Raw genomic sequence first — 137,280 nt, forward strand, 5'->3', positions numbered from 1 at the left:
GGGGCACTCTCTGGCGATACATCGAACTGCTTGGGATCTCTGTGATATGGGGCGCTCTCTGGCGAGACGCCAAAATCCTTGGCACCTGCCCGATACGGGGCACTCTCTGGCAATACACTGAAATCCTTGGCACTTGCTCGAGACGGGGCACTCTCTGGCGAGACACTGAAATGCTTGGCACCTCCCTGAGACGGGGCACTCCGAGGCGAGACGTCAAAATGTTTTGGATCTATTTGATACGGGGCACTCTCTGGCAATACACTGGTGAGACGCCGAAATGCTTGGCACCTCCCCTAGATGGGGCACTCTCTGCCGAGACGCCGAAATCCTCTGGCGATACATCGAACTGCTTGGGATCTCTGTGATATGGGGCGCTCTCTGGCGAGATGCTGAAATGCTTGGCATCTCCCAGATATGGAGCACTTTTTGGTGAGATGCTGAAATGCATGCCATCTCCCCGAGACAGGGCACTTTTTGGCGAGATGTCGAAATGCATGGCACCTCCCCGAGACGGGGCACTCCATGGCGAGACTTCGAAATGTTTGGGAGCTATTCGATGCGGGGCACTCTCTGGTGAGACGTGGAACTGCTTGGGATCTCCCTAAAATGGGGCACTCTCTCCCGAGACGCCGAAATGCTTGGCACCTCCCTGAGACGGGGCCCTCTCTGGCGAGACGCCAAAATCCTTGACACCTTCACGAAACGGGACACTCTCTGGTGAGACGCCGAAATGCTTGGCACCTCCCCTAGATGGGGCACTCTCTGCCGAGACGCCGAAATCCTTGGCCCCTCCCCGAGAAGGGACACTCTCTGGCGAGACGCCGAAATCCTTGGGATCTCCATGAGATGAGTCACTCTCTGGCGAGGTGCTGAAATGCATGGCAACTACCTGAGACGGGACACTCTCTGGTGAGACGCCGAAATGCTTGGCACCTTCACGAAATGGGACACTCTCTGGTGAGACGCCGAAATGCTTGGCACCTCCCCTAGATGGGGCACTCTCTGGCGAGACGTTGAACTGCTTGGGATCTCTATAAGATGAGTCACTCTCTGGCGAGATGCTGAAATGCATGGCACGTCTCCAAGATGAGGCTCCCTCTGGCGAGCTGCTGAAAAGCATGGCACCTCCCTGAGATGGGGCACTCTGTGGCGAGACGTCAAAATGTTTTGGATCTATTCGATACGGGACACTCTCTGGCGAGACGCCGAAATGCATGACACATCCCCTAGACGGGGCACTCTCTGGTAAGATGCCAAAATCCTTGGCACCTGCCCGAGACGGGGCACTCTCTGGCGAGACACTGAAATGCTTGGCACCTCCCTGAGACGGGGCACTCCGTGGCGAGACTTCGAAGTGTTTGGGATCTATTCGATACGGGGCACTCTCTGGCTAGATACCCAAATGCTTGACACATACCCTAGATGGGGCACTCTCTGGCGAGACGCCAAAATCCTTGGCACCTGCCCGATACGGGGCACTCTCTGGCAATACACTGAAATCCTTGGCACTTGCTCGAGACGGGGCACTCTCTGGCGAGACACTGAAATGCTTGGCACCTCCCTGAGACGGGGCACTCCGAGGCGAGACGTCAAAATGTTTTGGATCTATTTGATACGGGGCACTCTCTGGCAATACACTGAAATCCTTGGCACTTGCTCGAGACGGGGCACTTTCTGGCAAGACGCCAAAATCCTTGGCACCTGCCCGAGACGGGGCACTCTCTGGCGAGACACTGAAATGCTTGGCATCTCCCAGATATGGGGCACTTTTTGGTGAGCTGCTGAAATGCATGCCATCTCCCCGAGACGGGGCACTTTTTGGAGAGATGCTGAAATGCATGGCACGTCCCCAAGACGGGGCTCCCTCTGGCGAGATGCAGAAAAGGCATGGCACCTCCCCAAAACGGGTCACTCCGTGGCGAGACTTCGAAGTGTTTGGGATCTATTCGATACGGGGCACTCTCTGGCGAGACAGCGAACTGCTTGGGATCTCCCCGAAAAGGGGCGCTCTCTCCGGAGACACCGAAATGCTTGGCACCTCCCTGAGACGGGGCACTCCGTGGCGAGACGTCAAAATGTTTTGGATCTATTCGATACGGGGCATTCTCTGGCTAGATACCCAAATGCTTGACACATACCCTAGATGGGGCACTCTCTGGCGAGACGCCAAAATCCTTGGCACCTGCCCGAGACGGGGCACTCTCTGGCAATACACTGAAATCCTTGGCACTTGCTCGAGACGGGGCACTTCCTGGCAAGACGTCGAAATCCTTGGCACCTCCCCGAGACGGGGCACTCTCTGGCGAGATGCTGAAATGCTTGGCACCTCCCTGAGACAGGGCACTCTCTAGCGATATGTGGAACTGCTTGGGATCTCTCCGAAATGGGGCACTCTCTGGCGAGACGTCAAACTGCTTGGGATCTCTCCGAAATGGGGTACTGTCTCCCGAGACGCCGAAATGCTTGGCACCTCCCTGATGGGGCACTCTCTGGTGAGACGCCGAAATCCTTGACACCTTCACGAAATGGGACACTCTCTGGTGAGACGCCGAAATGCTTGGCACCTCCCCTATACGGGGCACTCTCTGGCGATACATCGAACTACTTGGGATCTCTCTGATATGGGGCACTCTCTGGCGAGATGCTGAAATGCTTGGCATCTCCCAGATATGGAGCACTTCTTGGTGAGATGCTGAAATGCATGCCATCTCCCCGAGACGGGGCACTTTTTGGCGAGATGCTGAAATGCATGGCATGTCCCCGAGACGGGGCACTCTCTGGCGAGACATCGAACTGCTTGGCACCTCCGCTAGACGGGGCACTCTCTGGCGAGACACCAAAATCCTTGGGATCTCCATGAGATGAGTCACTCTCTGGCGAGGTGCTGAAATGCATGGCACCTACCTGAGACGGGGCACTCTCTGGCGAGACGCCGAAATCCTTGACACCTTCACGAAACAGGACACTCTCTGGTGAGATGCCAAAATGCTTGGCACCTCCCCTAGGTGAGTCACTCTCTGGCGAGATGCTGAAATGCTTGGCACGTCCCCGAGACGGGGCTCCCTCTGGCGAGATGCTGAAAAGCATGGAACCTCCCCGAGACGGGGCACTCCGTGGTGAGACGTCGAAATGTTTGGGACCTATTCGATACGGGGCACTCTCTGGCAAGACCTCGAACTGCTTGGGATCTCCCTGAAATGGGGCACTCTCTCCCAAGACTCCGAAATGCTTGGCACCTCCCCTAGACGGGTGCACTCTCTGGCGAGACGCTGAAATCCTTGGGATCTCGATGAGATGAGTCACTCTCTGGCGAGGTGCTGAAATGCATGGCAACTACCTGAGACGGGGCACTCTCTGACGAGACGCCAAAATCCTTGACACCTTCACGAAACGGGACACTCTCTGGTGAGACGCCGAAATGCTTTGCACCTCCCCTAGATGGGGCACTCTCTGCCGAGACGCCGAAATCCTTGGCACCTCCCCGAGACGGGGCACTCCGTGGTGAGACGTCGAAATGTTTGGGATCTATTCGATACGGGGCACTCTCTGGCAAGACCTCGAACTGCTTGGGATCTCCCTGAAATGGGGCACTCTCTCCCAAGACTCCGAAATGTTTGGCACCTCCCTGAGACGGGGCCCTCTCTGGCGAGACGCCGAAATCCTTGGCATCTTCCCGAGACGAGACACTCTCTGGCGAGATGGGACATCCTGCTCCCATTGACAAAAGCATCCAAATACCAAGAAAAACAATAGTAATAAATTAAAGAGATACATACAAAATAATGGTAATCATAATCATTATTAAACCCTTGCTCTCTTGAAGCACCTTGTTTTGTCTCTTCAGAGAAATGATTGATGTATCCAACCTCCTTCAGTTTCTATCTTTATTATATTTAATACCTTGAATGTGTTGATACCATCCCTTAGGGACAGATTTGTTTCTGAGACTCCTGAATTATTTTAATCTGGCTGAGAGGATATCCTTGGGGCTCTTTTCCTATCACCTTCAAGCAGACATCTTCAATCTCCTTTTGTCTGGTAATACAAATTCAGAGGATGGGTCATTTCTTAAGCCAAAGCTCTAATCCAAGATCTGTGTGAAGAGATGTTCTGGGGCAATATTAAGAGCGCTGCAGGTGTCAGGCACATGTTGCCTGTTATTTACCATTTTTTTACCCTCCTTTGGGAAGTTGTCGGTTCTCCCATTAAAGTACTAGCCTGCATTATTCTCAGGTTGATCCGACGCAAACGGCACACGCGTCGACAACCATTTGTTCATTGTCAAAATGAATTTAAGCCAAGCAATTAATCATCTACAGACATGCACATACCTATATATAAATAGTTCAGAATGTGTTAATTACAATTAATAAATGATCATATGTTTTATTTCTATATGTTAGCTACTTATAAGAACTTGAGACTCCCATATGTGATTATGCTCAATTGACCGAGGCACAGAAGAAACATTGTATATAATTGTAACATTTTTATTCAGAGGCCACAGTCTTTGCATATTACAACTGTAGGCATTCGTAAGGCATAAGCATGGTTACTCCACCTGCGGGTACTTTACACATAACAAAAGCTTTGGAATACAGTGGGGCGCGTGGGGGTCAGTCAGCTACTGGAAGGTTCAGTGAATGTACAGTGTGATATGTACAGGCAGGCTGCAGGCCTGAAACAGCTGCTTCACATTTTGTGCCAGAAATAATGGTAATAATAAGAAGAGGTTCTCTCTCACCTGCAGGAAAAAGCTAAAAGTGTTTCTTATTTGCCTGATTAAAAAAAAACATTAATGTCCAACATGACAATGGTTTTATGTGGATATTGCATTTCTAAAATACCAACTCATTTAAATTAAAACAATATTTTCTGTGTGCAGGGGAATATCACTGGATGCAGAATCGATTGAAGAAAAAAGAGACAGTTTAATAACAATAACAGGATACAAACTATGAAAACAGCACACAAGTCTTTCATGGTGAAACTTGAAAACAGTGGTAAATTTTAAGCAGTCCGCATCCATTTCATAACAAACAAAATCAATAAATAATAGGTCTATACACTTTTTGTCACAACAATATACCATCAAAGTATATACACAACGTTGAAGAAGCATATAGGTTTGCAGTGAAGAGGGACACATCTAACAGTATTCCTAATTACCTTACTTAACATCGTCAAGCAAATGATACTCTATATTGCTTAGGAACATACAGATATCAATTTCGATACCAAATGCACGAAGTTGGTGCTACCTGTATTATGCCACACTTAAAATATCAATTTTGAATATATTTTCCCATTCCTATTATTTTTTAATACCGTTGTTTTTCTTTCATGGGCATTTAGACCGGACAGAAATAAATGATCAGAGTGCTGAGCCGAATAGCTGAGCTGGTACATGCACTGATTACCAGGCTAAAGTATTCCCCCCCCCACCCCCCCCCCCCCCAGTGGTCTAGTCGTCATCTTCTTCCTCATCACTATCCCTCATGGAAATTCCCTGCATGCCGCCTTCTCGGACTGACGCCGTGGTCTCTTCCAGCGTCAGCCGATTCCGCACAGTTTCATACATCTTGCTGTTCAGGGTGGAGTCCAACACTCCTTGTAGCCGGAAGTCACGGTACTTTTTCTACAAACAGGAAATGGGACAAAGGGAATCTCTGGCACTTTCTTTAAGGACTCTTCTGAGAGCTGGAAACGAGTGGCATTTACCACACCTGTTCCCACATTAAGGACGACACTGTCCTGATACCGTCTGTTCCACAGCTGTCGAGTGGGCAACACAAAATCAAGATGCACCTCCTCCATGGATCGAATGAAAATAAAACACATTTTGCAGTGCTTCCAGGCTCTCGCTCCGAAACGGGGTTGCAGGGAAATTTTTATGATGTGAAAGGAGCATGGAAAAATTTACTCTGAGTGCGTGTTCTCTCACACAGTCTCCTCTCCACTCACATACACCCTGGCACCTCCATCGTACGCAGTGCCGAACTGAATCTGGACGACGACAGCAAGCCGAGGTTGTGCATAACTGAAATGGCTGTGATATTCCAATTCAGTTTGTAAATTTGAATTGAATTTGAATTGTGGTGGATGACAGGATGCAGAATTGCAATGCAAATTTGCATTTAAGGAAGCAGAATTGGGACTGCATGTGTCTGTCTCAGGCTAGCAGACGGGGCCCGTTAGCTCACAGTGCATATCTTTCATCCACAAGAACTGCGTGTGTCTGTCTCAGGCTAGCCAACGGGGCCCGTTAGCTCACAGTGCATATCTTTCATCCACAAGGACTGCGAGTGTCTGTCTCAGGCTAGCCGACGGGGCCCGTTAGCTCACAGTGCATACCTTTCATCCACAAGGACTGTGTGTGTCTGTCCCAGGCTAGTCGACAGGGTCCGTTAGCTCACAATGCATACCCTTCACACAGAAGGACTGCGCGTGTCTGTCCCAGGCTAGCCAACTGGGCCCGTTAGCTCACAGTCCATATCTTTCATCCACAAGGACTGCGTGTGTCTGTCTCAGGCTAGCTGTCGGGGTCTGTTAGCTCACAGTGCATATCTTTCATCCACAAGGACTGCATGTGTCTGTTTCAGGCTAGCCGACGGGGCCCGTTAGCTCACAGTGCATATCTTTCATCCACAAAGACTGCGCGTGTCTGGCCCAGGCTAGCCGGCGGAGTCCGTTAGCTCACAGTGCATACCTTTCATACAGAAGAACTGCGCGTGTCTGTCCCAGGCTAGCCGACTGGGCCCGTTAGCTCACAGTCCATATCTTTCATCCACAAGGACTGCGTGTGTCTGTCTCAGGCTAGCTGTCGGGGTCTGTTAGCTCACAGTGCATATCTTTCATCCACAAGGACTGTGTGTGTCTGTCCCAGGCTAGCCGACAGGGTCCGTTAGCTCACAGTGCATACCTTTCATCCACAAGGACTGCATGTGTCTGTCTCAGGCTAGCCGGCGGAGTCCGTTAGCTCACAGTGCATACCTTTCACACAGAAGGACTGCGCGTGTCTGTCCCAGGCTAGCCAACTGGGCCCGTTAGCTCACAGTCCATATCTTTCATCCACAAGGACTGCGTGCGTCTGTCTCAGGCTAGCTGTCGGGGTCTGTTAGCTCACAGTGCATATCTTTCATCCACAAGGACTGCATGTGTCTGTTTCAGGCTAGCCGACGGGGCCCGTTAGCTCACAGTGCATATCTTTCATCCACAAAGACTGCGCGTGTCTGTCCCAGGCTAGCCGACTGGGGGCGTTAGCTCACAATGCATACCTTTCATACAGAAGGACTGCGCGTGTCTGTCTCAGGCTAGTCGACGGGGCCCGTTAGCTCACAGTGCATACCTTTCATCCAAATGGACTGTGCGTGTCTGTCTCAGGCTAGTCGACGGGGCCCGTTAGCTCACAGTGCATACCTTTCATCCAAATGGACTGTGCGTGTCTGTCTCAGGCTAGCCGGCAGGGTCTGTTAGCTCACAGTACATACCTTTCATACAGAAGGACTGCACGTGTCTGTCTCAGGCTAGTCGACGGGGCCCGTTAGCTCACAGTGCATACCTTTCATCCAAATGGACTGCGCGTGTCTGTCTCAGGCTAGCCGGCGGGGTCCGTTAGCTCACAGTGCATACCTTTCATCCACAAGGACTGCATGTGTCTGTCTCAGGCTAGCCGGCGGGGTCCGTTAGCTCACAGTGTATACCTTTCATCCAAATGGACAGTGCATGTCTGTCTCAGGCTAGCCGACGGGGCCCATTAGCCCACAGTGCATACCTTTCATCCACAAAGACTGCGTGTGTCTGTCTCAGGCTAGCCGGCAGGGTCTGTTAGCTCACAGTACATACCTTTCATACAGAAGGACTGCGCGTGTCTGTCTCAGGCTAGTCGACGGGGCCCGTTAGCTCACAGTGCATACCTTTCATCCACACGGACTGCGTGTGTCTGTCCTAGGCTAGCCAACATGGTCTGTTAGCTCACAGTGCATACCTTTCATCCACACGGACTGCGTGTGTCTGTCCTAGGCTAGCCAACATGGTCTGTTAGCTCACAGTGCATACCTTTCATTGATAGGCTTTGTGTTCATATTTAAATATTTAAAACATAACGTGGTAAGTCATATAGAGATATGAGCTATGTAATAAACTGACATATTCTACATAAATATTAATTTCCCTCCTCAAAATGCAGACGTAGACATCCATAAAACCTCAAAAGTGAGCCTGGTGAAGTGAGCCCAGTTTCGGTCAGCAGTTACCTTCACGATCCTGATGAGGATTTTCAATTGGTAGACGTGAAGCTGGAGGTCCATGCGGTCGGTCAGCCAGGTCCCCAGGAGATTCATAGTGCTGGTGTACCATTGCTGAAACAGAGACAGACAGTGTTCTCCAGCAAAACAAGCAGACAGACAGCACCAGCGGACACAGACAGCACTAGTGGAGATGATCAGCACCAGCAGAGACCAACAGAACTTCTGCAGAAAGTCAGATAAGCCCACGGTGATACATATTTGCATTTATTCCTCATACATCATGATGACAATGCAGGACTGATACAGTGAAGGGAAGGCAGGGCACTTGTCCCTTCGGAGGGGAAAACTGCCCCCAAAAAATATCATTCAAATTTATACGAACTTTTTAAAAAGTCTGCAGAAAGTGTCTTGGGTACCATTGTTCAGTAGGCAGTACAGCGCCTGTGATCATCCATGGATTTACGTTCTGGTTTCACTTAATTAGAGAGTTGTGTGAAAAGGCAATCCGTGGTTTGTGAGAAGAGGGGAAGGTTACCTTTGAAAACATTTGTGCCTCACCGTGGGCTGGTATTCATACTGCACTATTGATAAAATAAGTGCTATATATGCAACCGAAATCAGAATTCACTTTAATGGCCACGGAGTGTGTCTTGGCAGTATTGGTGCATGCAGTAATAGACAAGACAGAACATAATAACAAAATAATGGAAGTACAGTTAAAATAAAATGGATTTGAGTATGGAAACGTTTAATGCACTGACTAGAAACAGGTCCCCAAATATATAAAAATAAATAGAATTGATGTGTAGACATAATGCAGCAGCAAATTTCCATTACGGGGCATGGAAAGAAAATGTGATCTGATGAGTTTTCGTCAATCCGCTTATGGCCTAATAAATCTGGTTCATTTCCAAGTTTGAAGCACCTGTATCACAAGTAAGGCTGATAGAAACCCCTTATTTAACATTTAGCCTGTTGGAAGTGGCTCCTTTGATTTAGGCTAATTGGGTAAACAGGCTTGATTTCAACTGATCACTGTCAGTTATGACATTTTGGCGACGATTTGCCTTACTCAATTGGATAATGTATATCAGTCCTTTATTGCCAATTATATAACCTCTCGTTTCATAATTGAGACACATACTGAGGAGGACTATAGGCTGCTGGAGCATAAGAGTGTAGACCTTCTGGTTTGTCCAGTGTTAGAAATGGAGAGCATGTTTCTGCCTGTACAGTAAACTCGTTTTTAAATATCTGTACCTTATTTTTTTCTGTACATTTTTGGAAAACTCTTACTGAGTCATATATTTTAATAGCTAAAGTCAACTTGAGTTGTGCCCTTGAGAGGTAAAGTGGGCTATCCCACAAAAACAAAGTGTTGAGAAAATGAGCTCCAAATTAGATTTTTTTTTTTTTTTCAAAAAATCAGTGTGCCTATACCCGACAATTGATATATATCATAGGCAGCACAGATCTGGGTATATTTAAAAGATAGATAGACCCTCAATAATTAATATTGGACACTAAGCTCATTTTTGACTGACATGTGGGATAGACCACTTTACCTCTCAAGGGCACAATTATGAAGATTTTAAAGGCATTTAATAACATTACTGAAACCACAGGCATTTATTAAAGAAGTCCCAGCCCCCCCCCCCCCCCCCAGCCTGACCTGCATAATGCCTGAGAAGGTGGATGAATGAATGGAAATCAGACTAAGGCATTCTGGCCTCTCTCTTACGTTTCTCCATATTTCTCCAGAATGCTGAACAGTGGCAGGTTTCAAATTCTCCCCACTTACACTGGTATGACAGTCTGGCACAGGAGTACCAGGCAGGTTTTTGTTCCCTTATCTGGGCGCCCTGCTCCATGTTCCTCTGAGCGAAGAGTCTGACACACCAATGATGATCAGCTCTACCGTGCTCCACAGCCCAGATAATAGTCAGGACTTGATCCAGTAGAACACTCTCGGCTCTTCGGTAATTTGACCTGGGGAGATGTCTGCAAAGCCCTGGAGGTCTGTCATGCCTGAGCAGTGTCCCGGCGAACTTTAGTTGTATCACGGAAACACGGACCATCTGATCAGTCAACAGACATGCTGCCTCTTCCACAGCCAGCATACGCTTGCAAATGTGACAGGTCCTTTTGGTCTGTTTACCACATGGCGTTTCTCTGTCGGAACAGAGTACTCAAGACTGCAACAGAGTACTCTGCTGTACCAAAGTACTCAAATCTCCTCTTAAAAATCAGAGCAGCATGGACATTCCTGGTTAGCTTCAGCTTTTAGCTATATCTTACTATCATATATCGCTACTGGGTCCATTTTTTGGAAGCTGGTTAGACAATTCTGGCGACATTTTTCCCGCAAGAACTCTTAAGCCACAGGAGCTTATAATTGATGGGATTTAAATTATTCAATAAAATGAAAAACCAGTGCAAAGACACCTTAGGTCAGCGCCTAGATCGTTATCACGTGTATACCGACCAAGTTTCCCCAGCTAATTCCCATCATGCACTAGGCTTTGCTCTACCTAATCAGTTGTGACCTTCATGATCTCATTTGCACTCATTCGTGTCAAACAGGCTGCCGTGGCATGGTGTAGCTGGAAGAGTTGCCGGCGGCATAGAGTCTCCACAGCCCAGTACGGGACGAGCATGGGGGCGAAGCATGGTGGGGGGGGGACCAAGAGAGAGCAGGCGAGCGAGCAGCCCGGGGCCTAGGCATCCTGTGCCTGTGAAAGTGCCCGCAGTCACACTGAGGTTGCGCCAGGACGCTGCCGCGTGGACCCCCCTCCGAGCGGCCAGGCCTTCGAGCGCCTGTGCTACCTCACACTTCCTCCAGGCCCTCGGGAGTTAACCTTTGATGTGGGGGCCCCCGGGGTCAGCACGATCCATCACACAAACCTACTGCCTGCTCCTGAAGCCAGCAACACCTGCATTTAGTCAGAAATACATAAATGCCAACAAACCTCAAGAATAAGTATAAAAATGTAATTTAATTTAAGAAGTAACACTAACTCCCTCTACTACCTTTACCTAAATATTTAAGGGCTGAGGCCCCAGATGCAGGAGTTTTATGTTGTCATTTGATATTTATCAAGGGTCCACGTGCAAAAAAAAAGAAAACTAAATAAATCCATACATTCAGTTCTGATGGACGTCCGTTACCTTTCTGACTGGCATAATAATCCCAGTGTCCCCTGAGATGAGTGTTACATCCTAATTAAAAATTAAAAAGGATAAGTCCTGTTTCCGCACGTCTGCAGAAACACAGCCTGCGGGAAGCAGGATCGATTTGCTCCTGGGGACCGATTACGGTGCCGCTGACAGCCGAGAGGCGAGGGCGCGCACAGTCTGCGATACGCTAACTTCACGCTCATGCCACGTGCGCCGTCTCTGTTCTCCGTGTTTTTTCTGAACAGTACTTTGGCTGAGGGCTGAGCGACCACACAGCCGTCGCTGTCTGCCAAACGGCTGCAGCATTACTCTGAATATATAATGCAATACAGAGGCGTGAATAATTCTGCGATAGCATAACGAGGCCTGATATTAGCGGGGTCGTGGCGGAGGGGGTCTGCGGTGTTGTTACACGCACACACATGAACATCTGCAGGCCCACCCCCCCCCCATGTTGCAGGGGCTGGGGGGCTGTGTGACCTATTGCCCCCGCCCCCAAACAGACACACGCGCGCGCACGCATCACCTCGAACCCGGCATTCGCACTCATATCCGACATGTTACAAGAAGCCATAGCGCCTGGTAGGGGGGCAACAAACAGAATTCAGTGCAACTCCATCCCCCCCAGGCCGGCACATGCCCCACCCCCTCCCACCGGCTTATACACCTGAAGGGCTGTCGCTGCCCTCTGCCCTCTGAGAGCCCGGGGATGGCGGTGCAGGTTCAGCACGGCCTTTGTTCCTGTCAGAGACCAAACTGGGAATGTCCCGAGAAAGGGGGTGGGAATCCTCAGCGGGGGGGGCAGGGGGATTACAAGCAACCTGTGACTCTGCCTCTTTCTGCCCTTGCTGGTGGTTTTCAGTGTGTATGTGTGTGTGCGTGTCTTGCCTGCGCGCAAGCTACACAACAGATTGAGGCTGGCTACTCGGGCCCGGGACTGTGTGAGGGCGTCCTGCTGGGCCCCAGCTGTGTCTGCAATTAGCAGGAGGCATGCGATGGTGATTGTGGTCCAGGCTGATGGAGATGCAAAGTGGCAGGCTCTGTAGGGCAGGCCGACGTGGCAGGCTTCCAGGGATGCAATACCTTTATTTTCTCTTCCTCTGTGTCTCTCTCTCGCTCTCCCTCCAATCCTCCAAATCCATTAACAGAGTTGGGCCCATTTGGGGCTCGGGATCGAAGGCACTTTAGTACCTTTCTCTACAACTCTCGGGGTGTCTATGTGTTTTCCTCCCTGCCCTTTGAAGGGGCTTTCCTTCGCTCCACTCTGCTCCGTGAGCTCTGAGTGCTCGCCGCAATGCTTAGTTGCCAAATTGGCCCCCGCTCCTCACGGCGGGGCCAGACCAGGCCCCCGTGGGCGTCCTCAGGGAGGACCTGAGGGTTGAGAAGTCTTTAAATCTGAGTACAAGACATTATACACTGGGGACAAAGGGAGGCAGTAATCCTACCTGTTTGCTTTTCACTGGTGCTGTTTGCCTGTTATTATACGCTTTATTGCCCATGAGGGGAACCCTATTGATGATGCAACTCAATTACCATAGTAACTCACACCGGTGCCCCGAGTCCTCGGGTTTTCTGCGTCCCTCGGAGGAGCAGCCTGACAGGGAATGTTTTTACAGGGAATCAGTCTCCCTCGCTGCCCCTCTCATGCTACGCGTTGCTGGTTTGTCCCCCCACAACCCCCAATTTTTTTTTTTCAAATAACAAGGGGTTTCTGAAGTCTTGAAGTAAAGTTTTGAAGCCATCCAACCCTGAGGCCACAAGCCACTCTGACCGCAGAGTCTCCAAAAGTAGAATTCTGGGACAGATCAGCTGTCAATTAGCAAAAAATGCTCCCTATCAGCAGAGCCAGGACTGTCACCTAAGCAGTTTTCTAATTTGAGGTAATTCTTTTTTCATTTTCTGGCATCAAACACAAATTCACATAAAAATAAGAAACACGGGAATTAATCCACCAATTTCCCTTATGTCGTGGGCGCCCTAGAGCCACCCAGCCCTGCCCATTCTCGGATACGTCTGTCGCACTGTCCAAATAAAGACGACTTTATAAAAACACCCCCCCCACCCTGGCCCAAAAAAAGAAAAAAACTTGTAGTAAGAAACTCAATGACAGGAATTATGTCCTGAACCATGTCATTGAATAAACACACAATGAGGGGAAAAGCGTAGAGAAAGCGGGTCGACCGCTGGGCAAAGTGAGCTATTCTGCGCACAATGAGACGCTTACAGGCAGCCTCAGGCGCGGCGAATAAGACATAAAACACTTGTGGGCTGAGGCTATAGAGCGAGCAAAATGAAATAAGCCAGCAAGCACTTGAGAATCACACTGTGCGCGTGAATGAGGGGGGGCTCACCGGGTGAATGGGGGGGCTCGCGAGGTGAATGGCATGCCTTTTGGGACCAATTTGTTTCCTTTCACCCTTTCTTCCTGCGCCCCCTGACAGATGTACAAAGGCGGAGCTGCACTGAGCCGCCCCTTCCACATGCCCCCGCGACAGCTGCCACTTTTGTGAGACAAGTTAATCAAACAAATGCCACCATGCCTCGCCCGCCAGTGAGGGAGGGGGCACCTCACCAGCTCCCCCCGACGCGACGCTGCGGTCACGATTCTCCCGACTGCATTAACAGCCAGACACATTCCCCAAATCTACTCATCTCGATCTGTGGTTTTATTGCATTTTTTTCCCTCAGTTTCTGCCGTTTGCATTAGCCCTGGCCTGGGGGGGGGCGCTAGTGAAGCCAAGGTGAGATGAGAATGTCTCTTTCTCTGTAATTATACCATGTAATATTTAAGTGGCTTAAACGTCCAGTGGTTTTCATTGGGGGGGGGGGGGGGGGGGGTTAAAAGAACAGAGCAAATGTTTTTCACTCTTATGCCTTTTTAAACTGAACAGCTAGACTCCAGGTAGGACAGACAAAGCTTTTTTTGTAGTAGTGCATTATTTCCACCTAGAGATTAACTGAAACGACGGAAAGTAACTGGATATCAGCGCACTGTACAGCAATACTGTATTCTATTTTTTAAAGAAAAAATCTCTTTCTATGCATTATGCTTTATATTTTTGAAAAATTCCTGGATACGCCTGGGATTTTTGCACTTATATAACAGGAACTAAACATAGCTTTAACATTCAATGTAACCTGCAGTATTCTAAACTATTCTATGTGTATATATATATATATATATATATATATATATCCATTAATGAGTCAAACAAAAAATTGTATTCTCTTAATACTCTTAATTTAATTTTCCACACCTGTATGTGTATGTGTGTGTGTATATATACATACATACATACATATATATATATATATATATATATATATATATATATATACACAATACACACACACACACACTACCAGTCAAATGTTTTGCACATCACAGGTTTTTATCACTTTTACATTAATTATCATGAACTGCAGATTTTTCCTCTTTAAGTTGAGTAAACTACTATAAATGAAAATATAAAGTCAAATAAAACAATTTTCCATTATAACATGGAAAGAGTATGTAAGAGTGCGTGTCTGACATCCTATTAGCTGGTTGTGTGGTGATGGCGTAGTCACATTCTAGGATGTCCTTTAACTTTAAATGCACTAGTTAATTGTTTCATCCCATGAAACAGAGCAGTATGTAATGTCCCTTGTAGAAAGAGTGCCTCAAACTGCTAGAGGAGTTTACTTTGATGAATCAAAGATATGACATTTTCTTGCTAATAAAGGTACTGAAATGGTGAACATATTGTAAATGCATTTGTTAGCATAGAATATTGAATGTATTTTTAGTAAATGTTAAGTGAATAACATGCAAATGTAGAAAATCTCAGTGTATACAAAAACTGGTGATGTACATTCTGACGTGCTGTGATTTAAAGAGGCTTGCACGAACATGCCAATTTTTCGGGATTCAAAAAAGGGCACTTCTAAAGCCAGCGGCTCACATCAGGCTTGTGGCCTAAAGTCGATTAACCTGCTCACTTCGGCCCAGCCATGTATCACGGAGCCTGGGAAGGGGTAACGCGCTCCAGACAGTGCTGGGGTAACGCATGTCCATGGGACGGCCGACTGCGTGACCCCATTTACCGGGCGCCCCCGTCCCGCGCCCGGATCCAGCGGTGGCTGTCTTCATCGCACCCGTGACTTTTGGAACCTGATAACTGCCAAGGTCAATGGAAATGCTTCAAACCAATCAATGAGCGTTTAATCCTCCAAAGGCAGATTATGGGTATAATTGACGTGTGTAATCCACAGAGCCCCATTTACATGGGTATGGCGCCCCCCCGGAAGCCGCCTAGAGACAGGCTGCCTTTCCGCCGGCTGATCTGTGGCCCCCACACTAAGCAGATGAGCTGCCTTAAGCACAGCTGCTTTAATCCTAACCCCCCCGGACAGCACTTTACAGAGCGACAAAGGGGAGGATAAATTAATTTTTTTAAACCCGCCCACCCACCCCCTCCTCTTTCCTGCTCTGAACCAAGTAAACACGGCCGTCTGATCAAGTGGCTCACGGCCCCCCTACAGAACAAAATTTGCAGGCTGGTGAAACCGGTTTCCTAAGAAGCCCTCGTGACAAAAGCCATGTGTGGTCAGAGGTCAGTCCTGTGATGTTAGCCATTAGCCGATAGCTGGCATCAGTGCCCAAGACAGACGTAGTGAATGCGGGTTCCCTGCAGTAAGGGATCTGGAAGTCACTCACCTTACACCGGCTTTCTAGTTATGCATATCAGCTTATGAGTGTAGGGTCATTGACACACTACTGAAGCACAAGATCTTTAAATCAGTGCACTTTTTGACACAATCTTTCAGTCTACAATATGGAACAATAATTATTACATGATTATTAGTTTTAAATATGTCTCATTAACATTAATTGACTCGTCTGCTAGCGAGGCTTTGGCATCAACGGAGGCTGGTAATTTCGTTCCCAGCAGAGGAGACATATTTAAATGTGCAGAATGTAAATGTAATCTTCTTATATTCACCACATCATCCGGAGATGTGATCGGACTGACCTCCACGAAACACAGACCACTTCTGTTTCCTGTTTTCCACTGACCTCTACCGGAAAAATCCACACACGGCTACATGCAGCCTTACGGGGCACCGTAAAGTGATAAGCATTGGGCCCCATTTCCAAGTTTCACTGGGCAGGATTAAAAGGCACCGATTAAAACGACAGTGAATTACAAATGCATCTTGTAATCTTCAAAGAGGCCAGCGCACGTAATGAATGCGGAGGGAGAATGGCGGGGGGGGGGGGGGGGGGGTGTCGCGGGACTTTTGCCGGATTGTTCGTCATTCCTTCACAGATTCTCAGGCCAAGTTAGTTGCCTTTCAGAAGCACTCGGAGGGCAGCATTCAGCCCCTGGTGAATTTCCCAAAAGCACCTGTTAAACAGAAAAACATTTCATCCATACATTTTACAGTAGTAGATTTTTCTAAACCTGGAACTTTTTAAGAAATCAATGAATGAATTTGAAAACAAGGTGGTGAATAAAGGGATTTAGCAGGAGGGAAAAGTGCAGTTTTTTATGCTTTTTTGGGAAACATTTTCATGGTATATGATTGTGTGTAAATGACCTAAAGGTCTGACTCATCTGGTGTCTGTTCTTAATATGTACAAAATCCGGTCTGAAGAGAAACAGCATCTGGAGTGATTACCGGGAACATTACAATAATCCCCAAATAAAATAAAAATAAGAATGGGATTGTGTATGTCAGTCTGGTTATATGGAGTGACTGGCCGGGACTGGGGGCACCACCTCGCACTGGGGAGAAGGCCACACCCCCACTCCCCAGGTGAAGCAGCCTGAGCTGGGCGGCCGGCCAGCCAGCTTTGGCTGTCAGGCTGAAATGCCACGGCACTCGTTGCCGCCGTGCATGCAGAGGCGGGTGGGGGGTGTCTCTGAGTAGGCGGGCCATGCTAGGTGATGTACACAGCAAGATTATCTGAGCCTAAACCATGCCACCTGAAATAATGTGACAAAACAACGTAACATGAGAGATAAGTTCCATTTTCAGCTTTTGGTGGGGGGGGGGGGAATAGATGAGCGGGGGGAAGGAAGTGGGACAGAGACAACAGGGAAGGGCGAGCTGGACATGCAGAGTTTTCGCGTCATGTATGGAAGCGGAGAAAACAGGAGTCGGCAGCGAGGAAGCAGACCTCCGTCACAATGACCAGGCAAGGGGACAAGCGGGGTGGACCCCAGTCTGTGGGAGGAGGTGGAGCACGTGCACACTCGCACCCCAACCCCCCCCCTGGGGTGGGGAATGGACAGGAACTCGCTCTGGGGCTGCTCGTAGGGAAAAGGGGGCCAAATTGGGCCCCAAAATGCAGCAAACAGACACTGGTGTACCCAGCAGAACGGCCAAATAATTAGTGGACATGCATCACAAAAGATTATAAATGAGCCGATGATGGCCGTTACTTAAGACAGTCCACTCTCTCTCTTGCTCTACTTATCTGCCTTAAAGCCTCATCAGAATAAGCTCTGGGCAGATGAGGTTCCTTGGTATTTACATTTCCTTAGCAGGAGATTTGCTTTAAGAAACCCCCCCCCCCCCCCTCCTCCCCTCTCTACTCAAACATTTTCCCACTAACGGGAGCAGAGGAAATTAAGATAAACAATCCATTTGCCACCAAATATGAAAGGGGGGTTTCTATAACGTACATACATCGTTGTAAAATTAGCTAATAGCTTCACTGATGGAGTTCCTCTTTGGCTTTAATGGTAAGCCGAGGAAGCAGTAGTAAGCTTATGACGGTGAAGGAAGCCTTAGTGATGTATAAGAACAGAGCTACAGCAAATTTTATGTTCTTTTTTCCTAGCGGAGTGAATTTCTTTGAAGTTATATGGTAGCTCTAGATTGTGTGCTGCTGCATCTGACCCAGGAGAAAACACTCTCTCAGACAATCCTCCCTCATACTTTTGCTGAGTTGGTTGTCTCTTGAATGTTTCCATCTTTACGATCGCTCTGACATTCCCCATCGCCATGTTACCATGGCCACGGACATCCTGTCACCCTAGACGTGCCCTTGGTGTACAGCAGCCACACAGAGAGTGCAGTACAGTGTTTCTCAGCAGTACAGCTTCCGATAAGACAGGGAAAGTCAGGTGGGGAGAAAGGCGTTCATATTAAAGGAGGCAGATCAGCAAGCATCAAAATGTGACTTATCCCTCTGTTCTGTCGTTCGGTCACATTTTGAAGGACCTCCTCCATGGCAGGAGGACGAGGCATCTTACTTACGTCAAATAACCTTTCTATGTACATCTCCTCATTGACCTTATCTCGCAGAATGTCCTGAGAGTGGCGCACAAATGTCACGTAGCTGTCTGCCACGTCCATCCCAGGTTTCTATATGGGTGGGGGGGGGGGGGGGGGCAAGGGTGAGGGAGGGAAGAAGGGGGGAGGGGTGGAGAAACATAAGACCGATCATTAACATGAGCCCAGATGCAGTGAAATTAGGCTTCTAACAAGCACATGTAACAGGTTGGGAACTGGACAGGAAACAAGACTAAATGGCTGTTAGAGAGCTGCTCACTTCTGCTGGTGGATCTCTGTGATCTCTTTCTAAAATATCACTACTGGAGGTGGATTTCTGTGATCTCTTTCTAAAATATCACTTCTGGGGTGGATCTCTGTGATCTCTTTCTAAAATATCACTTCTGACGTGGATCTCTGTGATCTCTTTCTAAAATATCACTTCTGGGGTGGATTTCTGTGATCTCTTTTTGAAAAATCACTTCTGGTGGTGGATCTCCATGTTAACTCTTTATGAAATATCACTTCTGAAGGTAGATCTCTGTGATCTCTTTCTGAAATATCACTTCTGAAGGTGGATCTCCGTGACCTTGTTCCCTAATTTCTCTTACTGTATGAAAGTGAATTTCTCTGATCTGTTTTCCTCAGTTTGTTTGTCTTTTTGGGTCAGTGGGTGGGCAAGAGCTTTGAACAAATATGTTTATTCAAAAAAATCCCACATGACACCTTTACTATCTATGATATTAATTTAAAAATACCACTTTGAGTGTTAAATTAAAAAAAATCTATAGCAATGTATTTTGGGCAATTTTAGATCAATGAAATTTAAATGATGTTGGTGTAAAAGTATGTCTGTCAAAGTGTGTCAGCTTAGTCATTTCAAAAGTCATCCAAGAATTTGCAGTAGCCGTCCAATACTGTACACACATGCATGTTAACCATATATTGACTAAAGCATACCACGTTTGGCTAATAAATACCTCACTGAGATATTTAACTAACTAAATTAATTAAATGTGAGCTGGTGGTGAAATGACACAAATACACGGAATGGCTGAGGTGGCCCTGAGGACATGGTTTGTGAACTGAAGCGCTGTTCATCTAGCCATCCAAGATATCAGTAACTGTTTGGAAAACAGACAAAATCCTTGTTAGTTTTATTGCGCTGCTGTTGATTTGCATATGTTATGCTCAGTTGTGTTTTTTTCTGAGTAAATATACACATATTATCCAGATAAATAGCAGTCTGTCTAAGACTTTTTCACAGTATACTGTATACACATACACACACACACAAACACACACACAGTCTTGCATATTGACATATAGTCAATTTTAACGCATTTCAATAGTTGTACAGAAGAGGCAAAACATTAAGTAAAGTACTGTAATATAAATGCAATACAGCACATGACAACATAAATATACAATCACAACACTTCAGAATAAGTGATAAGCCTGCTAACGTCTAACTGCTAGAGCTGCCGTCAGGAGTCAGTGTGTATTATATACACTGGTACCTTGGTTATGCGAGCAGAATTCGTTCCGGAAACGTGCTTGTAATCCAAAGCACTCGTATATCAAAGCGAATTTTCCCATTAGAAATAATGGAAAATCAGATGATTCATTCCACAACCCAGAAATACTCATATAACTGATACCCCCTTATTTGGGTGGTGCTTGTCTACTAAATTTTGACTATATGAGTGAGGCACACCGACTGTGACCGAGCATGGGAGACGATTACCCAGCGAAAGTGAGAGAAGAACCATCGGCTCAATTGTGATTACATGATGATAGGCAGACGATGCGTACATGTAATTCTCGTATTGCAAGACCTCGCTCGTTTATCAAGTTAAAATTTATTTAAAAATTTTGCTCATCTTGCAAAACACTCGCAGACCAAGTTACTCGCAATCCAAGGTTTTAGTGTACTATGGACCTCAGACTTAAATGCTTTCAGACGTGACTCTATAAGGCATAAGTCGGAGTAAGCATTACGCCTACTATAAATATATGAACTCACTGTGTTCTTCCATCAGCTCTGATCTGCAAGTAATGTCGGTTTTGACAATTTCAATATGCGGCACTCCGCAACACTCTATAACTCAAACAGCATTGTTGGGAAACTCATTAACGAGCCGTAGAGTGCTTTCGTAAATGTGTTGCTTTTGAAAGGCTTAAAGTATTCGTGGAGACAATGCATTTGCGAGAAACCCTTTTTTAAAATTTCTATCGGTGAATTAAACACACCTCTAACCAACAGATGAGGTCAATACTCAGTTGTCAGTCACTGCAAATTGAACTTAGTTAACACTTCAAAGGCGTTCTGAGGGGTGCAAATGCAAGACTCCATCTGTAATTTTATTGTGTGCTTTAAGCAGACAGTTACTGCGGGAAAAGCCAGGTTCCCTGGCCTTCAGAATCCGGGAAATACGCACAAGTGTCACTGACGAGGCTTTAATTTAAAACTGTTGTGCTTGCCGAAGACGTGTTGGCAGCTAAATGATACCCTCTGAGGCAGTTTCAAGGCCAAAAGGAAGAAGTCGGCCTTGTAACAGGCTAAAAATGTGTTCAGTGACACAACAGAGAGCGTCCCTGTGTTAGCGGGGGAGAGCCACGCGTCGGTCATGCTGGAGCAAGCCGCACCATAGGACGTTTGTGGAGAGAGGACCATCTGTGAGCCTTCTTGGGCGTCCAGCTCTCGAGTAAACTTGGACCAATTATTCGCAGAGAGATGAAAACAAATAGCTGAACGCCACCTGTTATTCAGAAATCGCTCATCTCCGGAAGGCTCCACAGAGATTTCTGCATGTCTGTTATGAGCAATGCTGACAATTTCAAAGAGGGCATAAAGGGCTGTTTTTTAAGGAAGGCTGCCCTTAACCTACCTACCTACCTATCTTCCTACCTACCTATCTACCTTTCAACCATTACAGGTAGAAATCACAATACAAGCACAGGGAACACACAAGCACAAGCACTGACATCAATGGCATTCTGACTTACAGGGACATCCACATACTTTGAGGCTGCTTTCACCTTAGACAGAAGAAATTAGGGAAAAGAGTAAGTTTTGCAACTCTTTGGACTGTCACCAAACCTAACATGTCCAGCAGTATGGAGCTGGGCCATTTCAGCAATGCTGCAATTAAAAAATAACTGCACTGTTCATGCAAAGTCAGTCATGCTAGGCGCTGACGGCACCCCAGCGTCGCATTCTAAGCATCGCATTCTAAATGCTCGAAAATGTTTGCCACATTAAGTTTTTTGGCACCACGTCCGAGGAAAAACTACGTACCATCAAATAAGGGCAGACAAGCGTGTTAATTCAAGCCTTAACGATGTGGCAAACAATAGCGGTTACTTTGGAGCTGGCGTCTATTATTCGGGGGGGGGGGGGGGGGCAGGGACAGAGTGCGGCTCCGTGCAGAAGGACGTGGACTTACTGTAAAAGAGAGGAATGAAGAGAAGAGCGTTCCTTCGTCGTACCGGGACAACTTAGCCAGGACGCTTTCCAGAATGACCACAAACTGCAGGACAGAAGAGACACATATATTCAGGAGACACCTGTTCCAGCGTCAAATGCCTCATACATATTCAGATATACGGTGGATTGATCAGGCCTGCTTTGAGAATGAGAGAAGTACCTTCGCTACCAGAAGAGTGGTCATCTCCTTAACCGTCTCTTCGATGAGATGGTCGATCTGGGAGTGGTACTGTCTCTGAAATTTACAAAAAGCGAACTTTCTTTAGAGCACCACCCAGCCCCATTCCACATCGAAAGAGAGAACGCACAGATTCATAAATGTCTGTCCATCTGATTTCGTCGCAAACAAGCCTGTCTGACAAAAGTTGCTCATCTCCATCCGCTGCGGATATGACAGCCATCACGTAAAGCCCATGTATATCCAGTGCCATCTACTGCATATGGTAATGGAGTCAAAACAATTTAATGGAGGGGGGAATTGGCGAAGCCGCGACAGCTGCTAATTATGCATTTGGGAAGCAAGGGTGAGACGTCAATTGAATTCTTCACCACACTTATCCGTTTTTTTAACAAACTTTCACAGTATTGAGGAAAGAAAAGAAGAAAATGAAGGAACTACTCTAATGGAAATGTGAATGTTTCAAAACAATGTGGAAAAAATGTAAAGAATATAGGGACAAAAAATCAAAGCATTTCTAAATTTAATTATACCCAAGTTATGAACCATCTTAATTAAATTACTACAAGTGATGATACAGGAAAAACAGTAAAAGCACGGGATTGTGAATTCCTAAATAATGAACGCTCCTACTGTTGGAAACAAAGAGTACTTGCAAATGAAACTTAGTGCGCTTTGCACACTCCCAGATGCTGACTGCTACTTTGCAGAATGGAGAGCGGCTTTCTGCTGCTTCCTGGGGCCACAGGGAGACGCCGTGCCGAGTAGCATGACCGCCGGGGGCTGGGAAAAGGCAGCGGACCGCACTACCTCCTGGCCCTGTTCCATGGCGCACAGCTTGGCTGACTGGGCCTTGGCGTCCACCATCACGTTGAACATGGTGCATATTGACTGCGGCACGCGGAAGTCTGTCGTCCGGCTGCTTTTCTGGAGCTTCGACTCGAACGCCGCCCTCGTCCTGCAAGATGAGAGTGGGCCGCGAGGCCGCATTGACACTCACTCTGATCTGCGAGCAGCCTCTGCAGTCTCAGCCTCCATTTCTTTAGTTTAATTTGTTGGTTGCCAGATTTTCCTAAGATCACAGCTCTGGTTTCACACACCCAGCCGCCTGCGAATTCCAGTAAAGCTGCTCTTGAATCCTATATTACTTTGACTCAACCCTTTACTTTGACCCACTTGTGATGTGGGCTGTAAATAATTATATATTTTTGCTATCCCATGAAAACTGCATACGTCCCCTTTCTGAAGTTTGTGACTTTTCACTGTAGATGGAATATGTCCATTATCCTCTATCTCTTGATAGAATTTGACATCTATTTCACCAATGAAAAGATATTTCATGAAGTCGTTTATTGAACTAGTATTTAGATTTGTGCTAGTTAACATTTGTACTCACCATGGTCATTTGTATGGATTACTTCACATCAACAATTTAATTTGCATTTATCATAAAGTTTAACTCGAATTAATTGTAATTATGCTGGGTGCAGCATGTGAGGTGGCAGTGCACAGAGCTGCAGGTCCTAGGGTGCTAAGGGTGTCTCATTACATTGTTTTAGGTTTATTTTGAAGTAAGTTGTTTCTGAGAAAGTGCATTTTTTCCTCACTTCTGAAATAACAGAATTTCTCGTTTTCATTGAACAGCACATGAGCTTTCTATGACGGCGAAGAGATGCAGCACCAGCTCTGAGTACGGTCCGCTGCTGGCACAGAGACCGGCACAGAGACCAGCACAGAGACCGGCACAGAGCCCGGCACAGAGACCGGCACAGAGACTGGCATAGAGACCAGCACAGAGACTGGCATAGAGACCAGCGGAGCAAGGCTCACCGTCGTACGCAGGACTCAATCATGTCGCTGGACATGAGCTTCAGCCGTGTCTCTAGGTGCTTGCCGAACTCCTCCTCGGGCCAGTGCAGGTCGCGGATGAAGGACTGCAGTGCGTCCAGCTTCCAGAAGAGGTCCTCAGAGGTGCCCGAGCCATTGCTGGCAGAAAGGTGAGAAATTCAAAACTGAGAGCCAAGCATTGGTCTCCATGGGAACCATAGCACGGGACAGAAGAGGAGGTCGCTGCAGTGGGGATACTCTGATCCCTGTCACCTCCCCAATTTGGGGAGGGGGGCTTTCCTTATTTTTACCATTGACTGATAGCTACAGTTTTGCGTGAAACAGGCTTTGATAATCAAATAATAGGTTTCATTACTATTAACATTTCTTTTAACTCACACACCTGTCAATGGCAAAAATAATAGGACACCAGGTGTCCCTCACACAATGGGTTGTGTGACCAGATCACTCATGCATAATGGCGTGAGCTGAGCTCGCTGGGGGCTTCACTATGAAGTGCTGAGCGCACCCGCCTGTGATCGCTGCCCATTCCTCCATATTTTGGGCTAACGTCCGTTCCATTGCCAGAGGACTGTTTTGGGTCATGATGATTACTGACTGGCTCACTTTCTGTACCATTAAAAACAAGCACTGGGCTCTTTGTGAACGAGTCGCTCTCATCTGCCACCTTATTGGCCAGATGTGCGTGTCATGTTGCTCCAATGAGAAGACCAAACAGCAAGACTCTCTCACGCCCCTCAGTCAAGCCCCAGCTGTTTAGCATGTTTCACGCTCCATGCATGTTCAAAGGTTATTTCCATCCTCAGTAGAAATGTGTGTGTGTTTGAGGGACATTTCTACTATTCAGGATGGGGTTGGACTCAACAGGGCACCGTCTGATACATAAAGACGACCAAGTGGTGCCATGGAGGACCACAGACATGCCAAAGCACTGACCCCCCCGCCCAGCAACAGCCCTCGTGAGGCAGTGCCCTCTCGTACGACTATCCTACACCCAACGCGGCCTTTGACAGCAGCTTCGGTGACAAGTGGGAGGAGACCAGGAGATGCTGGAAAGATACAAAATCACATTTGCAGTTTAATTTCTCCAATCGCAATCCTTCGGTTCTCCTTCGAGCCTTACGTCCCCATCTCACAGTGGTAGAGCATAAAGGTGGGAGGCCTTGGAGGGCTTGCGGCGCATTGTGAGGACAAACGCAAGAATGATGGTACTGGCTACGAAAGGCGCAAATGCCGCCTGGAGGAGCAGAGACCAATCGCATGGTTTAGCCGCATTACAGCTGCATTTGTATCTTTCCACCTGACAGTTAGGCATCATGCAAGGAGAAAAAAAAATCAGCCGTCACCTTCTCCACTGTAAATTGCCACTGAACCCAGCTAGTCCTCTGGTTGTGCTGGTTTGGCAAGAAAATGACTTTGGAGTAGAGGGGCTAATTTGTAAGGCCAGGCTCATAATGCTTGGTATCACCTGCAGATTCCCAGCCCTCATCTGGATCTATATTTAGTTATTCCAGGCAAAACAGAATTGTGTATGTATATAAATGCATTTGCATGTTCATGTAAAACAGTGCATTCTGTGCGGGGGGGGGGGGGGGGGGGGGCTCAGCCAGGGGCTGTTAAGTGTGAAATTCTTACTGCCGACCGGATTTAGAAAATATGAACCTGAAATCATAAAGCGACGGGATCTTAGCCAGCATGAGGGCGTGTTTTTATTAATTTTTTTGATCTAATATGTGTGTCTCTTTCTGACTGAAGTGTAAGGAAAGTTCCACTTCCATTTAGAAAAGGAGGTAATGAGATTAAAAATAGTAACTAACATGTGCAAGGAAAGACAGAAATAAAGATAAAATAACAGTGAACTGCAGTAACGCTGAATTAATTTAGCAATTAGCTTTACACTCTAATATCAGTCTTTGATTTGGGTACATGCATGTTACTCATGCAGAGTGTACTAGCCCAAGAAGGGCGGTGTGTCAAGCAGCCAGGCTAAGCAGTGTTTCAGTAAGTAACATTAGGATTCCTGCTGGCAGTTATTATCAAGCCCCCGGGGGATACATAGGAAATGGAGCTTGGACTTTCCAGTGAAATAAACCGATTATTGTGCTGATGAGTAATCAGAAAGGGGGAAACCATCTTCAAGCCAACATCAGCCGCAAAACCAGATCTATACGTGAACTCAATACACACTGGAAGTCATACAAGGGTCCCATCCATGACGGTGTGGAAATGCTAGGCATTTGTGGGAGGTTAACCGCTACGGGTAGGTTTGGTACTTTGGGCATGTGAAGGTTCACGTTTGGCAGATTACTGGTTAAATTCCTGTAGGAAAGAGACAGACAAAAAGAAAGAGAAAAAAATGTAGCTAAGGCGAGCATCACGCCTTCGGGACGACGCACTATGACAGAACACTGAGAGCTATTAGAGCAAGGATTTTTGCAGCGGTCAGACTAAAGCAGAGTTAAAGCATCTGGGGTGTTTGGCGGTTTGGTGGCCAGGGAAGACTTACAAGCCCTCGTGGCAAAAGAGGGAGAGAGAAATGAGCAGGCAAGGTAAGGTGGCAGTGTGTGGTGCATGGAGAACGGGGAAGGCATTGTGCTCAGGAGAAAACCGGCACACTGGAAAGCGTGAAAACATCTGAGCACACATGTGAACTGCGGGGCAAAGAGAGGTCTTCTTATACCGTGATAGCGCATTGTCCATGTGTATAGGGATAGTATAGCAACACTAACTGACAAGAGACTGAGTATTTAGAATTTGATATTTCTGTTCCTTACTTGCATCTGGAAAGTAAAAGTAAAGGGTACAAATAATAATTAATGACTGATTCTTAATGTTGGTTAATGAAATCATTGTAACAGGGTTTCGAAAGACTTCAGCAGATATTCATATCTAATAAACGAACAGCACACATTCAAGTTCAAGACGCTGGCTACATATAACCAGCTACACAGAACTAGTTTGTGGCCTGTTTATTATGGCCTGCTGAGGTTAGCACTGCTGGACTGAGGAATCTGCTTCTCAAGACAGGCTTTCCATCAGATCCTCATGTTTCCATCCTCATCTTACCATGGTTTCTGTAGCAATTGCAGCAACTTCAGGAAAATACCGAGTGAATCAACTGATGCTAATCAGTTTTAAAAGTTTTACAAAAAAATCATACTAAAATTTTCAGTTCAAGTCTTCAGTAACTTATAGTGGGTATTTCTGGGTACCTGTGCTAGTTTGCATTAGCATCAAATCATGCGGGACAGTCATTAGTAAAATATGGCAGATATATTGGTATATATCAAAAACTGACAGATAAAAAAATGGGCAGATAAAAATGCTTGTGCAATTTTTATATTAACCGTGTAAGTAATCCTGCAGTGCTGTGGCCCACTGATCTATTCTGTTCCACAACTGATTTGTCGAACATAAAATGTGTACATTCATTAACATAGAATTTATAAAGATGGATGGTTTAAAGCAAAAACACACAAAATACCCATTCATCTACGGGCACGGGGCTGGGGTACACCCTGGATGGGATGCCAGTCCATCATAGGGCACAGGACTGGGGTACACCCTGGATGGGATGCCAGTCCATCATAGGGCACTGGGCTGGGGTACACCCTGGATGGGATGCCAGTCAATTACAGGGCACGAGGCTGGGGTACACCCTGGATGGGATGCCAGTCCATCATAGGGCACTGGGCTGGGGTACACCCTGGATGGGATGCCAGTCAATTACAGGGCACGAGGCTGGGGTACACCCTGGATGGGATGCCAGTCCATCATAGGGCACTGGGCTGGGGTACACCCTGGACGGGATGCCAGTAAATTACAGGGCACAGGACTGGGGTACACCCTGGATGGGATGCCAGTCCATCATAGGGCACAGGGCTGGGGTACACCCTGGATGGGATGCCAGTCCATGAAGGGGCACAGGGCTGGGGTACACCCTGGATGGGATGCCAGTCCATCATAGGACACGGGGCTGGGGTACACCCTGGATGGGATGCCAGTCCATGAAGGGGCACAGGGCTGGGGTACACCCTGGATGGGATGCCAGTCCATCAAGGGGCACAGGGCTGGGGTACACCCTGGATGGGATGCCAGTCCATCAGAGGACACGGGGATGGGGTACACCCTGGATGGTATGCCAGTCCATCAAGGGGCACAGGGCTGGGGTACACCCTGGATGGGATGCCAGTCCATCACAGGACACGGGGCTGGGGTACACCCTGGACGGGATTCTGTGCTTATATCTATTTACCAGAATACACATAAGACTGAGAGGTAAATCTTATCAACGTCTGCATCTATTATGAAGGCAAATGACTAACTGTTATAGCATCACCTCAGGAACTACAGCAGGGTGCAGTTATACTGCAGGGGCTCCTTACTTCACTGGCTCCCAGGACTCGCGCTCGAAGCCCCTGTGTATTGACTGAGCGATGGATGACTCCATCAGGTCCACATATCTAACCACCAGGGGGGCAAACAGATCCTGCAGGTGTTTGTGGAACTTTCCGTTGCACAGGTGATCTGTGGGGGATTGGGGGAGGGGTGGGGTGCAAAATGCAAATATCAGTCAGTGAGAATCAACAGAATAGCACCATGAGACATGTTTGCTATCCGTAACAGACAAAACCAGATGCCACTCAGAGCTGACAGATAAAGGCAACGCGGGGGGTCAGATGATGAGCTCCGGTTGCCTAAAATATCTGCCTTTCGTCAGTGTGCCCATGTCTGCCTGTCGCTCAAGGTTGTCAAAACGCAGTAGGTGCAGTGCTTGCTTTCTGCTGTGATCGCCCTGTACCAGTTAGCCACTTCAGCGGCTGCTGTACATTTTGATTTATTTATCCAGGAGGGTGAATAACTGTCTAGTTCCTCTGGAGGCTTTGCAGCTTTGGAGCTCACTAATGGCTTCTCTGGCTGCTGAGCTCAGCGCCTGGCCACCGCTAAGGCTATTTCCTGCCACATAAGCTAACTGCCAGTGAGGAAGCGCCGGATGCCCTTCCGTGCCGGATGCCCTAAGTCGGCATGTCTCTGGGTGCAGTCCTGTGCATGCAGATGGCACGGGGGCTGCCGGCGAGGAAGGCAAAGTGGCACTGCCCTTGCCCATAGGAGCTGCTAAGGTCGCTCAATCCCCGGAGCCCACATAGGCTTTGATGGCCTCTAGGTTACACCATCAAGAAGGGCTCAGCAATTAAGTGGGTTAAGAAGACCTGGCACATCACTTGTCACATCAGAGCTGCAGAGTAGGTGCACGGGTGGTGGGTTTAAACATGGAAATGCATCAAAGCTCTACTGCAGCTAAAAATATCACTCCATAGCCTTAACAGTCCGGGTCAGTCTGAGACATCGTGCTGGATTACCGTCAATGCAGGACTAGGGCTAAGGTGCGGACTGATGGGTCTCACCACCAGACGGTATTTTGCCACAACATGACTTCTCAGGTCCAATCAGAACCACAGGGTGGTTGTGGGGGGGGGGGGGGGAATTTCACAACACATTAATAAAATTATAATAATCCAAAAAATTTTAAGTATTCCATTTTAATAATAATCGCTACTGGTTGATTGCGATAAATCTACTGATGGGAAACCCAACTCCCATTTGGTGACATGGGAGAATCCCATAGACCGTGGTCCCAACCCTAAGCCATGATGCCCAATGGCTTGACCAGCACTGCTTCTATAGGCCGGTGGGGGGGGTGACAGACCCTAGGGGGCACTGGTGCTTGTTGCATACTCACAGTCAGTCCGAAGGAAATCATTGAGCAGCTGGAAGAGCGGAAAGCTGTCCCAGCTATCCGGGGGCTGGACCTCCAGGGCAGCATCCATGTCCACGGCATAGAGGGACAGGAAGGTCTCGGCATGCTCCACCATCAGGTCTGACCACCAGGCGAAGGCCTTTGTGATGGGGGAGGAGGGCGGCAGCAAGAATAGGTCAAGCAGCAGTGCTGGAGCTGTGACTGAGCTACGACCTTCATTACCATAGTCACAACCCCTAAGGGGAGATGGCCTTACTGTGATCTACTCTAACCACCATCTCCTCACAAGCTTTCTCTGAGGAAACGAACCATTTCCCTGTTGTTTTGTTATGATGCAGCAGAGTGTACCACTCTATACTTTCGTAAATAGGCATTTCTTTTGAACAAGGTCATACTTTTCTGCTTTTCTCATAATTCATAGATCACTTCTGCAAATATCAAGCTATTTTCAAATGCAGATTGTACATTATTCCTTCAGAAAGAGATACAGATCTACCAACTGCTGATTCTGATTTTGCAAGCAACCTACATGTCTGTAGGGTTGCTGGTGAATGGCGACGGAGCAGGATATTCTGGGAAGGTTAGGGGGGTTACAGGGGTGTCGGGGCAGCCTTCTCATGCAAGAGGGAGAGCCTCCATGCTATCGTCCCTCTCAGGTCGGGCGCCCCGGCCTGGCATTCACATCACAGCTCGGCCTTGATGCGAATGTCTTGTGTGGTGTTCATGCACTCCAAGCACCTTTCTGCTCTCCCCCCATTTTGAAAATGTCAACATGCAGTGAAGCACGTCACCAGCAACAGGGTATCCTGAGCCAAAAGCCCTCGGTCTTTCACCCAAACCTGGGGAACCTTTTTGGGCAAAAAAACCGAACAAATTAAAAAGCCCCACCTTCTGTTTTGGTTTTCATATTTTAGCCAATGGGATGGCAGGGGAGAGAAAGACAGAGAATTCTCAAATAAATATGTTGCTAGCGAGTTTTCATACTATTCCATCCACTGATCGTTCTAATGAGGAGAGAGTTTGGTTTTCTTAATGAGACACACGCTTTTTCTGTCAAGACACCAATTATCTGGATGAACATCTGCCTGAGACAGGTATGGCCCGTAGTGTTCCCCACAGGGTCTTACCTCCATTCACTTACCTCAGTTAGAAGACAGAATGCTACAAATTAGTGAGTTTTACAAGACGCGAATGACACACAGTAGGCCTGGCCCCAATGTTAGCTGGCAGATGCTAACAAACAAAAAATGACCCACATAGGTTGTTTTTTGGGAGGGCAAAGAAAAAGGTACTGATTGTGGGAGGCAGGTACAAGAAAGGGTCTGAAGCATTACAAGCCGAATTGCTTGTGGAGGTGGCTTCGTCCCTCATTGTTAACAGGGTCAAAGGTTACGGAAGCACATGTACGACTAAGTGACAACAGAGACACACGAAGGAAGTGTGACCCTGGGAGAGAAAATCCCCAGTGAGTAGGAAGGGCGTCGGGCGGACATGCTCACACCATAATGCTCTGAGACGTACCTCTTTAGCCTGCCCGGATCATCCCATATGTAATGAACAGTGGGAGAACAGCAATGGAGAACGTCAAGCAGTATATTGGGAGCTACAGCTAGGGAAGGCTTTAGAGGCCATATAGACCCGCAGAGAGATGGCCATTATTCAGCGGGAAATACACACAGCAGCTAACAAACAGATGGCTATAACCTGAACCAGGTATGTAACATTTTTTTGTGTTTAATAATGCTGCTGTAAAAGGATCTCTGTTCGACAGAGAGGACCGCTGAATTCTGAGACAGTATGAAGTGTTCTTCTCAAACTAAGCCAAGCACATCTATGTCTTGCAGAGATATAGTGATGCATAGTCATGTCATAGCAGATCCACCCTCAGAACCCTTAATTAGATATTATAGATTCTCATTTGGTCCCGTTTGATGCCGAGAGATACATCTCACAAACACCTTGACCACCTGGAGATGAATCGCCCATCGTAGGATGGTTCCCCCCCCCACCACCTTTTGCCATATTTCTGACTTCCTGTAGATCCCATTAACTAATCTGGAGTCGGGACGTTCTCAGAAGTTGCTGATGCTGATGCTGCCTGTCCTCGTTGCCGTGCTTCAGTGGAATGGAGCCACACCCATGCAATGGCTGAGCGAGGAATGGCTGCCCCCCCCCCTGCCCCCCACCTTCTACTACCACAGAAAGGAGACCGTGAGATAACCTCCAGTCTTTAAAACTCATCAATAACATGCGTCATAAATGTTTGCGGTGACTTAAGCAAGAGGAACAGAAACATATATACTATACCGACTGATCCCCCGTGCACGTGACAGCAGCCTGTTGGGGATATTCAGAGAGACACCAGAAATCCGAATGACTGTGAAAGCAGTAGATGGACCATCTCAAATTACGTTTATATAATTACTTAAGGCTTTATCAGTAACAATGTATCGTTCTTGGCACAAGATCCCCATTCCAAAACTATAAGTGCAGCTACTGGTCCTCCGTTTTTCAGACCAACTGCAGCAAGGGTAACATCGGAACACAGGCAACGTTGGCTAGAAACACCTGACTATTTTTTGTTAAGTCACATGTATTGTTGGGTACTGTGGGTAAGAAGCAGATAATAAGATAGCAATATGGGGGCAATCCGGGCCAGGAAATGATGCAGAGGCGAGGATTGGGACCTCACTCACCTCGGCGTGATGCTCCTCATTCTGCTGAAGGACCTCGATGACCAATTCGGCCAGACGAATGGTGTCTTCCAGCTTTTTGGCGGGAGTGACTAAGCGACCTACGTTCTCTGAAGTGAAAGGGAGTGGTCAGAATAGCCGATGGGAGTCCTGACAGCTTCTTTAAAGTCAGATGAGTCAACACACAGCAAAGCGATCTTATGGGGTGCCGGTCTACATGCAGGAATTGCGAGTGTCACTGCTATCAATCTTTATCGAATATAGCAGAGGTCCAGGAGTAGACCCAAGATTTAACATGGATTTACGTATAGCATTGCACAACATGGGGATGCAATGGCTGCAGAAAGCTTCTACATTTAATATGATGACAAATTATAACCAAATTAAGTTTATAACTGTTCAATGCAGGACTATGCAAGACCAGCAGCCATCAGAGGTATTAATAACAGACCTGCCAGTTATGTGACACAGCAGCACATGCACATGCAATAGTTAGTTTGCCTGACAACCGGAGCATTCAGTGGGTCTGTTATTTCCCAATTTAAGCTGTCAGCAGCACAGCGGTGAGTTAATCAGTATAGGTAAGGAATGAATAAAATGAAAATAAGAAAACAGTTATCATGCAAAATGTACAGGAGGTACAGCATGTTCATTCGTGTCGACATAAAGACTTAAATGTTGCATATGAGACAGATACTACTAAACAGAAGTATGGGAGAGACTCTGGAATCTAATGCCCGTTTTTGCTAAGTCCAGCGCTTCTTATATCTAAGACAAATGAATTTGCAAGGACAAATTACAGAGCTTCATAAATACCTAAAATATGCTTGACCATTAAAAAGAATTTACACATTGAAGTCAAAAAGAAAATATGCAATAAATGCACAACTGTGTGTTTACGGCATCTGAAAATGCCTCCGATGTCTATCTACAATTAAACAAGTGGAGCTTCCATGCAACTGGACAAGAGACAGAGAAGGGAAACAATCGTGTGATCATGTGACCGATGACGTGGCAATGAGCGCAAAGGAAAAACACCAATGGTGCTGGAGGAAATAAGGGGGACATGTTATCTTCTCAATCCCAGTACTGACGGAGAAACGTCTTTGGATCAACAAATTAGAGATATCGACACACATACCACCGATTTACTATTTTCTGTTTCTCCTCAGGAAACTTACACGCATGTGAATAGCCCAGGTACCTTCTGTAGTTTATCCTTTTGAGTTTGATTCGCAGAGAATTGCAAAGAGCTGTCGAGTGTGTCGAGTGTCTAGTTGCAAACTGTTTGAGTCCTTCCTGTGCTACACTGACCCATGAGTGTGGAGACATTCAATGGACTGAGCTCCACATGTGCTGTCTATGGGGGGGGAGGTCATGTGACTTACACTCCAAGTGTTGGAAAACAGATTGTTCACCTAATGGGGGTAAGAGCTAGTCTACCTCACATGGTCACATGGGGTCAGTATGGCTTCTCAACCAATAATGTGGTGTCACAAGCACCCCCAACACACTCCCTTTCAGAACCAGGTGTCTTCTGCTATCTGTTAACGTCATGCACCATGTAGAGTGATTTTAAATATGTCACGGAAACCCTTAAGAAACAATAACGGGGTAAAGTGATTTTTATTTCCTTCAAAAAGTCAAAGGCTTGAAGACCCTGATCGCAACCTGAGATATCTGCATTACAACCAGAGAACAGAGCAGCTTCTTCATAAGCCAGGTATTCAAGTTCAAAGGTGTCTTCCAAACCAGTAATGGAGAAGACTTAATAAACAAGCTGCCTTGTGCTACCGTTTTCAAGGTACGCTGACCATTAATAATTTAACGTATGTTTTCTACAGGTCCAGTAGCAAACTGTCAGCATAAACAAGTGTCTGCCATTCATTCCATCATATTCATGTCTGACTGAGTAGCACTGAGTAGCACTTTATTTATGATAAGCTGCTTCTATTTGTTCCATGAATACATTTAAAAACTAAGGAGGATCGGGCCTTTCCCAAACTTTGGGGCAGTCTTCCCGTCGGTTAGCTCTGCTTCCTCTAAAGATAATTTAAAATCTAAGCTTAAAACGCATCTTCATGCATTATCATTGCCTGGGTCATAGTCAGTCTTATCAATTCTTTTACTTTTGGACTAGTTCTATTTGTGTATTTACTTTTTATATTTGTATCTTTTATTTGAATCCATTTCTGTATTTGAACGGCTTTACTTTATGTTTCCATTTTTTGTTGTTTTTTTTTTGCGTATGTAAAATTGTAATGCAATTTGGTCAGTTGAGGCAGTTTTTAAATGTGCTATATAAATACATACTAACTTGACTTGACTACCGGGGTGTCACAGGTTGACCGTGCCTAGATAATCAGGCATTTTATTGCTTATCACCTGTAGGTATTACCTGTATGTATGAGGATTACCTGTACGTATTGCCTGTATGTATTACCTGCAGGTATTACCTGTATGTATCACCTCTAAGTTTCACCTGTATGTATTGCCTGTATGTATCACCTCTACGTTTAACCTGTATGTATTACCTGTATGTACGAGGATTACCTGTACGTATTGCCTGTATGTATTACCTGCAGGTATTACCTGTATGTATCACCTCTACGTTTCACCTGTATGTATTACCTGCAGATATTACGTGTATGTATCACCTCTACGTTTCACCTGTATGTATTACCTGTACATATGCAGCCATTCTTTCCTACCCATGGAGACCAAAACCTGTTTTTCTGAGGGATAACGTTTGCTTCTGAACAAATATCCATTAAGTACGTGGAACAGTAACAGTGATGATAATAATTGACTATTATCATCAGAGAAGGCGTAACACTTCACTCATTTCCAATGTGGTAAATGAAACCATTGATATTAATGTGAAAATTAGTATTAATGTTACTAAAACCATATCTGAACGGTGAGATATTTAGGGGAATCATCCAAAGGTATCAGGCTTTTGTTGTACTCTGATAGGCAGCTTCATTTAAGCACATTGGAGATGCCGAGGTTTGTTTGCTTTTTAAGACAGTATTGTTTTATTAGCAAACTTGAATCATTTAAAAAAATGTATTTCATTGTATGAACAAAAACCTCACAGTCAACAAGGTTGCAAGAAAGCAATACTGCTTAAAACCCGTGATGCGATGGCTGTCACACGGGGTCTCTCTGCAGCTGGGCTGCCTGACACCATGCATGCAGGGGCACCGGCACAAATTATGGGGGGACATCTCCACTTCGGGGGGAAGCTGGAGGTGGAGAGGGCCGTAACGCTGTCGCAATGCTTCTGCGCCATGGCAACGCCCCGGCCACCAGTGGCATAAGAGCAGCAACATTGCGAGACCGTTAGGATACCAGCTAGGTGGGAGTATCTAACCAGCAGAACAGGACTATGCTCTAATGATCTCGGCAACGAGGAGGACAGAGAGGTTCACCTGGATCCTGTTGATCCTTCTGATCTTTCTCTACTTCAGAGAGAGAAAAAAGAGGAGAGAAAGAGAGGAGGAGAAAACAGAGAGAGGAAGAGGGAGAAAGGCAGCATTAGTGAGAAAGTTAGGAAGGTGTACGATCCTGAGGCCGGTCACCGGCCATCGGCCTCCGATACTCGGCCCTCATCGGCATGAAGGAGTCGCTGCCAGGCTCTCGGGTAAGTCAGCTGTCTCTACATACGTTTGCTTTTGTCCACAGCGGGATGGATGTTGAGGCAGTAGTTGAGTTGGGAAAACAAAACCAAAAAACCAACGAAACAGTGAAACGAAACGAAGGGCGGACGCTCAAAATGCAACCAGTAAGACATAAAAAAGCTGTTGTAGTAACAGACAGGACAGACAAGTCCATGATTTGAATTGAAACGTGTACGGCGCTTGACATTGACAGACAATGGCTTGACTTTCTTGTCGTACTTTACAGCTCCTGTTCTATAAAGCCCTGACTCACCGCGAAATCAGCCTGTCATATCTGACACGTGCAATGTAACCAGTGACACGTCCAGACAACTGAGGAACTACACAGAAGCAAAGTAAAAATGCATTCAAGTCACAGACATAAACGATCACGCAAAAAAGCTAGCAGATATCCCATGTTCGTCACGGAAAACAAATGGACCACTTGTAATTTCTGATTGGTGTTGACAAGACCTGGTTGGATTTCTCACACTTGGTTTCACAGACAGAAGCAAACAGAGAAAAGGCACAGAAGACTTCAAGCGAGAAAGAGCTAACAGTTAGGGACTGTTTGAAGCGTGCTGTCTGAAGGTGAACAACAGAGAACGTGAGGGATGGGTGACATTATGACGCAGGTACTCACGAATGGTTAAATCCATCACTTGAGACGCCAAGCAGAAGACAGGATGCTCATACATTTCTCTCTTTTTCCCTATAAAAGAGGATTTGGGCATGCAAGAGGCTTCGGTCAGAGGTGAAGAGGTCAGAGGTGAAGAGGTCAGAGGATTACTGCTCCTCAGGTCTGGAGGCGAGAGCAGCAGTGGGCTTAGTGGCTTCAGGTGGTCAAACGAGAAGAACCTCCAGTATGGACAAACTTGTGGGGGGTGGGGGGGGTGGGAGACTGCTGTGGTGCTTTCGTAGAAGGTAATTTTGAATTGTTTAACCATTCGACATGTTCAAGGCCGTGACATGAGAATGTCTAATAATTCTCTCTCAAATTAAATTATCTTTAATCAAGGTAAAGAAATAATGAAGAAGGCAAACAGTTCTACAAGGCTCGAGATACAACAAGGGGAAGCCTTCAGTATCTTCAGCGTCCCAGGATTTTCTTTGTAGACATTGACTGCCGCAGGGGAATCGGAAGATAGCTCTGACGGCTATTCCGATGCATGTATATAGATGTATATAGCCATATGCTATATACTAGTACACTTTATAAACACTTATAAAACAGTAACAGAGACTGCGAATACTCCACATCTGCCAAGCATGTCACATAGTTTGAAATACATTTTGACAGGGTGATGGGCATCCAGCTAAGTCTATGTCTATCAAAGAAAACCCTGTGCATGCAGCTGACAGATGCTGGGCTGCTTGACCAGGCAATCCCAGGGTGCTTTGTGTATTGGCTGTCTATTGTCTGTCTACTGACTGTCTATTGTCTGTCTACTGGCTGTCTATTATCTGTCTACTGGCTTTCCAACAAGCTATAAATAAACAACAAAGACAATAAACAAGGGAGGGGATAAGAGAGGAGCAGCATCAGAGTAAGTATGGAGCAGGAGTTTGGAAGGTGGGGAAATGGGGGTGGGAGGAAGAAATATGTGCTTCTTCAGAGTTTTCCCAGACCTAGAAGTCGCCATGTGAGTGACCAGGCAAAGTTTAAAAGAAACAGCAGCAAGTGAGACATGGAGGGAACCAAGGTAAAGTGTGAGATCTGCAGGTTTTTCGATTTGAATGCATTTTTACTTAAACATCGCTATCACAGCATCATTGACCTACAACGACTGCACCTGCAACAAGATTCATGAGTGACAAGCAGACCTGAAACAAAGGTCCCACCCGGAACTGTATTCCAAGACAGTCTCCGGTTTGCTGCATGCGATCCTTCCCCGTTGCATGGTGGACACCTCAAACAGCCAACTGCACACCACAGCCATCATCCGGCAGGTGCTTATCTTCCACACACCCTCAGGTATGACCTGTGTTTGGAGCTCTCTCATCCGCCATCATTCTGCATCAGCCCTGGATGTTCATACTTTTTCACTTTTCACAGATTCTTTAAATTTTCCTGCAAAACTACCCAAAGAAAGTGCATATCTCCTAGTTAGGTAGATTAGTTTTGTACAAATAAAATTAATTTCTTTAAGATAAATAATCCAATATCAATGTAAGTCCTCAGACTCAGCCTTAGACCATCAGCTTGTGGTTTACCTGTGTATTTATGCAACAACAAAGCAGTTCTACTTTTGTGTGATAGTACAACGATAGTATGATGGCATTAACACCATTAACACCATTCTGTTTGTAACATAATGTGTGCGTGTGTGTGATGGTGTCACCACTGCATTATGGGAGGCTACAGATAAATACATTGAATTGAATTCCAGGATTGAATCTATTTGTTCTTTTGCATATGGTTCCTGTCATGGGTGAATGTCTCAATAGGCGGTGCTGTAGTGAAGTGTTTTCGGCACATAATTGTTCAGACGTTGCTTCTGGTATGTTCCCTAAAACCACCGCAAAACATCAGATCGAACAAACAAGAGGAAAAACACTAAACGACTGGAGTATGAAGTCTGCCTGTAAAATAGTATTATAACCTGCAACATATTAAAACATTTAAGCAAAACAATAAAAAAAAAACAATAGACAAGTACTGTATTCTCAATAAAACGTATTCATATAGAAGTGTATAAAGGCATTTTCCAGAAGAGTAAAGGCATTTTTACAGGAAGCAGCACAAATTACAGGTCATCCACACACCACATATTCCTTCACCAGAAATAATGGATGAAGAATTCAATGTATCTTATTATCATTCTATCTTATCTATCTGTTTTCATTACTCTATCCAAGTGAGTGCACTTATTGGCCACTGTTCACACTGCTGACTATGCAGCTCGCCACCACGCTTGTGTTCCCAGATCAGTGTGGTATTATAATGTACTGTACAGGATCTTTGCAGATGAAGGTATGCCTATGTGTTCCTTACAAAAATGTACCGCAGATCCAAGATTTTTTCAAATGCAGGTCCTTAAGGTCTCCGTTCCCAGCTCAGTTCCTGACTATAATAATCTAAACAGCCTGTGTCTCTGTGGTGGACATAGCTCTTCCCAGACCACATCCTTATTATAACGGAGGGGGTGCCCTGTGTTTCCTGTGGGAAATCACTTCCATTTCCATAATGTCCAATACAGCCTGTGTTTCTGAACTGGAAGTATCTGTTCCCAGATCAGTTCTTTCCTACAACATACTATATACCCTAATTTTGCACGTTAAGGATTCTGTTTCCAGATCAGTTCCTTACTATAATGAATCTTAGATCCTGCAGTACTACCTTGTGGTCTCTGTTCCTAGATTCTTAACTATAATGAAACATACACCCTATATTTGTGGGTAAATCCAGATCAGTTCTATCCTACACAATATATGTTTGCATTTCTGATCCTAGATCAGTCTCTGACAATTATGTCACAATTTACCCTCTGATAACTAGATGTCACTGGTCCCTATTCAGTTCCTTCCAATAAATGACCACAGATTGTGCCCTTATAGGATGAAGGTGTCTGTTCCCAGATCGGTTCCTGGCTGCAATGTCCTATACACCCTGGCTTGCGGGGTGGCCAAGCCTTTTCTCTCATCAATTGCTTACCATCATGTACCATGTAAAAACTGGAGGTGGTTCTCTCTAGTCTGAGGTTAGTTTCTTAGTATAGCATAATAAGCAGTCCTCAGTATAGTCTAGCATAGCGTGGTTACATCAATCAGGCCAGGTTAGGGAGCATGAGCTGGTGTAGCATGCTGCCGCACCCACCACAAACTCCTCGGGATCCCAGCCGGCGATCAATCAGAGGAAATTAAATGCTGAGCAACAAATCCATTAGATGCCTCTTTTCACAGATGACTTCCTTCCTATAACGTACCATACACCCTGTTGTAGCAGGTGAAGCATTTTGTTCCCAGATCAATTATTTCCTATAACATACCATACACCCTAATTTTGCAGGTGAAGCATTCTGTTCCCAGATCAGTTCTTTCCTATAAGGTACCATACACCCTAATTTTGCAGGTGAAGCATTGTGTTCCCAGATTATCAGGGTCAGCACCTATTTTGTCCCAGTCAAGCTGAGCATGTGACTACCTGTTAACACCTCTGATGTATGTTTGAATCCCATCTCCTCTGTTTTTGTATTTTGTTCCCTAGTCATTGGTATCAGTTTTTCTGGTTTCTGGGATTTTCTGTTTTGGTTTTCTTGCTTAGTGCCTTGGTTGTGTTTTAAATGTCATTCTTATTTCACCAGTGTTAGATTCTGTTTTCCTTGTTTCTTTGTCAGTTCCTAGTTTCCCTATTTAGCTTTTGAGTTAATTAGTAGTTTCACCTGTTCCCCGTTCTTGTGCCTGTCCTTGTGCGTTTGCCTGATTGCTCGTTGTCCTGCACCCTCCCCGATTGGTTAATTGTCTGTCTCACTCCTGCTTGTCGTTACCCGGTTCAGCTTTTGTATTTAAGTTCCTGCCTGAGTTCAGTTCTCTAGTGGGTCATTGCAAAAGGAAAAGAAAGAGGAAAGAGAAAAGGGGAAAGGGGAAAGGGGAAGAGGAAATAGGAAAGGGGAAAGAGGAAAGGGGAAAGGGGAAGAGGAAAGAGGAAAGGGGAAGGGGAAAGAGGAAAGGGGAAAGGGAAAGAGGAAAGGGGAAAGAGGAAAGGGGAAGAAGAAAGGGGAAAGGGGAAGAGGAAAGGGGAAAGAGGAAAGGGAAAGAGGAAAGGGGAAAGAGGAAAGGGGAAAGGGGAAAGAGGAAAGAGGAAAGGGGAAAGAGGAAAGGTGAAAGAGGAAAGGGAAAGAGGAAAGGGGAAAGAGGAAAGGGGAAAGGGGAAAGAGGAAAGAGGAAAGGGGAAAGAGGAAAGAGAAAGGGGAAAAAGGAAAGAGGAAAGGGAAAGGGGAAAGAGGAAAGGGGAAAGGAACTTTATTTATCCCAAGGGAAATGATTTTATCGTGAACATGCTCAGTGCAACAAGAGGGATAAAGATAAGACAGGAAAGATCTTAAAAAGAACAGGAGTAATAGTGTGATGGATGTTGAATGTTGTGTGATTTGTAACCTGCCCGCCTGCCTGCCCGCCCCTTGTTTTCCCTGCCCCATTTATAGTTAGTCTTCGTTTTTCCCCTTTTACTTTTCACCCCTCCTGGTCCATTTGTTTTGTTGTGTTCCCCATGTTTTCTGTTCAGTTAATAAAGCCCCGTGTTCCCTGAGCCGCCAGTGGGTCGTGCACATTCTGTCCCCGCCTGCACAGTGCCTCGCCCTTGCTCCAAATCGGTCCGGGTCCTTGACACAGATCAGTTGCTGACTGTAACGTCCCCTATACCCCCTGTTTCCCAGATCAGCTCCTGATTATGTTTGCTATGGATGTGTTTCAGGTTCCAGAGCATTTCCTTACAGTAGTACACCATTGATCATGTTAGTGTACTAGCACAGTGAGGTTTACCATGATTAATCATACAGCACCCTGTGTGAGAAGGTCTGTTCCTGGATTAGTTCTTTATTATAATGTATCAATTTGTAAATGGAGGTCTGTGTTATTCAAACAGATTCTTACTATAATGGAGGATAGAGACTATTCTATATTCTGTTCCCAGATCAACTACTGCCTATAATGTTCAATACACCCTGTTTGTGGTAGACGTTGATGTTCCCAGATCTTACATATACATACTTTACATTCTGGATTTACCTGGGGAGGTGAATCACTTGGAGAATCTGTCCCTTACTATAATGTACCACACACCCTGTATTAGCACATTTCTGTTTCCAGTTCAGTCCTTTACCATACTGTACAAAAAACCCTGTCTTTGCAGTGGAAGGTTGCCATTTCCGGATCAGTTCCTTACTATAATGTATTCTAAACTCCGTGGTGCCATGACACAGCACAGGGCCCCATTTGTGGACGTGTACCAGCATTTACCTTCCACTTTAGCGTACTCAGAAAGCCGCTGGTAGTTGACCAGAGCTGCCTGCTCCAAACAGCTGCGGATGACGGCCTTCACCTCCTCCTGTAGGACGGGGGTTACTATGTCTTTCATGAGGACCTGAGGAAATGACAGGCAAACAGTGCTTACTCAGTCCGTCAGGCTCAGCAGAATAACTCCTACACTACAGGCTGATCTGTGTGTGTTAAACTGGATCTATATCCATAATTATTATGTTTTTTTAACATAGGAGAATTAGTATAGGAAAAAAAATCTAAACAATAAAATCTCATTAAAAAAAATTAAAAAAATTGTTTAAATATGTCAAAATGTGATTCACCAAATACACGACATCACACAGCCCGCTCTCCGAGACATCCTCTGCAGATGGTTCAGTAAAGTTAAAATGAAAACAAAATGTTCCATCTTTGTGGCTTTAGGCACTAAAATCATCTTAGTATGAGTTCATCATTTATAAAGTTACTGGAAGTCAAAGGCATGAATCGTTCCACATGGCTGCATTAACTAAGATCTGCTTTTAAAAATGACCAAATGCATTGTGGCCAGTTCACATCAGCTTGTTTTAGTCAAAAATGCTGAACCTGGTAAGAAATAGAGCAGAAACAAACACATGTTTGGTTAAAAATCACAAGATAGAAAGGTCCGGCCATCTACTAAGTAAGCAAATAAGTAAATCAAGAATAAAAGAGCAAGAGAAACTATTTCAGGGGAAAAAAGAAACTTTCTCTTAAAGAAGCTACTTTTTGTAGAGACCTCTCACATAACCAGTGATCATGGCCACAGTATAGAGGAAAAAAATGGATGGAATCCTTTGCATCATACTTTGTATTAAAGAGGCTATTTCATGAAATATTCTGCATACCCTTTCTAGTAAAGACAGCGTGGCTTTTAAAGCTCCCTCAGGCCGGCCAAACGGGAAGCAATACCTGGTGAGAGAAATTACAGTGTGTGGGCAATTTGCATCTCAAACCAGGGGCTCCACATACTATCCCCCCAGCTATACCCACACAATCCCCCATCTATCCCCATGCTATCCCCTCACTATCCCCATGTTATCCCCACACTATCCCCATGCTATCCCCAGCTATCCACAAAATGTCCTCCCGCTATCCCTCCCCATTATATTCTCATGCTATCCCCCCAGCTATCCCCATGCTATCCCCACCTATCCACAAACTGTTTTCCTGCTATCCCTCCCCATTATATTCTCATGCTATCCCCCCAGGTATCCCCATGCTATCCCCAGCTATCCACAAACTGTCCTCCCGCTATCCCTCCCCATTATATTCTCATGCTATCCCCCCAGCTATCCCCATGCTATCCCCACCTATCCACAAACTGTCTTCCTGCTATCCTTCCCCATTATATTCTCATATCCCCCAGCTATCCCCATGCTATCCCCAGCTATCCACAAACTGTCCTCCCGCTATCCCTCCCCATTATATTCTCATGCTATCCCCCCAGCTATCCCCATGCTATCCCCAGCTATCCACAAACTGTCTTCCTGCTATCCCTCCCCATTATATTCTCATGCTATCCCCCAGCTATCTCCAAGCTATCCCCGGCTATCCACAAACTGTCCTCCCGCTATCCCTCCCCATTATATTCTCATGCTATCCCCCCAGCTATCCCCATGCTATCCCCAGCTATCCACAAACTGTCTTCCTGCTATCCCTCCCCATTATATTCTCATGCTATCCCCCAGCTATCTCCAAGCTATCCCCAGCTATCCACAAACTGTCTTCCTGCTATCCCTCCCCATTATATTCTCATGCTATCCCCCAGCTATCTCCAAGCTATCCCCGGCTATCCACAAACTGACTTCCCACTATCCCTCCCCAATATTTCCCCATTATATCCCCACACTATCTTCCCAGCTATCCCCACCAAAATATCTCCCCAGCTATCCTCATGTTATCCCCGGCTATCCACAAACTGTCCTATCGCTATTCCCCCTATTATATCCCTATGTTATACCCCCAGCTATCCACACACTGTCCTCCTGCTATCCCTCCAGTTATCGCCCCATGCTATCCTCATGTTATCCCCATGGTATCCCCTAGGAATCCCCACACTATCTCTGGCAGAACACAATACAGTAAGTGCTTTCATTAACTTTAATGTGCCAGTGTTCTAAAGGTATTTTTCTTGTGCTGAACAATTCACCATAGCTCTTGAGTCAACAGGGATGAAAAGAGAATATAAAGCTGTTATCCACTGTTTAAATTTGCCAGTGAAGAGCAGCTGGGCCCAGCAGCACCTGAAATGTGTGATTTGGTTCTCCAGAAGAACCCGTAGACGTTCCTTGATCTCCTCAAAACGCTCTTTCTCCTCCACCGTCACTGTCCCAATCCCGTCTGGCCTGGAATCACACACATATGCATTGTGTCGGCGCATACAGCAACAAAGAATCCGAATGAAAATGCATGTGTACTCTGTGCTTGTGTGGACGTGTTGAGTGGGACTGGTAGCCTTTATTTACCTTCTGGTTAACATGTACATCTTAGGAACCTATCTAATGCCCACCTCAAGTTGCTGAATCAACTACCCATACTCACTATACCACAGATAGTATTTTATGTTTTAAATTTGTATATTTGAAGGAATACTATTTTCTGTAAGTGTTCATCAGTCACCCTCCTTTGAAGGAGGATCACTAAAGATTTTTTTCATAGAATTTGTAATGATTTTTGAGTCCCACTGAAGTTACTTGTGGCAATTAGAGTATAAAAAATTGTTTAAAATGGAAATAAAAATTGAATCTCACTGAAGTTAAATCCTCAATCCCCAGAATCCTCAGTGACAAGACACCTGTCCATGGCCTAATCCTCTGAGGTCCTGGGGAGCTCGGGGGGTGGGCGGGCTGCCGCTGAAAGGCCCGGGGGAGGGATTTACACCTGTGCAGCACCCTCATCTGTGGTGTCCGTTTCTGTGCGGTGAGACCTTTCAGCTGAATAAACCAAGTCCCTCCTTTAGGTCTGGGGCCTGAGCTGGGCTAACCCCCACTCTGCCATCCCCCCCCCCCATAGAGTTGTGTACCACAAAAGGCCAGGCCAGGAGCTCACAAAGGCCCCAATAAACCAGCAGTCAGGGGTTAATGGGCTGTCTTTATCCCTCGTAAGTCTCTGCAGGTCATTCACTACCTGAGGCCAGACAGAGCAGGAAAATAACCCCAAATTAACACTGTCATGTTCCCCTGACCTTTGAGTAGGAAGACATGTATTAAAACGTCAATTTCCCCGTCCACAAAGGGAAAACGCATCTTTTACACACGATGACTAAAGCGCTCCCCTCGTTTAACAATGGGGCACCTCCGAACACACCAGCATGACGCCCCCCCAGCAGTAAAGAGCGCCAGTCTCCGGTCAGGTCCGCACGCGCCAGACCTGGAAGTCTAACTGGTGAAAAAATGGTCTAAACTGAACTTTTGAACGAGATTAATAGTACTGATTGAAAAACAGTCTTCAATTTTTATCATGCAATAAAAATTGTTAGGGTATCTTTTCAATGTAAAATCCTGAATTGTGTATGTGGCCATAATGAAGGGGGGGGGGGTTATTTCAGCCTCCCCAAACATCCTCACCACACTCATGATATGACCTCACTCAGCCCTCAAAGCCCTACCAGTCAGGAAGAAAGGGACTGTAGGTTAAGCTCTGTATGCCTGTCTGCCTGTGGTTCAGGTTGGGGGTGGGGCTGTGAATCTGTATCGTATCCATGAAGGCCTGGAAGCTTGAATCACTCCTTGGACCATCTAGAAACTGCAGCCACATCTGAGGCAACGCATTCAGCCCCTGCGTACCTTGCATATCCTCACCCCTCTGCTCTCATGCCATATCCCATGGAGATGACATCTCCTGTGGCGCGACGAAGGACATGTCAGCCCACCTGCCTGCTAGCCTCACATGACCCTCCTCAGCCATGTCACAAACAGTGATGCCCCTCAATGTCCCCCGTCCCACTCTACACGCATGTTATGGCAGACTGTCCCGCGCCTGCGTACATCACAGGGTGTCACAGGGAAAATCCAGAAAATAAATCTAACTATTGATAACAAAGGCCGTTATAATCTCGTCCCTCCTCCAACACATTCTCTCCATACTTACGTAAAATTACTCTTGCACATGTAGCGATAAGCTGAGCAGTATTAGAACTTCGGCTAATGCTACATGTCGCTGTTTGACTAGCAATGTATGTTTCTCTAGACCACATTGCGTTGGAGTCAGCGGCGAAGTGATGGCTGTCCAGCTGGTTCCGGAAGGACCTCGGACAATGGCAGGACAGCTGCTCCACATGATGGGCTGTCATCCTGTCATCCTGGACCTCCAGGCTGACCCGCACACCCCCGTCCCCATCGTCCATCCTCCCTGACTCCCAGCATCTCCCTGTCCGACCTGATCATCGCACGGTGGGAACAGACAGCCCACCTCTATGCCATCAGGATCTGTCACCCAACTGGCGGATTGACACGCACGGCCTGTGACCTTCTCTCAAGATGATGTGGGCGGCTGGTTTGTATGCTAAGCGAAAGCAAGTAGCGGCCATATTTGGCTGGCCGCTCGAGTCGGTACTGACGTTGGGTTGTGCAGGACTGTCTCCGATTAGTCACGCCCAGTTGAGCGTGTACCTTTGTCACGTTTTAGTGATACCCAATTCTCAAGTAAAACAACTCTTTAATAAACCACTTTTCGCTATCCATCTAAGCAAATCACCTTTTAATACCGGTTTCCTTTGATTGGGATAAAACATGGAATTTGTGTGACAGTCTGTCCCAAACTTATCCAGTTGAATATCGTGACCCCTCTTTCAAAAGGTCAGATAATTACAAGGGGCCGTGTGAATAGCCACAATGGAGAGGACAAAAACTCAGGCTTACCTTTTAGGTTCAGTGGCCGGCTGCAATTTGTAATCCCTTTTTTTTTAACTCCTTTTTTGGGAGTGTCTGAGGCTCAGTGACTGAGGGTTGGGCCCTGCCCCCCTCAGTCCCTGGCCACACCGCGCCCCCTAATTCGGGCCAGTTGGGACTTTGGGTGTTTGGCGTGGGGTGATTGGTGTTTGGAATTATGAGATTAAGAAAAAAAGAAAACATAAAGAAAAGTAAGATAAAAACTAATCACAATGACAAACATGGGATTTTTCAATGAAGACAACAAGGAAAAAAAAATCACTGAAATGGAGCATAATGTACATAAAGGGTTAAAGTGGAACATTTGACCATGGGGATGATCAATCAGCAAAAGGGAGCTGAAGATGAATTGGTCCATAAGGAGCAGGTTCTTCCCGGTCAGCTTTGTTCTAGCTGTCCAGCAGCGTATAAGGGTGTGTGTGTTTGGGGGGGCAATCTGCCTAACTGTTCATTGGGAATGTGGGGGGGGTGGGCTGTCTGCCTACCTATTCCCATGGGGAAGCTGATTGCTTACCTATTGCTGTCGGGGACACGGTCTGCCTATCTGTTCCTGTGTTGGGGGCAGGGGGGGGGGGGCTGAGTGCTTACCTGTCCCTGTGTGGGGGGGGGGGCTGCTGGCTACCTACCTGTCCCTGTGTGGGGGGGGGGCTGCTGGCTACCTACCTGTCCCTGTGTGGGGGGGGGGCTGCTGGCTACCTACCTGTCCCTGTGTGTGGGGGGGGGGGGGGGCTGCTGGCTGCCTACCTGTCCCTGTGTGTGGGGGGGGGGGGGGGATGCTGACTACCTACCTGTCCCTGTGTGGGGGGGGGGGGCTGCTGGCTGCCTACCTGTCCCTGTATGGGGGGGGGCTACCTACCTGTTCCTGTGTATGTGTGTGAGTGTGTGTGTGTGTGGGGGGGTATCTACCTGTTCCCATGGACGTGTGAGGCACAGAAGGCGAAGCTGTAGTGCAGCAGGGTGGGGTCGATCATGGCGCCATTCTCGGCCCGCTCCAGCAGGTCGTTCAGGTAGCACAGGTGTCTGTGACAGCCCCGTACACCGTTCCGGGCGCAATACTCGTCCAGGACGAACACCTGACCCGGACTGAACCAGCCCTGCACACGGAGACACTGACAGCGTCAGGGAGCTGGCTAACCCCAGAGGGTCATTAACCGGCACGATACCTATCAGTGTAAACTGCATCCAGGGTCACAGGTCCTAAAGTGTTTATGTTTTTTTTTAATTCCTAATACAGTATTACATCAATCTGCTTGAGGAAACATGCCAGCATAGCATGACAGTGTGGGAAGTGCAGGGCGAGGTCTGCATGTCCTCACCAGGCAGGAGTACGAGTCGCTCAGCCTGTGGTCCAGGGTGAGTCGCTGTAGCGTCTCAAACAGCGAGGCGTGATCGAAGCTGCACGGATTGGTGGAGATAAATTCGTCCATCCCATGTTTCTGGGCTCTGTCCGCATCTAATCCAGGCAGGCCAGAAGCGGGAAAGGGGTGGGATTCACAAAAGGCACCATGTCAGCAGGGGCAACGCTGCCTGTTCCAGGGCATGTCATTCAACACTGCCCCCTACCTGTGAGAGGCCACACTACTCTACAGCAAAAAGCCACACAGCTAATCAGCTTCATTGTCAACTTGCATCTCGGTAAAAAACAAGGCACTGAACTCAACCGAAGGAAATTTGCCAAATTTCTAGTGCAGCACTAGCAATACGGACACACTCAATCCCAATTAACGTTAAAGTAATACCTGCAGTTTCATAATCATTTAGAAATTTTGACTTGTAAGTGTATTCCGTGAACTCAGTGACAGATATAAGCTTCAGTTTAAATAAAAAAAAATACAAACTGCCGTAACTGCCGTCAACACCACGACGAATCCCAATGGTCATTTTGACCGAAATGCAATTTCTACCACAGATATTTTAAAATGTAACCTACATGAGGACATCTTGCCACCGACATGCATGAGTCTTGACGTGGACAAGTTTGCCCGTGTGCGAACAGGCTGACGATCGCTGGCTAGCAGCCACACTGCAGCGATTGCTTGTTAATCATTTCAAATAAAATAAAAAACGACGGGGGGGGGGGGGCACCAGAAGCGCACAGCGAGGGCTACATCCTGGCGTTTGCGATGAATTAATAGCCTGAGTGTGCTCACACTCGGCCATTCAGCCAAGCCCTGCAGGCAGTGCTCCTGGGGCAGGGCTAATTAATCCCACCCCATGCCACTAAAACACGGCCCACAAACACTCAGTGCAATGGGGGAATGGCCTACTGAAGCCCCCCACCCCAACACCTTTGTTCATTAAAGGATAAATAAATGAGACAACATATTTTCACTTTTCATTACTGTTAGTGGCTTTGCCATTAGCTATAGATGAAGCCCTCAGTAAACAGACGGACTTTAATCCCAGGCCTGACCACTGCAATCTATTTCTGCTTTAATACCCCTTTTACCCAGGATTTAACGTCTGTACTAGAGCCTGGCGCTCATTAGCTGGAACTAGTTTGAGCAAAGACTAAGTAAACAAACTTTCTTTACATTTTGTTTAGTAATCTTAAAGGTCAACAAAGGATCAGAATTAATTTACAAAATATCGCTTCATCTGTTTATTTAAGCCTCCACAATTCCCTGAAAGATTCTGTTGCTTAAATGAATATATACAGAGACATTTAAATAAGAAAATAATACAAAAAAAAAAGTTTCAATTAAAAATTCAAATGAACAAACAATAAGATCAATCATTTAATTTGATTAAATATAACATTAATTGTTCCAATCTCTAACTGACCAGCTGTTTAGAGGTAAAAAACGTTTGTTCTTTTTTTTCCACAATGATATCATGGACGCAAAACCCTGGACAAAAAGGTGCCTTGGTGTCTTTCTGACGTGACTCAATGTGATCTTGTCATGTCTGACATTACAGGAGCACAGATGAGCGTCTAGACAGTAACAGGCAGCGACACCATTCAGCCCTGTTTAGATAAACGGAAAACAAATGACAATGATTGACGGCTGCTATTCATTTATAGACTCTAACTCGAAGAGTCATAACTAGGAGGTTCCGGCTATTTGGCCAGGGTCATTGCGATAGCCGGGGTCCTTCGGCCTTCATCTTGGGTGCCCTGTGCTGTCAGGGGAGACCTGGTATGACAAGTCCTATTTCCCAGAAGCAGCTAAATTAATAAGCTTCTCCATGTCCAGTAGCTGCTCCCTGGATTTCTTGCTCTCTAAAGGAAATGAGAAGTCACGCCTGTCAGGATTGGCTACTCATTCACCATCAGGACAATGAGGTCCGTGTTGGGCTGTCTACAGCATTTCCATCACCTTCACTGCTCAGGACAAATACACAGAGGTATGCAAGCACCATCACGCCGTTAAACCAGAGACACCGGATCACTGACTCCGGCCACCACTGAATGATGACACAATGTCCGCAGGAACCACGCACAACACAAGAGCCCCTCCCAACGTGGATCCTGTCGATCATGAGACTCACGGCATACAGTTTGGCCAATATGCTTTTCTAGGTCACATTCATTGCTTGACATGAAATTCCCATAATTCTTTGCAAGTTGACAATACTTAAGTGCAACTGATCAATGGCATATACGTATATATATATATATATATACATATATATGCACATATACTTATAGACATACTACTGTAACATTTTAACATTAGCAAAGCATCTAGGTGTAAATACATGGACTTGGCATGAAGTTGAGAGATTCTTTGATTTTTTTGTGAAAGATGGATTTTTTTTTTTCCAGCATCAAATGTAAAACATCACACTAGTGTGTCCTGGTCAGGCATCAAAGAGCAAAAAAAAAAACAGCAAACAAAAAAATTTGGATTGTTCCTCCTGAAGGTGGCGCCAGTGGCTCTAATGTCTATTCGAGTCCATCTCAAGGAGCAAGAGTGGAGCATCGCAATGTAAGGAGGACGGGAAGCTCCTGCTCATCAGCATTCAGGATACTCCGGCTACATATTTGCCAACTCTCATAAATAAATACAAAATAAAAAGAAGGGCAGCACATTTGGTAAAGCTGAGCCCCCTTAACGTGACGCGCAGGACTAAACATACAACCGGACACAGATTTATGAAAGCAGACACAGTGGAACTTAGCAAACATAGACATATTTTCCTAATATGACATAGACATTTTAGAGTCATAACCTTTTTAGTTCACATCACAATTTGAATATGTGAAATGCATTTTTAGGTGATTAAAACACCGTAACTAATAGACACAGAATAGCCTAAACGTTTCTGTTTATGTCACAGTTCTGTAATTGTAGTGTGGTCATTGCTAGCTGTTGTGTCCAATACTTATTTGGTGATTTGATGAAAATGCTGCACCTAAGAAACATTTAATACAAAATGTTCAAATTTAACACACCAATAATTTCTTTGCACTTTAATTTGCTGTCCCTTTGCTGTTATATACATTATGTACATCTTTTTGTACAGAACAGCATTACCAATAGGAAGTGAGTTGTGTTGAGCCTCTGGTTCATTCACAGGCACTGCAGTGACCAATAGAGTCACAGAGTCAGAGAGAGGGCAATTATGCAGAATGCAATAATCATACAAAACCATAATGAGACAAAAGTAATGGAGTGAAAGAATCACATGCATCCCAAACTGGCTAAAATGGGGGAGTTATTTCAAGCCTAAAAACCCAAGAAATTCCAATAAACAGAGAAAGACATGAAGACAGAGATCTGAGAGGGAAAAGCAGAGTGCAGTAGTCAGATAATCTCGGGAAGATTATCTGGGTTGTGCGGCCACAGGGAAGCACTTACCCTTAAGTCCAGCTAGAAGATAGCAGAGGGTAGGAAGGAACAAACCAGAATGACACAGAGACCAGCAACAGGGCTGAGGAGGGCAGCCAGGGGACCTACCCTAGTGGCTGCAGTTGTACAGGAACAAGCAAAGCATGGCGGGTAAGAACTCACGGACACGCAGGACGTTAATGTCAGACAGACAGAGGCACCGCAAGAGACAAGCACCGCTGCTGTTGGGCAACTTTCATTGGCAGCGCAAGAACTAAACAGGAAGTGCGAGAACATGCAATTTCTATTATGGGCTCATCTTGGTGGCCTGTTACACCACCCAGCCCTCGGCAGCCTGCTACATCACCTGGCCCTCGGCGGTCTGCTACAGCTCCTGGCCCTCGGTGGTCTGCTACATCACCTGGCCCTCGGTGGCCTGCTACATCACTCGGCCCTCGGTGGCCTGCTACATCACCCGGCCCTCGATGGTCTGCTACATCACCCAGCCCTCGATGGCCTGCTACATCACCCGGCCCTCGGCGGCCTGCTACATCACCTGGCCCTCGGCGGCCTGCTACATCACTCAACCCTCGGTGGTCTGCTATATCACCTGGCCCTCGGCAGCCTGCTACATCACCCGGCCCTCGGTGGTCTGCTACATCACCTGGCCCTCGATGGCCTGTTACGTCACCTGGCCCTCGGTGGCCTGCTACATCACCCGGCACTCGATGGTCTGCTACATCACCCAGCCCTCGGCGGCCTGCTACATCACCTGGCCCTCGGCGGCCTGCTACATCACCTGGCCTTCGGTGGCCTGCTACATCACTCGGCCCTCAGTAGTCTGCTACATCACCTGGCCCTCGATGGCCTGTTACACCACCCAGCCCTCGGCGGCCTGCTACATCACCCAGCCCTGAGACTCCATGCACTAAAGCAGCCTCAGAATGCACCCCTGGTTTTAGGCCACATCCCTGAAGCCTCGGTTTCAGGTACAAAATGCATGGCATTCAGCTGCTTACAGATTCAACTGAATTAACCAGAGAGCCTGTCCAAATTGCTCTTTCTAAGGCCAGCAAGGCTTCCCCCGGAATGTGGGTAAGACCTTTCTCAAGGTAGTAGGGTATTGCTAACCCCATGCCAAAACAATCTACCAGTGCACCCAGGATAAAGAGCCTGGCTGGATGTACATCCAAAGTGCAGTGACTATGCAAGGATCTTAACGGACAACCACAAGGTTCCTTATATAAATACACGTCCATTACTCTCACTCTCAGCTAATAGCTAGTGTAACTTTTAATTGCATAAAAGTATTTAAAATCATATTTTATAAAAATACCATACTACTCATTTATTACAAAAAGAGACTGTAAAAGAAAAAATATTCAGTGCAATAAACCCGCAAATGTAAAAATCTAGATTCACAGACATAATGAATTATATTGTAACATGGTTTGGGTCACTGTTGGGTGAAGGGATGGTGACAATATGAATCTTTTAGAAGGATCCATTTTAAGTGTGTGTGGGGGGTGTTGTGGCAGAGTCCACTTTAATTAGGGGGTGTTGTGGGAAAGTCCACTTTAATTGGCGGGTGTTGTGGGAGAGTCCACTTTAATTAGGGGGTGATGTGGGACAGTCCACTTTAATTGGTGGGTATGGGGAAGTCCACTTTAATTAGTGGGAGTTGTGGGAGAGCCCATTTTAATTGGGGATTGTCCACTTTAAGTGCAGGGTGTGTGAGAGAGTTTGCGTTGCTTCCAAGCTACTTACAAAACTGGGAGATGGGTGCGTCCAGCTGGGGCGCTGTGCCCCCCTTGGCGTTGAGCTTCTGGACTTGGGTGGGGGGAACAGGCTTGTGGGACTGCCCCGTGGCCCGGTACATGGCCTGCACCCACAGGATGCGATCCTGCTCATCGTCACTGGCGAAGATCACGGTGTCACCCTCCCTCACGGCGTTAAAGAATGCCCTACCACCATCCAGACCTGTCAGTAGGGGGCGCCGGGTGGCGGGGAGGGTTGTCAGAGGGAAACACGCTTTAAAATCCTGGATCACGCTCACGACCTCCCAGTCCCACGGCCAGCAACTGCAACAAATTCTCCCATTGCTCTCGCCGATTATTTTATCACTCAAGCTGCTTAAATTCTCTACAAGAAGGGCCTCAGACTGATCGTCGTGCATTGATTGCGGGATGCGATTATCCTGCTCGCTGTCGTCACGCAGAATCTGCCTTATGACCTCAGTCACTTAGCTGCAGGCAAGACAAACAGTGAAGCCAAGAACCACACCGCTAGGACCAAGGCGCTAGGGAAACCCCTCCCCCCAATATTTCATTTGGCTTCATTCGTCCCCCTAATAAACAGTTTTACTAAAGTAAGTAAACTTTAGTATTTAAATTATTATGCCCTCCCAAAATTTAAATCCCTCTCATGCCGCTGGGTACCACCCCTGCAAAATCAGAGTTTGTCAATTCATATCATTTGCATGCGCTGGTAACAATCTATGCTGTGCCGCTATCTGAAGAGATCGTCATTATTCCTAACAAGACTGGGATTGTTCTGAGAGCAAACACCACCTAGTGGCCAAAAGACTGCTTTGCAGATCAGTACTGAAGCTGCCTGGCATGCATTTGTAAAGTTAATAGTGTTATATAAAAAAGAAATGAAACAGTAATAAATATGATTTTTAGTCACATTTACAACTGGCTGAATATTCCATCCATCGTATCCCACAGAGGGTCAATGTGGATATTTAAAGAACCTTCATTACAGAGAATAAAACATAAAGACAGGCGCTGTACTGAAAGGGCAGCAGGGCTACCTGGCTGGGGATCGGTGTAATCCACCGTGTACCCGTCCAGCTGAAGCAGCTCCTGCGGTTCAGACTTCTTCTCCCGGTAGCTGCACATGGCGAATGTATACTGGCTGACCTACAGGTGGCAGCAGAGAGTCAAGAGGTTAGGGTCATGGTGAGGGGGTCACAAGAACTGCCCACCAGCACCAACCAGCTTGTCTGCCTGTATGTTCTGGCAAGCAGGTTAAGAACAGGGAGGAATTATGGTGGCGGAGCAGGGCAGAGAGTGACAGACGGCACGGCTTTCATAAACTGCGTGAGCAGGGCTTGTGCACATTGTGCACTATACCAATCTGCGTGTGTGTGCCTAATCAAGGCTGTATAATGAATAAATAAGTGGAGGAGATGTGGGGGCTCTCAGGATGCGATAGGAGAAGCCAGGAGCATGGGGCAGGCCCCAGCGAGGCTGGCACGTGGTGGAGATGGGGCAGGATGCAAGAGAGACGGGGTAGGATGTGGCAGCAACTGGGCAGTACATGGCGGTGACGGGATAGGGCATGGCGGTGACAAGATAGGGCATGGCGGCAACAGGGCAGGACGCGGCAGAGACAGGGCAGAATGTGGCAGCAACTGGATAGTACATGACAGTGACGGGATAAGGGCAGGGCACAGCAGTGATGGAGCAGGATGCAGTAGAGATGGAGCAGGGTATGACAATGGGACAGGATACAGCAACAATGGAGCAGGATGTGGTGATGGAGCAGGATGCAGCAGCAGCAGGGCAGGACATGGCGGAGACAGGGCAGGACGCAGCAATGGGGCAGGACGCAGAGACAATAGGGCAGGACGCAGCAATGGGGCAGGACGCAGAGACAATAGGGCAGGACGCAGCGATGGGGCAGCAAGAGGCGACGATGGGGCAAGACATGGTGGCAACGGAGCAGGATGCAACATTGACGGGGCAGGATGAGTCGACGACGGAACAGGATGTGGTGCTGCAGCTGTCACTCAGCCCAGACGAGTTGCAGGATGACACTCTGTGACAAACAATGTGAGCCGCATCATGAGGTGCAAGTCGTATCGGAGTCGGATTGTCACCTTCCCTGCAAGTGGCAGCTCTAGCTCGCCTTGCCGCCGCGTAACACTACGAATTCACCGTCACACCGGTGATGCAGGCCAGGTATGCGCTGATATTTGTGCCGCTAGAAACTGAATATGCATTTTGTATATTTGAATCTGCAGTTGTCCCCATTACAAAACTGAATCTGAATTCATTAGTTTGAATCTGAATTCCAATAACTTGAAACTGCATTTATCCAACCTGGAAAATTTTCAGTTCATAAATTCAATTTCAACTTATTGAGACACACATCTGGGTCCTTGAGGAAAAGTAATCAAGTTCACAACGCAACTCATTTCCACGTTTACGACAGTTCTGCAGGTCGGGGTAAAGCGGAGCTGTGTACCGGGGTCTCGCAAGCCGCGTCATATATATATTATATATATATGATATATATGAGAATAAGCTTTATATACACAAGCGATAGCATAAACATGAACCATACGTCTGGTTAGTATGGTAGTATATGTAGTTAAATGAACGATTTCTGGCACTGCTAGTTTATGTTAATATGGTAGACTAACGCAAAACTAGCTAGAGATATAAATTTTACTTCTACTTTAGTTTAAGTTATGGCTTGCCTGTTCATCTCATGTGGTTTTCTAGCAGTGTTTATGCTTAATATCTTTCAAAATATTCATCTCGCCGATATGAGGTGGAAATCAGTATTAATTTTATGTGAGTATGGAATATTATTTAGCACTTCGTAATGCATATAGAATGTAATCATTAGTACTCTATAAGAAGCTGATGTCAATTATGCAGAAACTAACTTTGTAACCTTCAGAGAATGCAGACCAATTACTGCTGTGCAGAATGTGACGAGAAACAAGTATGAATTAGCTTAGCACCTTGTGTTGGCTTAGACGTTTCTGCATCTGTTACCTATTTTGTTAGCCTTTGGTGTATGAATATGTACTTTATTAGTGCTGTATACAACTCAAGAGCGAGCATTTGCGTGTGGCATTATTTTTGGTAAGATGGGACACTCGTCCGTGTGAAAGGCTGTCATACTAAATCACATGGTAGAAATGGCATAAAGGTGGACCACAACATTTTTTCGGTTTCCCACTTGGAAATGAGGATATGGACAGCAGGTAGAGGAGGTATCGAAGAGGCGTTGGGTGGCCTGGGTCGACGAAAGGAGATCACTTTCAACACGATATCTCCCTTAATGCGTGTTTGCTCTCGGCATTTTCATAAATGCGAGTAAGATGTTTTAAGTAGTATTACTGAATATGCATTCTAAAGTTCTACAGTCTTTTAAGTTGGTGTTTTCACATTGGTTAACCTACGTTAGCAAGCTAGCTTCACTACAGAGGGTAGCAGAAATGGGTTAATCTATTCGTGTTAAACTTTGTGGAGAAAAAAATACTGAATATGAAATATTACGTTTGTTTAACCAAATGTGTTTACATCTGCGATACACTCAAATTGGCGAATGGGGGCGTGTCAGACAGTGCAGACACGTGACTGACAAAGACTGACGCAAGGTTTGCTACAGAAGGAAGGGATTCGCAAAAGTTCACGGCTGGGTATTTTAAAAACACAACTGGAGATGGTCACGCCACCATTATGTTCAGCCGTGGGACCAAACAGTAAAGGAGATGATTGACAAACTTATCACCTAGGGGTGTGGGGATCAATGGAGAAAACAACGATGGTGAATGGTTGAAGAAATGATGATGCTTAAGTGACGAGATATTGTTACACGATAAGAAAATGTATAAAAATTTGTGTAAAACAGTATTGGACACACTCCTGCAGGGTGTCCAGCCTTGGCTGTAAGCTCACTGTGGCAATAAAGGCTGAATCTGAAGATCTACACAAGCGGCTCTTGACTCCTGATTGGCGGGGAAGAAGGGGCCTAGCTGCGGGGCAAGAGGGGGGCCACGCCGGGTCCCCAGCACCTGGGAGAACGATGCTGGAAGGCCTGGGCCCTACGCTGAAGTTTGGGCCTGTTAAGAGCCGTCGGCACGGAAGTGCGGGATTCTGTATCCCACGGGCCGGTGACCTGCTGTCAAACTGGCGCTTAAAGGATTTTAAATGACTTTGCTCCTGATTACCCTACATGCTTTGCTCTTTTAAATAACCTTGTTATTGTTGGCAGTCTATAAATTGTGCTGTGAAGCGGGCGGCCTCAATCGATGCAGCACTCGGCAGCTTTCCTCTGTGTGTAGTCAGAGACTCCCCCTCCCCCCCCCCTCAACCAGCCCCCCTAGTCAAATGGAATATTAGCATATTCAACTGCTTAAGAACTTTTGTTCAAAACCAGCAAATTAACGCAGGGGGAGTGGGGGGGTGAATTGTGTTCAAGGGCTGTTTTTAAGGGTATCCCCCTGACTTTGGAATAAATAGCTTCACTTTGTGTCATAAATATTGGGCTCACAGCTCTGATTTGTTTGGGTCGACGGTGACATGTAGTGGTATTCAGCTAGAACTACATGCAGGATACGCCGTGTGTGGGGCGAGGGGGGGCTGAAAGCGATTCATCAACACCCTCTTCAGTTGAAACAGTTTCACAGTTTATTTCCAAGTCGACATCGCAACTTCGAGCAATCCTATATGCCGCTGTTTTAACTCACCAGTTTTTTTCCCACTTCCATTTGCTATGAAACAAAGGGGACCGCAGCACAGAGAGATTGCGGGGGGTGTATATACAGCACAGCTGTCCCTGTACGGCCCCCCCTGGCGGCCACAGCTTTTCGCTGGGCCTCGCTGGCAGCTCCTGAAAGCTCCTATAATACATTTACAGTCCTGCAGGCTCCAATTTAAGCCATTAACTTCACAGTGAGAGATCCGTAAAACTCGGGTGGCAGTGACGTTCCTATTAAAATTAATAACTGCTTCTACAATTAGCTTTTGGTTTGCATCCAATAAGTCCATGGGTTAAAAAACGGAAAATCCGACCTATGGGATTATGATCACAGGGGACACCAGGATATAAAGCATAATAATAATAATGGTTAATATTCTGTAAAGAGTTATAGTCTAAATTCACCATCATTTGTAAAATATAAAAAAAAAATAACAGTGATCCAATAGTTTATGGCCCTAAATGTTGTTTTCGTTCCTAAAAAATTAGCGTCGACATAGTGAAAAACGCCTTTTTCATTCCGCTATTCAGAGCCTGTGCCCGGTGGGGAGCCGTGCGCATGCGCTTCAGCCGGGCCGTGGTGCGGGGACCCGAGCATCACCTCTCCCGCAACCTCATCAAAAGGGGGAAAGCAGGAGGGAAGGGGCCCAGACACCCAGGCTGCGTGGCCGGGCGACCAGCGTTTGTCACTTGCTGTATGTGTAACTGGGAGGGCGTTCAGGTTTGTCATCTCATAGCTCTCAGACACATCTACCCACTGCAGAGGAGACGCGGATGCCGCCCCAATAAATCTGCCCGTATAACAAAAACGTGTCATTTAATGTCACGCCTTTTCATGTCTCTCGGTGCTACAAATAAGGGTGTAGACCTACCTATGATCAGTATGTCTCGGTGTGACATTATGGAGCAGTCTGTAACTGGTGTGACTCTGACGGCTGCGTGGAAACTTAAATATAAATGGGATCTGATTGAAGGCACCTCTCTTACTTACCTGCACCAGAACAAAGAACCTTTTCTTCCATCTCTTCCATACATTCTTCCCAATTGCCCAAAGATACCTATGAAACACAGAGCTCAGTAAACACCCTGAGTGGAAAAAAATCACTGAATGGTTGCCGTGAACAAAGAATGATTGTAATTCATTTAGAAACCCAGGGGTAATTCAGAGACTGCTTTGCACGTCAAAGTTGCACGTTAAACAGAGATTACATAAACAACACTTTATCAGCATCTTTATCTTTTTTTTATGCATCTTTATTTTTACTAATGCCTGATTTGTTTGTACTGTGTACATATTTTTAGAAACTGCAACACAAAAGAAAATTGGCAATAAGTGACACAAGTGACACAAGGTGAAAAAAATGTCTTTGCTGCCCTCTAGTGGTGAATGCATAATTGACGTTGTCATGAGCAATTATTAGGGTGATGCGGTAATTCCTTTTTTCAGGTATTATAAAAGAAGGATATTAGCATTGTAGAAGGACATGCTGATTTGTCTAATTCAATGGGAATACCGGCAATTTCTTTGCCTAACAAGGTGTTAGGCAAAATCCCACTAGTTAAAGTGATTAACAAGGTTCAGAAGATGTCTAAACCATAGCAACAGCATTTACAGAGTTCATTGGGAGAAAGGTTTTGTATTCTCATTGAAACAATGCTTTTTGTTGTCCTAAACACGTACAGAGAACTCCCACGACCAATGACCATCTTGAAAAACCAACACAGAATGGCAATGTGGCTTAACAGCCGGTATCTGAGGGCACGACTGGCTCCCTTTCCTGCCAATGCTGCTGCCTGACGACCGGGCTGGTGGCAGCAGGCATGTCATCTTGAATTAACCAGGAAGCCGGCGGCTCGGGCGCATGGGAGATGCTGCGGGTGAGAGTGTAGCTTCTCTCACTGCTCCTCACAGCAGCAGAATGCAGAGCACAGGACTGCAGTGTGTGAGAACGAGAGCAGGGGGACAGGCACACCTCCCAGAGATAGACTCAGCACCGTCTCACCACCACAATACTCATAAAGATTCCAATAGTGCTCTACCTATCCAATGTGTGCTCCATCTACCCAATGTGTGCTTCACCCACACAATGTGTGCTCCATATACCCAATGTGTGCTCCATCTATCTCATATGTGTTCCACCTGCCCATTGTGTGCCCCACCTATTCAACGTGTGCTCCACCTGCCCAATGTATGCTCCACCTGTTCAATGTGTGCTCTACCTACCCAATGTGTGCTTCACCTACCCAATGTGTGCTCCACCTGCCCAATGTATGCTCCATCTATCTCATATGTGTTCCACCTGCCCAGTGTGTGCTCCACCTTTTCAATGTGTTATTAAATCGAATTTTATAATTGTCAGAGCAGTAGGGTGCTTATGTATATAAACTTCAGTGCAATCTGGTGCACACTTGTCCTAACACGCTTTTGATAAATATGCTTGCTGTGTAAATTGAAGGAAAATGTAATGTTTTAAACTTTTAAAAAACTTTTTATCATTATCATATTAAACTTTTAAAATCAAAACAGCTTTATTGTCACATCAATAGAATAAGTGAAAGTTTTGGGTCACGGGTTCCTATCAGTGGTGCAGTACATTAAATAAAGCAAACTGTGCATAAAACAACTGCACAAGAACATACATGGGTTGCGAGCAGATATTGGAGAACTGGCAATAGCATTGTAGATTTTACTTTTCACTTCATTTTTAATTTGTATTTGTTAGGAAATAAAAAATGCGGAGATATTTCAGGCAACAAACTCATGCTTAAATACACAGTGTAAAATGTTACGGGACCTATGCTGGTGCATGTGGGCAGCTACAATCGGTTAGCACCCACTCAACAGATTAGATGTTGATATTCATATATATGCTTTAATGTTGTTTCCATAATTGAACCGTGTTTTTAAACATATTTAAATACACTGGAGGGCCAGTCTGAAACACCATTTGCAGATTCCCCTGCTTAAACACGCCTACTAAATCTGGCAATTAGCTGGTGATTTTAATAAAGTGTGTTTGAGCAGGGGCATGATTTTGCAGACGGACCTTCCAGGACCGCAACTGGGGATCCCGAGTAAAAATAATGGAAAGCACAAGCAACCACCAGATGGCGCTAAGAACTCAGTCTCACAGACCAGATATCAGAGAAAAGCCCAACTTACCCACAATGCTTCATGTTTTGCGGCTTGTCCATGCGAATGGCTAGCTTTATCTTCAGGTCGTGATCGGGGCATGCCTTTGATACGACCATTTTGTGCAGCTCGGATTGTTTTGGACTGTTCGGAGTGGGGTGCAGGACGACCTGAGGGGGGTAAAGGAGAAAGTGAGCAAAATGAAATGATGCATGATAAACACAAACACATGATACACATCACATAGACCGTGGCTGTGAAACCAAGGTGATGCACTTATGCAATTAAAATCGCACCTTCAGTCCCATCAAGCCAGCATACACCAGAGCGGACGCTGGGCGACGTGTCAGAATGGCTAACCAGTGTTAATTTCATTGACGAAAACTACAAAAAAAAATATTCGTCAATGGCTATTTATACTCAGAAGTACTATTATTGTATGTTGTAGCTGCGTCTGACTGGATAATGCTGCTCTAACATGCTTCACCATGCATTCACCATGCATCCATCTGACCAGCGGCAGCCGGTCAGTAGAGGGTGCTATGGGGCTGACAGTCCGTACACTGCTCTGCTCAGTAAGTGCTGCCCTTAGCCTTAGGCATGGGAAACGGTACCCAGTGATATGAACAGAAACTGATAATGAAATCTTTCTTTTAATGTATTTGAAAACCTGATCGTCATGGACTGAATGAGGTAAGAGGTACAACATAGATGGTTTTCACTAGTCTGATTCTAGTTTATGTTCCTGAGAGAGGACACTGATATTTATTTATTCAAGTTCTATGCATTAGTGTTTTTTATGTGAATGAAGAAGCTTTATATGCAAGTATTTTGAGGCAAAATTTTGGTTTTATCTATATTTTATTAAATGATAAATAAAGATTATATAAAGCCATTCTAGAAATAGTGCAATGCTTCATATTCACACTGAGGGTGTGGCAGAAGAAGGCCAGTATCTCCTGCATTGGAGGATGGATCATGTTCATGGCCATGAGGGCCTGTTAAGTACGTGAGTCTAGATCATCACTGACTACCTTCAAACCCTGCGAGTGCCACTGTGCACCATCAGCAAAAAATGTTCCCTTACATTTTTTTCAGTAAATCTGACATTTACAAACATAAGTTCGCAACAGCCTCGTGCCCATTGTTTCCGGGATAGGCTCCGGACCCCTCGCGACCCAGTAGGATAAGCGGTTTGGAAAATGGATGGATGGATGGAAGTTCTCAACATGACAGATTCATGTCTTAAGAGTCTTTAAGTGCATTAAAGTCTAATTTCTGAAAGGGACAAAGATTGCCCTGAATATTTGTCAGATCGAACCTGAACTTTGAACCTGAAGCTTGTTTGTGCTGCGAGAGCTAAAGTCCGTTAAGTCAACCCAGTAGTGTGACGTGTTAAGGTTCTATCATGTGAACATGTACAGTGAGTAAGGCAGGCCAGTAATAAACCTCTCTGCAATGGTGTTAAGGTTCTATCACGTGAACAAGTACAGTGAGTAAGGCAGGCTAGTAATACACCTCTCTGTAATGGTGTTAAGGTTCTATCACGTAAACATGTACAGCTTTACTAGGGTTTGGCTGATGGTGGCAGAATAAACCAGTGTGAGGCCTGTGTCCGAGCTGGATCCGTCCCAGCAGGCCGTGGCGGGGGGGTGAGGTCCTACCCGTCCCAGCTCCTTATCTTCCAGAGCCAACACACCCGTGCTCTCGGTGAACAGCTTCACTTTTACAGCCGGCAGGGGGTGTGTGGTGGTGAAGTCACCCTGAGTTCCCCAGCTGAAAGCAGAGAGGGACAGGCCACACGTCAGCGTTTCACGTCGCGCCGTCTGTAAACCCAGGCGCACGGCCCGCAGATGAAATGGAGCAAAATTAATCCTGGTCCTCGCTTGCCAAATGGCCGGCGCTGATCGCTCGGCCGTGAAAGCGGTCCCGTTCCTGCCAAGCTCCTGGCCACCGTGCCATCTTACGTCAGGTGCAGCAATGTCTGTTCAGCATCACAGACCCATGCCAGTGACACAGTGAACCAACCAACAATCACTGCCTTCAGCTGAATGTGTTTTACGCCATTTTCCTAACTACATAAGATCAATGTCATGACTTGGCCATTAATGACTCAGGGGAGATGAACAGTCAGTTTATAGAGGTATTGTGCGTTTGTACCAATGGTACGTGTTTTGTAAATGATATCATATTCATAGTCAATTATCATAACTAAATGACATACTTCAGCATTGTGCTTAGCTTGGTTTTAACTTCAGCATTATTAAGACCTTTCCATTATTATTCTTAACTGATAGAAATTATAAAAAATCTCTTCAGGTTTTCAATTTTCAACGTGAATTTTAGTTTTAGTATAACTCTATTTCCATATCTGTGTATATAATAAAATGGTGGGAGGCAGCATTGTTTTTACTTTCTTTATGTGCATTTCTGTGAGATTACTGTATTTCTGTGACATTATTGCATTTTTGTGAGACCACTCTCTGTGAAACTTGGGCCGCAATGACTGGATTGGGCAGCTGCAGCCAGGCATGGGATGTGAACCAATCAGATGGAGAAAGTGAGAAGGGGGCAGGCAGATAAGAGCATCCCTGGGATGTTAAGGAGCTTTAGTCTACATGTGAGGTGTCAGGCAACCTGAAAGCTGATAAGTGAGAGGAGAACGAGTGGAAGGCCATGGCTTGTGTGACTGCTTCCCAACATCACTGTCCCCATAAAACTCGACGGCATAATATCCAGAAAACTGACACTTTGAACGTATGTCCTTATTGTATATATGCAGAAGTAAATTAAGTTAACATACTGTCTTCAGCTTTGAGTAAAATAGGGTGTCTGGGTTGCCGATGTACATGTGCGTGATTGTGTGTTAGTGAGTGTGAGTGAGTGCAATTTAAACATATAAACCTGCTTCAGTGCTCGTGTGGTCGTTGCATATCACTCTGCCGCGCATAAATCCGTCTTATCAAAGCGGCGCAGGTGCTACTGCATCACGTGACGCTAATATTAAGCAAACATGACATAAGAGTTGGGGGGGGGGGGGGGGCTTTTAATTGGCACAGGAATAAGCAGCCAGTCTTTCCCTCTAAGTGACCTTGCAAGAATCCGGAGGAAAAAGAACTAAAATAGCAGCGGAGCTGCAGTAGGTATTTCCCATGTCACAGGCCGAGAGTATTTAACGGGGGGGGGGCCTTAATGAGCAGCCGGCTAGAGCGCGCCGTGACGGGCTGCCATGACAACCGGCGGCGCACAGCCATGCTCGTGGTCACAGGGGCGGTCTGTATTCGTGCGAGACGCATGCAGACCCAGACGGAGATGAATGTCTGCGTCAATAAATTTAGCCGTGCAGATAACAGGTCTGACTGCAGTGTTGGAGACTGCAGTGTCACATTTGAAGAAAAGACGCCTGGATAGAGGAGGAATCTTCATTACAGCCGCCAAATTATTCTTATTATTAGTGTTATTAGTGTTATGAACAATGATACTAATTAATGACTGAGTTTAACACGTGCTTCCTGTCTAAATCACTTAAACACAGAACATTATTATACATCTACTATAATATTTGTATCTTGGCTCAAAAGACAGCTGGATCCAGAGCGAGCCATCGTGCAGTTTTACTGGTTGACGCAGCTCCTCACAGAAGGACATGATGGCTGTAGATTGCCTGAGACTCACCGTCGCCCCGACGCCGGTGGTGACCTCACACCATGCACTGAGCGTGCTGGTTTTCAGCGGGAAGTCATACATATTGACCTCTCAGTCACGTCAGATACAGTCCACAACCATGATAGGACCAGACCTGTGAGATAAAACCTTGGCGAGATTCAGGCACGTTTTCATCAATGAAAATGGAATTTGGTTATTTAGACCGATAAGCATTTTACTATGGAGAGGAACAGCAATATCGTTCTATGAGTTACGAAACCTCTTCAATAACAGATGGCCTTCACCGTGCAAGATCCTCCAAACGTCTTTCAGTCTTTGTTTGTTTAGAAGAAGGTTATCAAGGTTAAACTGCCTGTTGGCTGATGAGGGGTTTGCAACAGCGGCCTTCAGGGAATTCATCTGAGGCCTGATCAGGAAAATGTCACTCCCCGCCTGAGTCTATGCCCTGCCATAGCGTTAAACTTGAAGCATCTGTGATTCAACTGCAGCATATTGTGGTTAATAACATGCTTGAAATGTCACATTTTGAATGCCTGCTAGGAACAGTTAGGCCATTTCCCAGAAGGCTGTGATGAATACAATTTTAGAAAAACAGCCCATGTATCTCAAGTCCTGTAGTTTTAGAGGTCTCCCCCCCCCCCCCCCGAAGTCCTGTGGTGTTAGAGGTCTCTCCTCCCCCAAGTCCTGTAGTTTTAGAGGTCTCCCCTCCCCGAAGTCCTGTAGTTTTAGAGGTCTCTCCTCCCCCAAGTCCTGTAGTTTTAGAGGTCTCCCCTCCCCGAAGTCCTGTAGTTTTAGAGGTCTCTCCTCCCCCAAGTCCTGTAGTTTTAGAGGTCTCCCCTCCCCGAAGTCCTGTAGTTTTAGAGGTCTCTCCTCCCCAAAGTTATGTTGTTTTAGAGGTCTCCCCCCCCCGAAGTCCTGTAGTGTTAGAGGTCTCTCCTCCCCCAAGTCCTGTAGTTTTAGAGGTCTCCCCCCCAAAGTCCTGTAGTGTTAGAGGTCTCCCCTCCCCGAAGTCCTGTAGTTTTAGAGGTGTCCCTTCCCCAAGTCCTGTTGTTTTAGAGGTCTCCCATCCCCCAAGTCCTGCTATTTTAGAGATCTCCCCTCCCCCAAGTCCTGTAGTTTTAGAGGTCTCCCCTCCACAAAGGGCTGTAGTTTTAGAGATCTCCCCTCCCCCAAGTCCTGTAGTTTTAGAGGTCTCCCCTCCCCGAAGTCCTGTAGTTTTAGAGGTCTCCCCCCCAAAGTCCTGTAGTGTTAGAGGTCTCCCCTCCCCCAAGTCCTGTAGTTTTAGAGGTCTCCCCTCCCCCAAGTCCTGTAGTTTTAGAGGTCTCCCCTCCCCGAAGTCCTGTAGTTTTAGAGGTCTCCCCCCCAAAGTCCTGTAGTGTTAGAGGTCTCTCCTCCCCCAAGTCCTGTAGTGTTAGAGGTCTCCCCTCCCCGAAGTCCTGTAGTTTTAGAGGTGTCCCTTCCCCAAGTCCTGTAGTTTTAGAGGTCTCCCCTCCCCGAAGTCCTGTAGTTTTAGAGGTCTCCCCCCCAAAGTCCTGTAGTGTTAGAGGTCTCTCCTCCCCCAAGTCCTGTAGTTTTAGAGGTCTCCCCTCCCCGAAGTCCTGTAGTTTTAGAGGTGTCCCTTCCCCAAGTCCTGTTATTTTAGAGGTCTCCCCCCCAAAGTCCTGTAGTGTTAGAGGTCTCTCCTCCCCCAAGTCCTGTAGTTTTAGAGGTCTCCCCTCCCCGAAGTCCTGTAGTTTTAGAGGTGTCTCTTCCCCAAGTCCTGTTGTTTTAGAGGTCTCCCCTCCCCCAAGTCTTTTAGTTTTAGAGATCTCCCCTCCCCCAAGTCCTGTAGTTTTAGAGGTCTCCCCCCCCCGAAGTCCTGTTGTTTTAGAGGTCTCCACTCCCCCAAGTCCTGCTGTTTTAGAGGTCTACCGTCCCCCAATTTTTCCACATAATAATTATTTTGTGCCTTTTATTTTTCTCGTTAATGATATCGCTGATATGTCATTACATGATATCGGTTACAGATATCGTCATGAGTACAAGGACATGAGCACAGTATCAGACCCGATACCGCTACTAGTATTGGTATTGGTACTTCCCTAGTATGAACATTAAGGGCCTGTCCCGAATACCTGCCAATGAAATCTTACAGGAAGCAGCACAGACTAAGCAGGTTCAGTTAGGAAAATAACTCCAGCTATTTTAGCAGGTAAGTAAGTCACTTGGGAATTTACTGCATCATTATCTCTAGCAGAACACTGAGCACGATGCAGAAGAGTCTAGGCTTTGCAAAAAATGTAAGGCAGAAGAGTAAAAGGAAGCCCACAGATTTCATCAAGGAGGTTCCTCTTAAGTATACAGCCTGCCTGCTCATGATCACGCGATTTATGCTGGGCTGAAATGGCATTTGGAAGGAAGCTGCCACAGCAAGCCCAGGGCAGGTGTGACCAGCGAGGAGATGTATTTTTCTGGGTACAGATGGTCGTGGAAAACACACAGCCTATGCAATACCCAGTGCAGGGGAGTGCCCCAATCTCCTTGCACCTGAGCTTGCCACATTCAACGCCTGCGCCCTCTCTCCGACCCATAATCACATGACCTATGGGTAGCCATGGTGACCAGAGTGCTCGCCATTTCTGAGGGAATCGCTCGCCCGCTCTCAGTTACGTCTAAACGGCCGTCAACTCTAAGCGATATTCATACCCATCAAACGCAAACCACTGGAAAAATTCTGCCGATGTCATTGGTGACATCATGAGGTATGAGGAGTAATTATGGCGAGCAGGATGAAGGCCGGTGTGCCCTTGCTCTGCATTCCCACCTCCATGCTCTGGTCAAAGACCGAGAGGAACGGCTTCAGGTTGAGGCACATTGTAGGAAACCTGTTCAGACTGATCACCTTTTTTTGGATTTAATTGACCTCATGTGGTCCTTGTACGACCATTTGAATGCACAGGTACACATACGTGCTTTAGTTGATTGTGATCATTGACCTTACTACCAACCAGCTGTCAATGTGTCATAACACTTTGACTGTTCAGATTATTGTTGCTTTAAATGCTACAACATGTATTGTTTGTACGTTAGGAGAGAGGTCAGTGTAAATGTCACCCTCTCTGCATACATTTTCAGACATTGACATGCATTAGGCTGCAAATGTTAGCTGTAATATTGCACACCTCTAGATGGCAGCATAGGAATCCACATATATTTCAATACAGGCGATTCCAGGTCAGTCACATTTTCATTAGTGAGGAAAATATTGTTATTCATCCAAACAGAGGTTGCCCTCTTAAGAGTAATGTTGTAGTTCAAGTTTGTTAGGTGTCAAGTTGTTTTTAATATGAATTACTACAAAGAAATGGAAGTTGTAATAAATGAGGCTCCAGCATTTTTGCCTGAGATTCATACAGAGCCAGTGACAGGGGAGTAGACGTCCACTTTAATGCCACAGGAAAGGTCCTTTCTGTACAGCTTCTGTCGCACGGCAGTAACTCTGAGCCCATTAAACTTCCATCTGTTTGTCACACGGTAGGGAGGACGTGACTTAAAAGATCGAGCAAGTCGTCATCGGAATTAGACATGCAGAATATGCCGTCTCCTTAACACTTAATATCGGAGGATGAAACAGATCATTCCCAGGATCTTTTAGCTGGCAAAAAAATGTATGTATAAAGAAATGCATATAACTAATGTATCTATGTATGATAGCTTTCTGTGTTCGTGTATATATACATATGTACTATATATACATATAATATACATCTATCTATCTGTATATGTTGTGTGTGTGTGTGTGTGTGTGTGTGTGAAGGTAAAGAGGCCTCCTTTTGCAAAGATAAGATCATTTGAAAGCAAAGCAGAAATGGCACAGACTAATCTCTCAAAAGAACAGACAGTCCAAGAGTCCGACAGCAGACATCTCATGTGAGCTTTAATTAAAGCTAGAGAACAGGATCAGTGCAGGGGTGGGGGGAGGATGCTCTCCGTCCCAGGCATCTTATAGCCCCCCTCCCCACATGGCGGGAGGAAGCAGCCCCTCTGTGTCAGCATGTCAGCTCTCATGCAGCACCGCATAATTGACAGGTAGCATGTGACGATACGCGGTGTCCCTCAGCCGAAGTCGTCGTGCGACAGTGTGACACTAATGTGTGAGTTAGTGAATCGGGACCAGCAGAGAATGGCAGGTGTCTGAGGCAGGATCCGAAGGGTTAAACTCGACGAGGGGGGGAGGGGGCACTATGATGCAGCATAGCCAGCGAGACCATAGCTGGACACAGAGCAAAGGCCACAGACTTACGTGGGTTTCGACGCCTCCGCCTGGTCAGTCTGCAGTTTCTGCCCGCCCTCCACCTCCATTGTACAGTAAACGATGCGGTTGGGGGCCAGCGACTTCAGGCCCTGCACCTCCATGATCACAACCTGAAAACAGCCCCCACAATCCGTCATCAGCCACTGGCTATTCGGCTCCGACACTGACACATGCTGCCTGGTTCTGTTAACACTCTGAAGTATGACAGCAATCTACAAGAATTAAACAGATGAGTCAGTTCTGTGAGGTATAAAGTCTCTGGCTGCTCTAGAGATCTTCCAAGAACAACAGATCTGCACATAATCACAGGTGCAAAGGCAATCTATCACAGGTCCATTCATTATGCCCGCAGCTGATTCTTGAGGAACTCTGATTTTTTTTTATGCATTTTTTCTAGCATGGAACATTTCCTTAGCACACACATGGACAGGTACAAATATTGTGCATTGCGGATTTCATGACAAAAAGATCACAGATATATAGATGCCCAGAGGGCTTCAAATGCTAAAAAAGGCTTTTGTCTTGTGGACAGAATGACATAACGGATTCAGAACACACCCATCACATACCTCCAGACACCCCCCTACCCCATCCCCTCGTAACATTGTACTGCGTGGATAAAAATACACTTTATCAGGCATGGAACAGCAGGGGAAACAAAGACCTGTGAATTCGGGGAGGTTTGCTCCTGCTCTGAAAATGAATCTCGATGACGCAAACAGTGCTGCCACTGCTGGTATGGCATTTACTCATTTAGCAAAACAACATGTGGGTGAGGAAAGCCTGGGGTAAGAATGCAGGGTCAGTCAGCACCCGGCGTCCCTGAAACAGTTGGGGTTAAGGGCCTTGTTCAGGGGCCCAGTTCTGTGATATGATTACTGTGCTGACCACCGGATCTGAACCAACACCCTTCCAGAGAGCACAGAGGCCAGACTTGCTGAGCGTCACACCACCCACACAATCTGACAGCTGAGAGCCGATTCCATAGCAGAAACGCCACAGAACTGCCTCACCTCCAGAGTGAAGGAGAGCACCACGTCCGACTTGGAGAGCTGGTTCTCGTCTTCCTGGCCCATTTCCATGATGGAGGTGTTGTGACCCCTCCTCAGCTTCTGCAGTTTGAACTCGCCTCCCTTGGACACGGGCATGCTCTCCAGGTTGGCCATCAGCAGGTTCACCGATGACTTGAGCTCCTCGATGTACATCCCCTCCATGTCTTTGGAGACGAACTTAGGAAACTTTCCTGCCTACAGATAACAGACCATGTGGGACTTTATCATCAACAAATGACTACACCACTCACATATCCAAATCAAATGTAAAGGAAAACGATGTCTCCCCTAACTTGGCCAAGTCTCAGATCTCTATGCTTCACTTATATCCCTGCACATGGATAAACATGGATGTTCCACAACCCAGCAGTTCCTGAGATGTTCACATTCCCCAGATACACACTCTTGCTATCTGCTCCGCCATCTGCAGCCTGCCATCCAGCTCCCGTCTGATCTGGGCAGCCTGCTCATCAGGGTTGTCCAACTGGAAATACAAAGGGAATAACAAAGGACGATGAAGCAGACAGATAAGCCAGTCACTGTCCAATCATTCTATATTTCTCAAGGAATGAATATTATTATTTCTCTCACTTAGTTGGCTAAGCAGATGAAATAGTTACTGCAGCCTTGACTGATGACCTTTGAGTAATTGTCCTGCAGTCTCTCAAACATACCTGCCTCTCCCTTCTGAGGATGTCAAATATCACCTGATCACAAGTTACCCAACAGAATTTCTCAATCTGTCATGACACTCTTTACCTGTGAAACATTTGGTGTTTTTATGATGACCTTATATCCTAATGTAACCCTCATGTATAAGCATGAAATTAAAGTTTCTAGATCATTGGGTTTGTAAGGAAAAGTAGTGAGAATGCCCCAAGGTTCTTGGTTGGTCATTTGAATACAGACAGTGTTAGGAATTTATGATCATGGGGGAAGCCAGGGAGAGAATGGGGGTTCCTGTTGGCACCACTAGGGTGATAAGGAAGTCAATTGAATTACAATGATCATAAAAGTCTCCACCCTGTCCTGTCCCTGTCACAGGATCCTCACATGCCAGGGGGTCACTCTTTATATGTAAGCCTGTCCTTGTAATCAGAAGGTCGCAGGTTCGAACCCAACCTCAGCACGTCTGCGGGTCCTTGAGCAAGACCCTTAAGCCCCAACCCCCAGCTCCCTGGGCATCGCTACGGGTGGCAGCCCTTCGCGGTCAACTTACTCCACAAAGAGCAAGTTGAGGGAGGCGTAAAGATAATTTCCCTACAGGGGATCAATAAAGTATAAATTATTACTATTATTAAATTCACTCACAACACCTACACACAGAACTTTAGTGGGGAGGGCCTTTTGGGGTATAAAGGGGGGTGAAGAACTGTCCATAATTTGTATCTGAGCTGCCTTTCAGTACCCGGTGTGTCTCTCTACACTGCATTACATTATATTATTTGTACTGTTCAATAAACCACCATTTTACTGAAACTGCAGAGACTCTGCAAGTGGATTCCATACAGGTTGGACGTTGAATAGCTGCGCTGGGTAAATCTTATACAGTACGTACCTCTTGGTCAAACATGAAAACATGCATCGCAATCATAATCAAATCAAAATAATTCAATCAAACACAAAATATATGATGATAATACAATCAAAATGAAAAACATCAAACTTTTTGGTGGCCATCTTGTTACGTTTCATTCAATGCGTATATTTCACCCTTGATCTGAACTGAGTTGCTATCGGATGGAAACTTCAGCTAGCAACAGAGAGAGCGAAAGGCTGCCGGCTTTCAGTTTTGTTTTACGTGGCCTTTAAGAATGCCACACTTTATAATAAGAAATCGTACTGGTCACGGTGTGCAAAGGCCTTTGACTGCAAAGGCTAATTTGGAGTAAGGAGTTTACAGAGACTTGTTAGTGTGCGTGCACTGAGGTAGATGGAATGAAAACCTCAGTTTCTGAGTTATATTCGCCTTGGAGATGGAAAACAAGCCGTGAAATGATGGAGAGGGATTCAATCATGACCTTCCTTCCGAGCAAGCACAGCCAGACAATGCCACGTTGAAAGATATCGGATTCCATCAGCCACAGAAATAACAGAGTATAATATACCATTTCTGCTTTTTCCAAGTTGTGAGAAGACGGTTTTTAAATCTAAATTGATTGGTTATTAGATGCGTTTTTGTGATGAGGATTTGAAATGTGGGATGGGGCAGTGTTGATGTATTCTAAGCTCTGTCAGGAACTGTATCAAAGGCGGGGCACCACCAGCTGATGTTAATGTAAATAAGCCCCCCCCCCAGACAGTGCAGACAGTGTCTGTGCCTCATAGGTATGCTGCCTATAGCCTTGACTGTGAGATGTTTGCAGAAGCGGGGCTGACCATGGCACAGAAGCCATCCCATGTGACAGAAACAAAATACTCTCACTGCTGGCGTAAGCAGCATCTTCTTACAGGGACCAGAAACGGCCTCAACCGTTTCCTATCAAAGAGGGGAGACTTCTGCGACTTCTTGGTGGTACACGGTGCAGTTAAGGGCATAACAGGCAATCTGTGCCGCCGATATGATGAGTTTTCAAACGTAAGTGCTCTCAGTGAGAAAAAATAACAGGCTGCCACGCTGGAGAGGAATTAAGTGTATGGCCTGTAGAGACCAGCTTAATTAAGCACTATTTCCTTTTCAAGCCATCCATATATGTTAGAATATTGCCGTAAAAAGGGAAAAGATGCTACGTAAGTATGTAGAGGAGGTGATATCTTTGAATATGGCAGGCAGAGCGGAGCGTAGGTGGGGCTCCTGACACGCGGGAGACGAGGGCAGACAGAGTCCGATTTGCATCACATACTCCCTATTTGGCCTGTCCTGCCCTCCGGCTCTGTCCCCAGGATGAGCGACACAAAGTGCGGCAGTTCTGCAGACATGTTAGCTGGTTGTCTGTCTGGAACAGGGACCTACAGTGCTGTTCACCTTACTGTCACCAGCTGGTCCCCTAGAGTCCACATCTTTATGGAATGTAGATGAATCACCAGCTAGTTTCCTCCAACGGGATCCTACAGGGGGGTTCATGCTGACGCTGTCCAAGGCTATAACCTGGGGCCCCAGCAAACATGAGGGCACCCCCACCTCGGGAAAAAGGGAACAATCAATTAAATCAGCAACACTTGCTGATAATAGCTAGGGGCTGTCCCTGGAATCATCCTCACACGCAGTTTTCAGTTAGCAGAATGAAAGCAGGTTCTTTCCAACCTGGGCTGCACAGTCCAAGGTGATTGTAGAATGGGTCCGCTTTTCCAGAACCACAAACTTCTGTCGCATTCCCACCACAGGAACTCTAACCAATTGTGGTTTCTAAGAGGTAGTTCACTATGTTTTTTTTAGTTCCTTCAATCGAAAAGTTCCTTCGACCATGAACTACTGGGTGGGGCTTATAGCAATGAACTTACTGATTGGCTGACACAAGTAGCAGGGTTAAGTTGGAAGTTATGCAGAAGTGCAATGAAACTTGCCAGTGCTTATTAGCAGAATAATACTTCATCGTTTGTTATTTTGTGGAAAATGGTAGATCAACCTGCTGGTCAGATTTAATAATGAATTATTAGTGAGCCAGAGGTCATACAAATGAATCATAAGTAAAAGGCTGTGTCCAGGTTCGATTGCGATTGACCTTCCCAATAACTAACATAACAACTTATTTATTCTCCTTAGTTTTGGTGTGGTGGTGTAGATTCTTTAATGTGAAATTATAAGTGAAGTTTAACCTATGAGCTTTTCGTGTCTCCTATGCTTGTTCAGCATAAAGGTTCCAGTTCCTGTTGTGCGGAGTGAAAGCGACACACGAAAGCGGCCAAGAGCAATAAAAAGTCCCCCGTGTAGATGACCCAGGACCTCAGAACCAGGAACTAAGTTCCTGAATTTTGGTGGAAAAGCACCTACTGTCATCCCAGATTCGTGGTTGTTGGCCCATAGCTCCGTTTTATTTTCATTGGGGGGTCCCTGGTTCAAAACCAGGTGAAAACCCCTGAATTTTTATAAATATCTGAGATAAACAGGCCCAGGTGATCCGCTTTTCCTGCTTGTTCATATATGAGGTCATTAAATCATTTAACCCCGTAAAGTGACACACCCACAGACATACAAATAGACTGTGCCTGCCATGCACATGAGGTGCTGAGCGCGTTGGTAACCCCCCCCGATATTACTCAGCACATCCCTGGGGGGGGGGGGCGGGGGGGAGGCTGCCAGGGCGTGAGACACAGATTAATCAGATTTAATGCAAGCAAGACTCACTCTCATTATGTTCATTGGAACTGGTAATCTACCATGACGAGCACAAATCTGCTGGTCCCATGACTCCAGACTGTGAAGCCCCAGACCAGGAACCCCCCCAGAGGCAAGTCCCGTGGGGGAGGGGCAGCAAAGACATCCCGCTGCAAGCACTTTAAAAGGCCAAGTTCAAATCAGGCAGTGTGCAGCCTGCTTTGGCCGGGACAGGGCGCATACCTACAAGGCTGCAGGAGAGCTGCCCGCCAAAGGGTCATTCTTTGGGGTACAGCGTTAACAAATAATTACCAAAGACAGCCATAGTGGCTTTGGCACAAGGGAGCTGCTGTTTTGATCTGGGAAAGAGGAATAAAGTCGGGCCCTGTGGTCTGGCGTATGGACACACGTGTGGACAGGCAACTGGACAGGCCTGTCATGCGACTTCACCCACAGCAGAATGCCAGAGCACCCCCAGCTCACCCCACCCACAACTTTACTGAAAATTTGCTAGTAAGCATCCATCCATCCATCCATCCATCCATCCATTCATTCATCCGTTCTCCTCTCTTCAGCTCTTTACCCCGAACTGAGTCTGGAGGTACGTGACCGCTAGGCAGGAGAAACCCTGCAAGGGTTGCATGTCCATCACAGAGACACACTAAATATGGAATTATTTAGTTTTATTCCCGTTTCCTCTGGGGTCCTTATTTACTACCAGAGACCACAGAAGAATAAGTGGCCTAGGAGGCTGTGAGAGGGCACAGCGCAGATGTACCTCTGAGTGTATTCCCCCAACTGTTCCCAAAGGCAGACTGTGAGACTGTGAAAGTGTTAGTTGTTAATGATTCTTTCCAGGAAACTGAGGAGACTATTTCAGCTGAAATAGCTCTGAAAGGTCACTGACACAGAACGCCGCCTACCCACAACAAAATCTCTGTGACACCCACAACTCACTGTAGCCCCCAGGTGCATCAGAGCCAATCATTGTGTTGTTGTTTGGTTACGGCTCACAGAAACAGGAAGTAAGGGCTGCGTAGTCCCCCACTGCCAATATTTACACTGTTCTCTCATTCTTTACTGTGTATAAGGCTCAGTCAGTACCCAAAATGAGACTGGCTACATGTGCACTCACAGAAAGCTCTAGGATGCTTGCTCAGTTCTACAATGTAGCAAATTTATTGCTTTTACGAGAAAATTCAATTGAACAGCAATGTTTAACATATGCATCTTCCACAAATTTTCGTTTTATTAAGTGTCATAATTTTTTTCCCATTTTACAGTCATCATCACTGACTCCCAAAGGGATACTAAACACAAATATTTGGTGTTTGATGTTATTGCAAAGGTGTTACTAATTAAAAAAATACCAAGTAAGACAGCTTGTCAATTAACTTTTTAACTCAGAACAGCTTTTAGAAGTATAATTTGGGTTTCAATGTGTTTCTACTCAAAATGAATGTTTTACATAAAACTACTGGTTGCTTTTAATGTTATATATATATATATATATATATATATATATATGTGTGTGTGTGTGTGTGTGTGTGTGTGTAAACGAATGAAGTAATGATTTTTCTTATGAAACCAATAAATTACCAATATTTTTACTGAATTAATAGAGCCTTTCTCTGAACACTCTACTGCCCAATTTAGCCCAAGGGAATGTAATTTTACACGAACTAAACATTAAAAGAAGTGCAATTTCCGAATCGCTCCTTGTCGTTCCCTCTGAATCTTGCAGCTATACGAGATTCTGCCACGCTCTGCCAAGCAGAGATGGATGGGGAACTGACCTCGAAATGAACAGCAGCAGATCTGCATGCAGCCATTTACCATCTGCCCTTTGTTCCTGACCTAACTTTTCCCACCACACTGCGCATCCGCTGCATAAGCAGATAATATTCACCGCCCAGCATTTCCAAAGCAAATAATTTCATTACAACTCAGTTCATTTCCTTCCTGCATTTTCTCTCAGGTTCCACAGCGAATCCCACCAGGTTTCTGAGTTACATCATCTCATCTTTTGCTCTGAGGCTGGCAGCTATATGGGTCACCTAACTAGAAGGGTCTTTTATGGCAAAGTCACCTGACCAGAGGCGGCAGGTGATTGGAGCACAGATAGCATTATAAACAATACTGCTAGCTTTCCATCCAGCAACACCAGTTAGGCATCTTTCTCCAGAGTAAAACAGCAGGTAGATGTGCTGCTTGGTAACATACTTCAACCCAGGGACTTCTTCTGATAGACAGCAGCATGATCTTTATACTTTATCTGGAGCTGAATTGTATTTAACCAATCGAACTCAGCATGTATTTTTAAGGACCTGTGTTGCAGGGTCTGGTAAGTCAGGCTTGTTGTTCAGTGTGATTTTTATCAGTTGATGAAGTTAGTTTTAATGACACAATTACTCAAGTAATGAACCAGTTCCGTTTTTAACAGTTTAGAACTTATCCATGCAGGAATGTCAGTCGGATGAACAGGATTTATCTGAAAGAAGGATTAGTCAATTAGTCTGATGACTCACGGACCTAATGTTTACCCCCATCGCCATCATATGCCGCAGATGTTTCATGCAATTTTAACCAAACCTCACTTGGTCATTTGCCACACCAGGATTCAGCAACTGTCACTGGGGTATTGCTCAGTGCAACAGGAGTGCTATGCACTTTTGATGAAACTGTATTACAGTTTGTGTTGCCCGACACACATTTGTCCACATTTTCTGTGTCTCGAAAATGTTATACAGGTGCTCTTTGACGTATAGTGAGCTTACATTCCGAAGAACCAATTGCAAGTGGAAAATCTCATAAGCTGAATATGGATACAATAAATAAATAACTAAATAACTAGTGTCACTGTACAAGTATATAAATAATTCCTGTAACTAACTAAATACCTGTAGTTGAAAAGTAAATTAATGAAAGCTAGTTTATTTGGTTAAACACCAAATGTCCACAAACAGTATATGAGGGACTTGTAACAGGGACATGAATACAAAGACTAAAAAGAGGTAACAAGCAACAGCTAGAAAATACCTAGAAAAACAGGAGGGTCAGGCGGACATGCCTGACAGGACGTAACACCTAGAAAAACAGGAGGGTCAGGCGGACATGCCTGACAGGACGTAACACCTAGAAAAACAGGAGGGTCAGGCGGACATGCCTGACAGGACGCAACACCTAGAAAAACAGGAGGGTCTGGCGGACATGCCTGACAGGACGTAACACCTAGAGAAACAGGAGGGTCAGGCGGACATGCCTGACAGGACGTAACACCTAGAGAAACAGGAGGGTCAGGCGGACATGCCTGACAGGACGTAACACCTAGAGAAACAGGAGGGTCAGGCGGACATGCCTGACAGGACGTAACACCTAGAAAAACAGGAGGGTCAGGCGGACATGCCTGACAGGACGTAACACCTAGAGAAACAGGAGGGTCAGGTGGACATGCCTGACAGGACGTAACACCTAGAGAAACAGGAGGGTCAGGCGGACATGCCTGACAGGACGTAACACCTAGAAAAACAGGAGGGTCAGGCGGACATGCCTGACAGGACGTAACACCTAGAAAAACAGGAGGGTCAGGCGGACATGCCTGACAGGACGCAACACCTAGAGAAACAGGAGGGTCAGGCGGACATGCCTGACAGGACGTAACACCTAGAGAAACAGGAGGGTCAGGCGGACATGCCTGACAGGACGTAACACCTAGAAAAACAGGAAGGTCAGGCGGACATGCCTGACAGGACGTAACACCTAGAAAAACAGGAGGGTCAGGCGGACATGCCTGACAGGACGTAACACCTAGAAAAACAGGAGGGTCAGGCGGACATGCCTGACAGGACGTAACACCTAGAAAAACAGGAGGGTCAGGCGGACATGCCTGACAGGACGCAACACCTAGAAAAACAGGAGGGTCAGGCGGACATGCCTGACAGGACGTAACACCTAGAGAAACAGGAGGGTCAGGCGGACATGCCTGACAGGACGTAACACCTAGAAAAACAGGAGGGTCAGGCGGACATGCCTGACAGGACGTAACACCTAGAGAAACAGGAGGGTCAGGCGGACATGCCTGACAGGACGTAACACCTAGAGAAACAGGAGGGTCAGGCGGACATGCCTGACAGGACGTAACACCTAGAAAAACAGGGGTGGGCATCCTGGGTGGGCATCGGTGGCATTATCAGGATGCCATCCTGGGGTGGGCATTACTGGGGGAGAGGCATTTGGGTGAGCCCTTCCCACTTGTAGCCATGCCCCCCCATGGTCATGAAGTTTGTAAAGTCTAGTCCAGATTCCTGGATAGACATGTCTAAACATGGGTCAAGGGTGAGGCCATGACCCAGGTCAGCGATTTCCAACCCGGTTCTCAGGGACCCACAGACCATCCTGGTTTTTGCTCCCTCCTAGTTCCCTGCCAGACAGTTCACATTTTTAGGGGGCTGGGAGGTAGCAAAAACGTGGACTGCTTGCAGGTCCCTGAGGACAGGATTGGGAAAAACTGCCCCAGGGTAAAAGGGGGTCAGACTAGTATGTACCATCTGCCTTCATCTCAAAACTGCTATCCCTCCTGCGCTGAACAATTCAATCTTTCTAGAAGGGTACATTACAAGGAAGACAAAGAAATAATCCAAAGCTTGCCTCAGACTCACAGGCATTTAGACATTAATAATGTGTAAGCATCAAGCAAATTTATCAAGGCTCGCTTAGGGAAAGAGGGAACCGGTGTGGGCAAGAGCCGAAGTTCCCTCCCGCGTCAATTCAGCCCATGGAGGCTTTAGTGTTTGGACTGAACAACTGCCCCCCCCCCCCAGCAGCCCACGCGCCCACTGATAATCCCCATGGCAATGGGAGCTTCAGTCAAGCCACACCAGCATCACCACAGGCTGAAGGGCAGCACAGAGGAAGAGAGAGAGCTTGTGCAGACAGAGAAAGGCCAGGGTTTGGTTCTGTTGTTGATCCGGACCTCATTCAGCTGAAGGTAATGGATTCCATTGAAGTTGCTTGGCTCTGGCTCCCTGCCCTGAAACAACTCTGTCTGCTAAAGAAATAAGGAGGGACCATAACAAAGTTCTCTTAGCAAATTCAATTCCTAAGCTATATTTTAGACGTAACAATTTTATGTCACACAGTCTGCTGCAGAAGAAGAGATTGATCTGCAATTTTTGCCCCATTGCCCAATCTGAGTGAGAGCATTTGCAAGCCCTCTGGGCATTTTTTTAATAACTCATGCACTCTCTCACCACCCAAATAACTGGCCAAGAGGCATTATCATAAAGCACCCAGAGCCCTGAGCATTTGAGCGCAGAAGAAAATCCTCTGGAAACTGTTAACCTGGTGGAGTAGGTGTCCCTCATATACGCCAGGGCTGAGGTAAACATGCTTGTATCTGAGCTGAGATCCAGTTGCAAAGCTCGTTTAAGGCTGGGGCAGGAAGTGTGTTACTTCCCTTTTCTTCTAAAGTAGTTCCCTAAAAAGCTATCTATCCATCCATCCATCCACTATTTTCTAACTGCTCAGGTATGTGGGCCCATATTATCCTTAACCTTAACATCGTTTGTTGTTTGTTTGGTCAGGCAGTCCTGGACGCTCCTGGGACAGACTCCTGGTGACCCTTTCAAGGATAAGGGTTTAGAAGAGGGACAGACAATTGGATGAATGTCTGGATAGATGGATGGATAGATATTCTGTGTGTTCTTTAAAATGATCAGCTTTTATAGATGATGTTAATTACTTGTATAGTATGCTGTAAAGTTAATTTCAGGCATAAATTCTTCCAGTACTCCTCCAGAATGTTCCATCATATTTATAGTACGTAGCTATATTTTTGCTCTCACAAACACCAGCGGCAGCATTCAGTGAATATGTGTTTCCTGCATGTCTCACTTTGAGCCTGAAAGGGCCTGTCAGTGGCCTTTACTTAGCCCAGCCTGTTACGTCAGATCAGCACAAAGGCAGACATGCCCCTACACACAAATATTCTTATAAACCTAAATCATAAAGATGGGCCAGCCTTATCCAATTAAATGTTTTGAATCAGTGAGTGACAGGGGAGGGGCACTCCGGGAGCCAATGAGTGACCTTGCCCCTTTATCCACCCCTGGATATATTTGGCAGACGCTTCTGTCCAAAGTGACATATGTGAGCGGAAAGCGGGGGGTCAGAGAGCAGGTCAGCCAGCATTCAGTGCCCCGCAAGCACTTGGTTTTAACCTACTAAGCTAACACACCAGCCTCCTACTATCGCTACCATTGCCATCCTCTGGTCTGCTTCTCCAGTTGAGGGATAAATCTTCAGTAAACACTTATCCTTCAACCCAAAGCCAAAGCTGTTACATGCAGAGCACCAGAGTGGATTGGGTGAGACTTCAGTGTGGTAAACTCACCTTACAGGCCATAAAGCATGCGAGGGGTCTGGCTGAATCTAAGGGCACCGGACCGGGCGGCCCTGCCTACCAGCGGATTGCAGCCCTGCCACGCGACCCACAGAATCCACACGTTCCTGCAGTAAGGCTCCCTGCTAAAGGTCATCTCGGCCTGGCAGCCCACGCCGCGCTCACTGGCGACGGCTACCTACCACGTATACCTGGGTGCTACACCTGACCCCCGCTGGATGAGTTGAAGCGAAGCAGCTTCTATAAACTGCCAGCTGCCTTATCCACTGGCAGCCTGAATCTAGGTCAGGTTTACTAGCGGCTGAAATCCCAGGAATGATTTGTAATCTAAAACTGCTAGATTTGGGTATTCTTACTAACGGAGAATAAGTTCATTTGGCTTTAAAAAGATTTTGAAAATGGAACCCACTAATCTACAAAACAATGACTGAAGCAGAGAAAATTTGATATGTACAGCCAATTGGTTTTACGAGTTTGCATCAATATTGATGCTGAGCAATGTACTGGCCCTGTGAGGCATCTCCCATCATCACTGGAGCTGGCATGTCGGACCAAGGCATGTAACCCTACGTCACTCAAGGGGGGGTACATCATTTCTCTCTAAGAGACGAAATCTCCAGCAGTCCCATCGGCCACTTGCGGTCCGTGCCAGTGAGCATCGTCCTGAAGCACCCCCCCTCGGGTTCAACAATCTAGCCTTCATTAAGACAAACAGCTGGGGACGATAAAAATGGGGAATTATTATTAACGGCATCATTTGCAAGCTTGGTCGGGTATGGAGGCTGATGTGATGATGATGAAGAGTGATGGTACCGGTAAACTGGAATTTGTTTTTTTTCACATATCCCCATCTTGCTCTCCTGTTTAAGACATAGACACACGCATAACACAGGGGGCAGGGAAGCCGAGCACAGGACCAGCCACACATCAAGCATCCCTGTGGAATTTTTCATGGGGGGAAGATATGGACCTTGTTCCAGGCCAAGTAGAAATGAGGCTATTCTGCCAAGCACAAAATACAAACTGGCAACCTTCTGAGAACTGGCACAACCCGCTAACCTGCTGAGCCACACACTGCCCTGGGGATCTCTGTGATCTGACATCGATTGCTCCTGCCTGACACAAATTGAACACTGCCTTGTTTACTAAAGGTTCCCTCAGGCCTAGTGTCTGGCTCTGGGGGTTAGGACCCTGCAGTGGGAAGGTTGCTGGGTTAGGTTCTACTCCCAGCTAAGTAATCATATCATGGTTGGGCCTGTGACTGAGGTCCTTAACCCCAACAAAATACTGCAGGGGGCCGTCCCAGTGCTCTTACTGCAAGCTCCTCACTCATATAGGTCTCATTAGGGAATAAGATGGAAGCTTAGCTGAAAACAAAAGCATTCATGTCTAACCTATCTGTACAAATGGCAAACAGAAAATGTTTTTATCATGCTGCTAAACTCACAATTACTCATTTTTAAGCATGACCTGACATTTTGAAGTAAAGGAGGGATTCTCCTCCCAGCACTATTAAGGGGTTGAGGGCGGGAATCAAACCCATGCAAAGAGCCAAGGGTGTGCATCAAACCCACACAAGGGGCCAAGGGTGAGAATCAAATCCACATAAGAGCCCAATAGTGAGAATCAAACCCAAACAATGGGTCGAGAGTGGGAATCAAGCCCACCCAAAAGGCCCAGGGTGGGAATAAAACCCATGCAAGGGGCAGAGGGTGGGAAGTGGCCAAGGGCAGGAATCAAACACACACCAAAGGCAGAAGGTGGGAATCAAACCCACACAAGGAGCCGAGGGCGATAATCCAAAAATCTAACCTAAGCAAGGGGCAGAGGGTGGGAATCAAACCCGCACAAGGAGCCGACGGAAGGAATCAAACCCAAGCAAGGGCCGATCGTGGTAATGAAACCCACACAAAGAGCAAAGAGTGGGTAATCAAACCCACGCATGGTGCAGATGGTAAGAATCAAACCAAAGCAAGGGGAGAGGGTGGGAATGAAACCCATATCAGGAGCCGAGAGCAGGAATCAAACCCATGCAAGGGGTCAATGGTGGGAATTAAACCCACGCAAAGGACCAAGGGTGGAAATTAAACCCAAGCATAAGGTTGATGGTGGGAATAAAACCCTGCAAGGGCCGAGATTGTACTTGGATGGTCACTGTGCTCACACAATCACTGTGCTGACATAGTCACTGTGCTTCGATGGTTACTGTGCTCGCATGGTCACTGTGCTAACATGGTCACTGTCCTGACACATTCATTATGCTTGCATGATCACTGTCCTTGCATGGTTCCTGTCCTCGCCTGGTCACTTACAGCAGTAAGTCAGAGTCCCTGGCTTGTTTCATACACAGGAAGCTCCGGGCATGTGCTGAGCACAGAAGGCACATGGGAGGTCACCCAGCGAGGCTCCCAGGTTATACAGGTCCGAATTTCCTCAGTGGCTTTAAAGCCAGGAGATGAGTCATGTGACCATGCCATCCATGTCAACACGTAAGCAATCCATGGCAACACGTCCCCCAGCAAAACAGCACAGTCTCAGCAGCACATGCCATGATCCAAGAAGGAGATCTGACCCTTTTAATGAAATGGTTTACTGTTGGCAGGGCTGACCCACAGAGGGTCAGGGATCACATACATGTTTCGACCAGTAAAGTATCATGGTGGTCTTGGCGGGCATGGCCTAGGCTGGTGGAGTGTCCGGTGAGCGTCAAGGGTGACTGTAAATGTCAGCAAAAGTGAGGCGGACAGCCAGACCATTTATGACAAGCAGGGGGAGGTGGGAAGACACACGTGGGGAGAAGTCAAGTGTTCTTAGCCGGGGTATAAACACCCCAAACCTGAGGGCACACGTCAGCAACAGTGGATGCTAAAATACTGCTGCAAAGGCTACCTGTAAAGTCGTAGCTTAATGTTGCGTGTTACAACAACAACAACAACAACAAATGTATTTTTATATAGCGCATTATCACAACATTACATTGTCTCAAAGCGCTTTACAGTATCCTCACCCAAAACCCCCAGTGAGTAAGCCATAGGCGACAGTGGCAAGGAAAAACCTTGGGAGGGACCAGACTCAAAGGGGGAGCCCATCCTCCAGGGGCCGGCAGGGATAGTCAAATAGAGAGATACGGCCTGGTCCAGTGGTTCAGTCGAAATTTAAAAAGAAAGCACACAACAATACTGTGTGTTTTTTCCAATTTACAATCTGCAGAAAATGCTATGATTATTGTATATCATTATAAACACAGAGATAGCTGTTTAAACAGATTTAACTGGCAATAATATACTTATTTTTACCTTGCTGGGTGTCTTAAATTACTAGGTGAAATGCAAACATGTGGAGTGTGTGTGTATGACCCTAGTGGCCCAACGGAAGTGCACCAGGTCCGCTGGTTACCGTTCCCTCCATAGCCCCCGTAGCCTTTCTTTGCCGGAGTAACACCTCCAGGGCAGGTAATGACACAGTCACGTTTCGCAGTGTTTGCTGCCGCGAGTCAATTTCACCCGTGACCATTGATTGCGCTTTCATTAGCCGAGCCCCAGGCAGTCGGAGGAAAAGCAGCCTACTCAGAACCGCCTACACCGGGCCTCCTACACTAGGGACCGGATCCACGGGAAACAGCCGTAGCTTGTTTTATCCCATAAGTCGGCGATATTAGATCAAGGGGTTAATGGACGGGGTTCATGGACGGGCATGGACTTCAAGCTAATTCAGAAAAGGTTATTACCATCAGTGAATTCTTAAACTATTCTAAACATTTTTGTAAATTTAAATAAAATAAGATACTAAACTAAAATAAAAAACTACATCTAAACTAAGACTATAAATTTTGCTTCCAAAACTGAAATTAAATGGAGACGAACATCAGATTACTGTTTTTAATAGCATTTAGCAAAAGTAATGGTTTGCTTATGTTTCATTACCATTGATAATCCCGGGAATGTGTCTTGCCCATTTGGAAGACATTAGTACACAATGTGCGCTGTGTATTAATTTAGGATTCTCTAAAAATCAGTCACAGAAAAAGCTCTAAAATTTTTAGTTTGTCCATAGAAATAAAATGACTGAACCTTAAACTGAAACTAAGATATATATAAACTAAAAAGAAATATCTTTAAAGTAAAAACTAGTAGAAACTAATAGAACCACACTGCAAACCAATTAAAACTAAACTGGATTTAAAATGAAAAATGAAAATAACATAAAAATAAAAGAATCAAACCTATAATAACAAAGGCGAACAGCGCGCGCGCCACGCCAGGCCTGCTCCGTCTGATTTATCTCCCAGCCTTCGTCCTCTGTGTTCAAACGCTCAAAGGTCAGCCTCAGAGTTGGGGGGAGGGGGGGTGTCGCAGCAGGGAAGGATTAGCATGTCACTGCTCCCAGAGAGCCGGGGGGGGGAGGTTGTCTACCCGAACCCCTTCCAGTTGTTTACAGGTTTCATACACAGACTTTTCCTGTGTGGAGAGAGATGGTTCCCAGTACCACCAGTCCCCCCAGTGGGTTACACCGGCACACCTGTGATTTCTCCATCGGTCTGTTGCCTGTGAGTGACAATAACCTAATTATTGTTTCAATAACAGACTGGACGCTCGAGAGTTAGGTCTCCTGAGCTGCTATAGCCTGTGAGGGACTCGCCGACAATGGTATGGGGCGACGGAAGTCATGTCACCTTCTGTCTGGAAGGGAAACGTCATTTTCTGCAGCCCTGGTAAAGGCTCTGTAATTTGTTTTGAAAAAATGTGAAATGTGGATGACTCAACGGTACTCATCAAGGGGCGGAGCCAAGCAGCATGTAACAAGAAGGATACACTCCGGGGGGGTCTCGAACACTACTACACTGGCCCTCCTCGGCCAAAACCCAGCATGTCTTGCATGGTGCACTCATCATAAAAAATTTTTTGCAGCCTGAGTTTTTAAAGCAGTGTCTGCCCTCTGCCTGAAGTAATCGTTACTTTGTGGGTGTGACAAGGTACGTTATTCTGTTTTCAAGGCAGAATTACAGCCATAGGAGTGTTGACTCTCCCCAAAGTCAGAATGATTCAGGCTAATGGGTGATCTTACCCCAGCTGGGACTCTGATGTGACTCAGAGCCACCCCAGTAATCGCTTCGTGAGTGACTCCACTCTGGCTGTGCTAATATGAGTTATATGTTATTAAAAATACTAAATTCAGGATGATTGCCATTAGAATACTTGGCATAAGATCATAATAACGCATTAAAAACCTGCATTCACTGGTATTATCGAGATAAACTTCACACCCACAGCTACATATATGGTTTTGAAGTAATGGTGGCTTCAGACAGGAGTGTCTCCTCTTCCAGCAGCCAGAACGACATTGTGGAATTGAATAGGCAGAGCTTGGAGATACTGTGTGCAGGCCCAGCATGACAGAAACACCTCTCACTGGCCCAGCACGGCGCAAATAGCTGACTGGTTTCGACACCAGCATGCATCGGGCTGTAAGGCGCTCACCTCTCAATTTCTAGTAGGTGTTTTATATGCACCAGTTGAATTGTGCTTAGAATGGCTAAGAAAAATGCTTTAATAACTTCATCAAAACTAAGCCAATCAAACAATTTATTCATTACTCATGGCAGGGGCATTAAATTTTTACATGGGAGGTGAACCGAGTTTGTGGACGTATTAGATGATGAAAGAGCATAAAGTCTCTGAGCTGCGACTCATTCTGTACCATTTTAATGAGACACAAGACCCCAAAGAATATGATGATCCCTCCCCCCCCGCCCACCCCCTTCCCCAGTTTGTTAGCAGGGCAAAGCATAACCCTATCAGCCTGTCAGATATAGTGCTTCCAGCATGTCAGAAAACGTAGGAAACTATATTCATTAAACTGAGTTTAGGAGGCTGTCATATAGGTCACAACCTTCCGGAGTGTTCCAGGAGTCACTCAGTCAGAGGCAGGTGTCATGCACACACAAAGAGGGGAGAACATGGCTCCTGTAATCGCTTCCACCAGCCATGTCACACTCATGTCACAGCTCAACTCAGAATTGGGAAACTTAGAATGAAGCCTGACAGGATAACAACAGATATGGTAGCCTTGAGAATGTAATCACAGCGCTGTCTGTTCTCCACAGAATTATATTGACAAAAAATAGCAAGAAACACGTTTGCAAATGTATATTTTTGGCTACTTCTCATTTTGGTTCCAATTTTTCATCAACCAACTCATGTTTGTCAAGAAATGCCACTGACTTAAACTGCCTTGGAAAGTTTATTAGTATGGACCTTGCTGTTAAAGCTAAACATTTCCCAATCTGATTAGCCTAATAAATTCACCATGCATAAATTCATGCACCATGCATGGACACAGTGCCCTATAGACAAAAGATGGACTCAGGTCTCTCTGCAACATGGATGGACACTGTCCCCTATAGACGACATATGGACTTAGATCCAGCTGCACCATGGATGGACACTGTCCCCTATAGACAACATATGGACTTAGATCCAGCTGCACCATGGATGGACACTGTCCCCTATAGACCAGAGGTGGATTCAGGTCCCTCTGCACCATGCATGGACACAGTGCCCTATAGACTAAAGATGGACTGAGGTCCCTCTGCACCATGGATGGACACTGTCCCCCAAAAGACCACAAATGGGCTCAGGTCCCTTGGTACTATGGATGGAGACAGTCCCCTATAGACCAGAGGTGGATTCAGGTCCTTCTGCACCATACATGGAAACAGGCCCCCTATGTGCTAGGAGTGCTGCGGAAATTGTGATACCTGACAGGCATTATAGAGCAGCTGGTGCTCAAACTTCTTGATGCCTAGGATCTGCTGGAACATCTCGTAGAGCTGGTCCTTGCTGAGGATGAGCTCGGAGGCAGCGCTGGCCGTCATGCGCTGCTGCTGCTTGCGCGGGTCCTCCTCTCCCCTGTAGATGGTGTCGAACTTGGCCATCCAGGAGCTGAGCACCGTCTCCTTACTGAGGCCATCAATCTCCGGAAGGCTACGCACACGCTTTTCAATGTGCTTCTTGAAGACATCGCGCGAGTCGTTGGCTGAGAAGCCCCCGCTTTGCACCATCCGGGACACGCGGTCGCTCTTCAGGAACACCTGTGGTCAGAGGCACCGCAAAAATTAGTCACTCTTTATTTCATGCTTGTGTTCTTCTTCAATGAAACCACATAAAAAATACAAAAGTGTCACTCAACATCTGTACTCTTCATGGTTGAGCTCAGACTGACTGTGTCCTTGATCCTGCTTTAAAGAGGCAGCACAGTCATGAAAATGCTCTTATAATCTCTCCTCAAATTCAATCTGCTTCAAATCTAAGCTCTTAAAAAATGGGGAAGTGGCAGAGTGAGTGAAATCATACAGTCCTCACCAGAATTCTGGGTCTGGCAAAGCTGGACAGAAGTGAGTCCAATTTAATCAAGGTACACAAGACAAATCGCACAGTGTATCCCCTCGTGATAAACAACCCTGAATACAAATGCTCTTTTTCAAGGCTAACATTGTCTACAAGCGTACCTGATCTGCGAAAAGGTAAAAATAGATGCATAATTTCCCCGCAGCTGATTGAGGTGAGCCACCATTAAAGTATAACAAAGCCTCACTACGGACAACAAAGGCTCCCTCTGCTTCTTTCATCTTCACATTCATTTCTCGTAATAACAAGGCCGATGCCGCATCCAGCACTCTGACTATGCGGCACAGACACACCATGAAAGCGCTATTCCCCTGTCAGCTAAAAGATTCGCAAATGTTTCCTTTGCTGGTATCAACAGACAGCTAGGGAGCACAGTGGGGAACTAGAAATCCTAGAAACCCTTCATTTAGCATGCAGCAGTACTGAGTACTGAATACTGAATACTCTACATTCTTACATATTTTATTTCAATCCATCGATATCTAAAGCTGCAAAAATTCCCATCGGAGGAATTCCACAAACATAGCTGGATACAGACTGCCTCGTCTTTCATGCTGTGCTAGTCTATGCACCTGGACTAATGTCGTTTTAAGCTTTTGGTCCTGTTCCGCCAAAAGGTCCGCAGATCCTATGTACATTTTCTTGGAAACTTTTTACTATTTTTCTTTTGTAGGACAGCAGGCCCAGTGTCTTTGCTACATTGCCACCTTGGCAGCTTGCACACGAAAAGCTTACTGCGGTAGTCAGTGTCTCCCAGTTCAGAGAGTGTTTACTTTTCATATCTGCCAGGGAGAGGCAGAGGAGCCACTAAGCCGTCCAGCTTCTGCCACAAGAGAAACTGAGAAAATTAATGATTGTGCGCATTCAGTGAATTTTATTGCTGAATGAGCCTCACTGAAGTAGAGCTGGTGATAAGGATCTCCGAGACCTCAGACCTCATACCTGTGTTTCTCCCCAGTTAGCTTCTCTAAGGAAATCAGAATGAGTGACAAGTTGGCCCACATCCAGCAGAAAGAGCCAAAGAGCTTTGAGCTTAATGAAACTGAAAAGCCACCTTAGGCTGTTTTCAATAATGCATAATTGAAATGGCTAATTTAGGTCTTTAAAATGGGATGTTGCTTGACTGTGCATCCTGGCCCCTCTCTGTTCCACTCCTCTTCATTTTTATTAAAGACAACTGTAGCCAACAAGACCTTCTCAACTGGCACAATCCAAGGCTTGGCTAAGATACCCACTTGGCGTGATGTTTAGGCAAACTAGCAATGTCTCTGTCAGATTTGCTACCTACAGTACAGGCCGAAAGTTTGGACACACCTTCTCATTCAATGTGTTGTCTTTATTTTCATGACCATTGGTAGATTCTCACTGAAGGCATCAAAACTATGAATGAACACATGTGGAGTTACGTACTTAACAAAAAAAGGTGACATAACTGAAAACATGTTTTATATTCTAGTTTCTTAAAAATAGCCACCCTTTGCTCTGATCACTGCTTTGCACCCTTGCTAAACACCTCTGGGAACTCCTTCAAGACTGTTGGAAAACCATTTCAGGTGACTACCTCTTGAAGCTCATCGAGAGAATGCCAAGAGTGTGCAAAGCAGTAATCAGAGCAAAGGGTGGCTATTTTGAAGAAACTAGAATATAAAACATGTTTTCAGTTATGTCACCTTTTTTTTGTTAAGTACATAACTCCACATGTGTTCATTCATAGTTTTGATGCCTTCAGTGAGAATCTACCAATGGTCATGAAAATGGTCATGAAAATAAAGACAACACATTGAATGAGAAGGTGTGTCCAAACTTTTGGCCTGTACTGTATACTATGGAGACCCCACTAAAACATCACCATTACGTTCCAATAAGCAAAGGCGAAATATGAAAATGGCTTTAGTACATAACAGAACCTCTTAATGACGTCTTATGAATGCTATAGCAAGCATATGCTCATGGCTATTAGCAGCTGTTGGACACTTGCCATTCATTGATGATGCAACAAAAGTAACCGCTAGCAACAGCCACAGCGATGGCCCTCAGTACAGGGGCTCATTTTGTATGTCATCTCATGTTAAAAAAATGACATCAATCAACTGAAAAGAAAAATGATCACAATCTGCAAACTGAACAGCGTTTGTAGTTCAGCATGGAGTTCTTTTTTTAATTTAATGAGCTCTTTCTTTGTATTTCTGGCCAATTTTCCATCTATTAAGCTGTGAGGGCAGAAATTCATTAAGGCTGTAAGCTAAAACTTAAGCACAGACTCTACGGCTTTCTTACTGAATGGACCTCCATTCATTCCTGTGTACAAAGAATGTTTTAAATGCTACCTTATAAGATTCTACTCTTTTGTTTGTTAAAACACATTCACCAGCAAAGTAATTCAAAAGGCGATGATTCATCATTTAATTCAGTAACTGCAAATGCCCCTCATTAATATAAACATCCATAGACAATGACAGACTTTACTTTATCATGTAGGGATCATGGATCTCAGCTACTCATGGAACTCAGTTGGTACGGCTGGGGGTCACCATGCTTTCAGCGGGCGAGCTGTTGGCTGGTCTTTCAGAGATAGAAGTTACCTCATAGTAGCTCTGGACGGCATTGATAAAGGCCTCGTCTGCTACGATCTGCGTCTCTCCATTGAGGAAGGCCTGGAAGTGCTCCTTGACAGTCTGTAGCTGTTGCTTGCTAATCTGGAAAGGAGAAGATACACAGGTAACATCTCTTCGCTGCTTTCGCGTGTTAATCCGAGCCGGTCGATAGTATCTGTGTAGCGGGTCCTGTGGCCTTGTTAAGGTTTGCAGGCTCATGCAAATTCAAAGCGATGACATTCCCCAGTGACAGCCGGTAGGTGCACTGAGGAGATGCAGGAAATCATCCTCAAGTTCCCACAATCAATCCTGGGTGTAGCTTAAAGGAGATCCAGAGAAAGACCAGAATAATGACTAATCCAGGTTTAGGAATGTTTTTCTTGTCAGAGAGCATGGGGGAAAGATTGGTGCCGGAGCTCCGGTCTGTATGTGTCTCATGACAAAACACGAGTGATCTATATGTCAGGTAAGTGGCAGGAAGTGAGACGCGAGCAAGGAAGTGATGAATCAAGATGTGAATGAGGCTGCGTGCCAGTGCCACAGAACCAGCATGCTAAGTGCCACAGGAGGGAGGAGGCTGATGCTCATTTTCACATTTATTTCAATAGTGCCTTTTCCCCAAACCCAATATTTAATTTTGACATCCACACTGTGCAAATTATGAAGCAGCTGAGCCCACAAAGGCTGCTCTACAATATCTAGCATTAAAATCAGTAATTATACATTCCATCCTGCCACCATGTGCCCTTTTAATTATTTTCGTTAACTTGATGTGGCTTTTTAGGCCTTGATTGTTTTTCTGGAAAAAGATTTAAAGGGAGTTTTTCTGTTGTCATAGCACTGTGCAGAGTGAGGCGTAGCCATACAGTGAGGCTTACCCATATGGCACAGCTTAGCCATACAGTGAGGCTTAGCCATAGAGCGAGGCTTAGCCATACAGTGAGGCTTAGCCATACAGCGAGGCTTAGCCATACAGTGAGGCTTAGCCATAGAGCGAGGCTTAGCCATACAGTGAGGCTTAGCCATACAGCGAGGCTTACCCATATGGCGCAGCTTAGCCATACAGTGAGGCTTAGCCATAGAGCGAGGCTTAGCCATACAGTGAGGCTTAGCCATACAGCGAGGCTTAGCCATACAGTGAGGCTTAGCCATACAGTGAGGCTTAGCTGTAGAGTGAGACTCAGCCGTACCACAAGGATTAATCATAGAGTGAGGCTCAGCCATACCGTGAGGTTTAGCCATACAGTGAGGCTTAGCCATACAGTGAGGCTTAGCTGTAGAGTGAGGCTCAGCCGTACCACAAGGATTAATCATAAAGTGAGGCTCAGCCATACAGTGAAGCTTAGCCATAAAGTGGGGCTTTGCCATTCAGTGAGGCTTAGCCATACAGTGAGGCTTAGCTGCAGGGCAAGGCTTAGCCATACAGTGAGGCTTAGCCATACAGCGAGGCTTAGCCATTCAGAGAGGTTTAGTCATACAGCAAGGCTTAGCTGTAGAGTGAGGCTCAGCCGTACCGCAAGGATTAACCATAGAGTGAGGCTCAGACATACAGTGAGGTTTAGCCATACAGTGAGGCTTAGCCATAGAGCGAGGCTTAGTCATAAAGTGAGGCTTAGCCATAAAGTGATGCTTAGCCATACAGCGAGGCGTCTATTGGAATCATTGATGGTGTCCTTTTATGATTTACCTCTCAGGTCGTACTCTATTTGTTCAGTTAAAAACTTTTAGATCACATTGTCACTAGGACTCTACTGTACACATCCTCCTAAATTCCTGTTCTTCAGCAACTTCATCGGATTCCTGTCAGATATCTTATTAATTTCAATATTTTGCTGTTATCCTTTACAGTCCTTCATAATATGGCTCTTTCTTACCTCTCTGATCTTTTTCATATCTACACTCCTTCTCACACTCTTAGATGTTCTCATTTGACCTCCCTTCTTCTGCCTGCTGCTCGCCTGACCTCTATGGGGTCCTTGGAACTCACTCCCTCCTGATTTTCGTAGTATTGAGTGTTTCACTACATCCAAATCTTGGCTCGAAACTTATCTTTTTAAACTTGTCTATTCACTTCACTGTTTAACTTTACATAGGTAACTTTTAATTAATTTGAGTATAGTAATTTTGAACGCATTAATACACCCACAGAAGTACGTTTGTATATTGTGTGGATTATTTTTTCTGTAAGGTGTCCTTGAGAGGCCTTGAAAGGTGCCTTTAAAATAAAATGTATTATTTATTATTATTATCAGCTGCAGAGTAAAGCTTAGCCATACAGTGAGGCTTAGCCATAGAGCAAAGCTTAGTCATAGAGCAAGACTTGACCATAGAGTAAGGCTTAGCTGCAGAGTGAGGTATAACCATAAAGCGAGGCTTAGATATAGAGCGAAGCTTAGCTATAGAGTGAGGCTTAGCTGCAGAGTGTGGCTTAGTTGTAGAGTGAGGCTTAGCCATAGAGCGAGGCTTAACTGCAGAGTGAGGCTTAGCTGCAGAGCGAGGCTTAACTGCAGAGTGAGGCTTAACTGCAGAGCGAGGCTTAGCTGCAGAGCGAGGCTTAACTGCAGAGTGAGGCTTAACTGCAGAGCGAGGCTTAGCTGCAGAGCGAGGCTTAACTGCAGAGTGAGGCTTAACTGCAGAGCGAGGCTTAGCTGCAGAGCGAGGCTTAACTGCAGAGTGAGGCTTAACTGCAGAGCGAGGCTTAGCTGTACAGTGAAACTTAGTCATAGAGCAAGACTTAGCTGCAGAGCGAGGCTTAACTTCAAAGAGTAGCTTAGCTGCAGAGTGAGGTTTAGCTGCAGAGTGAGGTTTAGCTGCAGAGCGAGGCTTAGACATAGAGCAAATTGGAGGCAGTAGTGGGAATGGAAAATGCCCTTGACTTTTAGTAAATGTAAAGAAAATATAGAAATATCTTAATTTTTACCACCATAATAATATATTGCCACAGTTTTGTCGCACACTCCGAATTACTCTAAACAAATCAGTGTCAGAAAACGCCTTACTTACATTTTAGTGACATCGAAGTGTGTGATCCATTTATCCTGGATTTGCATGCGAGGTTTCTGTTAACCAGAAACATTAGAGTAATTTATAGAATCAGCATATAAAATTATGTGATAAATCATGAAACTTCGCCCCCCCATATTTTTTTTCCAGAGGGAGGCTTAAGATTCCCAGAGGTACGAACAAAACCAACCAGGGAGCTCAGACACCAAAAGCACTCCAGCAATACGCAAGCTGGTCCACCCCCACCCGCTCTCCACCTCGCATGCCAGATTGATGCCCTAAAGGAGGATGGTCAGCTTGCCAGGCCTGATTCCCCGCAGTGGACTTCAAGCCAAAGATAACAGCATCATCCCACTCAGGCAAATCTAAAGAACGATGCAGTGAAAAGTGTACATCAGGCTGATACTGAAACAGAGCGGTGAATAAGACCAGCAGTAAGACTTGAAGGTTCACAAAGAACAGAACTATGGGAATGTCCTGGGTGTGTTATGGTGGGACCTAAGTATGACATGGAACACATGTGGAGAGAGGCGCTCCAGTTTGATCAGCCTGCTAAGTTTCCTTAACATGTGAAACACTCTTACGTTAAATCTGGGATGAAAATACTCCGTCATTTAAATGAAAAACTGCAATGGGTCAATACATACAATAAGCAGAAGAGAAAAGGCAGGTCCATCAAAGCTAAACTAGAATCACAAGAAAAATCTAAGAAATTGGGGGAAAATACCGCTAAAGGTAAAGACGCCTTTTAAGATAATTTTGCAGATTATTTGTTCTCTTGAAAGTGCACCAGGTATATCAGCGTAAGTCCAGTTACTCCACTTCCGACCAGTCCCAGCCCACGCTGGTTGGTTAGTCAGAGTCTCTGAATTGCCATTGGATCAGAGCACTGTCAGTCGCTGCCTGATTTGCTGCCAATTGTTGTCTGTATATCTGACAATGCCCAACCGCATTGGATCAGAGTGCTGTCAATCGCTGCCTGATTCACTGCCAGTCTTCATCTGACAATGGTCAATGCCATTGGATCAGAGTGCTGTCAATAGCTGCCTGATTCACTGCCGCTCATCACCTGACATTGTCAATGCCATTGGATCAGAGTGCTGTCAATAGCTGCTTCATTTGCGAGGCAGAATCACAGCAAGATGTTTTTCAAGGAGAAATGTGACACAAGCCACATGAATCAAACCATGCACATCCGAGGAACTCTGTAAAAGGCAACAATAACAAGAGTAATAAGGCAACATGCTCAATGTTTTCTAAGCCAGTTTTCATTGCTGCATTTATTTCAGATAGAATTTTCTGATTTTCCATGTCGCCCCCCCCCCCCCCCCCCCCCCCCGACTGGTGCTTGGTTCCCCCTGTGCCACCGTATTTTAAAAAAGTCCTTTCTAGTATTGCCTCGATTAAACACAGAAATTTCTAAATGTCCATTATACATTTTTATTATTATTCCTTTGAAAGAACAGGCTGACATGTGCTCAGTTTGTGTGAAACATCTTTCACTTATACTACCAAATTCCAAACATAAAACACATCAAAATAAAACCCGTCACATATGACAGAGGTTTCTAACACTGAACACCAGTGAGCACCAGACTAAATTTCAAGTTTGATTAGAGTTTGAGCTGAGCAATCAGAGAGATTGTTAATGTGGACTTAATGCCAGACTTGGCTTCAGACACCAGCCATTAAGTAATGAAATGTTAAGCACAGGGTCAGCATGGCAACCAGGGATAAGAGGGAGGAGCCAGTTGGGGGAAAAGGGCGAGGATTGGCCATGAAGGGTGCTCATAAGGCTCAAGTTTACAGTGAAAATAATCGATGAGATGGTCTTCATTACCTTCACCATCTGCTAGGGTAACTCGTGCAGTGCGTTGTTAGAAAGCTGGTGTAAGACCGGAGGAAGGCCTTGGTCCGAATTCGTGATGGTTTGTTAATTCATTCCCTGCTGTCCATCCATAACCCGGAAAGCAAGGGTCCAAATCACAACCCCCCCTTTCTCCACCATCTTCCCAACTGTGCACTGAAATGCTGTATGTGCCTCCTACTGGATTTGAAAGCCTTACCCTGCCTCAACCTACCTCACTCTGCCTCACTTTGCCTCACTCTGCCTCACCCCACTCCTGATTCCACTGTGTTTGAAGTCAGCAAATTTACCGATTCATAATCACAAGCAGGATGTGACATGTGAGAGAAATTATGCAGCCTTTCAGCAGTCCTTTCCATGCTGTGTAGCATCCTATCTCCAAACCTTTGCCCTAAATCCAGAGTAATACTTAGGGCTGGCCAGGTCTTTCTCTCTGCTGGATTCGTTTGGCTGGCACAATGGATTCATTTGTTGTGGATTTGACTGCCTCCATCTCCAGTGCTGCATCACTATCATACGGATCCCGTGAATTCAGCACAATGTGCTCCGGTGCCTTGGGGAGCGGTTGGGGGGTGATTTTCCGGGCTACTGCCATCAAATATCCGCTCACTGGGTGGGGAATAAGCTTGCACCAACAAAGTGCTTTACATTTTCCTACTGGCGCCAGTGAATGCAGTTGAGGGTCAGCAGCTCCTTCGCAGCAATCCCTGCTGATCATCCTTTGTTATCGCACAGAGCCGACTAAGGTAAAAGCGTGTGCCAAACACGACTGCGAAAGTGATCACTTTGACGGTTAGTAGTGTTTGTGTAGTGGGTCCTGAGGACAGTAACTGTTCAGTCTCTGATGCTACTGGATTAAAGAGAAGGGAATTTTGCCAACAAACTATGCATATATATATATATACCATGTTATAAATTACAAACTGAGTTTCCCTCCAATGAAAGAGCCCACAGTTTGGCAGGTGCGTCGCTTTTCACAGCTGAGATTGGAGGTGGAAAGAAATCATCTCTTTTGGAGCGTCTCAGAGGCCAGAAGTGATTCATATCAGTCATTGAAAGCAGTAGGTTAATGAAAGGAAGGGGTCTTCACTGGCTGAGCTCGAGGTTTTCGAACATTTGGAGTCTGTGTTGCTTTGACACTGACACGTCTGGGTAACAATGGAGAGAGTTACTGCAGAAACAGGCATCGTCAAGGAGACTGAAAACTCCCTACAATCAGTTACATAACAGAGCCACCTGTTGCAATTAAAATCCTATTAAAATCCAGCTTTGTCTTTTATAGGCACTCACTTTCCTTGGTTTAATGCCCCGGAGTGAGACTGGAACAGAACCATGTACCGCAGAGGGAGATGACAGGAGGGAACGGGAACCATATTTGTGCACAGAGGTCGAGATGGATTTAACGATGTTGCAGCGAGGAATGAAAGATGGATCTTTTGGCATCATGGGAACCATCGTCTAACATTGATACTTATCTATATAACACATCCATTTGCTAAACACTGGGTCAAGTTAGGGGTTTTGGGGCACAAAGCTTCAGAGGTGGCACTGGAGCAGTAAAAAGTAATGCAGGTAGTGCAGATATATAATGTATTTCTGTCCCCAACACCCAATGGCCAGTTTATAAGGTACATGTGCTCGTTATCGCAAACATCCAGCTCCTACGTGCGGGGAATCATATGGTCGGAACTGAATGCAGACAGCAGGCAGACAGGGGCAAGAGGCTTGGTGACTGTTTGGCAGAACATCAGGACACTTTTGGTCTAAATGTTTTTAAACACGGTGTGATCATTAATGCCGGATGCACCAGTGCCTGTATCTCAGAAACAGCCGTCCACCTGGGATTTTTGCACAGCACAGCGTGTAGAGAACAAAATATGTCCAGTCAGGGGCAGTTCTGTGCTGAAAACTCTGTGTTAATGAGAGAGGTCAGAGAAGAATGGGAGGACTCGTTACAGCTAACAGGAAGGCCAGAAGTGCAAAAATAACAGCTCCGGACGGCGGCGGTCGGCAGAAAGACTCCTCACACCACACATTTCCTCTACCCATGAAACATTTTTGGAGGCAAATGGCGATCCTACCCAATACTGGCCAGGTTTACCTATTATTGTACCCAATCAGGGATGGATTACGGACCGGGCCAGCGGGGCCGCTGCCCAGGGGCCCTTGGGGTGCAGGGGGCCCATGGGGCCCCTAGCCCAAAACAATTTGCAACGCTTATCAACAATGTATTTTCGTTTGTCTATTTTAGAGGGCCTACATTCTTTGATCCTTTGCCTACAAGGGCCCCTGACCCTATAGGGAGAGCATTTGGCTGCCAAGGGCCCTTGAATTGTGGTGGTGGTGGTGGTGCTGGTGGTGCCTCGCAAATGTTTTGCCCAGGGGCCCACACAACCCATAATCCGTCCCTGTACCCAATGTGTGTATGACTAGAACCTTGCTAGAGGTCAGAGGAATTATGAATCAATGGCAGATTGAGAAGACCAATGCACACTCACTCCTAGCCCTTATTTTGCACCTCTTTATCTGCCTCTTAGTTTATTGCTTATTCCGTTTGCACGTTATTCTTTCCTTAGCATCTTTTCATTCGAGTCTTTATGACATGCGTCTACAGTCTTTCAGTTGTATTCCTTATTTCGTTTGCATCTTACACTTCTGGGCCGACCTATACTGGTCTGACGTTCCTGTAAACATTAGCGTCCTGACTTCATAATGAGACACTGGATATTACAGCAAACACAGAGAGTGGTTATACAGCTCTGTGTACCGACAGACAGGGTGAGTAATATTGATAGATGTGCTTTTTGTTTGTTCTTTATCTTACATTTTAGTGTAAATTGGTGTGGACTTTCGTGGCACAGCTATAAAATCCCATTAGATATAAGATACACAACACCTTTATATTAAAATCCGCACGACAATTAAAACACTGACAGGCATATTCTTACAGGATTGAGGAGAAACAAGTAAAAGTCAGTTCGTTAACTTTCCTGTAAATGTGCCCTTTTAACATAATGTGCTGTTGTTCTCTAATTAAAAACAAATGCCTCTAGAGCCAAAGAGAACAACTGTGCATTATGAGGCTTAAAAAAGATTTAAAACATTCACCGGAGAAAGACTCATGTCTTCCATAAAACCTGTGACCTTTTTGCCCATATTTCTGATGACAGTCACCCTAATATATTTCACTTGAAGTTCATTCATTAAAATTAGTTGGCTAACTCTTAACTCTGTTCATTTAGAAAATATCATTTGCCACACCAAGATAAACAGCCCTCTTTCTAAAGTGATTCCACAAACTGTTAATCTCGTATCTTCTATCTAATAACAAACTATCAAATGTTATAATGCATTGATCTCTGCTACTGGATTTTCTCCACACACGCAACCATATGAAAAATATATTGTATCTATATATTATCCATCCATCCATATATAACTACTGATCCAGTACAGGGTCTTAGTGAAATAACGCACAACAAAGACACATAAGGCTAAGAATAAGGGAAAACTGGACTGCACTGGAATGGCCAGCAGGGGGCTCTGCTGCCTGGGACAAGTCCCAGGCCCCTAGCGACCCGGAGCTGGAAGGGAGGTTGGAAGGCGGATGGCTGGATGTGTCATATAACTGAAGAAGGTTAAAAGCTGGTTACAAATCATCTGGCAGCATACGGGTTGGTGCCCAAGTCAGTTGTATTAATCATGGCGTATATGAGGGAGGACTACAACAGCACACCCATTCCATGTCCCCTGGGGGCCTTAAGTGTTTCGCTCAGCCTGGGAGAGGTGGGCCAGTTCTTTTGTGTGGGAGTTGACATTAAGAATCCTACAGAGGCCTTTCCCTTAAAGAAACGGGACCCTGCTTTATTAATTCCCTCTCACAATGGCCCAGAGACTCCGCCTCCTCGATAGGTCCACAGGCTCGCCAGGCAAACTCAAGTCTTCTTCACACAATGGACTTATTTGTGGGGCAAAGTATGTAATTTGCTCTGCAACTGGCATTCATTGGGAAAAGACAAAGGCGGCTTTGATACTTTGTCAAGGGAAGCCACACTACATGCAAACGTACACATATGACAGGAAGGGATTCTTCTTAACGTGACAGTCAGGAGAGGCAGAAATGACGAAGGCACTGAAGTGACCTCGGTAGCTGGAGCGTGAGTGTGATCCCCGTGCAAATTGGCTAAACCTGCCATCTGCTCAGGCACCTGCTCGGACACCTGCTCGGGCACCTTCTCAGGGACCTGCTCGGACACCTGCGAACGGCGCGGGTCCTAGAAGAGAGCATGAATCAGTGCATATGGCCGGTGCCATGGGTCCGTCAGCGCTGGTGAAATGAGGACCGACCCTAAGGGTGAAGAGAACATGTTTGTTTGCTTGTGAAGTATCCAATGTTATGTACCACCTTATTGACTTTTCCATGACTATAGGCTCTTAACTGATTGTTAAATGGCCAATTTTCATCATAAGCAAAATAGTTTTTTGCTTTGCACTGGATCATTCGAATGCTCTGGGGTTCTGTCTGGCTAAGTATGTATCATTTTTGCCCAGTACTTGTTCTCAGGTGAATAGAGTTAAGATAAATCACGTCATGTTGTGCCCTGAATGCGATACAATAGACTACAATGCTTCTCAATTAAAACAAATACTATTTCAGTTGGAAGCAACACCAGGCATCATATGAGATGATTATAATGCTGCACAGAGGTTTCTGAGAATTTCTGTACTTTGAAATAGTTTTATAAGTATTTCAGCGTGAGGGATTTTCCACAGATGAGCTGACATTACTCCAGTGAGCGTGCAGCCATTTCCCCCCATTTTGTTTTTACATAACAAAATTGCATCAGTTAGTCGCACGGCACTGTGACAGGGTAATTAGCCGCAGTGGGACAGCTGCCGCGATGTAATTGGCTGTGTCAGATCCGGTATATGGAGGTATGCATCGCTTCCTCACGCCAGCTATCAGCTGTTGAGCATCTGTATCTGTGAGAACTGGCGCAGTGCGAAGACAGCAGAACAAGCTCCTCTCATGGATCCATGTAAATAAAAATGCATTCTTATTCTGCCTTGAGGCGGTGTGCGGCTCAGTAGGTTATGGATCTGTGCCCATGTCCAGAAGGTTGTCGGATCGAATCCTGGAGCTGGTAAGGTAATAAGATGACTGTTGGGCCTTTGAGCGAGACCCTTAACACCAACTGCTCTAGAGGCCCTGAATGCTGGCTGACCCTGTGCCCTGAAGCCAGGCTTTCCTCACATGAAATAAATAAGTGCAAATAAATGAGTAAATAAACTGTGTAGTCAAGGAATGATGTAATGCCTGCAAACTCATTCTGGCTTTCAGAAGGAATGAAGGAAAAGGTCTGATTCCAAGGGACTAGAAACATGTAAAAGAACCGTTTGTAGCTCAGAAACAACAGAGAAGCTATGAATGAGCAATTTTTAAGCTAGAGCGGTCTAGGTATGGTTCAGTCATCATTATGTTGAGCAGTAGTCCTGGCAATTTGCCATTGGATTCGGAAAGGAGCCCATCAGTGTCTGGTTCACTTTAGGAAGCCAGACTGTGATTTGTGATGCAGGTGGATGATTCATTCACCCGTCAACTGGTCAAACGCGTGCTGCTGCAGTGCTGAGAAGTTGTGGGTGTTTGTTGTTAGACAACACGTTGTAACTTCGAAGATGCTAACAAGACTATTATAGCAACAGCAAGTTTTGCTAAAGGCTTCTGTTTAACTACCTATCTTCCAATCACTTCACAAGTGAGGAATCCTTGTGGTCAGAGAGCAGGTTAGCCAGACTTTAGTAGTCATGGTTAAGGGGCTTATTCAAGGGCCTACACTGGTCTACACTGGCCTACACTGGTTACCTGGTCAATCATGGATTCAAACCCATAACTTTCTGGATGTAGACACAGATCTGTTAGACCATAAACTGCACACTGCCTCACAGAGTCTTCAGAGACTCTCCCAGGTAACAGAGGGTACAAGGCAGGGCACCCCCCAGCCTTGCACCCCCCAGCCTTGCACCCCCCAGCCTTGCACACCCCGGTCTTGTGCATTGTGCTGCCTGGGATAGGCTCCAAAGCCCTGCAAACCTGACCAGATTATGCTGGTGGAAGATGGATGGATGGATGGATGGATGGATGGATGAGCTATTTAAAAAATGACCAATTGTATATCATGTATCAAGACGAACATCATATCCATACTCATCCCTCCATCCTCAGACCGTGTCTTTGGGGGGCATCGCTATGGCACATGCCCAGTAGCTCAGGGTTCTGAGCTCTCTCTCCAGTGGCACAGACTCTAACTCTGTCTATACTCATTTTCCAATCAAACATCTTTGTTTTCATGTTATTGAAAGACACCAAACAATTCATCAAATCGTTATTCCAAGAAAGTAAAACTATTTGGTACCTTTGTCGAGCCACTCTGCAAAATAGTCACAGAACATATCATTTAAAATATTAAGTTCGTAGCATCTTGGCTCAACTTCAGCCCTGCCTTGGGGGGGGGGGGGGGGGTGGGGGAGGGACCTATTCCAGGCAGCCTGGATGAGTACAGATAAATGCCAGTGTATTCTAGGCCACATATACAACCATACGTCCTGGTAGGGCTGAGCGATATGGTGAAATACTTTATCATGGTAATTTTTTCACATCAGATGATATTGATGGTTATTATAGTATAGCTCAAACCATTATTTCTTTACTTCAATGCTCCATTTTTGCTTAAAATCCCCTTACAATCACCCATAGACAGATTCAAAGCATGAAAAATGGTGACAAACTGAATGGACTATAATCTAATTTTAATAAATATTAATAAATATTAATATAATCTTACAAAAGTTAACTTTTTTGTCATAGGGCATAACACTAGAAATCGCAAAGAATATGTTTTGTTGCTACGTTTTTCTCTGTCTGCCTTGTTGTTCATTCCAGGTAATGGATTTGACCAGGGCTGGGCGATATGCCCTAAAAATTATATCACAATATGTTCAGTGATTTTCACAATATTGATATTTATAACAATATTGTAAAATCCATATGTTATGATGACTAAATAGTTTTACTAATAATTATGTATAAATATAAACATGTGACAGATATAATGATAAATTAAACCAACAATGTAGTACATTTTAACTGCCAATTTCGCAATAAATCAAGTGTTTAGTTTATATCCTGATACTCATGATGTCCAAAATGATGTGAATGAATGTTCATAATCATGACGCGATATTTTGGCGATATATCACCCAGCCGTACATCGCGGGCAGCTGAACTGACTGCTGGTCTTTGTCTGTGGGAGAAAATCCACACAACAAAGGGAGAACATGCAAACACCATAGACATGGGGAGAACATGTAAGCACCACACACACGGGGAGAACATGTAAGCACCACACACACGGGGAGAACATGCAAGCACCACACACACGGGGAGAACATGCAAACACCACACACACGGGGAGAACATGTAAGCAAAACACACACGGGGAGAACATGCAAACACCACACACACGGGGAGAACATGTAAACACCATACACACGGGGAGAACATGCAAGCACCACACACACGGGAAGAACATGCAAACACCACACACACGGGGAGAACAAGCAAACACCACACACACGGGGAGAACATGCAAACACCACACACACGGGGAGAACATGCAAACACCATACACACGGGGAGAACATGCAAACACCACAGAAATGGGGAGAACATGCAAACACCACAGACATGGGGAGAACATGCAAGCACCACACACACGGGGAGAACATGCAAGCACCACACACACGGGAAGAACATGCAAGCATCACACACACGGGGAGAACATGCAAACACCACAGACATGGGGAGAACATGCAAACACCACAGACATGGGGAGAACATGCAAGCACCACACACAAGGCACACACGCAAACATCACAAACACAGGGGGAGAACATGCAAAAACGTAAACGGCATTCAAACCCTGAAAGCAGAAGGTGTGAACCAACCGTGCTACCCAGACAGTCTCCACGAAGCCCCAGATAAAACTGCAGTCTAGAACTATCTTACGTCAACCTGGCTCTAGCGTTTAATCAGCAGAGAGGGAATAACATGATAACGTTACCAAGTAAACATTTACAGCCTGTTCATCAGCAGACCAGCAGTATAATAGTAATGTGAGACATGAACATGAATCTGACCGCACATGTAAATAACGACATGAACAGGACATTAGCAAAGCTTCTGCAAACACAGATTCAACCATTCTGACATGTATAATGTGAACAAAACATAGCTGAAAATGTGCCTACCTTTAGGTCCTAAAAATAAATAGGGATATATATTATGACAATTAGTGTGATCCTGTGTAAGTGTATTGTTTTCTTGCACTAATTACAACCTCGATTAAATACATGGTATTTCGATATGGATAGATGAGCAGCTCAGGTGACATTAGCATGCTGGTAGGGCAGGACTGTACTGGTGAAATTAATAATGATACATTCATCCTTTTTGCTTTTTAGAAGGATCTTGGCAAAAGAGACTATTATATAATGTATCATAACATAAACTGTATGCATACTGTAACACAGATTGTTATAGAACCGACAGTTCGATTTGGCCAAGAATGATTTTATGTTTTTTTTACCATGAAATGTCACAGATGAGTAAAAATAACACATAAGCCAGAGCCAAATGCACTGATCCACACTGAAAACTGCTGCAAAAAATAATCTAGGTTTTTTTTCAGTCAAATATTCATAAAATTAAAAATTTTCACAGAAAACTAGAACCCAAACAAACGTTCCATCATATGCTTTGTGACTCATCGGTCCTGAAAACAGACTTACTAAAACATTGCTGCCTTTAAATACATATTTGGGAGTAAATCAGGGAGAGCTGAGAGACCAGCGGTTCTGCTAAAGTGGAGATCTGGCTAAAATAAAGAGTGAGCTTTATCTTCTCTGACTGAGAACTTCTCTGAACCCAGCACTCAACCTTCAGTCAAATACCATGCATGGGACATGCAAGACAGTTTGTGGTGCACTTGTGTGTGGGAGCACAGGAAAGGCAGTCACTGTGCTACAAGCAGCTCGGCTGCATAGTGGCAACAAGGCGTTCCGTGTTAAGCTCACGTTACGGATCGTACAGACCAGAAGCCAGCGAAAGCCAAGATCAGGGAACGAGTGTGTGGACTAGCAGACGGACTGGGATCTACCACTGATGTCTGTGTGAGAAATCCCACGATGCCCTGGGAGCCACCAGAGGGCACTTTGTTGTCCTCTGCTGTGAGCCCCCTCTCTGGAGAGCATCATAATGGTCTCTTCCAAGTCCTCTGCTCTTTACAGTAACTTGCTAGCGGCCCACATGACAAACAACACCTGTCTTCTTAAGTGCTGGCAAAAGGAAGATGCTCAAATTATATTACCTTGCTGTCTATGTAAAGACTCTTGTAATAATAACCAGTAAAATTAACCAATACATCACAAACTAAACAGCAAAACACAGTTTACTTAGACACCAGCTTTTCACTCTTTATTCCAAGGTAACGTGGCTTTTTCTCATACAGTCGTTCCTCCCGCCGTCCGGTTACTTACTTACCTTGACGATGCATAACATGATGCCATTTGGATTCATTTAGAGGTTCTACCCATTAAATAAAATTAAATGCCCTCCATTTTTCCTTTACTGACTAATTTTAGTTGATAAACGTAGCCAGATAATTCACTGTCTTTTCATAGCTGCAGGTCTGTGTTTCTCCTGGCAGTCTGTGTTTGGTCCTCACACTAATCTAGGCCTCCGTTAGCCTTATGCATTGGTGCCACAGCAAGTATCACTGTACCCTCATATCTCCTGGGTTTGGGATTTGAACTCCCCCCCCCCCCCCGAGTGTTTTCATGTTTCCCCCAAGTTTACTTAGACTACTCCTGTGTTACACTATCACCCCATCCTGGGTGTCCCCTGCCTTGTGCCCTAGGCTGCTTTCGGACTGGCTCTAGCCACCCCCCTGTGACCGTGTCAGGGTCAGCTACTGGAAGATGGATGGCTGTGTAACCTTAATTAACACTTTTGTATTGAAGGCTTCCATGTGTACTGCCTCTCCTTAGCAGGGGCCTGCAGCCAGGCTCACAGGCTCACAGGAGACCCCACGGAGGTCGCCTGATCTCCAGGAACACACGCCGCCTTTTCATGAATTATGCAGGCCCCATTTAGCCCCTTGGTAACAAAGAGCAGCAGCTGTGCAGACACGGGGGGGGGGGGGGGGGGGGGCAGGCACCGGCAGGAACAGGGGGGCAGGAGCGACAGAATTGTCAGGCGGGAGGCGCTGATTAGCATATCACAGCAGCTCTCTGCCATGCAGGTACACAGCTCAGTAAACAGCCAGTATCAGCCCACCGCTAACGCTGGCCAGCAGCAGGCTAAACCACCTGTGTGACTGAAGTGGGGGGGGGGGGCTGTTTGAGCATTTAGGCTAGCTGGCGATAGCAGGCACGCTATCGCAGCTTTCCAGGTTCCAGATAACAAAGGTGACTTCATGCAATGCTGAACATATTCATCGCAATTAATTAGCAGAGGACTTTAATTTAATTTCATCAAGCACTTCATTTCTCCCAGCTTGGAGAAGCTAATGAAAGGCGCTGTGCGCTTTAACATGAGGTGAGACTATGACCCCGTATTGAAATAATAATGAAATAAATGTTTCATAACTTTTCACTATTCGCGGGGCAGAGATTCTGACTTATCAGGCATCACCCTACTCCTGATTTACACAGCTCTGTTATTTTAAGGTAAACCGTAATGGGCAGCAGTGGTGGTGTGTGGATTAGTGCCCTGTGCCAATGAGCAGAAGGTTCTTGGTTCAAATCCTGGGGTCAACAGAATGATGTTACTGTATACAGGTATTAAGGCCCCCTGAGCATGGCCCTTAATCCCCCCCCTCCAGGGCCTGGCGGAGCCTGCTTACTCCACCATAGGCCACTTTGTATAAAAGCTTCAGCTAAATAGGTAAACTGGGGCTCCAGCTTCTGGAAACTGAAGAGTCTTATTCACTCTGCCAGAGTAGCTGCTGGATTGACTGCAATGCGTAAGCAACAAGCGCATCTGCTTTTTATCCACGTCCTTTAAAGCAGAGAAGTAAGACTCACGGCCCGTTGTCCTGGGCAAAGGCTGTCACACAAACGCTCCGACTGGATCCATGGGATCAGTGAACAGATGGTGCAAATGTGGTGCTGCCTCACCTAGGCTTAGTCTCTGGCCTGCAGCGTAGATATGACTGCGAAGCTTTGCCCAGCCAACCCACTTTACTGCACCGCGTCTGGAAACCCAGCGAGCGTTTGCACACTCACGCTGCAACAGAGCCACGGCCGTTTGTCTCACCCTCCTAACGAGGTGGATGAACAGTAAGCAGAGATGAATTTGCCCTTTGCTGCAAAAAAGCACTTTGGCTTTGCTCTGTGACTTGGACTGTAGCTGGTCATTTTCATAAAACAGCCAATCAAATTCCTGGCATGGGCCCATTTCAACATCATATGTTTCAGTAGCGCAAAGACAAAAAGGGAAATGGGTCTAAAATGAGGCATTTTTCATCTCTGCTGTCCCCTAAACCCTCTAACTGAAGGTAAGAGCTTAGGCTGGTTCCCGTAAAATGACAGATGATGAAATGATGCATGACAGATTCATAACTCAGGCGTATTATTTCACATGGAGTGCCGGCCAGGGTAGCTAACACATGCTTCCCTTCAAGGTATAACCGTGATTTGGAGTTTTTCCTTACCTACCCAGGAGCGTCCTGCTCTGTTTGGATAAACACAAAGCCCCACGCAGAATGAGATGAGCAGCTTCATGTCATCCATAAGAAGTTGGGCCTGAACTGGTTCATCGGGGCTTCTGAGAATGTCCTACCACAGCTGATGCCAAACAGCTGCCTAGGTACCGGAGCTTCATTCATGCTGTGCCCGAGCGGACAGGGGCAACTCCTGTCACATGGGAAAGCTGCACAATGTGGAAGTGGTGGAGGCTGAGATCCCATCACTGGAAGCAGGGAAGCACACGCTTGGATACTTTAAGGAATGCATCAAGCGACTGAAATGGCTCCCATCCCCTCTGGGCATGTTTCTTCCAGTTTGCTACCAGAGTGAGAGCAAAGATACAGGTTTAGGAGTCGACTGAACGTAAGGTTCTGTTAAAGGGACGCTGCTTAGTGCTTTCGGGAAGTTGACTCGGCAGCTGGTGGAGCCTGTCTCAGCGAGATCCTGCAACCAAACGTGCCACTGTCCATGCATGGCTCTGTGCACGGCTCCTCGCACCGCTCCGCGCACGGCTCCTCGCACCGCTCCGCGCACGGCTCCTCGCACGGCTCCTCGCACTGCTCCTCGCACGGCTCCGCGCACTGCTCCGCGCACTGCTCCGCGCATCGTTCCTCGCACGGCACTTATTCATAGTTCTTAAATCCTTTCATATAATCTCAACTGTGTATGTGTCAAAACTTGCATTATGTTTGACGTAAAAACGCAACAAATACAGGATATTTTAGGCCAAACATCTACAGCATTACATGATATTAGTAGATTTCTATATGTCTTAAATACAGTGTCAAATGACAGTCATGAAGGCAACCAGAATAAGAAATGTAAGTCTTACTTAAAACTCAAGTCATAAGGAGCCGATTACAGCAGGAAGCAGGACTCCGCTAACATTCAGGCATATGGTTTCCAGTGTGCTAATGATACCTCTGTTAGTCAAGAGTTTTACCATAGTACCTGTATGTCAGCAGGAACTGCCATGTGAGGGACTCTGCATGGCACTCCAGCTTCCTGTAACACTGGGAAGGGGGGGGTGGGCATGTAATAATGGCTCTCCTTAGCGGGCCAACACACTGCAGATTCCAGCATTTTATTTATCACCGGGTGAGCCGACTTGTGCCAAAATGATTTCACCATAAAGCGATTAGGACGACGAGTACGAAGCAGCAGATCAGCAGGGAGGTGAGAAAGGGGGCCAAATACCGGCTTTGGGTGGCCACTTGTCAGCGACCATATCGCAATCCACATGACCACCAGACTAGGCAGAGGTTTCATGCTATCATTCATTTAATCAGGAATAAGGTATTATTACACAGAAAGCAGGCGACACCCCCACAGGTCTTGAATAAAAATGATAGCTACCGTGCCCCCCCAATGTAAATGTGAAAGGCGACATTCCCAACACACGGAGCCCCCCCTAAATCTCTGCCTGATCCTGATCTAGTTTGGCTTCATTATACTATTTAACAACCTTTGCTATTTACATAAAACTTCATTGAATATAAAGAATAAACGCACAAATTCTAAACTTACACCATTAGCCATTGTGTCTGTTCATTGATGCCAATGGCAGTCTAACACATATATAATTTACATGTAGACTTTGGAGGCAGCTAATGGCTAACGTCTTCAAATTGGTTCATAAATGTATAATAATCTCAATAGATAGTGTATCTGAACCCTTACATCAGATGTACCTATCGTGCAAACACGTAAATTACAACCAAAATAAAACCCTCGGCTTGTGTGGGGGAGGGGGGGGTATTAACGTTTGCTTCAAATATGGACACATATGACTGCATTAAGCTTTTTATGATGCCATAAAAGCTTTTGCAGTATAAAAGCATATAATGAAAGTTTCTGCTGCAAGAAAACAATGCTGGGACCAAAGAGCACTGAGCTGACATCTTTTAATAACTGAGGAACAAATTCAAGGAGACTAACGCGAATAATAGTAAATTTCTCAGTGCAGAAGACAAGCAGAATGATGCACTGCAGCCTTTTCAGATTCACTGGCCAGGGGTGTGGGAGAGGCACGGGTAAACTGGCTGATTCAGGGGCCCAGCACTTCATCGGGGCCCCAAAATTTCAGGGGCCTGGTTGGTGGAAAGCCCCCCACCCCCAGTCAGCAAAATGTACCAATGGGGCATTCTGCCAGCGGACCTAGAATTCCTGGCCTTGTCTCTGTCACTGGCTGTCACAAGTTTTCTTAATATTGATCCGTATCTGGATCCGTATAAATCTATGGAAACGTGTAGAATAACTGGGAAGGAACAAAAAATAGGCAGTTCTGACAGGTTAGCAAACGAAATCAATGCAGATGGCGAACTGAACCTGTAACACATCAGCCTGCTGCATGCGGATGTCTCATTTGCGACTGCAAATATACGGGAATAGAGGTCAAATTCTGTGCCATATTCGTGTTAATCTTGCATATGTGTGCCCGTGCATCAGGTTCAAATGCAGGTTTTGGACCGTATACCTTGACTGGCGCCCCCTAATGGATGCCACAAGTTAACACTCGAAGGAATAAATACAAATAAGACGGACGTGTCTTAAGATTGTGAGGAGAAAAAACGCCTCAGTGTCATATTATGTGTGGATTTTCCGGTATTTTCTCAGGTGGCCACATCTCTGATACTGCAGACATAAGAGAAAAAATAGCAAGTTTTTTGATTCGACCAACAAATCGCTGGCTTCGTTTTTTCCTCTTACTGTCCCTCTATGTTAGGAAATTCACAGCGTTAAATCAATGGACAAATTTCAAATGTATTATTAACTGAAATAAAGACTCGCATGTCGCGAGGTTATATGTGGATAAAATCACTTTGATAAGCAGCTGCGCCATATATTCACCCGTCTGCACCGGAGCATCTCAATGTAAAACGGCGCACCGTGCGCCCCACCGAGACTCATACCATGTGAGTAATCACTCTTATAATTTGCGGGGCTATTTCTTTCGTGGTGCACCTGATCACTTACGTGGCACTGCACGAACCTCCATCTCAATCCACTTTTAGTTTACGAAACATCAGATATTAAAAATTTTTTCATTATGTGAATGGATCGTCACTGTCGTTGTTCTTTGTATATATATATATATATATATATATATATATATATATATATATATATATATATATATATATATATATATATATACACACATTCGTGAAGTCAAAATCGACTAAGAGCGCGGTGGAGGGTGGAATTGATAGTGCTGTCGACAGGAATAATGTGCATTATGTTTGCAGTGTATGGACGGTTTATCATGTCTTAATTGCCTTTGTCAGGCATGGATGGCACACATGGAAAGAAGATGCCCTCCTTTATTCATCTGCTTGTTGCTTTTCTTTATATTCCTCTTTATATTGGTCTTACCTTCTGCTGTCGCCTCGCCATGTCCGTTGGCTGCTTTGCATTGAAAGGATAAGCGATGCATCTCATCACAAAGACATAAAGCTGTAGCTTTTTCTTCCGTTCTTCTTCCTCTTTCTGAAATTTTTCCACCTCTTCCTTCTCTTTCTCGCTGGCCACCGACGGACTGGGACTGGACGGGCGGGCACTGATGCTCCGGCTACTGGGCTGTAACCCTCCGGAGCTCTCGCTGGTTCGGCTCGGAGACAGACGAGACCCGGCCTGGGGTGCCTTCACCTCTTTGCATTCCTCCTCCACAATCTCATCTGCTTCCTCCTCACTAGATGATGGATCCAACATTTTGCTTTAGATGGCTGGTCACCCACTAAGGCAGGAAATACGGAAATCAATGGATTTCACTGATAGACAATAAGGACGATCTCTCTATTGAATAAAAGTTTAAATTTACATTAATTGCGTTGAGAAACTGAGAAATACGGATAACAAACCGCAAAACAGGTTCAGTTAAATTAATGAAATAGGAGCCTGCGATTCAACAGGGCAGCAGCGCTGAAGCCGAAAGATTGTGCCGAAAAGCTCCGCACAAACAGCGGACTCCCCCCTCACAAAATGAGATTGTTGCTGCTTACGTCTATTCCTGTGTTTTAACCCTTCAGGATCCGTCGGTGACCTGGGAGGACGCTGTGGGAAGGGAGGGACATGAGAGAGGAGTTTTCAGATTTCTCCTTGCCTCACTCGCTCCGCGCTCTCCATAATTCAGGGTAGTAGAACCCAAGGCTGTATTATAAGAAGCAGCGTTTGACGGCTATTTTAGCAACGGGAACTGACCAGGGTACTGAATCCAGCTGGTTAAGATATACACTCCACAATTGGATCTATTGGGTTTAATCCATTATTTCATGCTATTAATGTCATTTTACTTCATTTACTTAACTTTATTTTAGTGTAACATAAAACTATAGCCGGTTTCCTCCGGGTACTCCGGTTTTCCCCCACAGTCCAAAAAATGCTGAGGCTAATTGGAGTTGCTAAATTGCTCGTAGGTGTGTGTGTGAGAGTGAATGGTGTGTGGGTGTGCCCCGCGATGGGCTGGCCCCCCATTCAGGGTTGTTCCCTGCCTCGTGCCCATTGCTTCCGGGATAGGCTCCGGACCCCCCGCGACCCAGTAGGATAAGCGGTTTGGAAAATGGATGCATGGATGGATGGATGGATGGATGGATGGATGAAACTATAGCCGATATAGTTTTATTCATGTTATATATATTTCACGTTAGTTGCCTGTGATTTCCCAGCTCTGCCCATTACTTTTGCGCGCAGATCCACAGAATATTCACGCATCCATCATCTATACCGACGTAGGCTGTGAGCCTAGTCCGCCGACTTTTACCTATATTTTTAATGCATGTATCTGATGTATATAAATAACCAATTATTTTGTCTACCAACAAACCGTTTATGCAAAAGGGCAAAGTGCCAGCACTGAACATGCAATGCTAATTCTGCCGATTAATCGCAATTTAGAATCAGGCGACTATAGTTAGTCTACTGCATATTTTGTAATGATCAGAAAAATCTAATATGTTAGAATTGTCCATACGTGTTTGAACCTCCATTGTCACGCAAAACGTACCTCCATAAAGTTCATAAAAGGCAACTGTATATTTGTCAGTTGTAGCACAATGAAATAGTAGAAAAGCCTGTTCTTTTTAGTGACTCATTTGCATTGCATTTCGGAGCCATGCATTTCATCAGCTAAAGTTCTTGAAGTAAGGCTGTATTCATTTAGAAAAGTCCATACATCCATCTTCTCCGAACAGTTATCCAGTACAGACGTGTATTAAAGCCTGGAGTGCACCCTAGACAGCACGGCGCACAAAGCAGAAAGTATCCGATCCATTACTGGGCATCCCCTCACAGACACATGCAGCATATAAACTAAAAGTCTTCCGTTTTGAGACATCAGCTCACCGGGTTGTATTTTTTTCAGCTGCGAGAGCCGCGTGGAGGACCTTAAGTTGCTGGTTTACAACGTAAAATTTCAATTAATTTAGTTTAGTTAAAAACTAAATTAACTAAAAGGTAAAAACAATGGGTACAGCAAGTGTTCGTAGTAAGACGGTCTGCCAAACTTTAGAAACGTGACTCCTCCTTGGATATACTAACCACCGGCAGATGTCACTATAACGCTCGTGAAACGCAGGGGTATCCGTGTTTTTTGTTCAATTCAATTCCTGCTCTGTGTGTATGCCCTCATTGTGTCTCGCAGGGTACTCTGGCTTCCTCCCAGAAGTCCAAAGACATGCAGTTAGTATGGGATTGTGTGGGTGAGCAAGCATGTGCCCGTAACTTACTTGTATCTCGTACATGGTGTGCCTTATATCTCATGATGCCTGCAACAGACACCCATGCAACCATGTCCAGCATAAATGGCTGATCGATGGATGCATGAATAGATGATAATATTGTGATGACTGGCAGACCGGGCCGAATGACAAGGAGGCTTATTTAGGGGAGAACATTACCCTTTTATTGCAATCTGTAAAAGGACAAAAGCAGGCACCCAACGAGTACAGAACCAAATACACAGAGTGGAAACAAAAGATGGTCAAAGGCCAAACCGTAAGGTAACAAACAGTGGGAGATTTATACAAGCTAAGGACACTCGAGGATCAGTCAAGGTTCACATAAGACACAGGCAAGCACAAATGCCACAAGCAGGAACACAAGTATTAACCATAACAACAACAGCAATACAAGGGCTATTTACAATGACATGCACTGGGCTATATACACACGCTGGGCGGGACTAATCCCACCAGAGCTACACTATGTATCTGAGGTTCAAGGTTCAAGGTACTTTATTGTCATCAGCAGCTGTGTACATGTACATAGACAGATGAGACAGCATTTCTCCATGGACAGGAGAAATACAACAAGACACCATACAAAGCAATCCACTTGCAGAGCCTCATTTCAGCAAAACGTTGGTTTATTGATCAGCAAAATAATATAATGTAATACAGTGCAGAAATACACCGGGTACTGAAAGGCAGATCAAATTAAGGGCAGTTCTTTACCCCCCATTATTTTCCAAAAAACCCACCACAACAAGGTGCTGTGTGTGAATTTGCATGTAGAGGGCGACCCCCTGAACTGTGAGGATCCTGAGGCAGTGCATAATAATAATAATAATAATAATAATAATAATAATAATAATAAAAGAAGAAGAAGAACAGAAATATGTGAATGGTGTGTCCTGCAAAGGGTTGGCGCCCCGTCCTGGGTTGTTCCCTGCCTTGCACCCATAGCCTCCAGGATAAGCTCCGGACCCCCGCGACCCTGAATAGGATAAGCGGTTACAGAAAATGGATGGATATTATTATCGTCAAGCTCTGTTTACCTTTGCTTATATTCTCTTGTCTGCTCTTGTATTTTTGCACTTTTCTTGTGAGAACCTAATCATCATGGTGTTTCAACTGGAATATCTCCCCCCTTCCAGTATTTTGTGAGGGATTGTAGATGTATGGGCACTTTTGCGTGTTACTAGACTGGTTGATATGAGGATGAACAACAAGCCTATGTCTTTAACCGCTACACTTCCATATAGCGCACCTAAGAGGATCTAAGATCAAAGCCAGAACTGGTGGCTGAGGATCTCCAGTATTAACGTCAGCAGCTGCGGGAGGGATCACCGTTTCTCCCGTGGAAATGACGTGCTCCGGGCTGCCGGAAGGTTTGTACAGACGCGTGGGTATGTAGGTTTCTGTAACGTGGAAGCAATTTCAGGGACTTCGAAATCAACAAGTTATAAAACAGACTTGGATTCATGCATTTCAGCAGCAGGAAAATGTCAGCCGCGGCTTCTTAGAAAACGAAACTCGCTACTCCTGGAAAATCTCCGCCCATATTTTGACTCTTTCTGGATCAGCTTGACCGTGTATTCTTATGCTTAAAATCATTCATAGAATCGGATTCGATATCATATGTATACATGATAATATGCCTCGAGCTGTCGTAGGTTGCTATGGCACGCCCTGAATTTAGCGCTAGAAATATGTATGGATGGTGCCGCTAACCGAAGGTACTTTGAAGGTTGATAGTCGTAATCTCCACCCACTGCAGTCACGCTTTTGGCTTAGATGCAAGAAATACGCTGGACTTGGTACACGCTGCTGTTGAATGGTAAATGTTTGGAAGCATGGCGGCGCAGGATTTTAATATCCTGCTTGCTAGCGATTCGTACAAGGTAAGGCACGGTGACCGAGGACTTAGTTGCACATGTTGGGACCATAGAAGGTCCTTGACTGGTTTTGTGGCTGCACAGCTCCCAACAAATGGTAGTTGAGCAATTTTACACGGTGCTTTCTACTCGAGAGGGCATGTCCATTCGCAGCAGAGGAGTAGATCCCTCGATATCGGAGATAATCTTGTCTCTTTTTGTTGTTTGTGGATAGTTTTGAGTTTTGCAGAGGTGCCCGGTCGCTGTGGGGCAGCACACAGCCAGTGCATGGCCAAAGCGCCCATCCTGCACTGCTAACTAAGGACAGGACGCTGGGTCACCTCCGGAAAAGGGCTTCTTTCACTTTCGTGGTTTTAACCATGTCCTACGTCCGGTTGGCTGCTCACTGCAACGGGAAATCTTACCGCTGGAGCTGACGGGGTTTCCGTCTAGGGCGACCCCCCCACCCAAACGAGAAAGCCGTGTGACTGATTGCATTAAAATGAGAGTTATGAGGTGCATAATCACCAAGGGGTGGGCATGCCTTTCATATGGGAGCGAAGACTGATTTCCCGCTGCTCACTTGCCTTAATGGATCAGTGCATGGGTTTGTTACAGTGATTGTCACACCGTTTTCATGTTTAGTAGCGCATTCGTGCTTCCCCTAGTCACTTGAAACATTTTAGTTAGTTTTTTTTTATTTCTCATTCTTATGTTTTTTTCCGTAAATATGCAAGGCCCTCTTTTAGGGAGTGTGAGAAATGTGCAGTTGAAGTAGTACATCGTTCCCATGAGACGGGATTCTTGCACACTGGATGTATGTTTTGGCACGAAGGACCAAGATGCATTGAGTTGTGTTGAAAAGTAACCAGTGTTTAAGTATTTTGCAAGACTTTTTCTGTCTGTACATGTGCAGCACATCTTTTGGGCAACTTTTTAAATTATTATTATTATCGGCTTAATCAGTCACCAACTAGGATAACTTTTAATAAATGAATAGTCAGTGTCCAATGTGAGAGGTAGATGTATCCTTAGCAAGTAATGCTGGCGTTTATGTACTACGGTAAAATACCGTATTGGTTCTAATATAAAACGACCCTCCCACTTTTTGGTAACTATTTTAAAGAAAAGATTTGGAATGCCAAATCTTATCTAAAGAAAAAAAAATGTATTTGATAAGAACATACAAGTTAACCAGCAATCACAGCTTAAAAAGCAACCACAGGAAATTAGAGTACATTAAGTGTATTAAACAACAAACGTTCCAAAAAAACAAATGTTATTGGGGGGGTTTACAGAGGAGAGGAGGCCATCCGGCCCACCAAGCTCGTTTGGGTAGATATTAAATAAATTTATTTATCAGAATTCTAATATTCTCCTGTTTGTTAACTCTTAGAATATGACAAACACAAAATGTGTTGATTTTATTTATTTATTTATTTGCTGTTATTTATTTATTTAAACTTTGCTGAGGCATTGTATAGATGCCAGTCTGGAACTACTTAAAATTTGAGACAGCTTACCCTAAAAAGGAAGCAATTGCGCTTTGTGGCAGCAGAGGGAAGAAACAGCTGTAGAAGACCCTTGGTCTTCTGAATACAGTAGCTCTAAAAGTATTTTGCAATATTTTTCAGACTTTACAGGTACATTATTGGAGTGACTGACTGGAAGTGACTGGTTGCCCCAAAATTGAAGCAGTGTGCTTAGTGATGACAAAAAAGGGTGGCGTCAGACCCTGATACCATGGTAACTCAAAAATTATTTGTTCGATTTTTGCCTAACTTTACAGGCACATTATATGGGTAATGATTTGCACCTGTTCAAACCTGTTCAGTTTGCACTAAAACTGAAGCTTGGCTTAGTAACACCGAAAATAAGGATAATAAGGATAAATAAACAGCATCACTCTATTTGTTATTGATGCTCTGTTTCTTCTATTTGATCTTTGATTGATCTTATTGCCACTTCCGAAAAACATTATATTGATGAAAATCTACACTCGAAAATGTACAGTTGACCAGACCCAAAGTCGCTTGAGAATTGGAAAATGAACTGCAATAGCAAAGGGCAGCCAAAGGCACACATGGAGCCCGCAGCCGCCAACTGGTGAGCACAGCCATCTGGTACCTAAACTAGTTCTGTGGATCTTTTTGCAGACTCCCCAGGAACATTGTACAGGTTAGTGATTCTAAAGCTCTGGGGTTTGAGATGATTTTCTGAATATTATATACCAAATTTTATGTTGGTATACAATATCTCCCCCAACTCTGCTAAATTTACTATATGGGAATTTAATAGTGTCACTTCGCCATAGTCCAGGCCAGCCTAGTCAGTGTTGACACATCAAAGAACAGATCTGGTGAACATCATTACATTAAAAGTCACACGCAGTGCACCAGGGCTTCCGGATCAATGGCTCGACTGTGCACTCAGACCCCAAGGTTTGCCGGTTATCCACTGTCACCAGCTTAATTGTCCGATATAGTCGATTACTGATATCGTCAAACCACCCAGTCCACTGCGTCTGTTGCAGTTCTTACAGTTATGTCGTGGAAAATTTTGGTCCTAATGCAAAAGAGAAAGTACAATGTAAATATTTAGATATATAAATAAAACAAATGACATTTTGAGATATGGACTTCAAGACACACACTAAGAAGTACAGGTGAACACCTGATTGGAGGGGAAGGATTGTGTGGATTGGCATGAAATGCCGATGTGCCGTAAATGAATAGCTGTAGTTTCAGACATACATGTCACAACAAGGGCCCAGAGCGTATGGGTAACACATTTATTGCTTTGTTTTTCAGGTGATCTGCCTGTATTTCTAGAAATTCTAGAAATTTCTAGAAATAGTGGGGGTGGGGGTGGGAGGAGTTAGGGTTAGATGGGCGGAGCAGGGTGACCGAGTTGTGTGACAGGCCCCTTACAGTCTAACTGCTTTATTCGATTAATTAATTAATTCTTAAAGAATTACTTCTTGTACTGCCTATGACTTTTGTACAGTACAGTACTGTACTAACACTTTTATACAGCACTAGTGCCAGGATTGTTTAAATTGTGCCATGAATTTTCTGCAGTTCTTGAGCCTGCCAGAGTAGCTACCGCTAAGCTGTTAGCATTATGGGCCTGCTCTGGCTGCTCTTGCATACAGAAGCGCATGGCAGAAATCAGTGTGCTCAGCACCTGTCAGGCCCTGCTGCATCCACACTGCGGACTTCTGAGGCGAGTGCTAGCATGTCCGTGTGGAAGCCACTCAGCTGTTGGTTAGTGGTCTCCATGTAAGCCCTGCAGCTGTGACACAGCCTCTAGTCACATGATGCCCTCTGCCAGTATTTCCTGCTGAAGGGAGAATGAATGGAACTTGTCCTCTCACATGACATGGGACCCGGGGGCCTCAGAGCAGCAGAGTCCTTAGTAGGAACAGGACAAGTTTACAATGCAGCTCATCTAAAACAAAAGCATAAACGGCTTGATTACGGGAGAAACTAGTGATAATGTTAAAGGGTTGCAAAATTGTGTTGTAGTATTGTGGGTTAGTGCTGTTCGTATTTCAGGTTGTTGAGGAATCGCAAATGTCATCTTTGCTGGCCTTGACAATGACTCCCATTGTGCAAGGTTTAACCTTATTTGAAATTCAGTTAATTTGCCCTAAATATTGCACCTTGCCCAAACTAAATGGCCGATTTGGTTCTGTTCATGGTGTTCATAGACGGACCACAGCAGACTTTTTTTTGTTTCGCTCATTACTTCATTTATGGGTATGCACCGGCGAGTTTATATATATATATATATTTTTTGCGAACGACAACCTGGTTCTTCTCTGTTTCTCATTAATGAAGGGCTTTATAGGACTTCAGTCCTGCTTCTTAGGAGCCTGATACAAACTGTCCTAGCAGTGCACTTCACACCTGCACTTAATGCTTCTCATTCCTTCTGAAGGTCACTTGATGTCATTCTCCGATTCAGGAGAAACTGTCAGATAAAATAACGATCATCTCTGGCATAAGAAAGTCGCTTCTGTCCTTTACCTGGCTGATTTTGGTGCACTGCCGGCTTAGAAATTTCGAACCATGAAGCATCCTGCTACTGAGCGTAACCTTGTGCCAGCAGAACCAGGATTAAACCAGGATGTAAAAATGCAGATTTGTTTAAAAATGTAGAGTGGTCTCTTAAGTTTTTCCACTGCTGCATTATCGGGCTGTACTATGTGCAATATTAATACCACCATCGCATGTTGTGCACGTGCAATTCTTACATCACTAGTCAGATTAACATCAGGTATTTCCTAATTTCAGTTCCGTAAACGGACATAATAGTGCAGGGAGTTTTGGTTTAGCTGAAACATTTTTACTCTGTCATAGGAAAAAAAAATTATCAAGTTTTGCAATTTTAATTTTCTTTTCAAGATTATCTAGTATGTGTTTAAAAATCGGTTTAAAGTTTACCGCCGCTGCTTCTGCATGAGCGCTGCATGTGCTCTCCGAGACGATCATGAACATCTTCATCCTTGCTGTTTAAATCACCCCTAGATGGGTTTGTGAGAAATTTATCTATGTACCATAAAATCACATTGCAATACCATGCTGTCCAAGTATATTATAAAAAATATTTTTTTATGCTGTCCTGATCTCTGCTTCTTCCGACCAGATTAAAAGCTTCTCACTTCATTTGTCCACACATCCATTATTATTATTATTATTATTATTATTATTATTATTGTCACACTTCGCCGGGATCAATGGGTGAGCGTGCAGGTAGGCGAGCGAGCAAGAACCGGCAAGCAGGCAAAGTACGGGAAAAACGGGGTTTAATTGTGAGACGGGGACGGACAAGGGAAACCGGGGAGACCAGGACTTAAATACACAGGACTAATCAAAGTAACTAGACACAGCTGGGTACAATCGGGAACGAACACTAGGGTAATCAGGGGGGCGTGGCACACACTAGGAGCGGAAGGGCCGGGCATCACTATATATATATATATACATATATATATGTGTGTGTGTGTGTATGTATATATATATATATATATATATATATATATATATATATATATATATATATATATATATATATATATATATATATATATATATATATGTGTATATATGTATATGTGTGTGTATATATGTATATGTGTGTGTATATATGTATATGTGTGTGTATATATGTATATGTGTGTGTATATATGTATATGTGTGTATGTATGTATATGTGTGTATATGTATATGTGTGTATGTGTATGTATGTGTGTGTGTATGTGTATGTATGTGTGTGTGTATGTGTATGTATATGTGTGTATGTGTATGTATATGTGTGTATGTGTATGTATATGTGTGTATGTGTATGTATATATATGTGTATGTATATATATATGTGTGTGTATATATATATGTGTGTGTATATATATATGTGTGTGTATATATATATATGTGTATGTATATATATATATGTGTATGTATATATGTGTGTATGTATATATATATATATATATGTGTATGTATGTGTATATATATATATGTATATATATATGTGTATATGTGTATATATATGTGTATATGTGTATATGTATGTGTATATGTATGTGTATATATATATGTATATGTGTATATGTGTATATATATATAATATGTGTGTGTGTGTGTATATATATATATGTGTGTGTATATATATATGTGTGTGTGTGTATATATATATATGTGTGTGTATATATATATATGTGTGTGTATATATATGTGTGTGTATATATATGTGTATGTGTGTGTATGTATGTGTGTGTGTGTGTATGTATATATATATATATATATATATATATATATATATATATATATATGTGTGTATGTATATATATATGTGTATATGTGTATATATGTGTGTGTGTATATGTGTATATATGTATGTGTGTATATATATAAAACAAATGTTTATCATTTTCTGAGTTTGCAACTGTTGTCAAAATGGCGGCTGTATTGCGTTTCGTCGGCAGGCTATTTGCATGACCGTTTCATTTCAAATCCCTGCCGGCACTTTTGGTACTGGAACTTAGACAAAATCAAGAACATATCAAGCAGAAAAAGACATATGGCACCAATAAACAAAAACAAATCTGATACAGAAATGAAAATAGAAAAATTAAAAAATAAATGCATAAATAGTATATATTCAAGGATTGAAAAATTTAATGTGGGTTTCAGAGTGAAATCTCATACCTGGCTGTTTCCCGACTGTGAGTGCAGGGGATTGTGGGTAGCCGACCGTGTATACACCTGTGGCTGTTTCCCGACTGTGAGTGCAGAGGATTGTGGGTAGCCGACCGTGTATACACCTGTGGCTGTTTCCCGACTGTGAGTGCAGAGGATTGTGGGTAACCGACCGTGTATACACCTGTGGCTGTTTCCCGACTGTGAGTGCAGAGGATTGTGGGTAACCGACCGTGTATACACCTGTGGCTGTTTCCCGACTGTGAGTGCGGGGGATTGTGGGTAGCTAGAGGTGTCCTGGCCTGCTTGGTATTGTCCTTAAATGTACCTTTAACAGGTGGAGGGGTTGTTAGCTGGAGGCAAATGTCTGTGATGCTCGTTGTCAGTAGATCTGAGGAAAACGTACTAATCACAGAAACCTCCTGGTACATGGTGTGTAGATCTGCAAACCTCATGACATGGATTTTAAACCTAATGACTTCAAGTATGCTATGAAAGTGCATATAACCTCGGTGCGTATTACATAATTACTGTACCTTTTTGCTTGACAAGTTGTTCAGAAGAAGATTTTGTGTTTTGAGTGGCTCATATTGCCCAAACGCCGCCTTTCGTAGTTTCTCGTGTCGTTCTGCGGTGGAAGCTGTATGGTCATATTTTATGGTTACCACCAGAGACGGCATCCTTAGCTGCCGGTGCTCTTCAGCCCTGCAGTCATTTCATGCTTAGTTTTGGGCTGATGGGAGCTGCTTCCGATCATAACTGCGATGTGGCTGGGATGTGGGATGTGGCTGGGATGTGGGATGTGGGATGTGGCTGTGCACCATCACATTGTTTTTCCTGCTCAAATTACTTTCACGTCAGCTGTAAAATAACCGTTTTACTGTCTCTGCTGTGAATTCAAAATGGATTTTATTATAAATGCTTACAATAAAAAGGCCGGCTTAGATGGAAGATATGCTTTTGAATAAGGAGGCTCTTGAGAGAGTCATTAAGCTGGTATTGCCCCTCTCCCTTTCATCACAAACACAGCCTTCGTTCTGTTTCAGATAACACACTACAAGCAGTACCCCCCTGACATCAGCAAGGTCTACTCGTACTTCGAGTGCCGGAGCCGCAATGAGGGCCACTTCAATGAAGTTGTGTTTTTTGGACTGCAATACCTGCTGAAGAAATACTTGGCAGGTAGGCTTGCTTGGATGTAAAGCGTGTGTACTGGGGCCCGGTCTGGTACGCCTCTTCCGGCCCGGTCTGGTACGCCTCTTCCAGAAACACCAGGCTAATTTTGCAGGCTAATTTTGTGTCTGTGATCAAAAGTCAGAAATCTGCATGGCAAATATTATCATATTTTTCTTATCCACAAAAAAGTGCAGAACTGTTGATTTTTAGCTGATGTTCAGAGCTTTTATATTTGCCTGCTTTCCCATGCAGCTGTTAGAAAGAGAATCTTGAGTCATAAAATAAACCCATAATACTTACTACAAATGGGAAAAAGTCATAGAGCAGGTTTTTTTCCCCATTAAATGAAAGGCAGGTCCTGCTGTTACCTGAGGACTTGCTCATTAACCTGACTGTGTATTTCGAACAGACCTATGGAAAGACACCAGAACTTTGTCAGCTGCACCAAGAGGCCATTTTCCCTGATGATGTGCCCAATAAGTCCCGTAATGACCCACTGATTCAGCGCCATTGGCCCCACCCACTTTGATAGCCCCCACATCCCCCCTGGGGTCTGGTTCTGTGTGTGTTTTTGCTTAGTCCAGCCCATCTGTGGTATGTGAGGGCTCGGCATGTGCATGTCGATTTTGTTTTTTAAGATACAATAGGAGGCTGGTCAGCTACTCTCATGCCAAATGCCATTACTGTGTTGGTGTCACTTGTGGCTTGTTGGCTTGTCCTGATACCATGCAAACAAACATACTCCCCCCCCCCCCCACCCATCCACCCAAAAAACAGGGCCTGTCGTCACAGAAGATAAGATTCAAGAGGCAAAAATCTTCTATCAGCTGCATTTCAGACAGCCAGTCTTTGATGAAGAGGGTTGGAGGAAGATCTTGGAGGTAAACGTCATACTAGGAATTTATTACGAATTGCAGGTTTCCTAGTTATTAAACACATACACAAATCCTTCTTATTACCAGAAAACAGACGTACTCGTTTATTGATCATCAGCTTTTTTCATTCTTTTTTTTTTTTTTTTTTTTAAAGTAACAGGCAGTTTAGGTGAATCTGGTCAGAGGTTTTTCCCAGAGAAGTTACTGAAGGGTATCCTGGGTCATTGTCTCCATCAGAAACACAATGGCCGTCTTCCCATCTGCATCAAGGCGGTTCCCGAGGGGAAGGTCATTCCACGGGGGAACGTCCTCTTCACTGTTGAAAACACGGACCCGGATTTTTATTGGCTCACAAACTACATAGAGGTTAATGATTTCAATGATGCCCTCACAACCTTGCCAGATGTTGGTTTGTTTGCTCCCATTGGAAGGTATAAGTGTCAGATGGAGAAACTTATGGTTTCTTTACACAGATTGCTTCTATTGAATTGGTTGACGTAGAGGTTTTCAACCTACTGTGTGTACACCAATTGTAGGGGGTCCACAGTGACACAGGATGGCCTGCATAGAAGTAGGATGTATAGCTCTATGATGCATTGATGTGTGGAGCTACCTTTATGTCGGCTATGCTGTGTATCGAGGATGGACAACATGTCAGAGACCTGGAATGACATACGAAAACATCCATGTCAAGCAAATGTTGCTAGTAAACTGCCTGGTTCTGATTTGCCTTCCTTCACAAGCACGGGTCTGCAGCACCCGGAAGTCCAGCTCATGCCACAATTCTGTTTGCTCTCCTGCCACAGACCATGCTGGTGCAGATGTGGTACCCTATCACTGTGGCCACCATCTCCCGAGAGTTTAAGAAGATCCTGGCGAAGCATCTGAAGGCCACTTCGGGAAGCTTGGAGGGACTGGACTTCAAGATGCATGACTTTGGCTACCGAGGAGTCTCGTCACAAGAGGTGAGGGAGGCCTGTAAGGCCCCAGCGCTGCCCCCACTCTCATTTCTCAGCAGGACCCACCTGTTCGGCAGTCTGATGTGCTTCATGTCTGCAGGCAATGACTAATGTCAGCTCTAACTGGCCTCTTACCATATACATTTTTTCATAAAATACCATTCTGTCAGGAAATTTCGTATTGGTTCTACAGAACAAAACAGGATTGCAGTTGGTGGTTTGGGCCAAAAGGAGGCTGGGCTGAAGCTTTTGGGTGATTTGGGAGTTGGGGGGGGGGGGGGTGTTTACAGATGCTGAGTTCTGATGGATTTCATGCCATTTCCCTGTGCACCTTTTGTTATATAAGAAGCCTCTTAACATTTACAAAATTCATTACTGAAATAAAACTGATTTCAATCTTAATTATGGAATTAAATGCGTGTTTTGCTCTGCGGAGACTTGAAACATTCTGGAATGTTCTCCTTGTCATATACACGGTTATACCCAGTACAGTGTTCAATGAAATGCATAGCTGGCTAACTCCAGACTGCAAACAGGTGATATGAGTGCATAGAGACATAAATATAAAGGGGGCACGAGTGCATAGAGACATAAATATAAAGGGGACACGAGTGCATAGAGACATAAATATAAAGGGGACACGAGTGCATAGAGACATCAGACACAAACCATGTACAGTAAAACCTTGGAGCTTGAGCACCTCTTAACTTGACCCACACTAACATTGAACAGGTTTGTTGATTTTTTTTTTTTTTTTTTTTTTTTTTTTTTTTTTTTTTGTAATATTACCTTGACCAAAATCTTAGAACTCACTTGTTCCTGCTAAAACTCATATGGATCAATACGTGTTCAACTCTACCAATGCAAACCTTGAACGGGTCTGTCAAGAAAAATCGGGCCGCAAATCAGCCAAAAATTCGGAACATGACAAAACGAAACAGACCTGTTAAAATGTGTACGGATCGAGAGGTGTGTCTGGTGGGCCGACACACAGGCAAGCAGACCTACAATACTGGGATACTGATACCTATGAGTCGCTCCCAGTCTCGCGGTGCCTCTCAGCCGAGTTTGATGTGTGAAAGCTGTGTTCCTGTGTTCGGGCTGAAGTTTTTTGTGCTTTATCTACAGTACATTTAGCGACACAGTAATCATGGCCCCCAAGAAAGTAAGCAGTGATAGCAGCAACCCAAAGAGGAAAGTAGTGAGAGTGACTGAAGAACATAAAAAAATTACAGCAAGACTGGTGCACGTGTGTCTGTTGTCACTTCAGAGTGTGGGATTGTCGATTATTTCGTGTTTATTGCTTTTGTATCTGTGCTTTTCATGTGTGTATTAGGTTTATGTTTACTGTTAATGCTTTTTGTCTTTAATTAGATAGGTACAATTTTAAATTGGGGGTCTGGAACAGAATAAATTCATTTGCATTATTTCTTATGGGGAAATTTCACTTTAAAATCGCAACTTGACAAGCCTTCTGGGCCGAATTAAGTTTGTGTTCCAAGGTACCACTTCATCTATTCATGTATCTTTTATGATTCTGTAATCATCTGGAGTTGATGATCGTAGGTAAGGCACCATACTTACAGCAGATTCGCCTGTTATTGTTGCTTCACTCTATTTAAATTCAACAAATTTCCAAAAAAGTTTTTGCGTTTTGATTTTGATGAAATATAGCATGTGAATTACACCTTCCAGAGCTCTCAAAAGTTTTTATTTATTTAAACGAAAAACATCCCTTTGAAATATAGCTCCTTTTTGGTGGCAGTGGTCACAAAAAATTATTCTTAAAGTTTTCTTATGAGATTTAACTTTGACTATTACAGCTTAATGCTGCTGTTGCTTGTTGGAAATGTCTGAAAATAAGTATTTTCATGATATAACAAAATTTAACAATGCATTCCTTTTAAAGGTCACTTGAGGTTATCCTCTGATTTACAAGGCACTGTTGGATAAGTTGGCATCTCTGGAATTAGAAAGTCACTTCCGCCCTTTAGCTTAATGGTTTCTGGTCGTTGCCAGTGTCTGCTGCTTCACTTTGTTCTTGTGTACTGCTGTCTTAGAAGCTTTGAGCCTGGAAGCAACCTGCTGCTCAGTGTAGCCTTCTGCCACCAGAACCAGGATTAAACCAGGATTTAAGAAGGCAGATTTAAAGAATATATATATATATATATATATATATATATATATATATATATATATATATATATATATATATATATATATATATATATATATATATATATATATTAATTTTTTCCAGCGCGGTATGCTTTTACATCCTCTTGGAAGGTGCTGTATGAGGTCTGGCCATCTGCCACACTGTAAGCAAAGCACTAGTGTGTATTTATGACTTATTAATGCTGAGTTCTGTTTTTCCATTCTGTCCTCCTTGGGCCAGCCTTTCAGCTCGTTATGATATTTGGAAAATGTATCCCATTTAAATGACATGAGCAGAAAAATGTAAAGGTTAACTGATATGACTCTGTGTTCCGATTTCCAGGTCGATCAGTTACATTTGCTCATGTGGCAGATTCAATTGATGCAATCAAGAAAGCAGCATCAGCCATCCTCTGGGACAATTGGGGGTTTAAGTAGCTCAGGGCACAACGGTGAGATTCCCTCTGCTGACTGCGGCATCTGAACCACCGACCTTCCGGTCGTGTTCCGCAGAGCCACACACTGCCCCGGTCATGCGGCTCGTATTTCCCCGTCCGGCATCGCATGCTGTCTCGTTTCACACTTCAGCTCTGGGTCAAGATCTCGATCGGTTTAGGACATGCATCTCCATCTCCCAGGCTCTGCTGCGATCCCTTTGCCCTGTGTCACAGCTAAACTGGCCCAGACCTTCTCACACCTTCCTGTTAGTAGTTGGGTGGAATGTGCAGCGTTTGGGTACCGGACGGTCACGGTTTTACTTTGAGGCCCCCTGGGCATGGACAGAGCAGCAAAGCGTGACACGGCCTGTTGCTGGCTCCTGGTTTATATTTACCGTATTGTCTTAATCTCTCTGAGGGCCGCGCTGGGACTTTGGCTGCCATGACGGCATGTCGTCGCCATCTCTTGCTGATAAGCTCCTGGCCAGAAGACAGAGAGCACCTTCTGCTGGTGAAGGCCAAGGAGAATAAGCCCTGTTCCCTCTGTTTTGCAGTGGCTGCTTGTTGCTTTAACGTTAACTGGAAGTAGGCCTCTTCCGTGTCACTGTCCCTGCGGTGTGTGATAATGCAGGCCTCTGGCGAGTACCTCCCACTAAATGGGAAGGGGTGGAACTTTTAAACCAGCATAAGTGTATCCTCACTGCTGGGAAAGACTTCATGCTGTCACCTTTCCAGCACTCTGTAATCGTTAGATGTGCAATAATCTCACAAGAAGAACTGTTTGAGTTCTTTTATAGCGATGATTTTAGGAATAGTGATGTACCTCATCTATGTGGCAGTATGTTTGGGGGGCATAAAGTGTAGCTGACCTTTGTGATGAGGAACGTAGCCTAGAAAGGGACATTTTGTCACCTCAGAATTAATCGTTCTTAAAAAATGGTGCAATTGAAATTTAATACAGTTTAAAATGCTGAAATACTCCTGAGTCCTGGTTTCTCTACGAACAAAAAGCATTAGAGCCTAGTGCCTGTGACTCTTTATTAAAAATGTTGAATTTTAATCTGCGTTTAGTAGAGGAATAAAAATTTTGTTCACAGTAATGGACAATTTAATTTATAAGCAGTGCTTGTCTTTGATTGTGGGCCTTTCTCTTCACAGCAGACTGACTCGTCAGTGATTTGCTTGCTCTGGGGGGGTGATTTTTGGAGTCCTGCCAGCTTCCAAGTGTGTGATGCCGGGATATAAGCAGGGGGACGAGGGGATGGGTCTCCCCAAAAATCAGTACCCCCCCCAACTGCACCTTAAGCAGTGTTTAACATTTTAAATGATGGAATCGTACTTATATTAAAATCTTTCTCACTTTGCATCCTCACCACAAGACCATTGCATCTGTGCCTATTGTGGTGTCATGATATACATCACACCCCCCACCCACTGCCGAGGCTAATTCCCCCCCAACGTCAGACTCCCTCTGACACCACTGCCTGCAGGGTAGATGACCCGTTGGATCCCCAGTCCCGGTTCTGGCTCAGTGAGCCTTTCTTTCTTCACAGTCGGCAGCTCTGGGTGGTGCCGCCCACCTGGTCAACTTCTGCAGCACAGATACGGTGGCAGGAATCCAGATGGTCCGGCGCTATTACGACTGTGCCATGGCCGGCTTCTCCATCCCCGCTGCAGAGCACAGGTGTGGGCCGGCCTCAGGGCGCAGGGCCTCAGAAAGCAGTATGGCGTTGTGCTTTTTGTTGACTGTAAAGTTGCTTGTGCTCCCCTGTGGATGTCCCCAAAATGGCCTCTCAGCACCATCATCTCCTGGGGCAAGAACCGGGAGAAGGAGGCCTTCGAGAGCCTGCTGGACCAGTTCCCGTCGGGGCCCGTGTCCGTGGTCAGCGACAGCTACGATATCTTCAATGCCTGCAAGCGTATCTGGGGGGATGAACTGAAGGAGCGAGTTATGGAGCGCAGCGCCGACTCAACACTAGTCATCCGGCCGGACTCGGGAGACGTGGCTGAGACCCTCCTCCAGGTGAGGCGGGGGCCACAGGGGGGGCATGTTCCTCAGTCGCTGCTCTATCAGGGATTGGCTCCATTTTTTTCATTTTGTTACATTTTTGTCCCGATGTGTTTGGAGAAATTTAGCTCCCAACAGAATTTGGCTGCAACTCTGAACGCTGAAGCAACTCGTCCACCCCTCTCAAAACGCCCTTCTCCCACGTACCCAGGTCATAAAAATCTTGGAGGACTGCTTTGGAAGCTCTTTGAACTCCATGGGCTACAAGCTGCTCCCATCCTGCCTGCGCATCATCCAGGGAGATGGGATCGACCTTGGCTCTGTGGACGAGGTCAGGAATGCACGCAGGCTGGGTGCAGAGACCCAGGTGGGAGAGACCCACGCTGAACTGACTTTCTCCCCATCTGTAGATCCTGAAGAAGCTGAGAGACAAGGGCTGGAGTGCGGAGAATGTCTTCTTCGGCTGTGGCAGCGCCCTGCTGCAGAAGATCAACCGGGACACGCTCAACTGTGTCTTCAAGTGCAGCTACGTGGAGACCAACGGGCGAGGGGTCTGACCACAGCTGCCCGCTGCACGCATCCTCGCTGTCATCCCACACAATGTCATGTCATACTTAGCTAGCCAGTAGCAAGTGGCCTTGCCTTTGTGGTTAATAGGCAAAGCTCAAGACTGTTTCCCCATGTCTGTGCTCCCTGGGATGAGATCCAGATACTGGTTGTAGAAGATGGGCTGGTGGAATGGTCTAAAATCCACTATCTTCTCAGGCCATTTTCCACATGGTGCTGTTGTAATAAGGGGATTCATTAGAGCCTTTGAAGGTCTTAATCAAAAGTCAGCACTGACCACATCCACGAGCCGAGCTCATCTGCTGACCGGCTGGCTAATCTCCACCCCCTTTTCCTTGCTCCCAGATGGACGTGTGGAAGCAGCCGGTCACCGACCCATCCAAAGGCTCCAAGAGAGGTCGCCTGTCGCTCAGGAGAAACTCGGGTGGCTTTATTGAGACTGTGGAGCGAGGTGCTGGCAAACCGGAGGAGGTGAGCACCTTCAGCTTCAGAACGTCAGCCTGTTTTCTCGGTGCTTGGGTGGTGCCCGTTTCTCTGGAGTTCTACGCTGCTTTTTCTGCTTAGTAATAATTTGATTTCCGCTTGAATGAAAGAGGAACTGTGGTAAGACTTTGTTTCCCCAATCAAGTCCTCATGGGCATTTTCTTGCGTCCCCCGTAGGACCTGCTGGTGACCGTGTTTGAGAATGGCTCCATCCTGCAGGAATACACGCTGGAGGAGATCCGCAAGAATGCCCAGCTCTGGCAGGAAGACATTACCCCATGCCAGCACAACGAAGATGACCTGCAGGCGGAGCAACAGCACATCATGAATGCAGTGCACTGATCCACCTGCAGGATGAGCTCAACACACTGCCAGTGACCAATGAGTGCCCTCAAATTAGCTCTTCTAAATCATTTGTAATCTTTTTTTTTTTTTTTAAGTAGGAAAATATCCAGTTTTTTTTCCTATGCCATGCCTGCGCTAGGAAAAGAACCTAGCAAACACATGCTGCCATGGATGTTGTCAAGAAATGTGTTAGAAATGAGGTTTCACAGGGTGAGGGCTGATGTTTTCAGGACTGAAACCAATTAAGATTCAAATTCTGTATGTTTTTTTTTTTATAAATGACTTCTCAGTAAAGATATATTAGATGAAAGCTGTCTAAGCCTTAAAGCAACATTTTAAAAATGGAGGGGGGAGGGTGTGTGTGCTTGTGTGTGTGTGTGTGTGTGAGAGAGTGTGTTTTTAATGATGACAATGAGGGTGAAGACTGCCTCCCAGTGGCGGTCTTCAGAGTGTGTTTAGACCACGCAAAGTGGCGTTTTGTCAGGACCGATTTGGAAACTTCTGGGGTGTGACTTTCCCATCTTAGAGCTTCAAACCTCAGATGAATTTAATTTAAAAAAATGCTGTCAGCTAAAGCCAGTCACATTAATTGACCTGATTTGTGCTGATTGACCTGTAAACTGTCTGCACACTGAACGCGTGTCTTGGGTGGAGTGCATGTAGATGTCTTCTAACACTTTGGTTTTTAAAGAAGTTCCATTTGTTGTTAACCTTGAAGCTGGATGAAGGTCATGTTCTCAACTCTACCTCTTATTAATTATTATTAATCTTGTTGTTTTAAATGCAATCTAACAATGTACATGAAAAGATCAAAACAATAAAATCGTATTAAATTGTGTACTTTCCTCAATTGATCCGTAGCTATTTTAGTATTCTATTGAAAATTTGTGTACATATACTCACTAGCGGGGGTGGCATGGTGGTGCAGTGGTTAGCACCTCTGCGACCTGGGTTCGTGTTTAGAGTTCCAATGTGTGTGGAGTTTGCATGTTCTCCACGTGTCGTCGTGGGGTTTCCTCTGGGTACTCCGGTTTCCCCCCACAGTCCAAAAACATGCTGAGGCTAATTGGAGTCGCCAAATTGTCCGTACGTGAGCATGTGTAAGTGAACGGTGTGTGTGTGAGTGTGCCTCGCGATGGGCTGGTGCCCCGTCCTGGGTTGTTCCGTTCCATTCCAGGCTCCGGACCCTCCGCAATGCTGAATAGGAAAAGTGGTTTCAGAAGATGTATGGATACTCGCGAGCAAGTGTAAGTATAGCATTTCTGGTTTTACAAAAAGACATTTTTGTCTCTTGTGTCGCTAGCTTTTCTATGTCTTTCAAAAATACAATTTTGTATTACAGCTGTGTATTGGTAATTTATTCCTGTCAGTTTGTAAATAGTCATCTTGACCGAAACGAATTGTCTGGAAAGTGCCCAGGGTTTAATCTACGTGGCGTCTGAGCTTCAGTGAGCCCTCAGTGATTGGCTGCCTTAAACACAGACGTGCCCTTTGGTCACCCTGGCTTCTTAGCCGCCAGAGCTGCGTCTTAGCTGGACGCTGATGTGGTATGCAGTGTTGGTAAGGTACCCATGTATGCTACTGATTTGCTTGGGATCTCTACTCTTCTATCACTTTCTTACGTGAAATACTTTTTTTGAATGTTTTATTTAGAAGCTTTGGGATTTAGTGCCTGAATTTATTGCTTTTGAGAACAAAGAGCAGGGATTGTTTGTTCAGTCACAGAGTACTTCTGCTTAAGTAGCTTGACAAGCTATGGCAAACGATTGAATTCTAGTGCTGCTTTTTGTCATTCGGCGCTTTATTCTCTTGGTTCTGCAAATATGCTGCTGCCGTTTTTATAATGGACTCGTCATTATCATTATTAGTTGCTGTCAAGTCGATCTTGGTTCTGGATGACCAGACATTCTTCCAGAACTTACTTTCCTCTGTCGTATTGTAATCACTCCCTATACCTTTGCATGGCAAAGCCATACATTAGTGATCAGCGAAACACAGCAGGCTGCCTCTTCAGATCATCCTTCCTGCATTTCGCTCTGATCCCTGTAAGCCTGCTTCCGGCCTTCCCGGAGCACAGCTTCCTGACTCTCACTGAGCTGTATTTTTAGTTCTGCAGGTCTTTCAGACCTCCTGCTGTGTCTCCCACCTTGTTTTAATTGCTAGTGGGCTGATTAGGTCTGGCCTGTCAAAATGCAATGAATTCATACTCTGGACAGGACAGACGACAGTGTTTGACACCGTATATGAGGCTTGCGATTTCTTAATTTTTGCCAAAAACCTGCATCAGCTCCATCTGAAGTGTTTCCCGAACCCCTTAGTAAATTGTCTCAAATCAAATTGTGCTAAAATCAAAAGTCTGATTAAAGCATCTGAATTCTGCTCTTTGTATCCAGTACGTAGTGTTGTGCTGCAGAACGACATTTAATGACTCATTTTAAATGACGCCAGTAAAATGCCCCAGCCAAATTCACCAATGGGCCCCTTATTTTGTCACTGTAACACTAGTTCAGAAGGAGGTCAAGTAGCACGAGATTCATTGTACTCCACAGGTCAACGAAGACAATGGGCCCCTACTGCGGAGCAGCGAATTGGCGCCCCCTGCTGACCATTACTATTCGACAATTACTTTGGAGGAACCCGTGGTTTGACGGTCGTCCGCCCGTCTTCCAGGCCCATATCCAACGCAGGACTATATTTATATATATTTATTTTATGCAGACTTTTTTCACGACGTTGATTCGCCTGTTTCATATCTCAACATAGTTAATGCTTGACATTACTTATGACTTAAGATTAAAACTATTGTACGATACATGACACACGCATTGACCTAGAAATACAGCTTGACCATCAGATCTGTTACTTCTTGGTAATATTTAAATACATATTTTGCTGTTATTGTTGTCTTTGTTATGAATTATTATGTTATAATAATAATTATTATTTTAAGCACTAAACTGCAATATGTATCACGGTGAGAAGTACTCTCTACAAAGAAGTAATCTTTGCTGGTAGTCTAACTATGATGGTGTAACAGACACCCTCTCCCCCCCCCCCAATCTGGAAAGGCTAAACAGACAGCTTGCACAGCCAAGACTGTAGCAAATCCATTAAAAGGAGAATTATATAATGATGGACTAGGTGGTATTACGGAGTACAGCCAACAGAGGGAGTGCCCAGATTTCATTGCCTCGTTTTATACACAAAGATTTGGATTTCCAAATTTCAGTTTAATTGATATTACTGTATTTCATCTTTCTTTAACAGGGACCGAAACTATGCATTAGAGACTGTAACATGAACGAGGTAAACATCTGATTGCTATGCTTCCCAATGTTTGCCGTTCCATCTACTCAAAGCACCACCCGTCTCTCTTAAAGCAAATAAAAATGACAGTGAGAAAGTGCAGATATGTAATACTTACCCAGAAATTAATTTATCATGACATGATAAACACAGATAGAGGGATGTTTGTCCCATTGACTGAGCAGACTGACTGACTTGTGAAAAGCTGGTACTTCTGGTGTCATAAAATAGTTTTTCATTACAATTTATTAATGTTGCTGTCAGCATGTTTTGGCAAAACAACTGCTGCAGCATGAAATATCTGTAATGTTCGGGAGTATCGGTATTGTGTGATTCTCAATGTAAAGTCATACGAGGTTATGAGAACAATGTCAACAGGAATCAAAGCAATATATAAAAGGACCGGTCCACCCATCTTGTGACTGCTAAATCCTGTTCAGGGTTACGAAGGGGCCTAGAACCTATCCTAGCTGGTGCAGAAAGCTAGCAGAATAGCGAGGTCGGGATGCCAGTCCATTACACACTCAAAATCACATACAGCTGGCGATTTAGAGAGATACCTGTTCAGGTAAAAGCACGTCTGTAGACTGCAGAAAGAAGCAGGAGTACCTGGTGGAAATCATACAGCACTAGGAGAACATGCAAAGTGTACACATGCACGGTGTGGGTGGGATTCGGACCCCTGACCCTGGAGTTGCGAGGCAATAATGTTACTCACCATGCCACCCACTTAAAATATGTTCCCCGTTTTAATTAGAAAGTATTTAATTTGTTTTAATTATGTGTCATATTTGAACACTGTCTATAAGCTTGTACTGCCTTAATCATGCAGTTCCTGTGCACAGAGTTGCGATCTGTCCAGGTCAAAGCGGACGGGCTTTTGAAAATGGAGATTTAGGATTAGGGTATTTCTGATACACACAGATGCCTGATCCAGGTGAGATTGTACACCAAGTGAATATAAACTTCTAGGTATATGGAATCCACACCGTGTCCTTAAACAGGCTCCGAAACCTTCTGCCAGTCCCTGCAGCTGTGATTCTGTCACACGATGGTCTGTTCCCCACATGTGAGATACGTCTGGAGGCGCGGCATGGTGATTGGCTGCTCTCGCCAGTCTGCTGCTCTACGCTTGTTGATGTGACTCCAGAGGACAGCAGATGTTAATGGAACCACTGACACGGCAACAAATCACACGTCCTTATTAAATCAAAAATTATATATGAATGGATTATTATAGCTGTATTGTGCCACGGCAGACTTCACAGGCCCCTAATTTGTTTTTACTTCAACAAGACATTTTTTGCTATTTCACAAATGACATTTAAGGTAATGACATTCCAGAGCACATGGAATGAGACAAAGAGCTTATTTGGAACCGTCTTAAAGTAAATAAGAGCCTGCTAATGGGTGGCAATGTCAAAACGCACTGGCCCATTTGTTATGGACTAGATTAGTTGCTTAGCAACCAAAAGGCAAAGCCTGTTGTCATGGCTTCAACTTTCCCCGATACATGCAGAAATGATTGGCTGTCTTGTGACAGTCCCTCCAGTGGTGAGGTGGATCTGAGGAGAGCCAGCGTGAGGTGAACTGGGATGCCCTTTGCAGTAACGTAAGTCAGGGCATCGCTGGGTTGGCGTCGGGATGCCCTTTGCAGTAACGTAAGTCAGGGCATCGCTGGGTTGGCGTCGGGATGCCCTTTGCAGTAACGTAAGTCAGGGCATCGCTGGGTTGGCGTCGGGATGCCCTTTGCAGTAACGTAAGTCAGGGCATCGCTGGGTTGGCGTCGGGATGCCCTTTGCAGTAACGTAAGTCAGGGCATCGCTGGGTTGGCAGTCACACTCCTGTAGCTGGGGTGGCTCTGTGCTGTTAACAAGGTCAACGTGTCAGACAAATGAGGATGGACCAGTAGGGAAACAGCGGCCTGCTAGGCTCACAAATAACTCTCCTGGTCAGTTTAGTTACTACTTTTGCACCATTGTTCAATTCAATTTATTTTTATATAGTACCTTTCTCAACAGGAAGTGTTGCTCCACTTCCTCTTAGATGAGGGTGACAGAATATATAAAAGGAAATGGTACCTGCCCACAGAAATAATAGAAAATTCACTGGTTTACAGTATCGCTTAATCCGAAAGAGTTGCAATAAAACTCTAATATCACATAACAATCAGCCAACTGCTTTCAGCCAAATGCCGATTTTCACCCAACAGGTTGTGCTCATTTCTGCCCAGCTGATGGCCAGTTACTGGTTATGTGGCAGTCCTGGTTTGCAGGAGAGACCCTCAGGCCATGCCAAACACAGCTCTCCCCTGCTTTAAGTCGGTATCTCCCAGCTGATGGCCAGTTATTGGTCATGTGGCAGTGCTGGTTTGCAGGAGAGACCCTCAGGCCATGCGAAACACAGCTCTCCCCTGCTTTAAGTCAGTATCTCCCAGCTGATGGCCAGTTATTGGTCATGTGGCAGTGCTGGTTTGCAGGAGAGACCCTCAGGCCATGCGAAACACAGCTCTCCCCTGCTTTAAGTCGGTATCTCCCAGCTGATGACTGGTTATTGGCCATGTGGCAGTGCTGGTTTGCAGGAGAGACCCTCAGGCCATGCCAAACACAGCTCTCCCCTGCTTTAAGTCGGTATCTCCCAGCTGATGACTGGTTATTGGCCATGTGGCAGTGCTGGTTTGCAGGAGAGACCCTCAGGCCATGCCAAACACAGCTCGCCCCTGCTTTAAGTCGGTATCTCCCAGCTGATAGTTCTTGAGCAAAACATCTGGCAGATTTATATGTTCATAATTAGGTGATTAAACGTGCTGTGACCTCCAGAATGTGGGGTATCCGGCTTCGCCCACGCCTTCATATCACAATCCTATCTGCATAAGTGCTTATTAAAAATGTATGAGTAGATGTCATATACATTTATGAATTTGTGTTTCAATGTGTATGGGATGCTGTGCCAGTTCAGAGTAGCGAGAGTAATTTACTATGGTTCAGTCTGCAGGGAGAAACCCCATCACGAAAGGAGAGAAACGGAGACTAAACTCATCAGGCAGCAGAGCTGGCTGTGTCACAGGGCCGACCCTGGACACCCCAGGGCCAATGGGGGAGGGGGGGGGGCACGGCAAAGCTACCAGCCCTCGACCAATGCTGCACATTCCCTTTCCAATACCCACAAACAACTTCAGCCACTGGCTCATCTAACCACCATGGGTCAAG

General features: G+C 45.4%; 2 protein-coding genes across 17 annotated transcripts; one reads left to right on the forward strand and one right to left on the reverse strand.

Annotated features, from left to right (window-relative positions):
* Positions 1–5,453: 5,453 nt before the first annotated feature.
* Positions 5,454–112,092, reverse strand: cadpsa (Ca2+-dependent activator protein for secretion a). 15 transcript variants are annotated; one of them, XM_049023614.1, is made up of 31 exons: positions 111,966–112,092; positions 111,340–111,700; positions 91,278–91,391; positions 88,047–88,379; positions 71,038–71,118; positions 70,596–70,829; positions 69,571–69,692; positions 63,287–63,398; positions 61,653–61,792; positions 59,481–59,547; positions 54,801–54,909; positions 53,753–53,965; positions 48,527–48,663; positions 48,117–48,304; positions 44,565–44,666; positions 43,167–43,230; positions 42,280–42,403; positions 36,965–37,033; positions 32,663–32,769; positions 32,274–32,303; positions 29,949–30,105; positions 28,594–28,735; positions 26,396–26,527; positions 24,191–24,346; positions 23,171–23,318; positions 22,343–22,417; positions 22,142–22,225; positions 21,702–21,734; positions 18,678–18,785; positions 8,256–8,360; positions 5,454–5,638 (listed from the first exon to the last, which is right to left on the reverse strand). In XM_049023614.1, the coding sequence occupies exons 2-31, from the start codon at positions 111,673–111,675 to the stop codon at positions 5,465–5,467; spliced, it is 3,996 nt and encodes a 1,331-aa protein (XP_048879571.1). In that variant the 5' UTR covers positions 111,676–111,700; positions 111,966–112,092; the 3' UTR covers positions 5,454–5,464. The 15 variants fall into 15 exon arrangements, 12 of the variants coding, with proteins under 12 accessions (XP_048879571.1, XP_048879572.1, XP_048879582.1 ...); XM_049023615.1 differs by lacking the exon at positions 111,966–112,092 and adding an exon at positions 111,785–111,942; XM_049023625.1 differs by lacking the exon at positions 111,966–112,092 and adding an exon at positions 36,094–36,126 and having other exon boundaries at positions 111,340–111,942.
* A 3,001-nt stretch (positions 112,093–115,093) lies between these two features.
* On the forward strand, positions 115,094–131,603 carry nampt2 (nicotinamide phosphoribosyltransferase 2). 2 transcript variants are annotated; one of them, XM_049023167.1, is made up of 11 exons: positions 115,094–115,582; positions 122,805–122,940; positions 123,712–123,815; positions 124,047–124,175; positions 124,616–124,774; positions 128,916–129,046; positions 129,160–129,385; positions 129,582–129,701; positions 129,781–129,921; positions 130,283–130,408; positions 130,598–131,603. In XM_049023167.1, the coding sequence occupies exons 1-11, from the start codon at positions 115,523–115,525 to the stop codon at positions 130,760–130,762; spliced, it is 1,497 nt and encodes a 498-aa protein (XP_048879124.1). In that variant the 5' UTR covers positions 115,094–115,522; the 3' UTR covers positions 130,763–131,603. The 2 variants fall into 2 exon arrangements, with proteins under 2 accessions (XP_048879124.1, XP_048879125.1); XM_049023168.1 differs by lacking the exon at positions 115,094–115,582 and adding an exon at positions 116,976–117,301.
* The last annotated feature ends 5,677 nt before the right edge of the window (positions 131,604–137,280 follow it).

The sequence above is a fragment of the Brienomyrus brachyistius genome, chromosome 8, assembly GCF_023856365.1.
Source record: "Brienomyrus brachyistius isolate T26 chromosome 8, BBRACH_0.4, whole genome shotgun sequence".
Lineage (NCBI taxonomy): Eukaryota > Metazoa > Chordata > Actinopteri > Osteoglossiformes > Mormyridae > Brienomyrus > Brienomyrus brachyistius.

What these genes read in the sequence shown, in the direction of transcription:
- cadpsa (XM_049023625.1), bottom strand. Translation starts at nt 111,675, where the DNA reads ATGTTGGATCCATCATCTAGTGAGGAGGAAGCAGATGAGATTGTGGAG. An exon ending in AACCAAATCACACATTTCAG is followed by an intron (nt 43,231 to 44,564) that starts GTGCTGCTGGGC and finishes TTCTCTCACCAG; the next exon opens with GTATTGCTTCCCGTTTGGCC. An exon ending in CTTCATTCCTCTCTTTTACA is followed by an intron (nt 21,735 to 22,141) that starts GTAAGTCCACGT and finishes CTTCTGTCTAAG; the next exon opens with GTGAAAGCAGCCTCAAAGTA.
- nampt2 (XM_049023167.1), top strand. Translation starts at nt 115,523, where the DNA reads ATGTTTGGAAGCATGGCGGCGCAGGATTTTAATATCCTGCTTGCTAGC. An exon ending in TTGCTAGCGATTCGTACAAG is followed by an intron (nt 115,583 to 122,804) that starts GTAAGGCACGGT and finishes GTTCTGTTTCAG; the next exon opens with ATAACACACTACAAGCAGTA. An exon ending in TGGCTGAGACCCTCCTCCAG is followed by an intron (nt 129,386 to 129,581) that starts GTGAGGCGGGGG and finishes CCACGTACCCAG; the next exon opens with GTCATAAAAATCTTGGAGGA.